Source organism: Rhineura floridana, chromosome 4, assembly GCF_030035675.1.
Source record: "Rhineura floridana isolate rRhiFlo1 chromosome 4, rRhiFlo1.hap2, whole genome shotgun sequence".
NCBI lineage: Eukaryota > Metazoa > Chordata > Lepidosauria > Squamata > Rhineuridae > Rhineura > Rhineura floridana.
The window spans coordinates 123,287,495-123,406,530 of NC_084483.1; the positions used below are offsets into that span (position 1 = coordinate 123,287,495).

The 119,036-nt window shown below is 42.0% G+C and overlaps 1 protein-coding gene across 2 annotated transcripts; it reads left to right on the forward strand.

Annotated features, from left to right (window-relative positions):
• The first annotated feature begins 2,186 nt into the window (after positions 1 to 2,186).
• Positions 2,187 to 114,111, forward strand: IGF2R (insulin like growth factor 2 receptor). 2 transcript variants are annotated; one of them, XM_061624292.1, is made up of 48 exons: positions 2,187 to 2,332; positions 21,137 to 21,267; positions 33,316 to 33,437; positions 34,736 to 34,834; positions 36,149 to 36,281; positions 38,715 to 38,835; positions 40,660 to 40,777; positions 42,767 to 42,929; positions 45,471 to 45,642; positions 48,555 to 48,658; positions 50,235 to 50,399; positions 52,667 to 52,804; positions 53,635 to 53,781; positions 55,473 to 55,610; positions 56,521 to 56,662; positions 58,197 to 58,374; positions 58,976 to 59,091; positions 59,628 to 59,784; positions 60,522 to 60,698; positions 61,238 to 61,339; positions 62,236 to 62,337; positions 66,093 to 66,249; positions 67,385 to 67,552; positions 68,741 to 68,884; positions 73,330 to 73,508; positions 75,597 to 75,684; positions 77,110 to 77,325; positions 79,681 to 79,814; positions 82,196 to 82,293; positions 83,794 to 83,930; positions 85,321 to 85,508; positions 85,949 to 86,075; positions 87,314 to 87,439; positions 88,248 to 88,519; positions 89,219 to 89,437; positions 91,428 to 91,577; positions 93,827 to 93,988; positions 94,926 to 95,133; positions 96,477 to 96,623; positions 98,674 to 98,908; positions 99,715 to 99,851; positions 100,917 to 101,034; positions 103,857 to 104,003; positions 106,929 to 107,113; positions 109,206 to 109,392; positions 110,489 to 110,644; positions 111,582 to 111,651; positions 112,355 to 114,111. In XM_061624292.1, exons 3-48 carry the CDS (start codon positions 33,330 to 33,332, stop codon positions 112,766 to 112,768), a joined length of 7,149 nt encoding a protein of 2,382 aa, XP_061480276.1. In that variant the 5' UTR covers positions 2,187 to 2,332; positions 21,137 to 21,267; positions 33,316 to 33,329; the 3' UTR covers positions 112,769 to 114,111. The 2 variants fall into 2 exon arrangements, with proteins under 2 accessions (XP_061480276.1, XP_061480275.1); XM_061624291.1 differs by lacking the exon at positions 2,187 to 2,332 and adding an exon at positions 6,688 to 7,109.
• Positions 114,112 to 119,036: the final 4,925 nt, after the last annotated feature.

The following is a 119,036-nucleotide window of genomic DNA, read 5'->3' on the forward strand; positions in this document are numbered from 1 at the left end:
TGATATCTGCTATACATGGGCCATTGCTAGGTATTTATATTTAGCTATATAGTCCAGTTGCAGTCAGTTTATAATAATCTACAGCACTAGACAAGAAGGTCACAGCTCTATTTCAGAGTATACATTGTAATGATATTAGGCTGATTCTAGTCAGTCTCACAACTGAGTGAATTTCTAGCATAACTGATTTTACTAGTCATTTTCAATCTCACACCCCCCCTTTTTTCCTGGTCAGTTTCATAACTAGGCTAGGGAATCCAAGCTTGATTTTTGTAGTCAGTTTCAAACCTGCCTTTGATTTTTTTTTCCAGATCAGTTTCACACCCAGAATTTTGTTATATTATAGCTGTGCTCATATTATAATTAAAAGAAACAAGCAACAGCCTTCATGTCTTCCCTCACATAATTATTCCCCTAGGGTTGCCAGGTCTATGGCCTGAGACTGATCCTGTATCTTTAGGAGAAGAGAAAGTCAGCCAAGTGCAGGTGTTCTTGCAACTCTATAATGCCGGGCCTGGCAACCAAGAGGTCTTCTGTATCTTTAAAAGTTGTGCAGGGGGAAGGGAGAATTCCACCTTGTGGTTTTTCCCATTACACTGTTGCAAGAACACCTGCCCTTGGTTGACTTTCTCTTTTCCTAAAGATACAGGATCAGTCTCAGGCCAAGAACCTGGCACTCTAAATGGAACTTACTCTGAGATGTGTACAGATTTGCAGGCTAACAGTGGAATCCTAACCCTTGATCATTGCTGCTGGAGGGTGGGTGGGTGATATGTCGGAGGGTTCTGCTGACCTCTGCTGGTGTTGGTGGGGCTTCAATCCTTGAAATCCTCAGCTGCACTAGTCACTGGTGCAAAAAAAAAAAAAGTCCATCCACTCCTGCTGCCCTGGTCATTGTGAGCCAGCAGGACTTTGGATGCAGCAAGTCACTCCACCACTCCACTCTATCCCACTGCTCCTAGGAGTTAGGATTTCCTACCTGGAAGATTTCCCTATCTATTTAAAAATGTAAACATGAACATAATCCTTATCAGTGAATATGTATACCATACACAGCATGAATTGGTGACTCTGAAATAAAAGAATGTAATTTTGTTCATGTCCTTTCCTTTTCCCATACTGAGACTCACATGTGCCTGCTGTAGAATAAAAAGGTGGGGGAAACCCTGAAAAACAATGATACTGTTCACAATGTTTTCCTTTTGGAAAGGGGTTTTCCCTCTGCTCAGTGCCCACCCACCCAGTTCCTCAAGTTTCAGAATTTGTGTGTGTGTGTGTGTGTGTGTGGTTTTAAGTTTTTTCAGAATTAAAACATTTTAAAGCTAAACTATAGAGAATTAAGATCCTCCGTGGCACAGAGTGGTAAGCGGTGGCAATGCAGCCGAAGCTCTGCTCACGGCTGGAGTTCGATTCCAACGGAAGGAGGAAGTCGAATCTCCGGTAAAAGGGGTCGAGGTCCACTCAGCCTTCTACCCATCCATGGTTAGTAAAATGAGTACCCGGCATATGCTGGGGGGTAAAGAAAGGCCGGGGAAGGAACTGGCAATCCCACCCCATATATACGGTCTGCCTAGTAAACGTTGCAAGATGTCACCCTAAGAATTGGAAATTACTCACACTATAAGTGCGGGGACACCTTTACCTTTTTTTATAGAGAATGAAGTCCAGTCTTGTTCCATGATATAGGACTCATTGTATATGTATCAATCACCAATTAAATTGGGGGCTTTAAAGGGTAATATTATGTTATACCCACAATTACTACCACAGAGTCTTTCAGGACTAGAGCAGGTTAGTTACTGCCATTCTTTAAGACCTCCAGTTCTAATCAATGGTTAGTACACATAAAGTAAGGCCAATATCCTGGATTCTGACATAACAATAATGGCAGCAGTAGCATTTTTAGGGAGATGCTGGCTGCCGGCTAATCAATAAAAGGAAGGGGAGCTTGAAACATCAAACTCCCTCCCCTTAACAGCTGCCACTTGTTTTAATAGCAACACAGTAGCAATTGGGTGCATGTGTTAATTAGCTGCTACTTTTGCAGAGTAAGGCCAGCTGGACTGAGTATTCTGGGGGTGGGGGTGGGGAGAGATAAAATTCCCAGCATCTCCAGATAAGGCTGGGAGAGGTTCCTACCCTGAGACCTTGGAGAGGTGCTGTTAGTCAGTGTAGACAATGCTGAGCTAGATGGACCTGACACTTCCTGGGTTCCTAAAAGCTTCAGGCAGCAACAAATAAACATTTTGGTAGTAGTGATGGAGGTGCAAGCAGCTGGACTGTCAAGAAAACGGAAGGGAACTTAAAACATCTAACTCCCCACTCTTAACAGGTTGGCTGCTTTAAAAGGCTGTTTTAACTCTTTACACCAACCTACCAACAATTTGATGTATAGGACAATGTTACTTAGTTACTACTGTGTAGAGGCTGGCCAGCTGGATGCCATCAGCCCTGAGGGTATGTTTCAGAATGGGGAGAAAGCTGGGTAGTGGATTAACCCTGAAGGCTTTCCCCTTTGGGAGGCCCTTAGGGAAGTGGGGGCAACATTCTCTGGAAAGTGGCAAATAGATGCAGAAGAAAATCTGAGTAAGAGGCAGGGAAGTGGAGATCTCCCAGGGTAAGAGACCATGAGAGGAAAGGAAAACTGTCAGGTGAGACCTGGGAGGGTTTGTCACATGCACATGTGTGCCTGTGTAATTAAAAACTAGTTTTGCAAAAAGAGTATATGCACTTCGTACACTGTTTCTGCATTTTAGGTATGCTGATGCTATCTCCCCCCCCTTTTCATGCTGGTACTGCTGTTAAATATGTATTACATTTTATAAGTGCACCTGAGATGAGTAGATACAGGTACTAACTTGCTAGATTCTTCACAGAGGTTGATTTGTGGAATTTATAGCTGGGCTGATATTGTGAATACTTTGACTCTGCTGCTTATTATGTATAATGTAGTATGTACTACTTGGTACTGCTTATTATGAATTGTAATTATAGAAGTTTTATTTTTGTATTATATGAATATTATCCAACGAATGGACATCATGTTGTTCATTATGTTACCATGTTGAAAACTGCCCTGTGGTCTTTTGACAAAGAACGGTATATAAATATCTTAAATAAATGATGTATGTAATCCACTCTCATTTCCTGACTGGGGCTTTTGGGCAGAGCAATCCAACTCATGGGAAGCTGGTGGAAGGGGTGCAGGCAGATGAGGAGTCGGCGGGAAGCTCTGCGGAATCCATTTCCTGTTCAGGAGCCACTGGGTTGGTGGAACATTGGCTCTACCGGGAGCTGCACAAACAAAAAAGAAAAAGCCAACTTTCACGAATACCTCTACCAGCGAGTATGCACTCCCCATTGACTTCCATTAGAATTATTTTCTTAGACCTTAGAACTTTTTCTCTGCATAACTTTGGCCTGGATCGGGACCCGCAGGAGCACTCTGACCAGGAGCTGGATATTGTGCAAGTTCTCCCCCTTTGGCTCCTCCTCCAACATGTCCTCAGGACATGCCTTCTTTGGGCCTTCCGCCAGCTTCTGCTGGCACCCCTTCTGCCTGGCTGGGCTTCCCTGGTGGACCCCCAGCTGAGCTGTCAGGGTCCCAGCTCCTCCGTGGCGGAGAAGCTTCTGCCAGCAGAGCCAAGGGATCCACCATATTGCAACTCCCCACAGCCTGGGCTAAATACGAGATGGATTGCACCCTTAATTAGTAAATGAGTTATAATAAAAATCTATGGGATATAAAAAAAGTCAGGGGCCTCCAGGGGGTGGGGGGTGTTGTTTGTTGTCCATACTTGGGAGATTTCCATGCTGTTGGGACTTAAGGATGTTACCCAACTCTTTTCTGGGAACAGCATTTGACTTTCTGGCTGGTAATTACATACTTTTCATCTGTAAACGTTTACTTCAAAATAAAACCCTGACTGATGCTTGGCAGAGTGCTATAAATACATATTTTAGCAAACTCCCTTAACAAACTGGAAAATCCCATATTTTTGGAAAAGATTGCTAATTTGTTTCTGTACCAAATTTTCGGCATATTATAACTGCAGACCTGGAAAATTCTAAAATCCATCTTCCTTGGTCTGAAGTGGATATTTTGCTAGTTAAGTTCATAGGCTCCCAAAATCATGTTGACAAGAGCAGTTGGCTGAAGGATCATCCTTATAAAACGTGACCTGGGTCTTTTAAGATGAAACATCTAACTCAATCCTATGGGTTTTAACTACTTCACTTTAACTGATCATCTATATCAAAAGTCAAATCATAATTAGACAGGAAGGAATATTTTTGTACAAGCTTAGGAGGCAAGACTAGCCTATGAATTGGTATATGTTCCCTGGTCCAGCAGACTTTGAGATATGTAGCCCCTGCACTGGCATGTCAGGGAATCACTGGCTGGATGTTATGCTAGTGTACACATACCACTGACCCAACCCCACTAGAGGCAAGGTTAAAAAGGGGGACAATGGGATGGCAGGGCTGCCTGAAGGAGAAGGCAATGTGGAGGCTCATGCTGATAACATGGCACTCTTTCAGGTCTGCTGTGTGAGGAAACTCTTCCTGGCCTTTTCTACATGTGAAACCAGTGCTGAACCTGGAATCTTCTCCATGTGTAATCTGTGTCATTCCACAGGATTTATATATGGCTGGGTCTGTGGGCAGGTGAGAAACACTCTAAGAGGTGTCCTCCTCCTGTCTGCTGCTGTGGCTGAGAAGTTAGAGGTGCTGTGTGCAGTTTGGTTGTGCCACCTCCCTTTTGCCTCTGATATGAATGTTGCTGGCCAGGTATGTGAAATATAGGTTTGGACTTAGTTTTACTATTCTGATCAAGCCTGTATTGCCCATTTCCTATGGCAGTGAGCTAATGGGGTGGCTCCTGGAAGAGTGCAGTTGTGGTTTCCTTTATTACCTTGTCCCATTGTCTCTCTTTCCTTGCCTGAGAAAAGATTCATTCTCCCCCTCAGATGAGATCTGTTCCCCTAGGGGGCCTTGAACCCTTGTCTAAGAGATGCCTGGTTGTTTCTTATGCAAGTATCTGCCGAAGACAGTAGGGATGGAATGATCTTTAATTTTGGTTCTTTCAGTTTCTCATTTTCCTAATCTTAAATTTGGTTCTCCACATTTCTGCAGCAATCTGTGATTTAAAAAAAAATTGTTATGGAAATTGTTCAGCATTTTAGTGTGAATTTCTCCTAATAAATACATTTTTGTATGCAGTTTTGACCAATGTACACATTTTTGCAAGCAATTTATCCCAACATAATGCATGTTTTGTATGTTATTTTCACCAATATGTTTATTTTGTGCACACCTTCCCCTTATATATGCATTTTTGTAAACATTGGTTGGTTGGAGAACTGCATTGCAAAATTTGGATAAGTGTGAATTTTGAAGTATGGCTGTATATTGGTTCTCATATTGTTTTGGAAAGTGCAGATTTGATGTGAACTGAATTGAATTTCTCCTCCATCCCTACAAGTGAGCTATGTGGCTGTTTCATCTCTCTCCCTATATATTTGTAAGTGTGACACTTACAAAAGGGAGAGCTCTGGTGACCTTCTGGGGAAACTCTGGCAACGGTAGGTGGGGCTAGTGAGTTAAGCAAACGGGGTGGCAGCCCCTAGTTGTCCAATACAAATGATTAGTACTAACAGATAAGAAAAAATGTATTTGATAAGCAAAACATGAAATTAATTTTGAAAACAGACCCAGTAAGCTATTGAGTGGGACTCTTAGCCTTATGAGTTAAATGGTGCTTGAGTGCTAAAGGAATGTTTTCAATGGCTTTTCTGGGATATTTCTCAGACATAAGATGAGCCCTGTTGGATCAGGGCAACATCCAGGTCCAGCATCCTGTTCTCACAGTAACCAACTAGATGACTATAGGAAGCCCCAAAGCAGGCCCTAAGTACAACAGTACTCTCTCCACTTGTGATCCCCAGCATCTGCAGGGCATCTCACCATTAGACCACATTCACACCATACGTTTATTCCACTTTAGACAGTCATGGCTTCCCCCAAAGGATCCTGGTAAATGCAGGCTGAGAATTGGTAGGAGACCCCTATTCCCATCATACAGCTACAAATTCCAGGGTTGTATGGGAAGAGGGACTGACATTTAAACCACTCTGACAAGTGTAGCTCTGTGAAGAGAATAGGAGCCACCTAACAACTCTCAGCACCCTTCACAAACTACCCAGGATTCTTTGGGATAAGCCATGGCTGTTTAAAGTGGAATAAATGTATAGCATGACTGTGGCCCTAGTGAAACAAGCTATACCAAATACCAGCCACAATTTTAGTTACTCTACATACCACAGAAGAGAAATTGGGAGCAAAATTTCTAGGAGCCCTTGCCATAGCTCCCAAATAAGCTAGAAATGCCGTGCCTTTGCACTTTTGGTTGGTTCACACATGCATGTGCCTCACTGGAACGTCAACTGACAGACGACTTTCACATGTGAAAGAGCCATTGCAGACCTAACACTCGAGGTCACCTCGCAGCATATTTTCAGTGGGAATCCTTTCGCCCATTCAGTTGCGATAGGACTCAAAATGCCGACTCGTGATTTCAAAGCAAATGACATACACGCATGTGTGAACCGGGCCTCATTTAAACGCGGCTTCTTGGCTTTCCATTTTTGATCCAGCCACCTGCGGTGGAGGCAGCCGATGGAGTATCCGTCTTTCCGCCTCGCTCGCTCGCTCAGTTATCTTCTCTCCCTCCGCCTTCCCCGTCAAAGACCAGCCGCTCCTCACGCCCCGCCTCACATGATTGCCGCCACGTGACAGGCGCGGGGTGGGTCACATGAGTCGCACTGGCGTGGTGAGGCGAGAGTCACATGACCCACTTGCTAGTTCTCTCCTCTGCTCAATCATGTCAGGGGAGTAGCCTCAGCGTCGGTCGCTCTGAGACGTCCTCGCCCTATCATGAGACGCGATGCCTTCGCCCCGATTTGGGGGGCTCCCCCACTCCGGCTTCTTCCCCCCGGGGCTGTTTTCCGGCTTCCTCTGCTCCTTGTCCTTTTCATCCCGTTCCCGTGTCTGCAGGGGGGTAGCGCCGTAGCGGCCCAAGGCAGCTTCAATTACCAGCAACTGTGCAGGTGAGGGCCAGGCTGGCCTTTTTAATTCAGCGCTTTGGGGAGCTGCGCATTGGTAATAATGGATAGGAGGGCTTGGGGCTGCAGAATGAGCGGCTTGTAGAGTCTTAAAACTCCGAGTTACTTCTTGTCTTTCTGTATAATGCCTAGCACGCAATTGGAAACGCTGAATGTTAAACAGTACTGCCTAGACTTCCTCTTTAATGTATTTGTAATGGTTCCGGGACATCTCATTTATTAGCTTTTAAAGTAGTCTTCTGTCTGTTTTATCTATACCCTCCTCCTTTTTTGGCGCCTGCCATAGTTGTTATATTAAAGAAATGTGTGTTTGTGTGTCTGGCAAAAACTGCTTCCATTTTAGTTTGAACCCAGGCCTGCAGAGAACAGAACAGCTTTTAAAGAATTCACCCGTAGGTTTGTGATGTGAATAATCCTGGAATTTATTTTATCTGGCGATCTATGCAGGAAGTATGCTACCTAACTTCTGAAGTGATTTCATGCTGTCTTTCTGGAAGAGTTTGTTGAGGTGCCATCTGTTGTGATATAAAAGTACAGGACAAGAATACAGTGCCTTGGTATACTGGCCTTTCAGGGCTTTCTGTCAATTATTAGTCTCCTTTCTTAGTCATTTTTCCTCTGGATAGTAATTGGTTTTTTAACAGATGTAATGTATTGAATAAATTACACATTGTCAAAACATATTTGCGTAATATTTTCCCTAGGAGGATGTTGTTGCAAAATGAACTTAATTGCCTGGCTCAGGCTTTCCTTTATGTAAGGGGGTGTAATTAGTATTGTTGTATGGATATGTAACTTGTTTAGTGGGTTAGATCCTGTGAGATCAAAATAATTGCATATGCTTGAAAATATAATGCAAATCTAGAAAGTGGAACAGGTTTTTCCTGTTGTAACCTTAAGTAGGTGGCAGGCTAAATAGTGGTGAAAAGTAACTTATTTGGGTGATACATGATATATGGCCCAAAAGTTCAATATGTTTTGGCTTTCTGCGGGAAGGAGGTTCAGCCCACTGTCGTGTTTTATGCAAACATATCTGAATATATGCAGCTGTTTTAAATACTGATTTGGTACATCTATTTTAGTAAAACTTATACTGGCTGGTAGCAGCTCTCTAGGGTTTTGGATGGGCTTTTCTCAACTCTACCTGGGTATGCTAGGAACCTTTTGTATGCAAAGCATTTGCTGCATCATTGACGGAAGTAGCCTAGGACTCATGGATGTCTTGCATGACCATGTTGCATCTTGTTGCATGATGCAAACTGATAATAATTAGTATTTATTTAAAATTTTAACATTTATTTTGCTCCTTAAGAGTATTCAAAATGTTTCACATATATTATATCAGTCCATAGTGTGAAGGGCTTCTTTCTCTCCTAAGAGGTGAGATGTTTATTATTTATTTATTTGATTTATACCCCACCCTTCCTCCCAGCAGGAGCCCAGTACTGAGGAAAGAAAAACCCTTGGATGGGAGACCACTGCAAACTGATAAGGAGCATAGGAAGCTGCTGTCTATTGAGTCAGGCCATTCGTCCATCTACTCAGTGTTGTCCACAGCAATGGGAGGAGGCTCTCCAAGGTTTCATATGGGAAATTCTCAGCTCTATCTGAAGATGTCAGGGATTGAACCTGGGACCTCCTGCATGCGGAGCCAATGCTCTACTACTGAACTAGATCCATTTACTTCTCATGTCTGCAATAATTTATTTGCAATGATAGAAGACAAGGGTTTAGGCATGTCTTACTCAGCTGAGGTTGCTCTAGATTAGAATCTAAGAGCTGCTGCTGTATCCTATTAAGGCTGCCTCAAGCTAATGCAACTAAACTCTTTGCTTTCTTTTGTCTCATTTTTCTCTAAAACATAAGAACATAAGAAGAGCCTGCTGGATCAGGCCAGTGGCCATCTAGTCCAGCATCCTGTTCTCACAGTGGCCAACCAGGTGCCTGGGGGAAGCCCGCAAGCAGGACCCGAGTGCAAGAACACTCTCCCCTCCTGAGGCTTCCAGCAACTGGTTTTCAGAAGCATGCTGCCTCTGACTAGGGTGGCAGAGCACAGCCATCATGGCTAGTAGCCATTGATAGCCCTGTCCTCCATGAATTTGTCTAATCTTCTTTTAAAGCCATCCAAGCTGGTGGCCATTACTGCATCTTGTGGGAGCAAATTCCATAGTTTAACTATGCGCTGAGTAAAGAAGTACTTCCTTTTGTCTGTCCTGAATCTTCCAACATTCAGCTTCTTTGAATGTCCACGAGTTCTAGTATTATGAGAGAGGGAGAAGAACTTTTCTCTATCCACTTTCTCAATGCCATGCATAATTTTATACACTTCTATCATGTCTCCTCTGACCCGCCTTTTCTCTAAACTAAAAAGCCCCAAATGCTGCAACCTTTCCTCATAAGGGAGTCGCTCCATCCCCTTGATCATTCTGGTTGCCCTCTTCTGAACATTTTCCAACTCTATAATATCCTTTTTGAGATGAGGTTACCAGAACTGTACACAGTATTCCAAATGCGGCCGCACCATAGATTTATACAACGGCATTATGATATTGGCTGTTTTATTTTCAATACCTTTCCTAATTATCGCTAGCATGGAATTTGCCTTTTTCACAGCTGCCGCACACTGGGTCGACATTTTCATCGTGCTGTCCACTACAACCCCGAGGTCTCTCTCCTGGTCGGTCACCGCCAGTTCAGACCCCATGAGCGTATATGTGAAATTAAGATTTTTTGCTCCAATATGCATAATTTTACACTTGTTTATATTGAATTGCATTTGCCATTTTTCTGCCCATTCACTCAGTTTGGAGAGGTCTTTTTGGAGCTCTTCGCAATCCCTTTTTGTTTTAACAACCCTGAACAATTTAGTGTCATCAGCAAACTTGGCCACTTCACTGCTCACTCCTAATTCTAGGTCATTAATGAACAAGTTGAAAAGTACAGGTCCCAATACCGATCCTTGAGGGACTCCACTTTCTACAGCCCTCCATTGGGAGAACTGTCCGTTTATTCCTACTCTCTGCTTTTTGCTTCTTAACCAATTCCTTATCCACAAGAGGACCTCTCCTCTTATTCCATGACTGCTAAGCTTCCTCAGAAGTCTTTGGTGAGGTACCTTGTCAAACGCTTTTTGAAAGTCTAAGTACACTATGTCCACTGGATCACCTCTATCTATATGCTTGTTGACACTCTCAAAGAATTCTAATAGGTTACTGAGACAGGACTTTCCCTTGCAGAAGCCATGCTGGCTCTGCTTCAGCAAGGCTTGTTCTTCTATGTGCTTAGTTAATCTAGCTTTAATCATACTTTCTACCAGTTTTCCAGGGACAGAAGTTAAGCTAACTGGCCTGTAATTTCCGGGATCCCCTCTGGATCCCTTTTTGAAGATTGGCGTTACATTTGCCACTTTCCAGTCCTCAGGCACGGAGGAGGACTCAAGGGACAGGTTACATATTTTAGTTAGCAGATCAGCAATTTCACATTTGAGTTCTTTGAGAACTCTCGGGTGGATGCCATCCGGGCCCGGTGATTTGTCAGTTTTTATATTGTCCATTAAGCTTAGAACTTCCTCTCTCATTACCACTATTTGTCTCAGTTCCTCAGAATCCCTTCCTGCAAATGTTAGTTCAGGTTCAGGGATCTGCCCTCTATCTTCCACTGTGAAGACAGATGCAAAGAATTCATTTAGCTTCTCTGCAATCTCCTTATCGTTCTTTAGTACACCTTTGACTCCCTTATCATCCAAGGGTCCAATTGTCTCCCTAGATGGTCTCCTGCTTTGAATGTATTTATAGAATTTTTTGTTCTTGGTTTTTATGTTCTTAGCAATGTGCTCCTCAAATTCTTTTTTAGCATCCCTTATTGTCTTCTTGCATTTCTTTTGCCAGAGTTTGTGTTCTTTTTTATTTTCTTCATTCGGACAAGACTTCCATTTTTTGAAGGAAGACTTTTTGCCTCTAAGAGCTTCCTTGACTTTGCTCGTTAACCATGCTGGCATCTTCTTGGCCCTGGCGGTACCTTTTCTGATCTGCGGTATGCATTCCAGTTGAGCTTCTAATATAGTGTTTTTAAACAACTTCCAAGCATTTTCGAGTGATGTGACCCTCTGGACTTTGTTTTTCAGCTGTCTGTTCATAAGACCATACTGTATTAATTTGCTGCCAATGTGGGAAGTACAATCACTTGATTATTTGCAAGTAATTGGCTTTTCAGTGGATAGTTTGCCAGCAGCTGTAGTAAAAGAAAGTTGGAAAGGCTGACACAAAGCAAGCTCATACACTGAGATATTGTTAATGAGTCGTATTACAAAGATATTTCTCATTGGTGTGCGCTTGGTCTATAAAAAGATCCTATGTCCAGTCACTATCAACATTAGGAAGACAAAAAGACAATATTTAGCATTTAGACAGAGCTGTTACTTAAGTCATTGCTATAGTCACAGTAAATATGAAAACAGACCTCTTTGTCTTCATTTTTCTGTCTTGCTGTTCTCAAAACACAGTAGAATTTCCTTCCCTGTTACTCATAATCCTATGAATGTCTGCTCAGAGATAATTCCCACTGAGTTTAGTAGGACTTACTGTCGTGTATAGAAGGGATGAGGAACCTTTTTCAGTCTGAGAGCATCATTGCCTTGTGGGCAACCTCCTGCGGGTAGAATGCCAGTTGTGGGCAGGGCTGGAGATAAAAGTGAGTAGAGCAGCAGATGTCTTTTATTGATGTACAGTAGCATGCATTTCAGCCATACAAAAAGCCAGGGGTTTTTACACATTGCTATCTCCATCTAGGCAAGTAAGAGGTATTATCTCAATTGAAAGATGCTTTGAACTAAGTAAAAGTGCCCAAGGTGGGCTTGGAATAGGACTGGTGACAAAGGGCATTGCCTGGGGAGAGTCCTGAGAGTGCATAGAGAGAGAGCTGGAGGACCACGTTTGGCCCCCTGTTCTGATAAGAACATAAGAAGAGCCTGCTGGATCAGGCCAGTGGCCCATCTAGTCCAGCATCCTGTTCTCACAGCGGCCAACCAGGTGCCTGGGCGATGTTCCCCACTCTTAGTATGTGGGATTGTAGCTGTGACCAATTTTCTAAAATTAATGGAGTTTCACTGGCAATGGGAAGGTGAGGTTTCAGATAATTTTATTTTGTACTTTTACACCTGCCTTCCAGAAAGGTGCTGCTGCTGCTAATGCACCTTACTTTTACCTAAAGCATCTTCATAAATGTTTGCTTCCTGGACTATCTAAGACTTTTCAGACATCCCAGATACTCCTTAACCTTCCTACAGCAAGGCATCAAAACAATTAATTCTAGAAACATTGCTGCTATCCAGTTGCTAATTTCCTTCAGTAAGCTTCATTTCATGTTCAGAGGCTGCCTAAGATGACTCATTGTAGTGATTCCTACTGTTTGTCAAAGGACCTCCAGGCACACGTCCATGAAGATAATGCATAAGTGAAGTGGTTCTGTGCCAGAATCTCTGGCTATAACAGTATTACCCCATATTGCAAATGGGGGTGCAGAGAAGGAGAGACTGAAAGAGAATGATGACAGTAAAGCTACTTTTCATATAGCAGAAGTGACATTTGAACTGGAGATTGTATTCATTCTCAGCTTTGTCTTTTGGCCACTGTGTTACACTACTCTACAATCTTTTTCTTTAGTTTGATACATATTTCCAACTCAGAAGTATCTATTGGAATATTACACATAAGAGGGAAGAAGCTAGCATTACTAGTCATGTTGAATTGTAGGACTAACAATTTTGAACCAAGGCAGGATCTTACTTAGAATCTGAATGCATTTTCTTCAGGACCATGTTGGTGCAAAAGTGCATTCATATGTGCAAAAGTACATTCCAGGTTGAATAAGCACAAACAGTGGCTCATTGTGTGAATAAGGTGTGCTGTACCTGCAGGATTTTACAAAAGGGTGTTTGCTTCATTTTTTCCAATGAATGAAGCAATCCATTGTATTGGGGAAACAGTGTAGTATTGCAATGCAAGTTTGGCGCTCTCTCTCTCTCTCTCTCTCTCTCTCTGTGTGTGTGTGTGTGTGTGTGTATATATATATATATAAATAATGTATAAATCTGTTTGGTTTTACCATGTACCAGCATAAAGCAATTCAAACCTTGCAACTGTGTAATGTTGAACATGGCAGGTACATGTAATATTGTAATATAGATGGCATATGTTCATTTAAATGATTGCAAACTTACAATTGCTTACTAACTAGCGTGGAGCAGAGGTTTACTACCTAGTTGAGCCCATATTAACACCCAGGGCTGTGGAGTCGGTACGCCAGACCTTCGACTCTGACTCCTCTATTTTTCTACTGTCTGACTCCGACTCCTTCATAAATGGCAAATGTATATTAACTAGTAATAACAAATTTACTGTAGTAAAATGGTAGCACAAGGCATTTCATCACCACCACGTGAATCCAGAGCTTGGAAAAGTTACTTTTTTGAACTGCAACTCCCACGAGCCCAATCCCTGGGGCTGATGGGAGTTGTAGTTTAAAAAAGTAACTTTTCCAAGCTCTGGATTCACGTGGTGGTGATGAAATGCCTTGTGCTACCATTTTACTACAGTAAATGTGTTATTACTAGTTAATATACATTTGCCATTTATGAAGGAGTCGGAGTCGGTACATTTCTACCGACTCAGACTCCACCCAGAATTGCTCCCAACTCTGACTCCGACTCCACGACTCCAACTCCACAGCCCTGTTTAACACCAACGGGTCTCAGCCTGATGTGTGTCTTTATCAAGGCTGTTTCTTTTCAGTTAAAAAAAAGTTTGATTACATGGGCTGCATTGACTCCTTCTATCAAGTAAAAGGGATGGATATTGCCTAAGGAACACACTTTCTGAAGTAGTGATGTTCACAAAAACTCTAAATTGCTGAAACTTGGAAAAGGCAGAACTATTCTGAATTCAGCACCACTGATAGCAGTACTTAAAAATGTACTGCCTTCAAGTCGATTCCAACTTATGGCGACCCTATGAATAGGGTTTTTGTGGTAAGCAGTATCCAGAGGGGGTTTATCATTGCCTTCCTCTGAGGCTGAGAGGCAGCGATGGCCCAAGCTCACCCAGTGAGCTTCACGGCTGTCTGGGGATTCAAACTCTTGTCTCCCAGGTCCTAGTCCAACACTCTTAAATCTAACCACTATGCCACACTGGCTCTCAGCACCTTCTTAATCCCATCTACTGTGTGTCAGCTTGCAAGTAGATCTTCATGTTCTTTCATAACTGCTAAATGTTGACTGCCCTGTAAAAAAATGGGTATTCTCTTTTGATATGTCCTGTGTCACTTTCTTGCCAGCGTTCTAAATATGCTTTTCCCTAGTGAACATAAGTGTGGAGTCCTTGTGACTTGTCCAACTGTTCTCTTGTCTGAGTTGGCAATGTTGAAATATTTAGAAGATGGCTTCTTAAGTGCAAGATTTGAATAATATACAAACTATATATATATAAAGTTCTAACTATTCATAATGGGTTGAGATCCAATATAGTGCAAGATGGCAGCCACTTGCATATCAGGCATTCTCCTCCTCTCTTCCCCTGTAGCTCCCCTGTGCACCACCAAAATATGTTCCAGATAGGGGAGATGAGAATCCAGAAGTCCCATTGCACAAGTAGGTGGACATTATTGGATGTCTCCCAATGCTGCTAATTATTCATAGCAATAGGTTGATCTCTTTAGCTGCAGTCAGCCATCATCTGCCAATTAAACAATGTCAAAATACAGTAAATATGATTTGACAACATTGCTAAGTAAACTAATAGGGCATCTAATACTGTAGTGAGAAACCTTTCCTAAGTCTATCACAAAGGTCCACTGAATAGAATGAAGTTGGGGTTTAACAGTCTAATTTCCCTTTCAAAAACTTGTAACTCTTTCAAAAATGAAAAAAGAAGGTAGATGGCTGGCATGGATTGCTGTCCATCACTTTGGGTGTGATCTCTCTTATAGAGATGTAAAATGTTAACACCGTAGCAGTATAGTCACAGGTTTTCTGTGGGTTCATCTGTGGTTCTGTTGTAAAGGCCTGCTGCCACAAGTGCTCTATGATGATACATAAGCCTCCTTTTGTTTTCCCTTGAATTGGCAAACCCAGTTGCTGCTGAAAGAGTCTCATGATTTGAAATCCGTTGGGCCTGATTATTGTCAGTGCACCATTTGAGTGAAGTCAAATCATACAGATTCCTATTGCGTAGTTGCCATCAGGATTGGGGTTGATGGCCTAGTGGCAAGGACCAATGTGACTTAGCCCACTGCATGGTAGTGCACCCTGGCATGGACTTTTACATTACTGCTATAATGTCTAAAGGGCATCATAGACTGAGGATGTTTTCGGGAGACTGGAGTGAGCTTCTTCCCACTTAGTAGAGGATGGATCCATAGACTGAGGGAGTATGTTGTTCAACCTTAAGGCTCCACGGTTGAATTAGGGTTGTTTCAAATGTTGCCACAACCATATGAGTGGTACAAGCTTCTTTTCTGAAGTTATTTCCCCATGTGGAAAAGGTAAAAAAACTTCTTACCTTGTACATTAGTCCAAATTTGTTTAGGTTCCATGCTAACAGCACTATGGAAGTATAGTGCCAAGGGCCCAGATTATGTGCATTTGGGCTTGTGTAGCTACCTTATACTTAGCCAAACCATTGGTCTATCTAGCTCAGTATTGTCTACACTGACTGGCAGTGGCTCTCCAGGGTTTTAGGCAGGGTACATTCTCAGCCCTACCTGGAGATGCCAGGGATTGAACACTGAAACTTCTGCATGCAGGGCAGATGTACTACTACTACTGAGCTATGACCCATTCCCAGAAAAAAGAAACAAAGCCCAGGATTTAGAACCCATTTCAGGTCCTAGGTTATAAGAGCACATTAACTGTGAATAATAATGCTATGGGCATAACTATTTTATTTAAAGCAATTTTGTCCCACAGTCCAAAAGGCTTCCAGACGGTCAGTGAAAACAGTCCTTGCCCGTGGGGGGCTCTGGCAAGGGTGCATTTTATCATTTATGATGGGTTTGCCTAAAGAGAGCCATATTTTGGGCCAAGGTGCAAAAAAAGAGATTATTAAGATAACGAAGGAGAAAGTTAAAAAGACTACTGAATTATTCTTGTTGTCATTGATTGTAACATTGATTTGAAATTCAAGACTTTGATTATTAAATTATTAATTGCTGCAAGACAGACAATTGTACAATGCTGGGAGGCTCTGGAGGAATTAGAAGTTTCTGTTTGGTGTCGAAGTATATGGAATATTGCAGATCTAGATAAAATTACATATAATCTCCATTTTTTACAAGGATGAAGCAAACCACAAGAGTTTACTGCCATATGGTGGAAGTTAATTGAATATACTACAGAAAATTAGTTACATGAACATCAATCACTGCCAGATGTATTTGGATATCTTCATGAAGTTTCATCTCTTGAAGGATGACACACATGACGAATGGCATTAGCTATTGTCAGTTGATGTATTCTCCATGTTTTTTTGTGGGGTGTAGGGAGGGATATTGTTATATTATAATATATTTGAAATATGTTGTAAAGCTTAAATAAAGATTGTTTTGGGGAAATATGGTCTCTGTTCCCTCAGGCTTACAGTCTAAAAGACACAATCCAAAAGGGATTGGGAGGGAGGATGAAAAAAGCAAACTGGGGTACCATTCCTTAGTTAAATAATTTTTGTGTTTGAAAGATTTCAAGGAGAGGAGTAAAAACTTGCTGATCTTACAGCAGAGCAGATGGAGAGTCCTTGCAGTTTCATTTCTCTCCCTCTCCTCTAACCTGATGGAATGGCTGCTAAAGATAATAGTTGAAGGAGGAGGAGCCTCTTGCAGTTGGTCTTACATTAGAGCAGATGGAGAATAACTTGTCTGTAGGTAAATGCTTTGTCTGTGCCTAGTGCAGAATTTCTAGACTTGATTCCTATTTCCATCTTCCCATGGCTTCTAGCCTTACTCTGTTACCTCTACGCTGGTTCTGATCTCCTGTGTATTTATTAATCTCTCAATGCCTATTATATAACCCCATCTAAAAGTTCTATGTACTGTGTCTGTTAAAATATTTCTAGGCTTCATTTTGGGCAAGGCCCTTGCAGTGCAATTTACCTAAAACAGCCATGTATATTTTCTATAAAATGTCATTGATATTTCAATTAAAAAATCTAAAATAACAGTCTAACTAAAACAATATACCATTTGTATATTAGCTGAAACAATTAAAAACCATTTCCAACTAACAGCACCATCTATTCTTTAAGGAAAAATAAACTGAAATAAGTGGCTTTTTAGAAGCCTGTACTGATGGGGCTATTTGCATATAGTAGAATAGTAGAATTGGAAGGGCCATCGAGTCCAACTCCCACTTGTGTGAGAGTTCCCACACCTGAGGCCTCCACTTAAAAGGCCTTGTCTTGTTTCTGGGAGGGACTTCCATAAATGTGGGCCTCAATTGGTGGGCATGAGAGACAGGATCTTTTCAGTTTAATTTATGTTAACAGGCAAGGCCTCCAAAGTTGATCTCTGAGCCTAGACAGTTTGTGGTAGTGAAAGTGCTCCTTCAGATAACCTCATTTCAAACTAGTCAGTGCTTTTGAGTTTAATATCAAAACTTTAAATTATGCCCAGAAATGTTCCAGCAACTGGAACAATACTGATGTGTGTTGTGTGCCCCACTAGCATCTGGCTGTGAAGGGGAGGAGGGGATTGTGATCAGTGTCACATTGTAAATCTGAGGACAAGACCCCACTCTTTGGGAGGTGGAGTGACTTTGATTGGCTCCCAGGGCTAACTAAAGATTGTGGGCCCCTGGCAAATCAGTTTACAGTGTAGATTTTTTTTGTAATTAATGTAATATTCACTGATTTAAAATAATAGTTTTTGTTCTGATTTTTTAAAAATACTTTCACCAGTCAATTGACCAAATTGTTTTGGGCTGGCCAAATGCTCAGCCTTGGAAGTAATACAGTTCAGACTTGGGTTGACCCCCTTGGTGAGAAGTAGCCCATGATAAATATATACAGTGTCATGAAAAAGTATTTGCCCCCTGTCTGATATTCTGCGTTGCTGCATATTTTTGGCACTGAATGTTGTCAGATCTTGAACCAAAACCTAATATTAGAGAAAAGGAAAGCTGAGTGAACAGACAACACAAAATTTTGATACTTATTTCATTTATTTATTAAAGAAAATTAAGCAACACCCAATGCCCCCATGTGAAAAAGTAATTGCCCCCTTAGACTCAAAACCTGGTTACACCACCTTTAGCAGCAATGACTGCAACCAAACACTTCCTGTAGTTCCTGATCAGTCTCTCACAGTGCTGTGGTGGACTTTTGGCCCACTGCTCCATGCGGAACTGCTTTAACTCAGTGACATTTGTGGGTTTTTGAGCATGAACTGCTCCTTCCAGGTCCTGCCACAACATCTCAATGGGGTTTAGGTCTGGACTTTGACTAGGCCATTCCAAAACTTTAAATTTCTTGTTCCCCAACCATTCTGATGTAGACTTGCTTGTGTGCTTCAGATCATTGTCTTGCTGCATGACCCAGCTGTGCTTCAGCTTCAGCTGACGGACAGATGGCCTGACATTCGCCTGTAGAATTCTCTGAGACAAAGCAGGATTCATGGTTCCTTCAATGATGGCAAGTCGCCCAGATCCTGATGCAGCAAAGCATCCCCAAACCATGACTCTGCCACCACCACGCTTGACTGTTGGTATGAGGTTCTTCATGTAGAATACAGTGTTTGGTTTTTGCAGACATAATGGAGCCCATGTTGCCCAAAATGTTCCATCTTTGACTCATCTGTCCATAGAACATTGTTCCAGAACTCTTAAGGATCATCCAGGTACTTTTTGGCAAACTCTAGACAAGCATTCATGTTTTTCTTAGTGAGCAGTCATTTCCGCCTTGCTACTGTGCCATGAATCCCATGTTTGCCCAGTGTCTTTCTGATGGTGGAGACAGAAACACTGACCTTGGCTGAGGCAAGGGAGGCCTGCAGATCTTTGGATGTTGTTCTGGGGTCCTTTGTGACTTCCTGGATGATCTTGTGCATTGCTCTTGGAGGGATTTTGGCAACACGGCCACTCCTGGGAAGATTCACTATTGTCCCAAACCTTCTCCATTTGGTCACTATGGCTCTGACTGTGGTTTGGTGGAGCCTCAGAGCCTTAGAAATGGCTTTGTAACCTTTTCCAGACTGATATGCATCAACAACTATTTTCCGGAGGTGTTCAGTAATTTCTTTTGATCGTGGCATGATGTGACTTTGGAACCTGTGTGCTGGCAACTTCAATCTGATGGCAAGGACCACAGTTAGTCAGATTTATATTGGGCAGGGCTGGCCCAAATCAGGCCTGATTGTTTACCAAGATAATCAAACTTCTGGCCCTAATAATCCCTTTCATTGGGTTGTTCATAGGGGGACAGTTACTTTTTCACATAGGGACATTGGGTGTTGCCTAACTTTCTTTAATAAATAAATGAAATAAGTATCAAAATTTTATGTTTGTTCACTCAGTTTCCCTTTTCTCTAATATTAGGTTTTGGTTCAAGATCTGACAACATTCAGTGCCAAAAAAAAGCAACAATGCAGAAAATCAGACAGGGAGCAAATACTTTTTCACTGCACTGTATGTACTTGCAACATTAAATAGTCCTTTCGTTTTGCCTGTCTTTGTGCCTTCTACATATTAAATATGTTCCAGTTGACTGACAGTCTCATGATTTGGAACTGGAAAGTGAAAGCTTTTCTCTCGGTTACAAGCATCCTGTTTTAAAAATGAATTTGGCTTTTCTGTTGGAGGTTTTAACACTTGCATAAACAGTGCCTGATCCCATGGTTGATACTCATGTGCACAGGCTCTCAGACACATGACTAAGCCATTCAAACCATTACTCCAGCTGCAGGGGACTTCCCATGGAGAAGCAGCTCCCATGACATTAGGGTACCACTGTTAAGGCCCATGAGATGCTAAGAATATTGTTAGACTGGCAGTGTTGGGAGAAATGCATATGCTTCCGAGTGAGGATATTTGTGAACAGCCGGGGGGAGGAACATGTTTACTTAATAAACAAAAATGCAAGTGTGCAATACAACTTCACTTCTCAACAACAACTTGGTTTTATGTGCTGTAAGCTGTCGAAGTATGTCTCTGGTGTTTCCACTAGGTGGGCATAGAGCAGGGGTGGGCAACCTGTGGTCTTCCAGATGTTTTTGAACTCCCAGGTCACATCAACCCCAGGCAGCATGGCCAATGATCAGGGATGATAGGAGTTTAATCCAAAAACATCTGAAGGACTACAGGTTAGCTACTACCTAGCTAACCTGTAGCTAGGTAGTATATTTATGTATAGAGTACTTAAATACTTAGAAGTTTGTCTGAAATTTGGTAGCACCAGACACTTTGTGTTGCAGAAGTATTAATCACAGCTGGAAAGTGTCCTCCTGAATGGATGAATCAATCTTCTGTGTCATTCTAGAATGAGGCTGTAGCTCAGAGGTAGAACATCTGCTTTGCATGCAAAAGGTTCCAGATTTGATCCCTGGTGTCTCTAGGTAGGGGTGGGCATACCCCCTGTTTTGAAACACTGGTGAGCTGTAGTCAGTCAGACAATACTGAGCTAGCTGGTCCAATGGCCTGACTCTGTAGAGACAGCTTATCTTCCTGAGCATTAAATGCTAATTTCACCAAGTAAAAACCATACATCTTTTGGGTTTTGTTGTGTTTTTGAGGTGACTTTTCCTGGCAATAGATGGCTTGCTTGCGTTTAGTGGCAATGAATTTTCATTTTAGTTAAACTGCTTCAAAATATAACCTTTTTTTCTTATTTAAAAGGTCTTCATTGACATTGCTGTATCTACCTGCATTGCCAATATGAATGAAAAAGTTGTTGGCTTTAAGATTCTTATGAGTAACCTAGGCTGAAATGTGTAATTGGGCAGCTCATACTAATTGTACCTTTCCCCCTCCTTTTTAGTTACACATGGGAAGCTGTTGATCCTGGTAAAGTACACTATAAAATAAACCTCTGTGGTAATGCTACAGGCTGTGGAGGATCTACTGCTGTTTGTGCATATGACATAAAAAGCAAAGCCCATTTCTCAGTAGGTGAGTCTAAAGGTTTGTTTACTTTATGGAGTTTAAAATCTGAAACCTCGCCCATCAGCGTCTCTTATTTGTGCATGTGCGAGTGTTTTCGTTCTGAAAACGTCACGTTCTTATTGGTGATCTGCCACCTTCTATTTGCTATATGTGCAACAGGCAACTTCAAGACACTTGGGGTGGAGTGTGCAAAGAGAAAAATGGCTTTAACTGTTAATGACCACTTTAAAGCTAATCTATCCCTCATTCCTGGCTTGTGTGTATGCGTAGGTTAGCATTCTAAAGTTCAGTATCGTTTTTCTAGGTGGCCTGCATTCATCCAGCAGTTTGAGGCAGAGATAACTTGATCCATACATGCTAATAATTTGTGTACATAGTATTGTACAGGAGTGGGCAACGTGTGTGAGCAATCTACACAAAGTCTTGTTCTGGGGTTGCTCTGGCCTGGGCCATCTGCTTTATGGCCTGGGTAATGCCAGGAGCCAGCTAGCTTTTCTCAGCTCTTGTGATCTAGCTTCTCCTGGAACAATCATTTAGTTAGTTCCTGTTATTCCTTCTGCAGGCCATGACCCCTTCCCAGAATGTGGTTGTGAAGAGAGGAATGTGGCAGGGCCAGCACAGTCTAGAAGCTTAATAAAATATAACCTGTGCAACAAACCCACTGGATTCCCTTAAGCAAGCAACCCTCTAGCCAAATCAATGCTGATTAATATTATTAACAAATAGTAGACTGAGAGCTGAAAATGCAAACATGCTTTTTCCTACTGTGGCTCTTGTGTAAAAGGAAGTAGGCCAAAGAGCAAGAAATTATGTGTTGACTCTTGTGTGAGAGGCATAAGATAAGCACCATGTGACTACTTAGTTCAGGGATTGCCAATGTGGTGCCCATGAGCATCAACATGCCCACCAGTATCTCCTATGGCACTCATGGAAGGTCTCAGTAAATATCTCCTCAAAAATCCACAGTGCATGAGAGACTGTTTGCTCTTCCTGCAGACTTCTGTTTGCACTGGCTCGGCCTCTGCAGAAGGAGTGAGCCTCCTGTTGGAGAAGCCTCATTCTCAAAGAGCTAGTATGGTGTTGTACCATATGAATGGGACTTTCAAAAGCAAGTGTGGGTGGAGCAGAACTGCGGCTTTTGGTTTGCACAAAGTGCCCTTCCAGTTGCTCCAGTCCAAACCTCTCACTGTACTGGTGCAGCTCGAAGGGTGGTATGGCATTGGGGCTGCTAGATTTATTAAACAAAAGGATGTTCCAGTTCTATGCAACCTTTCAGTGCTCCCTTGTTCATTGCATGATTGTTCTGACTAGGACTTGGACCTCTCCTGCTACGAACAATTTGGGGGTGTAAAATGGGCTTGTAGCCCACTTCTATTTCTTTACTTGTTTCCATAAGTAGAGTGAATATAGTCTGTCAGTATGTAAAGCTTTGAATGATAATAGGCTTTCTTTTGTTTGTTTAAAAACTTATACTTAAGTTATTTCTTTATAAAATAAACTCCAAGCAACTTGCAAAAAATACAAAACAATTAAGTGGCAATAAAGACAATTCAGATTGCTGAAATCAATTCCATACATTTAGACCCAAGAGCAGGACATAATTCAGTATTAAAAAAGAGGCAGGCAAAACCTTAACCCACACTAAAAGCTGGTGGAAACAAGGAGGTCTTAGCAGCTCTCCTGACGTTCAAAAGACAGGGAGCTAACTGACCTCTAGGGATGAAGTTCCTCCATGTGGGTGTGGCAACAGAAAAAAGCCCTGTCGCGTGGTCCAGATCACTCTGCTTCTGAAAGTGGTAGGACACATAGCCTCCAGTGCTGAATGCAGGGGGTCAGACAGGATTGCACGTGAGCAGATGGCCCTTCAAATATTGTGGTCCCAAACCAGTTGTAGTGATCTCCTCAAAAACTGAAAAGTGCCATATTGCCTTTCAGTCCTCAGACAGCACCCAAATTCCAGGAATCCTGTTGTCAAGCCTTAAGTTGTCAAGTGATTTAAACCATGCTATGGCAAGTTCTTCATTGCAGGAATTGTTGATTCCATTTATATAATGACATAAATGATGGTTTAGCCTTAATGTGGATGAGCCTGAATGAGCCCAAGCAAAGCACCTGGCTGTTTCACTCCCTCATCCTACATAGCCAGGACGAAGACTGCTTTTTACTTTTATGCTGAAAGCAGGGATCCTGGTTTAAACTCTGTGTCATAATAAGACAACTTCAAACCTTGAATTATAAAGCTGGTTTATTAAAGTATCCAGAGCTTGTTTGAAACAAGGATCACTGATTTGAACGTAATCTAAACTGAGATTCTTAGTGAGGCTGAACTCAGCAGGAGTTCTCTTTCCAGTCACGTGGACGGGGGGACAACGGGAGCCTGATGCTTTGCCCAAGCTTGTTCAGGTTTATCTGCATAGGAATAAGCTATGGGCTAGCATTACATGCAAATACTGCTCTTGAGTTCTTTTTGCTTCTGTTTCTTCAGCTTCAAAAAGCTCCTGAAGGCTTTCTTTCCCAGCTCATGTAGGACCCTTTTCTCAATAGGCCAGGCAAATCAGATGCTGCTACTAATATGAACTTGGCTACTTTTCCATGGTTACTATTCCCACTTGCCGTGCTACTGTTGCCCTTTTAAACTCAATATTCTCCATCCCTTATGTTTGCTTTGTGCTGCAATGGGGTGAAGGCAAGGTTAGAAGAGGTTATAAAATGACATTAGAGAGTGTTTTCTAGTGGTCGGGTGGTGGATTCTGCCTTTCCACTTCCTTGTACACCTTGGGTCCAATATCCTGTCTGGCTTTTCTATTGGCACAGTCTTGATTAAGCTGTTAAAACTTCTGCAAATAGTGGGCAGAGTTGATTGCAATTTATGTGTATGCAGTTTTATGGATCATCTGCTGACCATATGCTTGCAGAATTTGGTTTTCTAGGCTAAAGATTTTTTTTAATTGCAGTAATGCTGTCTCCACCCAGAGAATTGACACGTTTCTGCCTTGGCAAAATTTTATGTATGAAGCTGGTCAATTCTTTTTTTAAGTGTGACAAAGGGATATTGCGTTGTGTTTTGTCCCATATGGACTCTGAGATGCTTGGTGGCAGACTTGGGAAAGTGTTTATATCTAAAATGGATGGCTGAAGCCAAATTTTCAAAGTGCTTTCTACCTACATTGTGCCTGGATATAATGAGCTGTCTTGGGCATTCTTCCTAGGTTCTTATGCTCCTAGAGGAGGCAGTTATGGCCACCAAGTTGGAGGGCTTTGAAAGAGGATTCGATAAATTCATGGAGGATAACAGTATCAGCGGCTACTAGCCATGGTGGCTGTGCTATGTTCTGCCTCCACAGTCAGAGGCAGTATGCTTCTGAATACCTTTTGTTGGAAACTGCAGGAGGGGAGAATGTTCTTGCGCTCAGGTCCTGCTTGCGGGCTTCCCACAACCATCAGGTTGGCCACTGTGAGGATGCTGGACTTGATGGGCCGCTGGCCTGATCCAGCAGGTGTTTTTTCTGTCCTCCTATTCTTAAGACCACTTCTGCATCAAGCTTTTCTTCAGGGAACCCTTTCCACATTGACTCCTTTGCTGTAGAAGATTCTGGGCTGCATGTTTTTGCATGTGCAGCCAGTTTATAGTGGGTCGCTGTAGTCCCAATCAGCAGAAAGTTAATCTTGGATCTTTGGTGCAGAGCTGGTGCCTTCCAGATGCTGTTGGCCTCCAGCTCCCATTGGCTTCAGTCAGCATGGCCAGTGGTCAGGCATGATGGTTGAGGGCCACATATTTCCCGCCCTTGCTCTAGATAAAGATGAAAAAGTTCCAGAAAGCCTGAAGTTATGGGTAAAATGCTTCTTCCTCTCTTCCCTGGGAAGAACCATTCCAAGTGTGCCCATCCGCCATCTTCTGCTTGTACTGCACAAGATTTCTCCTGCATATTCCCACTTGCCCCCCAAAATCAGCTTTGGAGGGTTGGGTCAGGAGGCTGCAGGAGATTATATGTTCTGTTGTGTGAGCAGAAGTCTATTCGGACAAGATTGGATTTTAACCATAATTTTGCAAAACTTGAAATCCATGCAATTCGTTATAACACAGAATGCTTAGGTGTGGCAAACGTTAAATGTAGCCTAAAATTTGTACTGTTGGGTATGTTTATGAAGCTTAAAAGTATTGTTAAGGGACTTGGGAGTGAGATGGATGATTTCTGTGAATCCCCTTGCTAGCCTCTGATTTGGGATCTGCAGAGGAAGAAACCTGCTCCACCAGTTTTCTTTGCATAAGCTAATAGTTTAGCCAAGTTAGCCTGTGAGTTCATGAACCATGAGTTCATGGTTTATTGAATGGTCAATCTACATATACAAAGGGATGTGGCCAGGAGAGATCCTGTGGCTGTTGGAACTCTTTTCTACTTCCCCTTCGTGAAGCTAAGGAGAGGTGTGTTTTTTAGTCTGTCCTCGAGAAGCTGGGAACTGGGGACATGCAGAGAGGCTTGCTCCCTGCATGATGGCTTCAGGATGCCTCCTATAAGCTGGATGGAAAAGGAAGATCTATGGGACTGCTAATGCTTTGAACCCCTCCATCTTAAGCTAACGCTGTGAATGTGTGCAAATGAACCACATATCATAAAGACACCATAGTCTCTGCTGGCCTTCTTTCCTAGGAAACCAAACCCTGGACAAGCGCAGGGACCCCTGAAAGTCTCACAGCGCTCGGAGATTGGGGTGGCGCACAACAGTATAAATCCCCAAGTTTGTTCAAATAGTTTCTATTACACTGGTCAACACTAATTTTATTGCCAATGATGTTATGATCGATTTTAGGGTAACTTTGTGTTGCTGATTCCGAATATGGCATCGGTTTTGCTAGATTGGCTCTAATTTTTGAGATAATGGATGTCCCCATTGAAAAACATAACAAATTCAAAAAATTTAATGGTCAGGCATAGCCCACCCACAAATGACATGGAAACTGTCCCAAATCATACAAAAATAAACACATGAAGAACAAAGTAAGCTGATTCAGATAATCACAATTAATGCATAGAAAAACGCTGTGTGTACGATTTTCTTTTATGTGGGGTATCAGGACAATCATGTTGGAGGCTCCAGCAGTAGTCTGCCATCATGTGTCTGTCCCATCTGCCGTGATACCTTTCCTCCATCACCTTTATATCCTGATGTAACCTCTCCCCTTGTTCCTCACTAAAATCACCAAGATTAACTGGAAATCTGTCTAAGTGGCTATGGAGATAGTGTACCTTTATGCTCATATTAGTACCCAAATGTTTAAAGTTAGCAAGCATGTTTTGCACCAATTCTTCATAATTGTCTGCTTTGTGGTTACCCAAGAAGCTCTTGACAACTGAGACATAACTGCACCAGGCAGAAGCTTCAACATCATTCATAAATTTAGTGAAATTCAAATCATTGATGAGTTTACGAATTTTAGGACCATCAAAGATTCTTGCTTTTAGTTTTCCCATAGTCAGTCCAAGGAACGATCTACAAATGTATTTGAAGCAATCACCATCTTTGTCCAAGGCCTTAACAAATTGCTTCATCAGTCCAAGCTTGATATGGAGTGGTGGGAGAATGATTTTTTCTCTGTCAACCAATGGCTTGTTAATGATGTTCGTTTCACCTACAGTCATGTGTTCCCTTGAAGGCCATGTCACTTTTTTCCAATGATCTCGCTTTGCCCTACTATCCCACAAGCAGATGAAACAAGGGTACTTTGTGTATCCACTTTGCTGCCCAAGCAAGAAGTTCACCATCTTTAGATCAACACAAATAGACCACTGGTGCTCATGATAGCAGAGCTTCTGCAAGACCATTTTGATGTTTTCATATTCTTCTTTAAGTTTTGTTGAGTGAGCAATTGGAAGAGATGCATAGCGGTTACCATTGTGCAATAAAACACATTTCAAGCTTCTGGTGGAGCTGTCTATAAAACGCCGCCAATCTTCTGGTCGATATTTCGATAGTCCCATTTGGAGAAGAAGTCCAGGAATGTTATTTGCAGTATACAAGTTCTTCATCTTGGCTGAAGTATGGAAGAAGTCCCTCCTCTCTTGTCCGATAAGCTGTTATGTTAGCTTCCGGCTGTAGACAGTTCTTTTCCATTAGCCTGGATGCTAAAAGTTCAGATGCTTGCTTTGACAGACTGAGGTCTCGTATCAGATCATTGAGTTCTTTTTGGGAGAACTGCTCAGGTGTTGAAAAGCTTTCTTCATGTCCACTTCCAGGGCTACCACCTGTGCTACACTCCACGTCCAGCATTTCTTCAACATCTGACAATGGAAGGTCAGGCAGTGAGGTAAACACTGGTATGGGAACGTCTTCGCTGTGTGGCACAGGTCGCCTTGCTGAGTCCAAATCAGGATACTCCCACTTATGTTTCTTGTAGCGATTGAAGCCTTTCACATTCACAACACAAAAATAACAATCATCGTGATGGTTTTGCGGCTCTCTCCACACCATAGGCACACCAAAGTTTAAACGTTTCCTTTCTCCATTTTCCCACTGTCATAGGCACTCTACACAGGTTTTGCAAACCTTATGGGGAGCCCAAGACTTATCTTGATCTCCAAGCTTCACTCCAAAATAAGCAAGATATGCTTGTTTTACAAAGTCAGTGATGTTTTTTCTTTGTTTTTGCAGAGTGTATTCGCCAGCCACAAATGTAGCAGAATGCATTAGGATTGTTTAAGCAGCCTCTTCGTGACGAACTCATATTCCTCTTCAAAAAAAAAAGTATCAATATGATATTATATGCAATGGATAAACTTCCAAAACAATGTTCAAGAGTAAAAAGACAGACCAAACCCTGCTGCATATGTCAGCAGCTACAGGTCGTGTTGGTGTACAATCGTCATTTGAGGGGTATCCATTATCTCAAAAACTAGAGCCAATTCGGCAAAACTAATGTCATTTTTGGATTTAGCACCCCCAAAATACCCTAAAGTCATTCAAACATCCTTGGCAACTAAAAAAAATTTTTTTTTGTTGGGCTGTGTTGTTGTTGTTGTTATTATTATTATTATTATTATTAGTCACTTTCCTTGCAAAAGCTTCTTAAAATAACAATAAAACACTATAACCAAGTATAACTAACAAACCAATAAACCTTATAAGCACATCTGGTTTTGGTATTCAAGTTGCAGACTGTTTCTCAGATAAGGAAAGAGAAACTGCTTTGAAGCAACTATACTCTGATGATTGGTCTGGGTAAATTAGCTTCAGCACTAGCCGTGCTGCTTATCTCTGGCCCTGAGATATAGTAGTGTAGAGCCTTAGGAGCTGCAGATCAGCTGGAATGGAGAGCTGTGAGCCTGAACCCAATGTACAACAGCAGGAAAAAGCAAACCTCAGACTTATTAGCTGGTTGCTTGCTTAATGCTGCATGTGTGCCTGGTGGAGACTGTAGGCTACAGCAACTGCTGACCATGCGCAAGGAACACCTTATGTTTTCATTTTCTGGACTCAGCCTCTGGTAATGCAAAGACCCTAAATGTGGGTAGAGCAGACTGCTGTACCTTATAAAGACTCGAGGCTATTACTGTGCTGAAAACGCAGCCTGTTATAATGTTTAGTAGGAAAGCTTGTAATTCATAACTACTTGTGGTATTCATCATGCTTGGAATATACTTAGCTTTTCAAATTGTGTAGTCTTTTTTCTTTAAGTCTTACAACTACCCTGCAATGAAAGTTAGATCTGAAAGACAGTGACCATTATCCAGTGAACGTCAAGGTTGAAAAGGGGGCTCAGTCAGTGTCTCCCTGGGCCTAGTCTGGCTCTCTGTAACTTGTACAGGACACTGGGTTGTGTCCCATTGTCCTTGCATCATAGGACTTCCCCTGAACTCTGCTTCAAAGGGTTGGGGTACTCTGCGGAGCAGATTTCCAGAAGACAGAGGGAGTGGCAGAAGACAGAGAGGATTTCTGTTGTAGCTGAAGTTGAGTGTCATGCATTGGTTCTAATGTGAAATTTGTGGAGATCCCTCTGTGGGGAGTTTTGTCACACCACCCTCTGTTAACCTGTTTTTAAAAAGACATTGAAAACTTCTGTGATGCCTCTTAGGAACAACATCTGCTGGTTTTTATGTTTTGTTCTTGGTATAGTTCTAACTGGTTTTACTGGTTGCTGTTTGTGTGGGCTGCCCTTAGAGATGGGGGAGAAATTTGATTCATTTTGCATTTAAAGCTAAATCTATGAAATCCACACTTAGAGAACCAAAACACACCCATCCTTCAAAATTCCCACTTATCCAAATCTTGGAATGCAGTTGTCTAACAAAACAATGGTTACAGAAATGCATATTGTGCATAAAAATGAATACCTTAGTGAAAATAACGAACAAAAATGCATTATAGTAAGATAGATTATTTGCACAAGCGTGCTCATTAGTTGACGCTTCATACAAAAATGTGTTAGGAGAGATTTGCACTAAAATGCTGAAGATTTCTTGAGGACTTTTAAAAAAAAAGTTTGCAAATTGCCGGAGAACTGAATTTAACACTGGAAAAATGAGAAAGGGAGAGAATCGCAATTGACACATCCCTAGCTGCCCTGGAAGGGTTTGTTTGCACACACACAGAGAGAGAGAGAAATAGTTAAAACAAACACTTCTTGTTGACATTATTCATATTTTAAATTCTACAGTTCATGACCTTCATCCAACGCTCTAGCCTGATTCGCATGTAATGCTAAGCCAAACCATAGCTAAGGGTGCGCACACACGCATGCAGGTACCAGTATTCATGAGTTCCATACATAAATGACCTATTGTCTTTCAAAAGGGCAAATAGTTTTCTCTAGAGTTTTCTATACTTGCAAAAGCAGGCTTTATTTCATTGGTCCAATTTGCATGTAATACTAAGCCAAACCATGACCAAGCATGCATGTGTGAGCATGTGGGTGCTATCAGAATTGCAGCTGCCTTGCTCTTTCCCTAGACCTGCTGCTGCTACCGCACTATCCAGACGTAAGCCAGGTTTTGGCTTATGGTTGTGTCTGAACTTGGGCTCGTGGCTTATCTTCCCCAGGCAAACCATAAGCAGTCAGCCAAGAAAAAAACGTGGCTATAGCTTTTGACTTATCCAAGCAAGACAAAGCATAATTGGTCTCTGTGTGAGAATTGGCTGCTTGCTTTCCTTTGGGGAGAAAGAAAATGACTTTTGGCAGTTATATAAGAAATGGGACTAATAGAAACGAGTGGCTTTCGAACTGTGTTCTGGGAATCCTGGTGTTTCCTAGAAGTTTTATTGGTAAGATGAACAGGCATGATTTTCTGCTGCAGACGTGTGAAGCCTTTCTGTAGATGGAAAAGTCTGAAAACTGCTGGCATAGGGAGGAGAAGGTTGCGTTCAAAACTCAGGCCATCTATGAACATGGTACAGGTTTTAGAGACACCTCTATTTTGTTGTTGGTGTCCACAACTTGATTGAAAAGTAAATGAGTGGCACACCACCTCCAGGATGGCTGTAAGGGAAACAAAACCTAGAGCTTCCATGAGCGGAACTCCATTCCATGTTGTAGGAAGGGGAATGGTGATTTTCTCTGACTCCTCCCCCCCTCCCCCCCTCCCCTCTGAAAAGCTGCTCTGGAGGGCTAGGGGATCCTCCAGAACAGTGTGGAAAGTAGGAGAGAGGTGCAGGGGAAAGAAGCAATCAGCAAAAATGACCTCTCCTCTCACTTGGTCCAGTGGGAGCATTTGCTGTATTCCAGTCACTTCTTTAAACAAAAGGAGTCCTTCTATCCCTGGAACAACAGGACTCGATCCAACCCATTTACACACACTCTCTCACTTACCTACACACGTGTGTGCATGCGTGCGCACACACTCAACTGTAATGACAGCTGGGAGTGAAGTCATTTGTTGCATCTTTTCACTGTTTAAGCAAATAAACGTTTAATACAATTTCATGGCTATAATCATGCAGAGTATATTTCTGGATGATTTCAAGGGCTTTTCTTGGCAACTGTGATAGATGTATAGGCTTCTTAGTTTTTAATGTAAGCTGAGTTCTGGAACCAGTATTTTGTTCTTAGGGATGGGGAATGCCACTATCCTTCGTAGCCACAGACAGTCTTCATCTCTTGTCACTGACGGCAGAAGAATGAAAAGAGTTATTTTGCTTTTAAGCAGTGCCATTGTTTAGAGAATTCCTAATACTACTGGCAAAGCCAGCCAAAAATTGAATGTGTTCACTCTTACTGAGAGGGCAAAAGTCCAAGCTGCGGCAGTGATGCTAGCAATATCCTGCTTAGGCACCAGTATCGTCATTGGCTCTGGACAAAGCTTCCAGTCCCATTAGAATGAAAATGTTAAGGTTTTTTTTTTAAAAGGGTGGGGAAGGAAACTTCATTGAAGTGACTTGTTTTCGAGTATCTCAGGTGGTGGATGTGCTCTGGCATGGGGGGATGAGACAACCAGACTGTCATAGGGCAGAGGAGCAATCATCCCTCGCATGTACCTTTGTTAAAACCATGATGCAATTAAAAATTGGGGTGCTACCGACAGAAAATGTGTTCCTAGTGTCATGGAATACATGACCACATTGACTGAGGACTGTGTCCCTAGACATGCTTGGGGAAGAAATGGACTTCATTTTTTCGTGGGGGGCTCACTAGACAGATAGACATCTTATTTAGCCAGACCTTTGATTCATAAAAGGAATTGTAAATGGCTCTCAAATTGGTTCTAACGTGTTTTTTATGGGTGGTTTTACATGCCTTGTTATTTTTTTCTTCTATTGCTGTTTTTTATGTTCTATTTTATTGTATTTGTAGTATTAGTTGGCTTGAGCACCCTTTGGTGGAAAAATGAGAGAGATCATCATCACTGTTTATTTGTATGCCGCCTTTCCATAACAATTTATGCACAAGGCAGCTCACAACATGAACAGAAAAAAAGTTACACAACTCACTGTAAGAAATAAATTCAAATGGTCAATAAGTTAACAAAAACATCATAAAAAACATACTATAAATTTACATCCTTATAATTCCTAATAAAATCCAACAAGAAAATACAGAAGCATAATCCCAGTAACAGCAAAACAAAAAGCCAACCATCAGAAATTGTTTTTTTACCCAAACAGAAGCTCCTAAACAACACCCCACAGTCAAGGTGGTTTCTGGCATCTTTGGCAATGAATAGTTCATGCTTCCTGTTCTGGTTCCTACTTTGGTGATGCTGTTCTGTTTCAAATTGCAGGTGGAGGCTTGTATGACTGGATGCTCTTCCGTATAAAAAGATTTCTGAACTCTAGAAAGCTGAAACAGAGATGGCCACAGGTTTTACCCGACGCCTTCTGAGGGGTGTTCTTGTTTACCTCTCATTCTGAATGGCCTAGATCTAAACATGTCTTGCTTCAATGGGGAAAGGCCCTTATGGATGTAGAAAGCAGCCCTGCAGAATTCTTCCAATTTGCCCGTCTCCCTGCCAGCCCCTCATACCTCATCCCAGACCCTTTGCCAAAGTTCCTCACTCCTCAGAAGCAGCTTTGCAGGGGTTGCAGAGGGCTGTTGTAAGGGGAGGAGCCAGAAGAGCCCAGGTGCACAAGGGTGAAGTTCTGTTTGCTGTGCTTTGGATCTAACTTGGCCTAAAGGCTGGGGGAAAGATCAGAGAAATTAGAAGCGTGTTAATGGGACTTTAAAATAAGTCTTTTTGTGGTCAATATTGTGCTGTCCATGCCTAATCCAAAAGAATTTTTTGACCAAGGTGTTATGTTGTCTCAAAACATATAGCTCAATCTTGACATGTGAAATAAATCAAGGCAAAATGGTTTTACTTTGCTTTCTGTAAGTGAAAATGAGTTTAGCTTCATTATGCCATGTACTAAACTTCTGAAACCTTGGCATCTGTCATCCAGTTTAGAGAAGGTTTCTTTCAAAAGACCTCTTTCAAAATAGAAAGAAAGAAAACAATTGTGAATTGTTAAACTGGATTAACGAAGGCTTAGACAGACTGGCAAAAACAATTTGCTAATGTGTCTAAGCCCCCATTAATTCAGTTATCTAAAAGGCAGGGGGGTAAATACGTTAACTTTTTTTTTGTTTAGGGGACTCCTCGCTGATGAGAAGCTCTAAACTGTTCTTGGAGTTCAACACTACGCAGTCTTGTTCACAAGGCACTGAGCACAGATCACAAAGCAACATCAATTTCTATTGTGGGAAGACTCTGGTTAGTATGCCATTATTGCCAAGTACATTTCTCATTTTAAAAATATATGCAAGGGCCCTAATATGACTGCAGTAGATCTTCAGTCATGACCCATTCTTATAGAATTCTATCAGTTTTAATGTTAGAATGCAGCCTTCAATGGTATATGGGTTGTGCTACTCTATTATCCCATACTGAAATTTTCCTGAATGTTCCACTTTTAAAAAAACCAATCTGCATTAGAACATGGAACATAACAAATACAATGGTATCATTGTTAAATACCACAATCAATATGCAAATACAAACATGTTGAGAAGTACACAAATTTTTAGAGTATTTTAAAGAGTTAAATCAGAGAAATAAAGGGGATGAATTGACATTATCATGACATCTGTTACTCTTAACTTATAGACCAGGGGTGGTATTCAGTACTAGTGCTACTCAGAGTAGACCCATTGACGTTATTATTTATTAGATTTATATCCTGCTCTTCCTGCCAGTAGGAGCTCAGGGTGGTAATAGATATTACTAACTACTAAGATATTACTACTCTGAGTAGGACTTAGCTGAATGTAACCTCAAGTGCGGGGAACTTTTAGTCCTCCAGATTTTGCTGAACTACAACTTCCATAATCCTTAGCCATTGGTCATGCTTGCTGGGCCGGATGGGAAATGTAGTTCAGCAACATCTGGAAGGCCGAAGGTTCCACACACCTATTAGATTCTTCCCGCTATAAGTCTGTATATTGTGATGTTTCTTGGTTCTTTTAGAGGGCATAGTTAAGTTTAGAAGGCTACTGCCCAAACACAAAGCAAAAGTTCCCATTTTTCATCTAACAGTAACTGTACAATTGATTTTAAGCATGTACCCTGGTTGGCTAATCATATTTTGTTACAGTCATACTCTTTTTCTCAGCCAAAATTGATTGACTTCTGGATCAGCTTAAAACTATGATCTGTACAAAAGTTGGCATATTGGGGTATGTTTTTCATGTGCAATCAGTAAATACAAGTATGACAGTTTAAATATTTGAGAACTTAATACATGTTCTCACATACTTTAATTGTCATATTCTCCTAAGTACCTTCGTTCATGGGTACACATGTATGCACTTCCACATTCCAGTTTTATGTATCTGGGATAAAGTAGTCTCTTGGCTACAAAAGGTCATTTAGCAATAAATTGCCTGCTAGAATGTTTTTGTTCTAGCTTTTCGTGATTGGTTTCTGTTAGCTGTTAGAATGATTAAGCTTTCTGTTTTTGGTTTTGTAATGTCAAGCAGCGCATTTTTTATTTTGCCACTTTTCCTAATTAGGGTTCCCCAGAATTTGTGACTTCAACTGACTGTGTGCACTACTTTGAGTGGAAGACATTTGTTGCATGCAAGAAGGACTTGTTCAAACCAACAAAAGAGGTAACACAGATTCTAGGCAAAAATGTAATGCTCTACATTGTAATCCTGTGCATCTTGACTCTGAACTTCGTGGGATTTACTTCAATGGGGCTTGCACCCTCATAAATTGGCAGGACTGCAGCCTCAGTTTCCTATTGTCTGGATCCTTGAATAGGCAAAAGATGATATACCAATTAGTGCTGTTGACTACAATTTATTTTCTCGTTCCTAGTGGTATGGGTTTAATTAAAGCATTAAGTATAACTGTTCCTAGTTAACAATCCACTAGTTTTGGGGGGCAATTCTAAAGGTACTCACTACTTTCACCAAGCTTTAAGTATGAGGCCTCCCTGCCTCATCAACAGGGGTAAGTAAATTTGGGAGGGGGGGCAGTTGGTGGTGGCAAGATTTTCCGGACTCCATTGTGCTTCCATTGCTGTCATTGGGAATATGAGTGAAATGGAGCTTTTCTTAAACTGATTAAAATGAGCCAAATTAATTTGTTTTGTGAGGCAGGAACATTATGAATAAGCCTGAGGAGAGGGTGGCTAATTGGTTAATATAGCTCTCTTCTTATTTTGTCATCATCTCTCTTCATTTTCTGCCTATATTCCTTCCATTGCTTGTTACAGATTCAAGTGCTGAAGAAACTAGTATTTTGTGTTTGGGGTAAAACAGCAAGGGGAATGAGGAACTTTATACAAAACAGCCATCCGTGTATGGAGAATATTTTAAAAGTGCAGTTTTGACTTGGAGTGAACCATTGCTCTATATTCCCTGCCCCTTTCTTTCCTGTCGTACAGGACTGTTGCATGCATGCCTTTGCTGCTGCCCTCTGCTTGCTTGTCTGTAGGCGCAAAAGCAGGTGGCAACTGCAGGGAGGAGGAGCTGCCATCTAAATGGAGAAGCCAGGTCAAGACCTGGTGGTAGTGGACACAGTAGTCACTTTCTCTAGTTGAATAAATGATAATGGCAGTAAGAAGCAGCCAGAGAGGGCTCCAGGCTGTGGTGGGCCCTTCCAGGACACTGGAACCTTGAGTGTGCCATTCATATACTTCTAAACATTGTGCTCCCAACCTGACTCTAGCTGTGAGCAATAACCAGTAGCCTGGACTGAGTGTACATTCTCATTGGCACCAAGGAACATGCCCAGCCATGTTAGTAGGACTGATGCAATATATGCATCAGCTGTGCATGTTGAAGCACAATTCTTCCATGAGCAGATATCCAATGGGAGTGCCTATACCTGTTTGGAAAATGGGATTGTTTCCTGAAGGTCTCTGAAAAGGTGTGATATTGTCTCCGCTGTATGTCACTAGTATACTTGCATTTTAGGTGCCCTGCTATATATTTGATGAAGACTTGAAGAAACGTGACTTGAACCCACTGATTAAGGCTTCTGGAGGATACTTGGTAGAGGACTCTGATGATGATGATGAACTGTACATCAACATCTGTAGAGATATTGGTACGAGCCTTGGCATACATTGTGTGTTCAATATACCATAGTTCAGCCTGATTTCTGTTCTTAAACTGATTCACATTTGTGTTTCCCCTCTAACTTGAAATGAGCCTCCTCGAGAACAGTGTGATGCATATTGTTTTGAAACAGGTTGAAGCATACTTTATTTCTTTTTCCTGAGGTAAAAGGATATCCAGACATAGTATTTGTTTAGAGCCCCAATCACATGTGCTTCCTTTCTTCTTCTCCCCACCTTGTGTATCATCTTCTGCCCCAAATAACACAGTAATGTTGTCTGTCTCCTCTGCCTTTACATTCCCTCCTTGTCATGCTTCTTCGTGCTGGTTCTTCATCTACTTTCTGGCTTCTTGTAAAAGGTTTCAGTTGTGCTGCATTGAGGCTTCTAGCCTTTGTGAGCAGAAGATGACAGTTGGGGTATTTGAGGGTTCTGGTCTGTAGTGGGTCACCAGGCAGTTTAGTGATTAGCTAATGAAGTTAACATTTTGCCATTTCACCAACCAGTTTGAAGTTTCTCAAAAAAGGAGCCAGATTTGGCCAAGATTATTCTATTGGGAATAGATCTGGAAGCAACCATCATAGCATACTTACAAATTATTTTTATATTAAGTAGTTGCAGTATATGGTGATTCTCTGGTCCATTAAAATATTGTCTTAGTTGATCCATCATTTAACTGTTTTACTTGATCTTGTCTTCCCTGAAATGAACTGTTCCTTTAACATTTTAGACTTGTTTGGGGGGATATGTATTCCAATGGGCTATTGCTTTGATTCTGTAGATGGAAAAAGTGAGATGCTGCTTTTTTTCTTAAAGAAATTTAGTATTAAGAAAAGAGAATCCAACAGGTAACACAGTTACAGTTGCATTTTCAAATATATACATGACTTGGATTTTTTTTTACTTAGTATGAGTTTTCATTTTTTTAAAAAAACAAAACCCAAATCCATCTGAAGATTGTTTTTTCTTAATTTTGCATAACTAGCTGATTTTTCTATTGCAGCTACATCCCAAAATCTAAGCAGCTTGTTTACATTGGGCACATTCATATCCTGCTCTTCTTGCTGTACAGATCTTTGCAACCTGAGTTGAATAAGAGCATGATCGTCCTTTTTAACAGAATCTTGAATACATTTGAACAATAAAACCTAGGCGCATTGGGAGAAGTGCATTGCCTGTGCCCAGTATCTTTTTATTTTGTGGGCCTTCTTGTCATGTACAAATAGTTAGTATTACACCCTTTCTAACATAAAGACATTAAGATGTGATTCATGAAGAACAAATTCCCTGTGTTCAAGCATTCTTAAACATAATCCTATACACTTCCTAATTCTCTGTTCCATCACTCTGTCTACATCACATATTGCTCTACAATTAAAATAGATTAGGATTGTTATGTTATAAATATGTTGGAACATAGGGAGCTGCCTTGTATGAAGTTAGACCATTGGTCATCTAGTTCAGTATTGCCGACACAGACTGGCAGCAGCTTTTCAGGGTTTCAGGTAGGAGTCTTTCCCAGCCCTACTTGGAGATGCTGGATATTTGAACCTGGAACCTTTAGCATAAAAAGCAGATGCTTGGCCACTGAATTATAGCCCTTCCCTGATTGCCTCTTGTTCCTGCTTTTTATAGGATCTGCTGTTCAAATGCTTTCAGTTTTTGAAGTTTTTTTCTTGACATTTTCCCCATCACATAATGTCTAACCTGAAAAAGTGGAAATAAAAGGTCATATTTGACTCTGCTCGTCTTCTGATATTAACTGATAATAGATCAGTAATTAAATCGATCAGTCCACCTTCCTGGGACCCATTTTGCCTAAGTTGCCAATAATAGCTTGTGAGGTTTTGAAAACAATGCCATATAGGGGTTAGAGTTGAGATTTGCCTAAACCTTTTCCAAACCTTTGTTGCTGGGTTAATATTAGTTTGTAAAGCTGTCCCCTCTTCTGACAATAAGAGAGAACTTGAGGGCAAACTAAAAGACTGTTCACATTCTCTGAAGTATTGACTCCCAAGAGCCATTCAGCCAGGAACTGTTGCTGACATGCACAGTATGCGCTGATATTTGGTAAATCTAATTTTCTTGGCTCTGGGCCTCTTGAACAGCGTACATTTTTCTAATTGTAAATTATTTTCTTCAATTGTACAAATGTCAAGATAGCTCTTGCCTGTTCCTCCAGCTTAGTGGGTATTATATATAAAGATATTTTTTTATTTCTATAGCTCTGATTTTCAACCTGGCCCAGCTGTCAGCTCCTCTCATTTATTTTTATGAAAAAAGTGGTCAGAATTAAGTTTACCTCTAAAGATTTGAATGGAAGCCTCTTTAACCTAATTAACCCTTATGAAGCCTTGCCTAGGGTCTTATTTCTCATATAAATCTAAAATATAATAGAGGAATATCTGACATTGTGTTAACAGGAAAGTCCTCTACTCAAGTCACGAATTGTCCAGAGGGCAGTGCAGCGTGCCTGTTGAAGAATGGTCATGCATTTGACCTAGGGGATCCTAAAGAACAACTCAAACAGCTTGATAAAAACAGGTATGTCTTCTGGTATTTTAAAGCAGGGATGGGGAAACTGTGCTGCCTCCCTCCACCAAGTTATTGTAGTCCAACTCCCATCAGCCCTATCCAGCATGGCCAGCAGTCGGGAATGATGGGAATTGTAGTCAGCACCATTTGGAGGGCCAGAGGTTCCTCATCCCTGCTTTAAAGGGACTAGCATTTGAATACTAGTCATAGTAAATGACGCTAAAAGTAACTAATTGTCAAGTTCAGCGTACAGTTTAGCACAGAAATTATTCTGCTGCTATTGGGAATACTGGTGGCTTGAGAATGCCATTTAAACATGTACTTTAATTCCAAAGACATGGATAAAGAATCTAGCCCATGATTGTTTCTGGGGCACAGTTAAAAATCATCACAAGAGAATTACCTAGAAACTATTTAATATTTAAAATTTATTATTGGCAAATATTTATACCCTGCTTTTCACTTCCACAAAGGAGTTGCATAAAGTGTACTACAAATATAGCCACAAACATAAAAGCAACAGTGATCTAACTATTAAATTACAAACTGCCAAATTCAACAGCAGCAAAAAGCAAGAACACAAAGAGAATAGCACTTGCATTCAGTTCAGTTCTGTTAGCAGCAACTGAATCAACTGCTTGTGTGAAAAGGAATGTCTTGAGTTGCTGGTGGATCACACGAGGAACCTAACCTTTTGGGCTAGGGCATTCTGCATCTGGGGCATCACCACAGAGAGTCCTCCCACCAACCTTGCCTTAGGAAGGCAATGGCATAACACCAGCTGAACTGAAGGGATGGACAGATTCACATGAAGTGGTCTTTTATGTAGCTTAATCCCAAGATGTTTAGGGCTTTCTAGGCAATAACCAGCACCTTGCATTGCAATCGGAAATGGCTTGCAGCCACATTCACAATAGACATTTATTCCACTTTAAACAGTCATGGCTTCCCCCAAAGAATCCTGGGAAATGTAGCTTGTGAAGGGTGCTGAGAGTTGTTAGAAGACCCCTATTCCTCTGAGAGAGCTACAGTTCTCATTCTCTGGGAAGAGAAAATGACTGTTAAACCACTCTGTGAAATTGTAGCTCTGTGAGGAGAATAGGAGTCTCCTAAACAACTCTCAGCACACTCCATTAACTACACTTCCCAGGATTTTTGGGGGGAAGCCATGGCTATTTAAAGTAGAATAATAGTGGAATAAATGTATGGTGTGAATGTGACCTGGGAGCCAGTGCAGATGACAGAATAGAGGAGTTGCCTGATACTAACACTCTGCGCCAGTCAGGTTTTTAGTGGCAGCATTCTGCACCAATTGAAGTTTCCAAGGGCAGCTCCACATGAAGCATGTTACAGTAGTCCATTCAAAATGTAACTAATATATGTAGGACCATGGCCAGTCTGACTGTAACTTAACAGGAATGGGTGCAACTGGTACACAGCTGAAGCTTGTGCCTTCTAGTTAAGAAGAAGACAGCGGCTAAGACAACCATCAACATACTTTTTGTCTTGTATTATAGCTCTGCTGAATTTCATTGGTTTTATGGCTGCTGTTTTTGTGCTTTTTATCTGTTTGGGGTTTTAATGTTTATTAGGAATTCTATTCAGAAGGGCAATCTAAATCATTCATTGGCTCCATTAGGATCAATTACATTCTTAGTTCTAACATGCTTTTCTTGCGGTAGATTAGCATCAAACTAATATAATACTGACCACTAAACAAGGAATATAAGGTGGCTATATTCAGTTCCACTCTTGCTATTTCTGCATGTCTTGCACAGTATCTTGAACTACTTTAATGTTGTATTTTATGAGGCTTTGTCCTTGTTTTTCCAGGCTTTCAGTGAGATATGAAAGAAAATTTAGCAATGAAAAAGAGAGGCCTGATTTCTGTGGGGGCCATGATCCAGCGGTGACTATTACTTTTGTGTGTCCCGAGGGAAGGAGAAGAGAGGTAATTGTGGTATCTGGTTGTCAGTGTTGAATCCTAGTGCTTGATGACAGATAAAGTTCTGAAAATAGTTTAAGCCAAGGCTGGATGGCAGCCTATCTGGGATGATGTAGTAGGGGATTTCCTTTATTAGCAAAAGGTTAGGTTAGATTGCTTTTGAGGTAGCTTCCAAATCAGTGATACTGTATCTGTATGCTGGGTAGGGCTGAAGGGAGTCGGGAAACCTTTGGGGCACCATAGGGCACAGTGGCCTCATTTAAACCATGATCTAAGTGAAAGGTTAATCTGTGAGCATATGAACTTGAGAAACAGTGGCTTGTTCTGAGCAACAGTTAGCTGAAACAATATGGGATATCATCCTGTGGACACTCGGGTAAAACAAGTGTCACACAATAAGAGTGTTAATTAACTCCATTTAGAACAGGCATGGGGAACCTGTGATCCTCTTGTTGCTTCAACTTCAACTCCTACCATCCGTGACCATTGGCCATGCAGGGTAGGGCTGAAGGGAGGGGGACCATAGTCTGTCCCTCCTTGACTGAATACAAACCACAGTTCCCAAAGTTTGTATGTCATAGGAAAACTGCAGTACTGTAAATGGAAGCTTTCTCTCCCTTCCTGTCGAGTGCAGAGGAGGGGGATGGGAAGGAAGTGACCCTGGAGGCTTGTCATGGGTGGTTTATGATCATTTTAAACCACATTTAGATGAACTAGGCTTGTGTTGTGGCTAAGACAAATTATTATAAATTAAACCATTGCATGTTAGACACATGTTGCGTGCTGCACTGTTGGGGTGGGGGAGAGAGTTCAGGATTCACATTTAAGCACATGTCCTAAGCATGCACCTAGTGTACTTAGTGTAGCACAGATACGTGTCTTCTGTGCCAGGGTGCAGCTGCACCAGCATTTGGGAAAGGCATGATATCGCTGCATTGCTCAGTGATAAGGCAGTCAGGAGAAGCCCCTGTGCCAGCCTCCTTGTTCCATATTTGTCGCGCCTTGCAGCATCACTCTGGCAGATGTGCAAAACTTGTCTCATCCAGTGTGTATTTTGGCCTTTCCAAATACTTCATGGTTCCTTCCCTCCTTAATGCCTTTTCTAGATTCTAATGTATCTTCACGCTCATTTGGTGGATGTGTGAGCTTGTTCAAGTCTTGTTCACAATATCATTTGAGGAGAGGGCTACACATCCACTATGACAGTCCTGTAAGACTGTACGTTTCATGGTTATACAGTAACATTAATACAGCATATGACTGTGAGGAGCTTTAGTTCAGTTTTATGCAAAATGCCAGCATCTTCCCCTCTAGTAATTCTGTTCACAGCATTGTGTTCTTCAATATACAAAGGGAGTCTGGACTTGAGTAGTGCATCTTTTGATTCTCCTTTGGCTTTTAGTAGATGTTAGGAAAAAATCAGCCAGCCTTTCAGTTGGATAGCTGATGAAATAAAAATTGTTGAGTTGATGCATAAAAGTCAAAGAAGGGGTTCCAATTCAGCAGACTGTTGTGCATGATTTGAGAAGCATTTACCTTTTTAGAAAGTGGCCGTTTCCTCCAGTTGCATGGGAAGCGGTTTCTGAAATGGAAGTGGTATACGTTTGGGAGCATCTTTATGTGCAGTGCAGGGAAGGAACTTCTCCCTCCCCTTCCCCTCTCCACACAATAAAATTACAAACCCTGTTGCTGCTCTTGTTGTGGACCTGCTCCATATAGCACATTGTGTGTGTGTGCATGTGTGTGTAAAACTTGCATTTTGCACTTGATTGCTCTGGATCTATCTCAAGTTGTTGTTGTTGCTTTTTAATGTTATTATCTTGTTTAATTTTTGTAAATTGTACTGTTTTTATTGATACGTATTTCTATATTTGTGTTTATTTTTTGTAAGCTGCCTTGCGGGCCTTTTGGCCAAAAGGTGGCATAGAAATAAACCATAATAATAATAATAAGTTCCTCTTGAATCTTCTTGGCACATTTTATTTTTTGCATTAGGACACAAGCCCCAAACTCACTGCTCAAAGCAACTGCCGGTATGAGATTGAATGGGTTACAGAGTCTGCTTGTCACAGAGACTACTTGGAGAGTGATAACTGTGTTCTGACCAGTGAGCAGCATGGTATCTATGTGAATTTGACATCCCTGACACAAATTTCAGGTAAGCACCTTCGGTCTTTTAAGGATGAAGTAAGGCTGTTTGTGTAAACACAGTCGAGGAAGAAGCTACACACATTAGTGCAGGTCTGCAGGATAGCTGTAGCATTTCTAGAACAGTCTGTTTTGAAACTACTCCTGTGTATATTCAAGGTTCCCTGAATGGTAAAAGCTAAAGCAGGGGCCCTCAATCTTTCTAGGACTGGGGACACATTTGGAAAGCTAACCAATATCGTGGGCCAAACAAAATACCCATTTCACAGATGAAAAACAGGTCCTGCTCAGACCCCCCCGAAACAGGAAAAAAGGGGCAACCCTGCCTCAAACCCAGCAATGACCCCAACGAAAAAATAAAACAAAACTCAATTAAAAAATAAATTGGAAGAGTGGGGGGCCTTGTTGGGCCCAAGAGGAGTTAGTTGTCTGAGGGTGTTGTGCTGCCTGTAGTCCCCATGTTAGGAACCCCAGAGCCAACCCAGTGAGGAGAAAGCTAGGCTATTAAGTCTGTAGCTCTGTGGGTGGGTGGGGGCAGGAGAGATAGCTTCCCTTCTCTTCTCCCAGAAGTGAAGCAGCCCTATGTGGACTGTACCAAACATGCCTGGGATTTAATCTCAGAACTGAGGCTTCTTCAAAACCAGGATACTGCACACCAGGCATGGAAAGCATAACTAGTAAGTTCTTACAGAGGCTCACAGTTTAAATCTGAGTATGAGAGAGAATAGAGCAGTAGATTGTGAAGAATCTACTGCAATCGTTTTCTTCCATAAATCAAATGTGTGGTTTATGTCACTCCTCTATGGCATTGGTTTCCAACCATTATGAGTACAGGACCCCTCTGTAACCTCAAAAACAATTGTGACCCCCCCATATGTTAATTTTTGCTCCTCTTGCTGCTGCTGCTCTGGCCATCACCGCAATTTGCAGGCAGGCAGAGAAACAGAGGCAGAAGAGAGAGAAATCTGCCTGGCAGGAAATTAAAGCCCAATCAATATATATTAAATTTAAATACATGGATCCCGCAAGCCTATAGGCAAAATCAAAATAAGAGCAAGCTGGGGCGCCAGGTGTGGGGGCAGGTGAGTGCGAGTGGGCAAGAGAAGAAAAAGAGAAAAGTAATGCAAAGGGAGAGGGCAGGCATAGAGGGAGGAAATGCGTGTCAAGTTGTGGGTGGGGGAAGGGTCCAGTGGGTCAAAAGAAGGCAGCAATTTAAGAGGTTCAGTGGAAGAGTGGTAGGCAGGAGTGGATGGCATCCAAAGAGGCAGAGGTGAGAAAAGGAAGGGGGAACGGCTGAGATTTTTCTAGCCAAAATGTGTTGGGCACATTTCTTAATTTTTTTTTTTATTAAATCCATTTGGAATTTCATCATTATGTGTTTTCCTTTTTTCCTTTTGACATCCTGGGGTTCCCCCCTCCTTTTCTCACCTCAGTGGAAGAGTGAAAAGGAGCAGCCAAGTGGGTGGGAGGGTGCTTGAGACATGAGGGCAGAGAGAGGGAGGGTGGGTTGAAGTAAAGTGTGCTGTGTGTCCATTCTAGGTGCTTTCTTTCTTGGAGTGACCTATGGTGGGAGCAAGACCTCAAAACAAACACACACGGTCCCACTCCTCTCCTTTTGCTCACTCCCTCCTCCTATCCCCTTCCACCAAAGGGAGGGTGTCCCATGGGAGGGAGAAGTAGACAGTGAGTGTGAGATTGGAATCTTCCTCAAACACGGCCTCCTTTCTCTCCCTCCCTTTCTGAGGCAGAAAGGTGAGGAGTAACCTCCCCTTCTTTTCTCTCCCTCACCTCCCCCCCCATCACCACAGCCTTTCCCTTAGCCTGGTAACAGCCTATGTGGGACTACAGGAGAATGCACCGGGAGAGGAGAGTGTGCACCGCTGCTGCTTGCCTCTTTCTGTGATGTTCACATTGCAGGAGTCTGGTGGGTTGTGGGAAGGGGTTGCAAGAAGGCCAGAGGACCCCCCCTCTCCCCCCACACCCCTTCCACTCAGCACATGTTGGCCACCATGTCTGCACTCTCCTCCTTCTGCTATGCTGCTGCCACCACCTGTCCGAGCAGCATGCAAAGGCTGGGCCTACCCTTACCCATAAGGAGCTGGGATCCCAGGAAGAGTAATCAGCAGCTGGTCTCCGGGGGGGGCAGGGTGAGGACCCGGAAATGAAAATCACTTGCAGTTATTCAGTTTGTTTCAGTCATCCTGAAAACTTTTTAGAAAAATTAATAAATTTCTCTCTTGGCTCTTCCTGCCCCTCCCCCCCTCCAGGATGACTTCCTGGCCCCTCTGTGGGTCATGGACCACAGGTTGGGAACCACGCTCTGTGACAATTTTTGCATGGGCTTCTGAAACAGCTGATGGAAAGAGCAGAAAAGAGATACAGCCATGATTTAGTGGGTCATGAGCTGACGCACACAAACAGGTCATAACAGGGCTATAAACTGATTGTGCAAAGTCTGTTGCTGTCAGTGTCTTGTTGCTTCTCTGCATAGTCACCTAAATATTTTTTACTGGAGATGCGCTTCAATCATCATGGCCCTTCCTTTCTTTAGGGAATGCCATACCTTACAGTGCTAAAGATGGCACACAATATTTATATTATCTGAACGTATGTGGGAAAACAGTCGGAGGTAACTGCAATGATACATATGCTTCCTCGTGCCAAGTCAAACCTGCACTTTTTCAGTATAAAGTGGCAGGAAGGTTCGCCAATCAAACCCTCAGGTGAGTACTTATTAGAAAACAGTTGTTGAGAATTAATATTTGTTGGAAACAAGACCTCTCTTGTGCACGTACTGTCCTGGCAATTCTTCTAAATCCAAGTTCCATGTGGAAGACAATCCTACTGGTCTCTGGTTCTATTGTCTGGATGCTACTTTTACCATTTTAGAAGAGAATCCCATGGGAACTCTTAACAAGCAAATGTATTTGACTTGATATCGGGGAGAAATGTTTTTTATTTTTGGGCAAAGGTATTTTCACAACAAGTGAGACCTACAGTAAACTAAACTGTTCAGCTCTCATATTATGATAGAATTGACAGTTTTGAAAACCTTTGTCTGTTACCTGTTGTGTTTTGCTTTTAACCAGGGGTAGCCAGCTTGCTATCCTCCCTATGTTGTTGGACTGCAGCTCCCATCAATCCAAGCCAGCATGGCCAGTAGGTCTGGGATGATGGGAGTTGTAGTCCAAAACATCTTGAGGGCACTGTGTTGGCTACTCCTGCTCTAAATACTCATTGTAACACTTCTTACTTCCTTTTTTAAGTTCTGACCTTGAGGCATTCAGTTTGTTTGTCCCCCAGAGTGCTCATTACTTTAACCGTCTAGCCAAGTACTCTTCTGGCCTACCATTTTTTATTTTAATTACCAATACTGAAAGCAGTATAAATATAGTAAAGGACCAGAGAGTTGAGAATCTTCTAGACGAGCCCTTGAAAATGGAAATGGACTGTCTTCAAGTCGATTCCGACTTATGGTGACCCTACAAATAGGGTTTTCATGGTAAGCAGTATTCAGAGGTGGTTTACCATTGCCTTCCTCTGAGGCTGAGAGGCAGTGACTGGTCCAAGGTCACCCAATGAGCTTCATAGCTGTGTGGGGATTTGAACCCTGGTCTTCCGGGTCGTAGTCCAACACAGTTACAGTTTACTGCCTTAAAGTTAGATTTGATTGAAGCTAATGAGAGTAGAAATGCATTTTGGATTTTGTTAGGCTAAACCAGCTGTCCAGATTTGAATTGGGAGCATTTTTAAATCAATTATTCAAACCTGAGAAATGAACTCCCATGTGGTTTTCTGTGTATTTAACAAAACCTGCTCAAGAAGTAATGCCTCAGATATTATGCTTGTCTGCAGGTTCACATTTTTAGATACCTGAGAGTGTGTTGGGGGAATAGCCCTGTATGTAAATATTTTGGAGCTAGGCCACGCTTAGGCCTGGTTTGCACATAATGTTAAAACATGGTTAATTAAACCATGTCTTTGTGTCTTGTGCAGATACTGCACACCATTTTAACTGTAGTTGCTTTGCTGCCAACAAATCACAATCTGAAACTATGGCTTATTGTTGGCTTACAATCTTTGGCTTGTTTTAACCAATGGCTTAGCCCTTCATATGAACCCAGCACCCTTCCTTAACTGTGGTTTGTTATTGCCCCCCATCCCAGATGCTCATTAAGCAACAAAGACGTTAAGCAAGAGCAGCTGGAAAATAAAATCAAACTTTGAAGAATGAGACATGGTTGGTTTGATTGTCTGTGGGACAATTTAGGGTTAACTTCTATTTTGTTAAACAAATCAGGGAGTAGTAGTATGTGCAAACCAGACCAAGCTATGCTGCCTGTTTTTCAAAGTGGGCTGTAACATACGTACAACTGCTGCATTATAAAACACTTTTATTAGAAAAGCCACACAACAATTCTAAGTGGTGGCCATGAAATCACAGAGAATGGGTATTTATTAAAAACGGTTCATTTTCTAGCATGTGTTTCAGCATTCCTCCAACCTTGTGCCCTCTAGATCAGAAGTGGGGAACCTTTGGCCCTCCAGATGATGTTGGACTTTAACTCCTGTTATCCCTGGCCATTGGTTATGCTGGCTGGGGCCAATGGGAGTTCTACATCTGGAAGGCATCAGCTTGGGGAAGGCTAAGATGTTCTATTTGTGTATAACTTATGCTGGAAGTAGTACTGGTCTACTTTTTTTACTGGTTTTTAATTTTTTCTTTTGATACAACTGGAATATGACAAGCTCAAGAAGCAGGACATAGTTGGAGAACTTTGTTCGTAACGTGTGTCAACGTTTAGTGAATTGGAGCTAAAATGGGTTACATTCCTAATTAGGAACCTGTCTGCCTGTTTTGAATCAGGTTCTCATCTAATAATGTGCTCTGTGGGGCTGCCCTTGAGGTGGGTCCAGAAGCTGCAGCTGGTGCAGAATGTGGTGGTGCAACTACTCACTGGGGCAGGGTATCGCCAACATGTCATCCCACTGCGAAAAGAATTGCACTGGCTGCCCATTGGCTACTGGGCTAAGTTCAGGGTTCTGGTTTTGGTGTACAAAGCCCTATACAGTTTGGGACCAGGATATCTGAAAGATTGTCTTACCCCTTATATACCCAGTCAATCACTGCGCTCTGCAGGTGAGGGCCTTCTGCAGATACCATTTTATCAGGAGCTCCTTTCCACATAACATAGGAGATGGACCTTTAGTGTTGTGGCACCTACACTTTGGAATTCCCTCCCCTTAAATATTAGACAGGAACCATCTCTGTTATCTTTTCAGCGCATACTGAAGACTTTTCTCTTGCCACAAGCCTTTTAAGTAGAGACCTTATCCCGGTCTGTGTCTGTGTTGGAATTACTTCTTTCGATGTTTTTAAAGCTTTTTTAAAAAGATGTTTTTCAAGATGTTTTGTTTTAATATATTTTAACATCTGTTTTTAAGATGTTTTAGAGTGTTTTTAGTGTTCTTGTTTGCTGCCCTGGACTCCTACTGGAGGAAAGGCGGGATATAAATTTAATAATAATAAGCCTTTTTTGTTTCCATTGAATGTGGGCCACTGATGAGCTTTCTCTTCCTTATATCAGATTAGCTATAACAATCCACTTTTGTCATTGTGGCTTTTGAAAATCAGGTATGCTGATGGGGATCTCATTCTAACATACCCAGGGGGAGATACTTGCAGCTCTGGTTTCCAGCGAATGACTATCATAAACTTTGAATGCAATCAAACAGCAGGTAATTAACATGTTATCTGTGGATCAATTTGAGCAATATGGATCTGAATACAAACAGCTCCTTTTGTTTTGAAGTCTAAAACTTAAGTGCTTATGTAAAATGCCATTTCTTTAAGGAATAGGGCAAGCTGTTTTGCTGATTTGTGGAGGACAAACATAACTAGATGTTTGTCATAAGAGAGTAATAGAACCTTCATGTTCAGAGGTAGTATATTCTTCTGGGTTCAGATATTGGGAGCAAAACAGCTGATAGCATTGCCTTTATGCCCTGCTCATGAGTGGGCTGTTCTTGGGGATGGAATGCTGGACTAAGAACATAAGAACATAACATAAGAACATAAGAAGAGCCTGCTGGATCAGGCCAGTGGCCCATCTAGTCCAGCATCCTGTTCTCACAGTGGCCTATCAGGTGCCTGGGGGAAGCCCGCAAGCAGGACCCGAGTGCAAGAACACTCTCCCCTCCTGAGGCTTCCAGCAACTGGTTTTCAGAAGCATGCTGCCTCTGACTAGGGTGGCAGAGCACAGCTATCATGGCTAGTAGCCATTGATAGCCCTGTCCTCCATGAATTTGTCTAATCTTCTTTTAAAGCCATCCAAGCTGGTGGCCATTACTGCATCTTGTGGGAGCAAATTCCATAGTTTAACTATGCGCTGAGTAAAGAAGTACTTCCTTTTGTCTGTCCTGAATCTTCCAACATTCAGCTTCTTTGAATGTCCACGAGTTCTAGTATTATGAGAGAGGGAGAAGAACTTTTCTCTATCCACTTTCTCAATGCCATGCATAATTTTATACACTTCTATCATGTCTCCTCTGACCCGCCTTTTCTCTAAACTAAAAAGCCCCAAATGCTGCAAACAAAAGAAGAGCCTGCTGGATCAGGCCAGTGGCCCATCCAGTCCAGCATCCTGTTCTCACAGGGGCCAACCCAGTGCCTATGGGAAGCCTGAAAGCAGGACCAGTGTGCAAAAGCAGTCCCCCCACTTGTGGCTTCCCAGGAACCTGGTATTCAGAGGCATAACTACCAAAAGAGGCCCTTGGACACATCCAACAGCATTCTTGTATTCTTACCCTTCAGATGCCATATTTCACAACCTTAAATTCTTCAGGGAATCTTAAAATTCTAGAGATGGTTTGTGCCCAGTACTTTAACATACATTCTTAGCTTGAGAATTAAAACTTTTCAAACTGGGGTTGCTTACTCCCACATTAACCTGCCTAGTGTTAGATCCAACTTTGGGTACCCCCATTCCTGATGGTTAGACGGGTGCCCTCCATGTTTGTGGCACATCAACCCCTTAACTCATCTGGCACTAACCTGGCATCTTCTAGGTGCCAGGTTAAAAATGTCTTCATTTTCTTCAGGCTTTTAATAGTTTTTAGACTGGCTTTTAGCTTCTTCTGTATTGGCCAGGGCTTTTAAGTCCCATGTTAATTGCCATTGTTGTTTTAACCATATGTTGACAGATGCCTGAGATTATTTCAACAGTAGATGGGAGGTAAAGGCTTTAAATGGTTTGTTTTACATTTTCCATGTCCTTTTTTAAAATCTTCCTGTATTTTTGTGAACTTATCAAAGACAATGATGGCAAAGGAAACCCGGTGTTTACAGCAGAAACAGACTGTTCATACTTCTTCACCTGGGAGACCAAGTTTGCATGTGTTGGAGAAGAGGAAGATCTCCCTTGCATGGTCGCAGATAAAAAGAAACGCTATGACTTGGCACGACTGATTCGTCATTCTGGTATGGCTATCTTTTAAAAAAATTATCATTAAGATATGCAGTACATTTTTAAATTGTAGTTTGTTCTGCCTTATCCCAGATGTCCCAGCAATTAATATTTTAAATCTGAAAACTGTAAAAATTACATCTGATAAGTGCTATCTTAAACAGATTCTGCCAGATGGTGTCCATGGGTGATGAGTCTTCTCCTTTCTCTCCTCCATCCCTGTACCCCCTAACTTGCTCAGAGGGTTCCCCAACTCTCCAGGGCAGATTTGGGGCCCGTTGTGTGAATGGAAGTGTATTCTGATGACAGGCTAACACTGTTGGGTGTTAGCTTGTTTGGTCACTGATCAGACATTGGTGATCTTCCAAATCAAAGGGAGTTCCTAGTTGTGGTGTATCGAGAGAAAGTGGCTGTATATTCTGACCACTGGAATGCAGTGCATTTGTACTTGGTGCATCTTTAGGGTCACAATAGTTGCAGCGTAGGAGGTGCTAATCTGGTCAAGGTGTGTTGTGTTCCTTAAACTATCAGGCAACCAGCAAAGGCCCTGGAACACTGATAGAATATACTCTGTGGCAGATTCTCTCAGCCTTGAAGTAAGCTTACAATATTTTTAGAATAGCTACAGCTTTTGACATAAGTATGCGTTAACAGTATTAAAGGTTTGGGATTACAGGAGTTGCTAGTTTGACTTTGAGAGAGCGAGTGTGGTGTTTTTCACAACAACTCCACTTAAATGCACTCCTAGCCAGTGATGCTATCTGACTTTGCAAACACTAGGATGGGCCCAGAAGCACTGCAGACCAGTTTACAAAGAAGATGAATCCCACCCAGCTTTCCTCTCCCCAGATGGACTTTATTCTCTCAGTCATAGGTTAATGCTTTTTTTTTACCAATTTGTCTAATGTTCTGATGGTGTTATACCCCACAAACAATTTATGTGGTATTTTATGTAAGACATAGCCTCTGCTACACTATAAATGCTATTGTTACTGTTGGTGGCGTTTGTTTATTGCATCTGTTAGTTATACAAAAGTCTCAAAGCAACTTAACTCTGACAGCAAGATAAAATACAGACACAACCAAAAGTCAAATTTAAACAATGTATAATACAAAATCTCTAAAATGCTCATCCAACAACACAGTAAGAAGGACAAGTCCTACCCCACCCTGCTAACAGATGAGCAGCACAGTTAAGGCTAACTTCACCACCAAAGGCCTGGGTAAATACATAGGAAGCTGCCTTATTCTGAGTCAGACCATTGGCCCATCTAGCTCAGTGTTGTCTACACTGACTGGCAGCAGCTCTCCAGGGATCCAGGCAGGAGACTCTCCTAGCTCTACCTGCAGATGCCGGGGATTGAACCTGTGGCCTTCAGCAAGCAAGGGGGATACTCTGCCACTGAGCTACGGCCCTTCTTAGCCTGGTGCCTAAAAATTGACAATGAGATGTGTTTCCCTGGGGGGAGCATTCCACAAAGGGAATATAGGTTGTACATCAGTCAGCATCTTAATACCAGGTCAAAGGGTCTGTCAGATTTCCACTATCTCTGTCTTGACTGGACTTCTTTTTTCAATTGTTTTGCTTTCAACTAACTGTAAGTCACTGTAAAAACTAAATCTTCATGCTTAAACTTCTTGTGTTATTAAAAAAATGAATATATGTCATACAGAAAGCTATTTAATCTGTTTGTAGGACTGCAAGAAAATATTAAAATAGACTCCAGAACGTCTCACAACATAACTTTTATGGGGCCAAATGAGATTTTAATTCTTTCTGATGTGTGGCTAGTAAGCACATCTGGCTTTTTGTGTGTGTGAAATTATTACAAAAAAATAGTGACCATAGGGAAGGGGGAAAAATGTGTATCAACACGGCAGTATTGGGGGGGGCTTAACCCTTCCCTTCCTAGCCACAATTCCATTGAAAATTAGAATGCAGCAATTAGCCTTCAAGGAAAAAAGCTGTCATTGGCGCCAGTGGAAACTTTCTCCTAAGCTAACTGCTGTGTGTGGAGAGGGTGATTTTCATTGGTTATTGCAGTTAAGGAAGGAAGGGTTAAGCCCCTCCCCTCCCTTTATGCTTCATCCCTGATGAATAATGGGGAGGCTGGGCGTGGTATTAAATAAAAACCAAGTGTGGTTGCTAACTGTACATTAGAAGTAATGTCTGGTTTGACTGAGCTTTTATATGGCCATTTTTGGGGTGGGGGAGAGACTGTTTAAAAGCTGTATTATCTATTAAAATTAAACATTCTAAAATGTGATCTCTTAATTCTAGAATCAGAGCAGAATTGGGAGGCTGTAGATGATAACCCTATAGAAGGAAAAAAATATTTTTTCATAAACGTCTGTCACAGAGTACTTCAGACAGGAAGTGCAATAAACTGTGCAAAAGAGGCATCTGTTTGTGCCATAGGTGAGTAGAGGATGGAACCTAATCTTTCTTGGAACATGGACTATGCTCTTAGTTTGCAAAATTGATAAGCAATTTACATACCTGCGTACACAAATACCTGCTGCAGAATGGGCTTTTATACATATTTGTATGTTCCCCCCCAATCTAATATCATACATGCAAAAGATTTTGGGGTGTCCACTGTAGTCTCTGCATAAAGGTCCCAATTTCTTTGGACCTAGGAAGCCTCAGCATCTTTTTTATTTTCTGCCGAGGCTTCTGGAAAGCTTAGTAGACTGATTCTTAATCTTCAAGAGTGAGAAACCTGTGTCCCTCCAGATGATGTTGTACAGCAACTCCCATCAGCGCCAGCTAAAATATCCCTGAAGAAGAGTGTACATTCAAAACAGTTACCTATTGGATTGATAAGGAAAAACAACAACTTGGCTTTACTTTATTGTTTTGTACCCTTGCGATTGTATCTGGCTAACTCATTGATGGACATGACTGACATTGGTTCATTGCAGTGGGTTTACTCTGAGTATGACGTGGTCAGATGCAATCCTTGTATTTTTTTATCCCCTCCCCATCCAGCTTTTTGGTAGTGTTTAGCCTTGTTTTTTTTTTTTTACTATAGACTATGAATAAATATGGTAGACATGCCCTAGAATGCCTTTCCTCCTATGAATTCCCTACTTTAAAAGAACAATCTTCAACAAATGAATAAATGGCTTATTTTTATTTATTTTTTAAAAAAGTTTTTTGCTTTCTGTGTAAAACTAAAAGTTTTTATAAGATGATCCATTAAAACAAGTATCTGTGTTTCTCATTTGGGGTGTGGCTCTCTTTAGGTGAAAGCAATAGCACAAAAAATCTAGGGACATTTATGTCTCCTCCCACAAAAGTTGGAGAGAATATTCAGCTTTTCTATTCAAATGGTGATGCATGTCGACCAAACAAGAAAATTGCAACAAAGATAATCCTAGTATGCAAGCCAGGTGAGTATTTTCGGTTTTATTAGAGCCAAGTTCTACTAATGTGGTCTCAGACTGCAAACCTTCACGAGGACTGGAAAAGCTGTGGAAGCAGTAGTGGTGAGGTCTGTACAGCAGGAGGTGGGTGCCTTTTTCAACTTGAGGGCCACATTCCTTTCTGAGCAACCTTTTCCGGGCCACATAGTAGTGAGTGAGGCCAGAGGCCAAAGTGGATAGAGCATTGAATGTAAATTTTACCTTTGTGCAGTAGGCTAGTTTCTGTGTGTGCGCGTACATGCACACAATCTCTCACCCCTCGATATCCTCCCATCCAGGCAAGCAAGACTCATCACCTGAGTTCAAGGTCACATTCCAGCTAGGCAAAAACACTCATGGAGGGTGTGAAGCAAGGCCAGGGAGGGGGGCGGCCCGGGGGAGCCCCAAGGAGCAGAAGGAGAGGCCTGGAAGGCTGCATTTGGCCCTTAGGCCTGAGGTTCCCCACTCCTGTCGTACGTTCAAGAGCTGTTTTGCATTGCTCAGTATGTGACTTGTGGGCTACACAGAGCCTTCTAATACTCTATCCTTTTATCCTCTAACCTTTGACAACTGTGCCTGTACCATTCTCTCTTGTTCTGTTGCTTATGTTGCTAGTTAAAGACTACCACATAGCAACCAATATGGCAAGAAAGGGCCGTTGGTTGGGTTCTCCCATCAAGGGAGCTGCAGGTGAGCTGGTGAACTGCCCTGGGGAGGCTGGTCAACAGATGGATGTGGCCTGACACTGTTAAAAACTGTCCTGCAACCTGTTTGGGTTGATTTGCCCTAAACAGATGAACTGGATCTGGATTTTAGTTTGCTCTCTTACTGGCTTCTCCCTTTTCATTTGCAACTTTAAAATTGATTGTACATCCTTTTATATAATGAGGATACACTGTATACCCCACCTTCATCCACGTATGTCAGGACTCCAAGGTTGTCTTAACAGCAATGGTGTGAAATGGGTTAGGTTGAGAGTGAGTCACTGACCAAAAGCAAACTGAGCAGGATTTTGGACCCAGATCTTCCAAGTCCCAAATAATGTTTAGCCTCATTGGCTCTCTTCTTGACTTCCGAACAATTTTTTTTGAAAGGAGTTTGGGGAATGTGTCAGCTTTTACTACTTTTACCAATTTTTTTAAAACAAAACTGTTCCAAAAGTGTCTGAATAGTGACCCCTAAGCTATGCAGAACTGTTGGAAGTCTGTCAACACATCTCAAAGTTATGGATGCTTCTCAAAGCCAAAAGCTGGAAACCAGAATCTCAAATAGTGTGTAGTTGTGGCTGCCTCTTCTCAAATGTGGACATGATATAACTGCAGCGGGGGGGGGGGAAGAAAACCAGAAGGTCTTTAAGTTTATTAGTGTGGAGATGATAAAAAGGTTGGGGCTTTTAAAAGAAACTGAGCAGGAAATAATGCTGTGGTATTTGGACTGCCCCCCCACCTTTTCAATTGGAGGAGAAGGGAAATGTCTACTCACCGTGTAAAACAATTGGCTCTTCTGAGGTAATGTGCTTGGCTGGCTTCAGTAACTAATCTGTGTGCCTGATCAAGTAATCTGACAGACTGAAGTTCCTGAATGCAAGAGCCTCTGCTTATTTTCCTTGACCGGCCTCTTGAAAATGAGTGGCTGTTTGATGGTTCAGTTCAGCATTAATCTAACTGATCTGTTCCCAGGTGACCTGGAAAGTGCTCCTGTTTTGATTAATTCTGGGTACGATGAGTGCCTGTATGAGTTTGAATGGTATACTGCTGCTGCCTGTGTCCTGTCTGAAACAAAAGGAGACAACTGCAGCGTTTCTGACTCTCAAGCAGGTAAGTAACCTGTTTGAAAACTGTACAGCAGTAACTGGACATGGAATGTTGGGTCAGTGTCACAAATTCCAGCTGCTCATTTGACTAACTTTTTTCGTTTTGCATCACCTGTCCTAAGTAGCAGGAATAGAGTTGGTTTTCATCTCTAAAAAATAAATAACTTGAGACAGAGTTAAATCTCAATCTTACAGCTTTTGAATTCATTCCCTGTGTGCTCCACCAGGCCATAACTCTCCAGACCTTCTGGAAAGGTACTAACACTGTTTCTTTCTCTTTTCTCTCCCTTCCTCCCCCTCGCCCCCGAAGGATTTTTATAGACTGCTTTTGTTGTTGGCTTTGATTTATATTTTGGGGTGGACGGCCTGTTTTGTTGTGGTCTTCCAGGATTCATGAGTATTCTTATGTCTGTATCTTACTGTAAGCTGCCTTAAGAATTTACTCAAAGGTCGCATGTAAATAGTTGAAATAAAAAATAAAGTGAGTAAGCCTTACCTATTAAACCCAATTTATTAAAAAGAAATAAAATACATTTTGTTTTCTGGAATAGAATCTGGTGCATGAATAATTGCTGGTTATTAAAAAGAAATAAAATACATTTTGTTTTCTGGAACAGAAAGTGCAGGAATGGTGCATAGCTAGCAGTAAAATCTTGCAAATGTAATATTGCATGGGATGTTTTTCTAAATCCAACTGTATGCTGGTGCAGTGAAGGCTGAAAATCTGTTTTTGCTATGTGTTTACTTTGTGAAACTTGAGTGTTAGAATCATTTATGGATAACATGTTTAACATAACACATGGAGTTTCTGTTTAAATCAGGTTTATGCATTTTGTCTCTTGTGGAAACAGTCTTTTAAACTGAGCGTACTGTAAACTTCTGTACTAAAGGGATTTTTGTTCATTTCTGCTTAGGATTTTCTTTTGACTTATCACCACTGATGCATGAGACTTACTCAGTAAAAACACCCGACTATACTTTCTACATCAGTATTTGTGGCAACGTGTCAAACAAATTGTGTGGGTTGCAGTCTGCAGCATGTCAAGTGAAAAAAAAGTAAGAGTTGCTAATGCCTTTTTTTGCTGTGTGGGTTGTGTCCTGAAGAGCACATGGAGTAGTGACTAAAGCTGCAGTCCTGGGCGCGCTGATTGGGATTTACTTCTCAGTAATCATGTGTATAAGATAGCACTGTGTTGCTGCAATTCAAAGCAGTTATTGAGAAGTTAGCCCCATTGAATTCAGTGGTAGTTGCTTTTGAGAAAATATGCTTAGGAACCTTCTAAGCACTAAGATTGTTCTAGTTGATGTGGCCTTAAACAATGTCCCTTAAATCACATGAAGACTGCTGGAAGGAAAATACAGAAATCATCTGGGGATCCAAATGGTTTAGGACTTGTGCCAGTGGGAAGTTTCCTTACTTAAGAACATAGGGAGTGCCTTATGCTGAATCAGACCGTTGTCTGACTCAATATTGCCCATACTGACTAGCAGGATTTCAGACTGGGTTCTCTCTCAGCCCTACCTGGAGATGCTGGGGATTGAACCTGGGACCTTCTGCATGTTAAGCCAAATGCTCTATCACTGAGCTATAGCCCTTTCCCTATTTATTTAGTTCAACCCCCATCCTAGGCCTATCAAAACTGCTTTTGAAACTTTCCTCTGTTTCAAAATTCTTCTGCCTTGCAGCTTTGGATAGGGGCACTGCTCTTCAAGAAATGTAAATTTAAAGCATTCTTGGGCACACATATTTATTTTAGTGGCATTCTGGAACCTTGGGTTATCATATTTTAAGTTTGATCAACTGGAGTATGTTCCTTTACCTACAGTTACCTTAGAAGGAGCGTAGTTTTACACTTCTGTCCAAAGCTGTAATCTTGATGGTACACATAGCATCTCAGTATCGGTGGTAAAATAGCTATCATGCCTCTAGCTATGCCCAGGTGAACAAGAACAGATTGGCCCACTGTTGATTTTATTGGAGGGGGGCTGGGCCTGATATTAGGTGGAGGCTTGTTGTGTGCTGGGAAATTACTTCCAGTGCATGAAGAGCCCAATCCCATGAATTGCTGTAAATAGCCAGTCAGAGTTTCCAGTGCCATCATGGTAAATACAGGCAATGGTCCTGTATGTGAACAATTAATTAGCACTGAATGGAGAGCAGCGATGCAAATGGCAGCAGGCCTTCCTGCTTTCCTAAAGTGGCACAAAGCTGAGCCATAAGGGTAGACTGCTAGTTGCCGAATGTATCCTTGAGGCTGTTTTCTCAGCTTTCATAACACAGACTCATTTGTATTACAGTAGGGCCCCACTCATATGGTGGGTTACATTCCAGACCCCCGCCTAAAAGTGAAACCTGCCAAAAAGTGGAACTCCTTCAATAAAATGACGCTTGATGTCCGAAAAACGCCGTAAAAGTGGGGCCTCACTCTAATTTTAGCCGCTGTATTAGCAGAATGCTGAAAAGCGGACTGCCGAAAAGCAGGGCCCTCCTGTAGCATGTTGCACTTTGTCCTGGAGGATAATGGAGATGCTTAGGCACTTGTATCCCTACAGGAAACCTGTATGATGTTTTATTAATGTATACTTTTAGTGGCAGCAACGTCTGGAATCTGGGGATGCCCAGTTCTGAGCTCTCCTATTATGATGGAATGATTCAGTTGAACTACCAAAATGGGACACCATACAACAATGAGAAACATACACAACGGTCTACCCACATCACCTTCCTATGTGATCGTGGTGCAGGTGCAGGTCTACCTGAATATCAGGTGAGTGCTGTATGTGGATAACTCTTTTGCATTGCTTCCTTAGTTAAGCTCCCAATAGTTTAACATAATGGGAAATTAAACCCTCACAAGTGTTTGGAGGTAGAAGGGGATGCTAGTTCAGAGGCACAACGTGCTATGCTTTTTAGATCTTCCTCTATAGGATGCTTGGTGGCACCGAGAGGTTTGCCTAATAATCTACAAAGAGTCTTTGGAGACTTTCATAATAGGTTTTACCCTTTTGTGTAAAGTGATTGCATAGCACTGCATTAAAAGTGTTGCTACAAGGTAGCCTTTTCAGTGGTCCTGTGCAGAGGATTTGTATCCCTGTGGTGAGGAGGAGCTATGTACACAGACACAATCATGCCAAATGTGTTTGGAGAGTGTTGTTAAGTGGTGATATATAGTTATTAATCTGGATACATCCACATAGGCTTGAGTGGACTTTCTGACAGTAAAGGCTAAGTTTCCATTTGAGAGCAAAATTTATACCACTTTAGAATTGGAAAGGAGAGCTTTAGCTTATAAGTGAGCCACAGTGGTGGTGTTCATCTTCTACACTTCTCATTTTTTGTTTTGTGTATATGTGATTGTGGTAACTTAGGCAGAAGACAGCTTCACGTACAACTTCAAATGGTACACCCAATATGCCTGCCCAGAGATTCCCACAGAATGTGTTGTCACAGATCCTCGAACCATGGAACAGTACGATCTTTCACGGTAAACAAAGCAATAGTTCTGTTAATGTGAAGTCTGGGTGGTAATGCTTGGCTAGCAAGTATTTCCTGACCAAAGCCCAAACTTACATTTCATACTTAACCTTGTCCTGGATAGATCAGCAATGCTGTCACTGTGTTCCGAAATCCTGAAACTAATGGATCATAGGAGAGGAGGGGAGTTGTGGGCATGTTCTTCCAAAGGATTGTCCATTTGTAGTTCTTGTCAAAAAGTAACTGGCATTCCTGAATACGTATGTGTAGTGTGAATGCACTGAATTTGAGCTTGTGGTCCTCTAAAGCTGTGACCAATATAACTTGTGATATTTTATAACATGCCTGTTGCAGTGAGAAGAACGAGTGGAAAAATGATTGTTAGTTGCTGCTGCTGCTGCTGCTGTTTGTTAGATTTTATATCCTACCCTTCCCCCCAAAGGGAGCCCAGAGTGCCAGGAGAAGTACTGCATCACAGATAGTAACTTTTAAAAAATACTTTAAAATATATCAGAACTCAATATTTTTGTTTTGCACGTTTCTCAGTTTATCATTATCTGGAGACAGAAGGGAAAATTGGTATGCAGTGGACAACCCTGAACACGGGACACGTAAAAAATACTACATAAATGTCTGCCGACCTTTGAAGCCCATCCGAGGCTGTGACAGGCGGGCATCAGTCTGTGAAATGACATACAAGAGTGTGAGTACCAATACATAGACGAAGGAAAAACTCAAGCTAAGCTCCATCTCACGTTCAGAACTCTTATGTTGAGATGCTTTTCACTCTTCTATTTCACTTGCCTTCTGTTCTTCTCTTGTGTATCTAACTTTTAGATTTTAATCCAACAGACAGGGCTTTGAGTCTTCAGTATTTTTAGCACTTTCTAAATCTTAAAAATATTGGCTTAGGGCATAATTCAAGCCCCCGTCCGCTGTGCCAGGCAGGAGGGACTGGATGGGGTGGACGTCTCCCTCTACCATCTCCAGAACAGGTTCATTGGCATGGAGCTCCCTCTTCAGCCTGTTTGCATTTTGGCAGTCAGAAGTTTGGCTGGTGGGTGTCCACCACCAGCAGTAGCATGCGGAAAGTCCCACCACAGCTTTCCAGGGGAGGAGCCTAGCCAGCCCCACTGCTATCGCTGCATCTGGCCCAAACCAAGCCCGATTGCTAAGATTTCCAGGCTGGGGTACACTAGAGCAGGCTTTGCCTGTCCACCTTGGCTGACATCAGGGACGGGGCTCTGGATGCAGTGGTTGCCCTGCCGCTTCATCACACCCTGTTGCTGCCTAATCAGGGTTTGGATTTCTCTGCCAATCTGGCAGGTGCTCTTTATAGCATGACTGCAAACAATTCTAAATTCATCATTGAAAAGATATTTTTCTCTCTTTCATCTAACAGTCTTTTGCTTCAGAATGGCTTTCTTTTTCTCATTTCAGAGTGGCTTTCTTGAGGTTTCCATCAGCAATCTGGGGATTGCCAACCAAGGCCCTGTCGTTGAAGGACCTGGCAGAATCCTCCTAAATTATACCGATGGCTCTCTGTGCCTCATGGCAGATGGTAAGAGTGAGCCTTTCACAAGCCTCATCCATCTCAGCTGCTCCAAGGGTACTCTGGTAAGTTCCCAGCTAACATCCTTCTCCTCTCACTGTAGTATCATGGCATTATCTTATTCTGGCCATAAGTACATAAGAGGTTAATTGGGAGTCAGTACCTGAGTTCTTCCTTGAATCTTTTTTGTCATGTGACCTGGACCTGAAATGCAGAACGATCTTGCTAGTAACTCTTCCCGCTTTCATGTTTTGAAGTGAAGTACAGGTTACTCATCTGTTCTAGTATTAGTATGACTTTGATAGGAGTGGATTCTGGTTTTTCCCCTGAGAATTTGCCAACCTGGCATTAAGCAGTGATTACCACTTTTGGGGGAGGGTGTTTGTGGAAAGGAAAAATTCTTCTAAGGAAAAATTCTACAGTGTGGCAATAAAATGATCACATTTATTTTTAATTCAAGCAAAGATCCTGAGGTCCTATCTTCCCAAACTATTCAACAACAACAAAAATGCAGCAAACTTGGAGTATTTTCCTGTGGTGCTTTTGAACCCAGGCTGTTTGTGTGCATTCCTTGCCATAACTTCCTGACTACTTGTCCTTCCAGAATAGCAGCCCGAGATTCATTGCCATGAAAGAATGTGTTGCGACTTTTCTGTGGGAAACTGAAGCTGCTTGTCCAGTTGCAACAACAGAAGGTGACTCTCAGGTGAGTGGCAGGAAAGAGATGCAAGCAAATTGTTAAGGCTTTTACCCACATGCCCATTGAATAGGTGAGCTTACATACTTGCAGCAAAGTCCTACGCATGCTGGCCTGTGGTAGGGACGCATGAGTATTCCAACGTTCAACCTGAAAAGGATTGTGTTCTTGTGAGCCCCTGAGGTCAAGCATTTACAAAAGCTCAAGCCTCTTGTTAGCCAGTGGTTCAAGTGCTCACAAAAAAGCCACCTCCCCTTCACCATGCCCCTTCCCCCTAGCACCCCGGCGAGGAGGAGCAGGAGGGGAAGGCAGTGGCAGATACTTGCGGTGCTGGATATTTGCAACAAGCAGATCTCTGCTCAACTCAAAGCCTATTTAGCAAAGAGTCTTAACAGGCGCTCTTGCTTCTGCAAACACCCTTGTTCTATTTCTCGCAATGTCCTTACCTAGGAGAAGTGCAGTGGACTTACTTTCAGATGTCCCTCAAGAATTGCAGGTTTAACAGGGAGCCAAACTTTGGAGTCCTACCCTTAAGCATTGGATAGTTTTTATTTGGCCGCCCACAATTGTAATAAAAATTGTTAGACTCAGATAGCACAACCTAAGCCCTCTGATGCAAGGATAACTGTGAATGAACCGGGCACTGTTGCTGATAATAGAACTATAGAAGGAGTTAATTATTGTGGGCACCAGTAATCCTCCTTGCATCAGTTCTACTTAATTTAACATGATACCCATCTGCCCATATAACTTACTTGAAAAGAGCTCCAAATTGGCTTTACTCTAACCAATGTGGAAGATGTCCTTTTCGACTTGGAAGTCAAAAATGCTATAAATGTTTTCACTGTACAAGTCTTTGTTGTATCTTTATCTCTCCTCTTGATAAATTGTTTTGTTTTCTGCAGAGCTGCTCTGTAGAGAATCCCAACACTCACTTTGTGTTTAACCTGGAACCGTTGGCTTCAGAAAAATCATACTTCGTCATGCGAATTGGGAAGTCCTACATGGTAATGGTTTTTCTTTTCCAAGCACAGAACTTCGTGTCCTTAAGGTTCATGCCATCTAGCTTTCCTTTTCTGCTGCAGATTTGTAATTTGATGGCCTCTCACGGGAAGCATACAGAGACGCTTTCAAGAGTGCTGTTTCATAGGGGTGTGCACAGACAACAAGATTTGGTTTGCCCACTAATTTGGAGCTTCAGAAAAGAGCCAGATTTGGTTTAGATTCTGAGGGTATCCAATTCAGGTCTGAAGCCAAACCCAGATTTGGAACAACAAAGCTTTAGTGCCTCCCCGTTCAGCATTATGGGGAGTTTTTAAAAAGCTCTGTGTTGTATCCAGTGCTGCTGATGGGACTTCCCCTCCTCTCCTTCCCCCTGCAGCCCCCCTTGCACCCTCAAATTATGTTCCAGAGAGAGAAGGCACATGGGGAGAGGAAGACGAAGCCCCATTCCGCAAGCAGTACTTCACCTGTGCAGCATTGCATGCATCCCTATACCTTTTTTAGCCTTTGACAAAACTGAATGACATTTGCAGGCATTGTAGCCCCTTCTGACTGAATGAAGCCTGCCAAATTCCAGACAAATAGCTTCAGGGACTTCTGTGTTTGGCACATCTATAAAGGTTTTTTTGGAAAGGAACTATCTTATGTGCCTATGACTTATGGTGACCCTATGAATCAGTAACCTCCAGCAGCATCTGTCGTGAACCACCCTGTTCAGATCTTGTAAGTCCAGGTCTGTCTCTTGTTTGGTCTTCCTCTTTTTTTACTCCCTTCTGTTTTTCGTAGCATTATTGTTTTTTCTAGTGAATCTTGTCTTCTCATTATGTGTCCAAAGTATGATAACCTCAGTTTCATCATTTTAGCTTCTAGTGATAGTTCTGGTTTAATTTGTTCTAACACCCAATTATTTGTCTTTTTCGCAGTCCACGGTATGCGCAAAGCTCTCTGCCAACACCACATTTCAAATGAGTTGATTTTTCTCTTATCCGCCTTTTTCACTGTCCAACTTTCACATCCATACATGGAGATCAGGAATCCCATGTTCTGAATGATCCTGACTTTGGTGTTCAGTGATACATCTTTGCATTTGAGGACCTTTTCTAGTTCTCTCACAGCTGCCCTCCCCAGTCCTAGCCTTCTTCTGATTTCTTGGCTATTGTCTCTATTTTGGTTAATGACTGTGCCAAGGTATTGATAATCCTTGACAAGTTCAATGTCCTCATTGTCAGCTTTAAAGTTACATAAATCTTCTGTTATTACTTTAGTCTTTTTAACGTTCAGCTGTAGTCCTGCTTTTGTGCTTTCCTCTTGAACTTCCCTCAGCATTTGTTTTAAATCATTATTGGTTTCTGCTAGTAATATGGTATCGTCTGTATATCTTAAATTATTGATATTTCTTCCTCCAATTTTCACACCTTCATCTTGGTCTAATCCCGCTTTCTGTATATGTTCTTCATATAGATTAAACAAATAGGGTGATATAGTACACCCCTGTCTCACTCTCTTTCTGATGGGGAACCAATCGGTTTCTCCATATTCTGTCCTTACAGTAGCCTCTTGTCCAGAGTACAGGTTGCGCATCAGGACAATCAGATGCTGTGGCACCCCCATTGCTTTTAAAGTATTCCATAGTTCTTCATGATCTACACAAAGGCTTTGCCTATAAAGCACAGGGTGATTTTCTTCTGAAATTCCTTGGTCCGTTCCATTATCCAATGTATGTTTGTGATATGTTCTCTGGTGCCTTTTCCCTTTCTTAATCCAGCTTGGACATCTGGCATTTCTCGCTCCATATATAGTAAGAGCCTTTGTTGTAGAATCTTGAGCATTACTTTACTTGCATGGGATATTAAGGCAATAGTTCAATAATTACTGCATTCCCTGGGATCCCCTTTCTTTGGCATTGGGATGTATATTGAACGCTTCCAGGCTGTGGGCCATTATTTAGTTTTCCATATTTCTTGACAGATTTGTGTCAAAATTTGGACAGATTCAATCTCAGTAGCTTGTAGCAACTCCATTGGTATGCCATCTGTTCCTGGTGATTGGTTCTTTCAAGTATTTTAAGAGCAGCTTTCATGGTTCTTTCAAGTATTTTAAGAGCAACTTTCACCTCAAATTCTAAAATTTCTGGTTCGTCATCATACGGTTCCTCCATGAATGAATCTGTCATCCTTGCATCTCTTTTATAGAGTTCTTCAGTGTATTGCTTCCATCTTCCTTTTATTTCATCTCGGTCACTCGGTGCGTTCCCCTGTTGTCTCTGACTTCACTCCATAGTTGTTCTGGTTCTCTGTCAACTAAGTTTAAAACCTCGAACCCGTTCCTTATTTGATCTTTATATTCTTCTGGGATATTATTTAGATTGTATCTTAAGTTTTATATTTGGCAGAATTGGATGAAATTTGGAGACATGATAGTATCTTCTGAGAGGTGAATCCAAACAAATTTCAGTAGGACAGATGCAGTGGTTTTCCTGAAAGGGTAGTTCTTGCAGTATTGGGGTAGTTAAAAAAAGGTTTCCCTTAATCTCCCCTTTTTAATGGATAATATGTATGAAAATAGAATATATTATAGATATTCCTGCAAATAAGAAACCTACCAAATTTCTGAATCGTAGGGGCAGGGGATTGTGTGCTTGGCACCTTTTAAAGTTGATTTTGTGGGGGAGAAAGATTTGCTTCCCTTCCTGTGGTTTTGTGGGCAACTATTTTAGTATGAAAATAGCATACACTGTAGAGGTGCCCCTCGGAAACTAACCTGCAAGACTTCAGTGGCTGGAGGCAAGGGCTGGGAACTCATGATGAATGAAAAGACAACTCCAGGCTTGTCTGCTCAGTTGGCTCCCAAAGTCACAAACTAAATTCAGAGCTACTTTGACAGGAATGGATGTGTCAGTATGTGGAAGGGGCAGAAGGACTTGTCCAGCATTTTCCAAGCAAGCACTGCTAGTAGGATTAGCAGAAAACTCAGAACAAGATGCTGTATTACTTTGGCATTCTTTCCCCAAAGCCTGGTAAAATCATTTTCTTCTGATAAGGAGCAAGACCCATCAGTCATAAAACAGCTTTCTCCCCACCCTTTTTTCCCTATGGCAACCTTTAGGGGAAATGTCTCACTTTTTGCAGATGCTGCCTGCTGTGTTTTTTTCAGTATTTGAACCTCCAGAGTGCCTCAAATTACTTTAAAGGTTTGGAACGCTTCAGAGAGATCCTGCTTTGGATTGGGCAAGCTCCGAATCTGCTTTGGCTCAGGATTTGTCCAAATTCAATGCATGCTCTGCTTCAGTGTCAATGAAAGTAATAATAAGGCTGCTTGGAGACAAGCATTCGATGTAAGCAGCCAATGAACATATGGAAAGATGGAGGCATCTTGGGAAGGGCTGTAACGCACTGGTGGAGTGCATGTTCCTGGTAGACCTCTCCTGAACCACTGGAGAGCTGCTGCCCATAAAACTAGGGCAACGCTGAGCTCGATGTACCAATGGTACGTCCTCATATAAAGCAACTTTTTATGCCACTGAAATGGAATCAAAAGTTCTCAAGATTACTGACACATTTTTAGGACTCAGACATAATATTCTATGTTTTGGAGGGGCTGAAAGATTGTGCTCTTTCAATGAATTGATAGGAAACAACATGTATAATGGAGTAAGTGCAAAAATGACTAAATCGGGGCTTGTATATGGTGCCCCCCAGGAGCTGGTTAAGATTTCTCAGGGCAACTAATTTATATTTTATTATGTGTTGAATCCCTTTAGCTAAATATTTGCGGACCAGCTAAAGAATGTACAGATATACCAGCTGATGACTCAGTTGGTGGATGTGAAACAGAAGATCTAAAACACATTCGTTTGGTGAAATTGAACAAAACTCTTCAGTTGTCTGCTGCAGGCTCTCTATCTCTTAAATATACAGGTAAAGTTGCTTTGGAACGTTTTCCAAAGGGCCAGTTGCACCCACCCTCCTTGCAAGGCAAGATCAACTAGGAAACTCTCTATTTAACATACACATGAGTAAAGCTACCACTATGACACTGGATATTCTAAACTTCGACACATGGAAATCCAGATTTATGATACCTTAAAGGGGAAGAGCCAGGGCTGAGTCTGCTCACTGCAAGTAATCAGACAACAGCTAGATGTGGGTGACATCATGATCAAATAAGGCTTTTCTAATCCACTCTAGGTTTCTAATTCAAGGTTTCTAATTCAAGATAGTTTATGAAAGGAATTCAGATAATAGGAGTAAGAGCAGAAACTGCATGAAACAAAAGGTAGTAATTTTCTGCTGAATCTGTTGATCCTGTGACTTACATGAAGCAGACTTAAGTTCACACATTGAGGTTGAGCGAACAGGCAAGAGTTCCCTCAGGCCATGAAGACCAAGAAACATTCAAGCTTCCCATTTTAGTTTTGTATTTGCAGGAGGGCTCTGACAAGGCGAAAGCAAGAGCCTGGTCAAATAGGATTCTTGGGCTTGCCAGATCATATACATAGCCCAGTGATAATACTTAGCATATTCCTTAGAAACTGGTGGGAGTCCGAACAACATCTGGAGGACCACAGGTTCCCCATCCTTTGGCTAAGAACTAGCAAGTGGCATGAGGCCACCCAGTGACCTTGATGCCATGTGGGAAAGTGGTCTTCCTCCTCAAAGGCCTGTGAGCATGATGCACCTCTCTTTAAAGGTGGACTTTAGGTGCAGGGGGGATTCTGATGAAGGTTTATAGCTACGATTGTGTTCCTTCCAGATTAGGAGATTCTGACAAAGGTGGTAGGTGATACTGGTGGGGTTTTTTTTTAATCCAGCATTGTGTGTGGAACCTGCTTGTGGGTTTTGTTGCACTACTGATGCCCTTGTGCCTTCTGTCCCAACACGTAATATTGTGTGCTGCCATCTTATGTTTACAGCTCTGTTACACAATGAACTGACTTGGTTTAATGTGGGCATGAGCGTCATGGGAATAAGGATGCAGGTGAAAATGTGTGCAGTTTTAAAGAAGCAAAGTGTGAGTCTCTAGCTGTTTAACGTGTTTATTTCCACTCTTTAGGAGCCAATGATACTTTTACCATTACCTTTATCTGCAATGAATCCTACCCTGGAGAACTCACATTTTCCCATGAAGAGATGAATTCTGCACGTAACATTCGTGATACTTTCTTTCATTTTTACACGGCCTTAGCCTGCCCACCTGCTCCAGTTGACTGCCATGCTACTGGTAAGTAAGCCCATGTAGGAGAATTCCTTGGGAGGATCAGTGGAATTTACCGCAATGGTAGAGTTGTTCTACGAGCAGCATTTTTTCCCTCTTTCTCCCCAGCAAATGCTGCCACTTGTTTCTGGCATGCTCTAGTCTTTCTCCTTAGGAAGACTGTTGAAGATGCATATCAGGTGGATGGAAGAATGTTAAAGAATTTTATATAGAGAATTCTGTATTCCCCTGACCCCTACAGCTCTGCAGCCTGCTGAAACCATATTTTGGATTTGCCCCACAAAGCATGAGTTTAACTGTAGCCAGCTGAAAACTGGGTTGGTTGAAAAGCATTTGCTTTGACTTCTTTAGAACCCCTAAAGTGTTTGACTACCATCAGCTCATTAAAAGTTAAGGCACTGCAGGTTTGCATTCTACTCTAAACAAAATCCATTGGCCACTCTGAGTCACATCTGAAGAGATCTTCAAAAAGAGGAAAAGGCCAAAACCAATTTGGAAAATTAGTAGTGCTGTAACATGTCTGTAAAATGCCTAGATAAAATTCTGTGTTAAATACTGTTAATGTGCTTGAATAGCATGGCAATTGTGGTATTGGGTTATATCAGTGGGGGTTTTTGCCCTAGCAGAGCAAAAAGAGATGACTCTAAAAAAAATATACTGAAATTAATTTTCTTGTATACAGTGATGTGCTTGATGTGTATTGTTAACAACCTTTTTCAGGGATACTTGCTAGGAATAGTTTTCCCCCCCACTAAGGAAACATCACTAAGGGGACATGTTACCTTAGCAGGAAGAAATCTCTGTTCTTAAGTGCCCCTGAAGAAGATTCTTGCCATCATATGTTGGGTGTTAATGTTTTCAGTACTTTTTGGAGATGCTGAATCTCTCTTTTTGCCTACCCTGTGTTTGCTCCCCCCGCTTTTGTCTCTGTGTTCACAGAAGCGCTTTCACTCTCCCAACCATTTTTTGCCAGTCCCCCTCTGCCTACTTCAACTCCCTGTGCCTCAGTGTGATTTTTAGCTGTTAAGCCAGTCTTTGCTTTATACCCCTTGTGTTTACGTGATTGTATTGCATTTGCTGTGTCAACTCTGGCTTGCGTTACTTAAACTCCTAAATTCTTTAAACTGGAGTCACTTGGATAATGTAGACTTGGTTTAATTGAGCATTTTGTGGCCCCTGGTTTTTTGTTTTCAGATTCTGCTGGGAATGAGTATGACTTGAGTGACTTGAGCAGAGAGAGAGAACCTTGGATTGCTCTGGATACATCAAAAGATGCAAAAAGAAGAACTTTCTTCCTGAATGTTTGCAAATCTCTCCAGGATGTACCAGGGTGCCCTGGTAAGCATCAGACTTGTTGAGGGGCTGTCAATACAACAGACTATATCCCATTCCTCCTCTGACTTCCTCCGTCTTTCAGCCTTTGCTTAACCTCTTTGATAGCTTTGGACAGTTTGCTCTGATGCTGTGGCACAGCAGAGCTGTCATAGCCTCTCTGGGTAGCTTTGGCAAGGTAGCTTGAAGGGACAACTTCAGTCCATGAGCAAATTGTTGAAGTGTGTGCGTTGTTGCGTGAAACAGCATACGTTACATTGGAGTTAAGTTGAGCAAGAAACATCACAGAGGCATTAGATCAGGTTAAGAGTCTTTCCTACAAGACGTTATGGCTTAAGGCTTTAAGATTACATGTAGAGTTGCTCCCCCCCCCCAGGAGAGAAGTTCTCAGTTCAAAGACATGACACAGAAGACTCAGCTCAACACAGATAGCTGCTAGAACTCTCCCAGTCTATCTTGATGCTACCATGGCAACGGCCTTGGCTGTACGTTCCCAGACTGGGCAAAGACATAACTCCTGCTAGCTACAGATTTCCAGACTTGCAGACTTGATGGAAAATAAACTCAGTGACAGTACAGTTCAATGGTCAACAATCCCCCCTTTTTCCCATCATGTCTGTAATTCATTTCTACAATACATCTTGCAATACAGTTTACATTTCAGTACAGTTCAGAACATCTCTGTACATTTAGCTAACATTTTATTCAATCAAACTTTGGCTGTACACAAGTCAAATACAGTGTATCAGGATCCATTTCAACTTGTTTATGTATACCTGGGCTGGTAATTACCCCCACAGTAAATCTTTCAGGCGGTTTCCCTATGTTTGATCTTGTAGAACGTCTTAAAGGCACTAGGGCTTCTGCTCTCTCTGCCCCCCCATTTGTGCTTGTGCTTGGCACAGCGTGCCCAGGATCCTCCATTTCCTCAGCCTTACGTTTCTTCGATCTTCGTTTCCCACAAATGAGCTCATTTAACGCATCTCTGAGTGGAATATGTGTGCCTTCCACTTTTATGTCAAGATCTGGTTTAAATGTTTGCGCTTGTGTGTCACTTGACCCTGTGAGAATGACTGTTTGCCTTTGATCCCAAGGCTTCTCTGCAACTTTAATGCTTCTGCTCAGGATTAATTGCTGTGTTTCTGGACACCAAACTCTGAAATATGCATTCTGAAATCCCAAAACAAAACCTTGCTGTGCTCTGGGCGCCAGCTTGCCTCTTCTTTTTTCCTGTGAAATGTGGACCCAGCAACATGCCCCGAATTTTTGAATGTGTTGTATTTTAGGCTTTCTACCAGTGATTTTATCATAAGGAGACATTCCAAGAGCACTATGAAACACCCTGTTGTGAATATAATTCGCATACAAAATCGCCTCTGCCCAGAAAGAATTCCCTAAACTGCAATCCATCAGCGTGGCTCTCATTGCTTCCTGAAGCACCCTATTTTTTCTCTCAGCAGACCCGTTGGAAAATGGGCTGTAAGGAGCAGTGAAATTCTGGTTTATTCCCTTACTCTCGAGGAAGTCACCCAATGCTTTGCTCGTGAATTCCCCTCCCTGGTCTGAGTGTATCGCTTTCACAGTGACGCCATGTTGAGTTTCGATTCTCTTAATGAACAGCTTCAGCTTCTGCTCTGCTTCACTTTTCTGCTTAAGCAAATAAACATGAGTGTATTTCGTAAAATCATCGACCACTACCATAAAAAATCTCGCACCTCCTCGTGAAGCATTTATTGGCCCTGATAAATCAACATGAACTAGCTGGTAGGGAGCTGTTGTGGTTCTTTCAGCCTCCCGGTTAATTGGTGCAATAGTCATTTTAGCTTTATGACAAGAATCACAATCCATTAACTGTCCACAGTCCTTCAAACGCATGTTTTCACTATGCATTGGGGTTTTCTTAATCGTGTCAAAATTTGCATGCCCCAGCCTTTGATGCCATTCATGGACGCAGCCCTGATGTACCTGTGCCTCAACATTTAACACAGCACACCCTGCTTGACTGCTCTTTATTACAAACTGTGAATCATTAAGGCTTCCCTGCAAACACACTTGATCTCCCCTCATTACAAAACATTGGTCTTTGTGAAACAAGACTGAAAAATCACAACTCACCAGTTTTCTCACAGACATGTTATGATGCAGATCTGGTACAAACAAACAATCTGACATTATTCCAAGTTTATCAAATCTCACCAGTCCTCGGGCTTCCACATTCTTGCGTGATCCATCCACAAGTAAAACAAAGTCCTGCTCATCGGTAGACATGTAAAACAAACTCCTGTCTTTGATTAATATATGGCTTGCCCCGCTGTCAAGAATCCAGTTAACAGGTCCTAAATCTTGAGACTTCTGTTTACAAACAAAGTTCACACTTCCCTGCTTCAAGCCTCCTTCCCTGGAGTTACGCTTGACTGCACAGTCTCTTTGAAGATGCCCACGAGCCCCACAGGCATAACAAGATTTCAGCCGCTGCTGCTCCAGCTTGTTTTCCTGTTTGCAGCTGCTTTCTTCTTTCAGCTTGGCTCTTTGCTTTTCCTCAGCACTTTTCGCCTCTTGTCTCCGCTGCCGTTCCTGGGACAGTTTTTCCTCAATAAACGCAACGTTCAGACCTCCGTCAGGCATGGCTTCGAAAGCCATGACCATATTATTCCATGTCCCATCGAGTGAAGCCAGGATCAGATAGGTCTTCTGAAGGTCAGAGTGTTCCATGCCTCGATCCTGCAACTCAGCAAATAGGCGCCTGAATTCCGTGAGATGCTCACTCATTTCGCATTCACCCATGAAGCGCATCTGGTACAGCTTCCTTGCCAAACACAATTTAGATCCCGCAGTCTGTTGCACATGTAGGGCCTCCAACACGTCCCACATCTGTTTGGCGTTTGTAACATCTCTCACGTGTAACAGTTGAGAGTCTGATAGAGCCAGAAGTATAAAAGCTTGCGCCTTCTGATCTCTACGCGTCCAGGCCGCGGTCAGTACCGCCGGAGGGGGTCCATCTATAATGTCCCATAAATCCTCTTTTATCAGCAAAGCCCGCATCCTCGGCTTCCAGCTGGCATAATTCTTTTCCGTCAATCTTTCCATTGGCAAGCCTCCCCCAGACAGGTTTACAGCCATGTTGCTCACCTCTGTCTGGTACAATCGATCAAGCTGCTCTATGGTACTTCGTCTGCCGTTCAGACCAGCAACTTACTCTTGTGTAATGCGCTGTGGATCTGGGCCCATAACCCTGTTGAAGTGTGTGCGTTGTTGCGTGAAACAGCATACGTTACATTGGAGTTAAGTTGAGCAAGAAACATCACAGAGGCATTAGATCAGGTTAAGAGTCTTTCCTACAAGACATTATGGCTTAAGGCTTTAAGATTACATGTAGAGTTGCTCCCCCCCCCAGGAGAGAAGTTCTCAGTTCAAAGACATGACACAGAAGACTCAGCTCAACACAGATAGCTGCTAGAACTCTCCCAGTCTATCTTGATGCTACCATGGCAACGGCCTTGGCTGTACGTTCCCAGACTGGGCAAAGACATAACTCCTGCTAGCTACAGATTTCCAGACTTGCAGACTTGATGGAAAATAAACTCAGTGACAGTACAGTTCAATGGTCAACACAAATTCTAATAAGACAATCTTTGCAGTTTAATTTGTCACCTAGTGAATCTGCAAATGAGGGTTAATGAAATTCAGTTGAGCAGTTTCTGAACCTTTTGATAAATGCAGAGATGGTAACTGCTACATGAAGTGTGTGTGTGGTGGCATGTTATGGGAAGATGTACAGGTCTGTGGGATGCAACTAATCCTTTGAAACTATGGTTATTTTCCTCTTACAGAATTAAAACTTTGAGATTAGAATTTATATTTTTACTAGGGAGGAATAATGAGAACTGAACTTCTGTGTTCAGCAACAGACTTCAGAATGCCAAGCCAGAAAGTATTATGGTTAGAGCAAGCACTTCTAAGCAGTTAAAATAATGGCAGAAATAAAGCCTTTATGGTAACTTTTTCACTCAATGTAAAAGAAAGTCCCCACTTCAATAACTCATTGACTGATGCTAGGTAAGATCTGGAGTTGACCTTCCTTGAGTAGAAAGGCTGTTTCCATTCACAGGAGGGACATTGACCCAGTGGAGGCTTCCACTAAAAGAAGAGGGGACAGAGTTTTTCCTTCGCCCATGCTGTTCTACAAGAATTACTTTTAAGGGGGCTGCAGGGAGAAAGAAAATCACTTGAAGATCCCTTCCTCCAGTGGAAGTATCCCATGAATGGAACTCTACTCACGGGATCTTTGGATCCAGCCCTTTATATATAGCAAGTGCAATTGGTGAATGGCCCAGACATAGCTCTACAGTGAAAAGTACTCTTAAATTATTTCTACCCTCCTTTTCAAAAGGGATCAATGCAAGTTTTCAGTGAAACAAAATCAGATGTTGAAGTGTTCCTTTTGGCTACAGGTGGTGTAATAGGATCTTGTGTGAAATACGCAAACAAAAGTCAGAACCTTGGTATGATTCACATAAGTCCTCAAGCTGCCACTGATGGATCCCTTAGCATTGTGTACTCGAGTGGGGATACATGCAAAGGTAACAGGCGATACTCAACACGGATCATCTTCCATTGCGATCAAAGAATGGTAAGTTTTGTGTATGTCTAGTGATGCTGAAGGATCTGGATGTGATAATTTGGCTACCTTTTAGCAACCTGGCAAGCTTATTTAAGGACGTCTGCGTTACTGCAATCCCTCCTTCCCATTGTGCAGCTCTGGAGCTGTGCTTGCATGCGCTGTTTGAATCTTTCTCCTCTTTTAGACTCAAAGGGCTAATTAGCCATTCATGGCCAGAAGGAACAGAATGCGCAACATGTAGAGCAGCTGTATAGTGCCATCTTTTGCTACTCAGATAGTCACTTTGGGTTAATCACTGCTCATCCAAAGAAGCGAGATAGTGGCACATTGAGAGTCCCTTTGCTGCACTGTTTGATCCTCTTCTCCCCTTCCCCATCCCCCTCACTAGTCAAACCTCATCTGGAGAGAACTGGAAACTTTAGAACAAGTGAGAATACTTTTTCCTTTGTCATGTGATAGTAAACAGTTGAACTAGCCAGTGTAGCTTCTCAAGCTCCCTTCTACTTGCAAAGCATGGCAACTTACTTAGAAAGCAGACTTCAAGGACCCTAATAATACTGATGTAGAATTTATCTTTACTTGAAGAAGCACCAAAATGAATAGCAGTGTTCATTCTTGCATTCCACTTTCCTGAGCAAGCAACAACTCTGTTTCTTGTGGACATTCTAAACTTTCAGATCATAATGGTGGATTAATGTGGTCCCCGTTCTGACCCAAGTAAAGCTGTCTTAGGCTGTAACCTGATGTAGGACATGCATTCATGTCACCCTGTCTGGCTCCCAATATTCTAGCTGAGGCAGCCTGTCCCTCCCCCTACTGCCACCACAGGGCTACTCGGGAACCATCTTACTCTGAGGAGAGGACAGATGGGTCTTCATTTTTTTTTCTTGTTGCTTGTATCTGCTTTTTTACAGTATTATGTTAATTGATACTTAAAATATTTCTGTGTAAACTGCTTTGTGAGGTTCACCTGAAAAGCAGTACATAAGCATTTTACATAAATGCCACAGTGAGTCACGCCATGTCCGAAAACCTGCCATTGCATGATGGAAGCAAGAACTTTTTTCATACTTTTTTTAAATACATCACAAAAGTGATGGAGAACTTTTTGGCTCCATGGGCCAGATCCTTATCAGGATCTTCTTTGCAGGCCAATTTTGACAGCTGGGCGACCCAACTGTCAAATCATCTGACATAAACTATATCAAGTGATTCATGCTTTGAAGCCTGGAAGCTGGGATTTTAAAACATGTAGCAAGATGCTGCTAAAACCCCTACCTTTTAACAGTGCCTTACTGCCTTAAAGGTGCTTTGAAGTTCCTACTTCAGGTGCAACCAAACTGAGCAGGTTTGAATGCACAAGAGTTCACTCACACACACGAATCAAGCTGGATTGATTTCCCTGCATATTAGCTGCTGTGCGGGAGTGCAGTCCTGCTTTGTGCAACACTTTAGAAGCTCCTGACAACCAACTGGTTGTTGGGTGCTTGGGGAGCTGTGCAAGCGGGGTTTGCAGGGCCTGCAAGCTCTTTGCTGCCGAGCCCTTCCTTTTCCTGCCTGACACCTAATATTGTATATGACATCAGGTGTAGGGCTGGTGGGTGTGGCTTACCCTAACGGGAAGCCCGGTGGGCCAAGTTTGACCTGCAGGCCAGAAGCTTTGCTTCCCTGCATTACAATTTTCTGTGTGGAAATTTATCTCTGCATAGGCAAAAAAATATGTGATGTTTGAAGTATGGGGCAGGTTGAGTTTTTGCCATGGGTCCATCAATCCAAAAACAACATAAGACTCTTCAGCTGTACTTGAGACTTAACTCCACAATATACTTCTTCCTGTTGATTTCTACACATCAGTGTGTAAAATGACCCTGAATGTACAATCGGTTTGGCTTTGCCAATGGATCCAGGAATGGCAAGTCTCTTAGGTTCACAGGTTTCTCACCAAATGGAATTTGGATGAACTGGAGTCCTGGTTACAGAACTTAGTGGATGGTGGGTGATTTTATATAGTGAGTTTATATAAGGGCTCTATATAAGGAGTATCAGTAGCCTTAATGTATGTGTAAAACTGATAACAAACTCCTCTTTTTTTCTTAGGGATCACCAGTGTTTCAACATGAAGAAGATTGTGAGTTTGTGTTTCTTTGGAGAACAGTAGCAGCTTGTCCTGTTCGCAGAGCAGAAGGCAAGTGTTGGTACTTAAGGAATATCCTTCAACTAGTGCGTCTAAAGCTCTTGGAGAAAAGTAGTTTATAATTGGGAAGCAAGAATAAATTAGACCATTCAGATAGGTCCTATCTTGAGCTTAAACTATCTACTGTAACTCCAGATACATAATAGAATGGATTTTAACATGGAAAACACTTTGTGTAGAAATGATAGGAAAACTGTGTGTAGCTTGTCTGATGGAATGATTGCATACAAATGTCTCTCCACCTATACGCTATTCCTCGAGTATTTTTTTATGTAGTGTAGGCAGTTCAGAATTTGGAGAGGTACTTAAGTTGCAGAGCAGGTAGACCTATTATTCAGGCCATCCTATGCTTTTTGTGCCCTAATAAAGAAATGAAACTCTTCTAGAAATACTATCACAAAGCTATATGTTGCAGTCTGGTGCATATAGAAAGGCAAATGTGCCTGTGCAAAATAATTAGTGATCGTGAACATTAGTGTGGAATCTTGGAAAATAATGCATAAAAACTGAAAAATGGAATTGAACTCCGCATGGTGACTGTGCTGTCTAATAACTGCGGCTCACACGTTATGCAATGTGTGAAATCCCTGTAGCTACTACTGCTTGAATTTGCATGCAGCATGCCATTGCAAAGGATAGGTCCCAATTTTAAAATGTGTTAATATGAATGTGCAACTTTAATGTGTGCATTTTTGTTGTTCCTGATTAAGTAGCCAAGTTTTTGGTTTTACAGTTTAAGGCAGATTAAAGGCTAATGTTTTCCATGTGGGGTGTGTCACTCATAATGGGAGATTTCAGCATGCTTCTGTTTCTTTAAAATTGGACTTTTGTTGGACTGTTCTGTGCTGCCCCAAGTAGAATTTTTTCCAGGATAGTTTTCATAAACAGAAAACATAAAGAACAGTTAAAACAAATTGGAACAATCATAGACCCAAAGACTAAAAAGGGTAGCAAGATATTAAGAACCAGATAAAAACATCCAGCTTGGACTCTAATCTGAAAGGACTGGGGAAATAAAAAGGTCTTTGCCTGACACTGAAAGGTCAAGTTAGGCACCAGGCAGACCTCTATATGGGAAACGTTCTATAACCTTCTTGGTGGAGGCTTCCCAGCTATCTCCACGGTAGCCCGCTGCCTTGCCTCAGAAGCCAGGGGTTCCTGCATTTGGTTGGTAAATTGACTGTTCTTTTCTCTTTCAAAATAGCTTTTTGATGGCTACATTTCATTGTCATGACATGCTGAAATGAATAAATGCACAAATTCATATTTTAAAAATTGTGCTCAGATATCTCGGGTCCATTTTCTGACCAAGAAATCTATTGAGCCTTGTGTAGATTGTTTTGCTTTACATTTGACTTTTGTGTGTACAGCTGCATATTATAAAAAACATTCTTGTGGCTTTGGGGTACTTTTCAGGTGAGAACTGTCAAGTAAAAGATCCGCGGTATGGTCATGTGTATGATCTGACATCACTTCGTGGGAAGGATGTGAAAGTGAGCACTGATGAATATGACTACTACTTCCAAGTCTGTGATGGATTGACAGAAAAGTGCAAACAGCCGAGCAAACCTACAGATGTTGTGTCGTCATGTCAAATTAAGAAACAAGACAATAATTTTAAAAAAATAGCAGGTAAAAGTCATTCTGGGATGTACTGACTTGGATTTATCAGAGAGAATGGTTGCCTGGCTCCCTAGTGATGGATGTGTGAAGTATCTAGATGCACTTCCAGAGCAAATGCTCAAGTAGACCTTTATTAAACTGACATCTGTCTAGTCTTGCTCTCTTGGGGCTAGGGGAATACCTGTTGACCCTATTGGAAGTTCCAGCTATCTCAGCATATGGCTCTGGTGGCTATCATATGCTATTTCCACAGCCAGCAGTCACCTGTCTTCCATGGTTAGTATCATTAGCATTTGACCTAATAGTACAGGGTGGTGGTTAGTGCTAGTCCTACTCAGATTGGACCCGTTGAAGTTAATAGAGAAGGCTAACTTGGGTTCATTAATATCTGTGGGTCTTCTCTGAGTAGGACTTGGTTGAATACAACCCACAGAGGTGAGAACTATTGATATAATTTAGAACGCACTTGAATTTGGAGATGGTATCTTCTCCATGCACGTTCATTGCAATTTCTGATTGGGTGCAGCATGGTGAGATTCCATGCGCAGCTTCTCTGTATGAACGCATGTGCTCACAGGCACTAGACATGCACATGCATAATACTATATGTAAACATGCATGCACGCATAGTGGGTTAAGAATAAAATAAGTGGGTATACACACCTGTATTTTTATATAAAGATATTTTATTATATAACTTTTTTGTCTCCATTAAGTTCTTGTATGGCAAACTGAAAGCAAGGGAAAGAATGTGTGCAGAATGCTAGTCACGTTGCCTTGTCATGGATGTAGCCATCATTGCACTGCTTTAGTTCATAGTGGGGAAACTGGGTTAGATAGTAGGGCCCCTGGGAAGAAGAGAGAGGACCTAGACTATGCCCCCATTCACTTCCCTCTGCATCATACTGACAGGTGTTTGGTTAGGTGTCAGTGCATGGTGTGCATGCACTGGCTTGTTCCTCATTTTGGTGGAAGGATTCTTGTTTGCTTTTGTTGCTTACTACAGTGTTTTTGTCTCAGCAACTTACAATTTTTAATAGGATACAAACTGAAGTCTCTCTAGGCTGTCATGTGTTAGTGAGTAAAAATGAATGCTTAAGATTCCTTTTTCAAGTCCATGAATCTAAAGCCATTTTGGCATCTTAGACATCTGAGTTGTAGGAATAAGAAGAGCACATATCAGTTCAGAAGCAAGGCTTCAGCCACAGGAGGGCTCCTTGCATAGTGACTTCAAGGAATGCATCATCTTGAAAGGGGCTTGTTGTCCTCTGAGTGGTGTTGTCAATAGACGATGACCTATTGCAATAATTGCTGTTTACATACACCTGCAACCATGATAATTTTTCAGGAGCTATCTTTGGGTTAAAAAAATATTCAAAAGAACTGGCCTTGCCTGATTTTAGCCAGCAGGGATTGGAAACAGATGTCACTGAATGCAAGAAGCCCTATAAAATCAAAGACTTCATTGTGAGGGGAACTGGGAAAATATGCTAGCATGGGAAAAACCACGATTGTCCACAGTGCGGATTTTCTTGGCATCATTGTAGTCACTTTATCAGTGCTTGAGTCAGAGTACAAAAAACACAATTTCAACTAATGTGCAATCTTATGTGGGTAAGAATGGAATTGTAATTTTTTTCAAAAACCTGGATGCTGAAATGGGGTTAGAGTCTAAATAAGCTTCATTTTTTCTTTTAGAATTGCAATTCCTTAGTATGCTTCACAAGCTGGATATTAAAGCAAAGCAGCATTGGGGAACCTCTAGCCTGCAGGTCTGATTAGGCCCATGAGACCACAGTGCCAAAACCATGCCCACCTGCTCCACGCCTATCATATGTGAGGTGCAGGGCAGGAAAAGACATTAGGATTGGCTGCAGTAGGGAGGTCCCATGTGGACTTCCCAGTATATCTGATGAGGCGCTTTCTCTGTGTTGATGAGCTGGTGGGCCCTGGAGCAAGCTCCTTTGATGTCTGATTGCAGACATGGCTGGGATTCATTCCATGCCTGCAAATGCACACTTTTCCTTTGCAGACTGGCAGAGGATTAGCTGATCAGCACTGTGAGAGAACCCTTTTGAAGTCGTCACTTGATGTCATGATAGGTGGCTGGCAGAGCCCATCTGTCAAACTTGGCCTGCAGGGGGTAAGGGAGGTAAGGATCTGGCCCACTGGCAGGATCGAGTTCCCTACCCCTGAAGTAAAGCCACCTGTTAACCACTTACAGCACTAGCTTAAATGGATCTGGTTAATGTTTACAGAACCAAATGGTGTGTTCGTTCTCTCTCTTTCTCTTATTTTAAAGAGAGAAACTTTAGGTAACGTCTGTGTTTTCACTTAATGTGCTCATTATAATGTGCTCTTTAGGTTTGCGGACTACAAAGCTGACATATGAAAATGGATTAATCAAAATTAACTACACCAGCGGGGAAACATGCCACAAAATATATCAGCGGTCAACAGCCATATTCTTCTATTGTGATCCTAAAAACAGTTTGGAGGTAAGCAGTCTTGGATGTGATTTTCAGAAACTTAGCATAACTGTCTTCCTCCACAGGTGAAAGTCCTGTATGGATATAACTGTAGAGCAGAGGGGGGTAGATGTCAGACTTGCAGGCTCTGTTCAGGTTTTTTATAGAACCCAGAGAGCCACCATCCAGAGTCTGCTGCAAAAGACATACATTTGGAATTAAAGAAGTGTGGGTCTAGGAATTAGCTTTGTATGCCAGTACTGAATGGAACCATAGTCTGTCAGCACGCAAACACTCCTGGTCTTCTCCCGCCCCAAGCTTTCTTCATTTCAGTAGTATAATTTAGGGGAGAAGGAGTCACTTTCTTGCTGGTGTTTGACAAATACTCCCAACTTCCAGTTATTTATCTAATGCAAATCATCCAGACGTCTCCCATGAGACCCAAATCTGCCTTCTGTCCATGCTGATGTAGAGCATATGTGCAGTGGGAGATCAATGTTGCACAGGCATGTCCTGCTCCTGGGCCCTTCTGATGCTTGCAAACTGGGTGTCATGTTCACACAAAGGCTTATGTACGTAGAGCTTAATATGTGCAAGTTCAGTCCATAGTTCTCATTACCCTTCCCCCTCCACTGACTTTATGTGGCAGCAATCATGATTGCAGATTTATTTATTTACTTGATTTCTTGCCTTCCCTTCATCCCAGAGCCTCAGGTTGGGTTACAACAATTTAAAATTCAATACTAAAAACAGTTTAAAACAAATTGCAGTTGCATCAGTAGGGTGTGTCCTGAAAACATACATTTCAGGTGTCAAAGGCCAGGGTAAATCGCTCACGTAGACCCTCCTTCTACTTTCATTCAACCTGTTGGAGTCTGGCATGTGAAGCAGGGTGGATAAAAAAATACTAAAACCCTAATATTGTTAGGGCAATGAATAACATTTATCACTTTGTAAGAAAAGTCAAAACTGCTAAGCAAGTAGATTTTCTAAAAAAAAAGTGTCATGTGAAAGCAGTATATGTTAATGTGATGTGCTGTTATCCCATCCTTATGTGAACCAAAATACTTTAATTCATCCTTCTGATTAAAATCCACTTGGCCTTAATTAATGTCGATTTATGCATGAATGGGACCATAGTGCATTTGTCTAGAATAAGATTTGGATGGTGTATCAAAGCAGAGGCTGCTCTGAGTGGCTTCTACCAATGCATACCTGCCATGCATTTTTAAATCTAAATCGTGTTGGAGTACCTTGTTAACACAGGCAAGACTAGGCCTGCCAGACACACTCTGGGTCCTGCTTCCCTTAGCTACCACCACTTGTCTTTTCTTCATAAACTGACACGTATAGACTATTGCATGGCAGCAAATACTCAGGAGCCGGCTAATGTGAAAACTAGCAGCAGTGCAATTTTTCTCCTTGTTTAGGACAAACAACAGTTGCCTGTGGGCAAAGAGCAGAGATAGAAGCAGTACCTGTCTGTTGCAGTATCCCTGATCAGAGCCGTTATCTGAGCACCTGCTGAGGCCCACACCCCAGCAAAGGGCCCACTGCTGATGCCCAGAGCCCTCTGGACCTGCTGTTGTTCCTCTGCTGTGTGGTTGCTGCCTGTTGACCTTCCCTCTCTGATTTCAAAAGCAGAGACAAGAGCAAGGAGCAGTAGCCTCTGCTTGCCTTACCCTCGTCCGCTGGTCAACGGTGTGGTTTGGGCCTAGAAGAAGAGAGCCAAATAGTAACAACAGCAAAGAGGAGGGGGTCTCATTGAGCGGGTCTCAATCAAGAGCCCTTCAACATCTAAAGCTAATACTGCTTGAATGCAGTTTCCTAGCCTTTTACAGACAGGACTGGCAGCTACAGTAGTGTTGTATCTAGGTTTTCCTAGTGCTTGCACTGTAACTATGTTTGCAGTGCACTCCCACTTCTAGCCTTGAAAGTAGAGCAGAGTTTAAAGAACCATCCTAACAGTTGACTGTGTATACATTTTAAATGCTGACATTTTCCCCCAGGTGGGGGAGATCTTGTTATATATTGGTAAAAGAATTGGGCAGTGTTGCCATGATTATGTGCCTTGAGAGGAAAACTGAGGGTTTTCTTTTGGGTTGAAGAACTTCTCCAGTATCCATTTGGAAATTATGAATAGCAAGGCCAGCAGCAATGAAATTGTCTCTTGTGCAGATTGCACAACTGAGATATATGCACTGAAACTGGACAGAACACAGCAGTGGTCAAGGGATTGTGCCAGATGAAAGAAACAGTAGCCTTCATTCCTTGTGTATTGCAAATGGTTATCATTCTGTATAAACAATAGTTCAGAACACAAATGGGTAGGACTGCATGCTTTCAGCCCTGCTGGTACTGTAGGCTTGTGTATGTAACAGGAGTTTTTTTTTTTGCTCTTGCTTTCTCAGCCAGTGTTTCTAAAGGAAACGGAGGACTGCACCTATATGTTTGAATGGCACACTCCTCTTGCCTGCCCACCATTCAAATCTATTGAATGCTCCTATAAGTAAGTTGCCTTTGCAAGCGTGCTAAAATGTCTCCCTTTTTTAGGGTTCCCTCTCCGGTTAAACGGTGTTTGTTGGTGATGCCTAGCCTAGTCTAGCAATAATACCGTGTGATGTTTGGGGAGCTGGCATCCTGTATCTGCAGCATCAACAAAGATGCCTTTTGTGTGCGTCCGTGCGTGTGAGTGTGTGAGAGAGGGAGGGGGGACATCTAAAAGGTCATTGCATTGTACAAATTCTCAGATTCTGAATGTCTTGTTATGGGTTGACCCCATGTTCAATGTATGCAAATTTCCCATCTAAGAGTCTTTATAATATATGTATTAATCCTCACGTATAGGATATTATATGTCCAGGTATGCAGACCTGTTCATACAATAGTATCCAGTCAAACCTTGTAAAATCCAAATTGGAAAAGGTTTTTCTGCTCCTCCCTCCTTTTTCTAGTTCTAGGCAGTCAGCCAATGTAATCTTGATTGTATATATATAAAAAGAAAATGCATAGCTGCAGCTGCCTTATATGGAGATCCTGAAAGGGCTATTGGAATACCTGCTTCTAGTTAACATAACTAGTTGTTGTTGAAAGGTTTAGCTGGTCTCGCTTGCTGCCTCTGCAAGGCGGCATGGAGAGACAGCAGCTGATAAGGCAGCAACTGATAAGATGATGAACAAGGTCACAGCCTTGAGACACTCCAATAAATGGAGGAGTTCAGGAGCAATATTTGGCCAGTCTCCTGGATGCTGGGCCGAAGGCATACTGTTGCTATGCTGCAGACAACCAGAGGTCTGCCTCCCAAAAGGGTGAAATGATTGCATTGCATTATGGATAAGAAACAGAAATATACCAAAAGGGAACTGTAACTTGTTTGATGTTGATTCCTTGCAATATAACTTCACAATTATTGCAGTGTAACTTGTATAATGTATAACTTTGAACTGATAGCACATTATACTTTTAAGATATGTTAAATGTATACTGCAACATATACAGATGTGCAAGCCTGATATTTGATTTCTGATCATAATCAATTCTTATCCAATTGCTAAGGCCACTGTATGCATTGCCAGTAACGATGTTAATGTGTGAAGAATACATATTATAAGATTTATAAAGATAATCTGCTATTGGAACTCCAGTTTTCCTGAGATATCCCTAAGCTGTAGCTGGTGGGACCTCCAACCATAGTTTGCCTAGACATACCTAACTGCTGGCAAAAACTGTGAAGGCTCAGGTGATTACAGCGTTTGCCATCTAAGTTATCTGTGTATAAATGGACTAAGGGGAATACATAAGAATCCTCGATCTGGTAGTTAACAGAAGAATGGCAATCATTCTAAGCTACACATTTAATAAATGAAATAAAAATTAAATTTAAAAGTAACATGGCAGGAAATTCAGTTTGTATTTTGATGAAGCTCATCGACACTCCTTGCACTGTTCTTTTTTTGTGGGATATCTTCAATTAACTTTTTGTTATAAAATGCTTTTTGCTCTATTGCAGAGACAGTACTGGCAACTCATATGATCTCTCTTCTCTGACACGACATAAGGAAAACTGGGAAGCAATTTCAATGACTAGTTCTACCCAAAAATACTACATTAATGTCTGTAAATCTTTAGTGCCGCATCAAGGAGTGGGTAAGAACCGGAGAGAGAGTTTTCCATTATATCTGAACTTTCCTCATAGAGTCAATAAAATGCCTTTATAAAAATACAGCATGTTGACATACAGGGCCACACATATTTTGCATGGTTAACTTGGCTTGCTATTTTACGTTTTCGGAGAAAATGGAATGTGTGCATCTTTGCAAAGTACAGCATAGTGGAGAAGGAGCGGTACAATAATTAGGGATGTATGGCTTGGGAAGAAACTCATAAAAGCATAGACTGTTGACCATGTAACCGTGCAGAGTGTGTGCATGCTAGTGTGCATGTAGAGTGGTCATGTGAATGCTGTCTTCACTCTTTTTACATTTAATGGTTGCAGCTGTGTTATGACATACGCTCTGTCCTATTATAAAACTAAATGAAAGCTGAGATTTTAAAGTCTCCTGTAATGTGATTATTCTCAGAAATCTGTATGTGCCACAGCCCTGCCTCATTGTCTATAAATTTATCCTGGACCAAGGGAGGCAATGATCTACATACTTCTAGAAACTGAGAACATCAATGTCTAAAGACCTGTATATGGGAAGGTCAGATAAATAACAGTGATGTAACACACTGAGTGCAGCCAAAGATTTGAAATATAGTTGTGATACAGTATCGTCAGTTGGAAGAGTAGTAAATGAAACAACTTCTCTCTCTGGCTGTGATCACACTGTATAGTTTTTTTTAAAAGTACTGTTCAACTAAGTCATAATCGGGTTGCATCCATTAATTTCAACAGGTCTCCTCTGAATATCACTAATGCTGGATATCATCCTATACAGCTGATGGTTAATTTGGTCCTTTCCTTAAACACTTAATTTGGTCCTTTCCTTAAACACATTTGTTGCCGCACCCAAATACTTTGCTTTTAACACGTCTGGTTATACTTAAGTTCTCCGAATTTTGTCACTAGGCTCATTCATGTGATTGAGGATTCTGATTATATATTGAAATGATGTGAAGACCTGATTGTTACATTGTTTCTGAAGCACTACTGTCTTTGCACAGGAACTATACCATCTTAATTTCACATAGGAAGGTATTTATCTAAAGTTTACCCACTGTGCCAAATTTTTAGCACACCAGCAAGAAGATTAGAAAATCTCAGAGAGAGTGTAATTACCAAATCAGAAGGCGAAATATTTCCCTGAATGAAGCTGAAGTGGTATAGTTCCTGCATAAGGATTGTACCATCTTGGAAATGCATGTTTGAATCAATCATAAGAAATGCACTTTTGAATTGACCTGAAGGTTTTTGGGGTGCACTTCTTTGAACATGTTATTTATGCAGAAACAACAGCAAGAGAATGTATGACAGGCTGTCAAGCAATGCTGAAGTCTTAATTTTTTCATCCCACTTTTCTGGTGCCAAACTTAGATTTCTGTCCACCGGATGCTGCAGCCTGCATGATGGATGGGTCCAAATATGTAAGCTTAGGTGAAGTGTCTGAGGGACTCCAATGGGAAAATGGCATTTTTGTTCTTAAATACATCAATGGGGAGAAATGTCCAGACCAGATCAGGAAGAAGTCTACAATAATCCGCTTCAAGTGTGATGAAAATATTGTAAGTATGCCTCAGTAGGTAGGCTTTTTTTTAAAAAAGCAAGTGTGAGGAAGCATTGCTTAGACTCCTTGGGAATTTGATTGGAATCCTAGGCAGCATACAGATAACAATTTTCTTGCAGATCTGCACCTAGTGGGTATTAAAATCCTCCTTTCTACTTGCCAGGATGACGCAGTAAGTAAGCTGTCCTGGGAATCTCAGGATAGTTGATCATCTGTATAGGCTCTCCGTGTAGGAAACAAACTAAGCACAGTCCAGAAGAGACACTGTGTTGGTGAGGGGTTCTACAACAGATTCTTGAATTGGAGGAAACCCGGGGAATTTACACTTTTTTAGTGTTTTGGCCACAATAACTTTGGTAAGATCTTCTGGACGAAAGTGGGCTGCTCTCCACTGGTCATTTTGCAAATGTTCTTTCTCTGTGATCTGTTTCTGTCCAGGACTCCAAGCCAGAACTAATAACTGCCTTTGAGGATTGTGAATACACTTTTGTGTGGTTCACTGCTGCTGCATGTCCTCTGAAAAGCAATGTGCACAATAATTGCACAGTTTCCAGCCCTCTTACAGGTAACTCCTTGAACACGTATCTGGATTTGGTAGACTGCAGTAACTGGTATTAACCTCTGATCATTCTGCCTTGGTGGGAGAGCAAAAGTGGACTTTAGACTTGCAAACAACCAGCCTGGGAAATCCCAGGCTAATTTGAAGGAAGGGTCCTCCTGGATCCTGCAGTGCTGAGCTGCCTTTACAGATAAAGCAAATAGTAAAATCCCAGTGGCGGTTACTCACTTTTGCTTGTGTCCATTGGTGGAACACCTTAGTCTCATCAGATCATCTAGCTCAGTATTGTCAACACTGGCTGGCAGTGGCTCTCCAGGTTTTCAAACTGTTTTTTCCTAGTTACCTGGAGATGCTAGGGATTGAACTATGCAAAACTATAGCCCTTCCATGCTTCTGAATCTTGCAGGCATATGTTGTTCCTGTTGGATTGCAGGAAAATCTGTGCACCCATAAGATGCAAGTGGGAGCTTGTATTAAGGCTGCAAACCTCCTGGATCAGAGACTGTGTAAGGTTGTGTGGGATAAGGCTATTTACTCTAAAGAAGAAAAATAAGATGCCTTGTCCTTCTGATGGGTATGTGGGACAGATGGACCAAATACCTTTGCCATAAGGTGAGCAGTAAGGGTGAACAGCATAAGCCATCCATAATGTCACATTTATATGTTGATTGTAGTTAAAGGAGCAGTACCTCATTCTGTGGGCCACTTCTCTTTAGCATGTGTGCCCAGCAAGGTACAGCAGCCGGTCTCAGCTCCCTAATGTGTGTACCTGTACAGAACATGTGCATGTTGCATGTTCACACTTTTAAGTGTATGTTTAAGTACGTAGGAGCCTTGCTGGATCAGACCAAAGACCCATCTAGCCCAGCATCCTGTTCTACAGTGCCCAGCCAGACAACTGTGGGATCCCCAAGAGCAGGACCTGAGTGCCACAGCAATCTCCCCACTCCTCCAGCAATCTTGGAGGTAATATATAGCCATCAGGACTGGGAGCCTTATCTTCCATGCATTTGTCTAATCCCCTTTGAAAGCCATCCAAGTGGATGGTTGTCTTGTGGTTTAAAACATCAGAGGTATGGATTTCCCTTTCATTGATTTCACTTAGTATTGTCCTGCTTCAAGGAAAGCATTGAGTTTTGGACATCTTTGCTTTCTTGGGTTAAGAAAAATCTGATTTTGATTTTTCTCTGCAGGGAAGCTTAATTGTTATTCTCCACCCATTTTTTAATTTTTATTTTTTGCAGGCCATCTCTTTGACCTTAATCCTCTAAAGAGGCAAGATGGTTACACTGTCTCTGACATATGGAACTACAGAAAACTTTGGCTGAGTGTGTGTGATGAAGCTAGAGGTCTATGTGGCAGTGGAGTTGGTAAGCTTGGCCGTATCAATAGCATGTTCAGCTGAGCACATGAAAAATATCCGGGACAATAGAGGGAGTTTTCCTGAAACTGTCTTTTCACTTATAACCAACCTAATCTGACTAACAGTTCTACTAATTTAATTGGAAATACCATTTACTCAGATTCGCTCTCCTCCCTGCCCACCTAGTGTACCTGTCCCACCTCTGCAACAACTAGCCGTCCATGCATGGGCGTAAGACTCTTAAAGGTACACATACACAAAACCCAACATGGGGGGTTAGATTGCACAGTTTATCTGGCATATCAAGTGTGACTTAAGTCTATACATACTGGGAATGTGCATGTGTACATCATTGGTAGGATGGATGCCTTAGGTGGGTGGAGAAGGAAGGTGTGAGATCACTTCTCATTATGTAGGGGAAATGGATCTAGTGAAGCTTCCAATCCAGCCTACATTAAGAAGCTAGCATTAAGTTCCATTATTTCCCCCCCAAAAGCTAAGTATAGGCCACTATTGTGCCCATTTTATATATTGGGAACTGAGGCTGAGAGCAAATGATTGTGTTAAGGCTGCCCAGCAAGTCAAATAATTGAACCCAGTGCTCTAAAAGCTAGTGCTTTCTGCACATCACCATTTTGTTGACACCTTCCTTTTTGACATCCTCAGAGCAAGTCTTTGTTCTCAACTAATTGTTATAACTAATGCAATTACTCTCAATTCTGTTAAAATATTGCAAACCAGGGGTGGATTTCACAACTACATAACTCAACTCCTCCCCCTGCATACTAACACTGCACTTTTGACCTTGTTAATAGGTGTCTGTGTCACTGATAGCCACAAGCCATCCATCAATGCTGGAAGACTGAACAAAGCATTAATTTATGAAGATAACGTTTTGAAACTTATCTACAGAGGAGGAGAGTCCTGCCCTGCAGATCCTAACTTGAAGTATACAAGCTATTTCAGCTTTGTGTGCAGGCCTGATGCTGGGCCGGGTAGCCAGCCTGTTCTTGTCTCTTTTGATGAGACAGTGTGTGCTTATTACTTCTCTTGGCACACTGCTTTAGCCTGTGAAGAAGAGAGTGTGGTAAGTGACTTGGTAATTTCATCACGTGTCTATTACCTAAAATGGCATAGTAACAACAATGCCTGCAAGCAACATTTTAAATTGGAAAAGCAAATGTTAACATCCTGTAGTTTCAAAAGGTTTTTTTAAATGAGGTAGTGCAAAATTCACAGATTCATTAACGCTTATAATGTCTTGTGTTTTGTATTGCCTGTGTGTGTAGTAGTGGCTTTAAAAAAAACTGGAATAGATGTGTGCTGATTAGGTAACAGCAAAACAGAGGCAATATAATTTCTGTTGCCAGATGAGAAGTTGGAAGCCCTGCCAAATAATACATTTCTAGCCAAATGTGGGCACAGTTAAGACTTAATCCTGCTTTTGATTAAGGGAGCAGCAGTTGGCCACAGGGGTTCTGGAACAGAGTTTAGATTCATCTTAACCAGATTATTAATGGCCAGGCACAAAGTTTATAGGTGGGCATGGGGACAGAGCAAATACGCATGGCAAGAGAGTAGGGAAGAGGAAGTGTATCTAGTCTTGAACTAAGACAGGAGTGATCTCTCCTGCAGAAGTAAAAAGAGACTGAACGGAGATTCAGATTGGGGTGGGATCAAATGTGAACACATGATGAAACATTGATGTGGTGTGGTAGAAGGGGAGGAGTGCTACAAAAAGACTCTTACAAACAACTGGTATTTATTTTCTGCTCCCCGCAAACAGGTGGAATGCTCTGTTACAAATGGCAGCACAGTAATTGACCTCTCGCCTTTGATCCACCGAACGGGCTCCTATAAGGCCTTTGATGAGACATTTGATGATTCCTCTTACCTCACTCCAGATTTCTATATAAATATTTGCCAGCCTCTAAATTCCATCAAAGATGTCAACTGTCCACCTGGAGTAGCTGTCTGCATGGTTCCAGTTACTGGTCTTCCTGTAGTAAGTATTATTGCTGTCATGTATCAGATAGTCCTCTTTAGCAAAGGGGATTGTGCTTTTGGAGTACATGCCTAGTATGTTGACTCACTTTAATAATTAATTGCTGATGGTTGCCTCTCTTTGGCTCCTGATTCCACACTGGCTACCTATTAGCTACCGGGCTAAGTTCAAGGTGCTGGTCCCTATACAGCTTGGGGCCAGGGTACCTGAAAGACTGTCTTACCCTTTATATACTCAGTCAATCACTGCGCTGTGCAGGTGCGGGCCTCCCGCAGATACCATCTTATCAGGAGGTCTGTTCCGCACAACATAGGAAGCGGACCTTTAGTGTAGTGGCACCTACCCTTTGGAATTCCCTCCCCTTAAATATTAGACAGGCACCATCTCTGTTATCTTTTTGGTGCCTATTGAAGACTTCCTCTTTCAACAAGCCTTTTAAGCAGAGACCTTATCCCAGTCTGCGTCTGAGTTGGAATTGCTTTTTAATACTTTTTTAAAGCTTTGTTAAAAAATATGTTTTTAAAACTTTTGTTAAAAGATGTTTTTAAAGATGTTTTGTTTTAATGTATTTTAAAGTCTGTTCTTATGATGATTTAGAGTGTTTTTAGTACTTCTGTTTGCTGCCCTGGTCTCCTACTGGGAGGAAAGGCGGGATGTAAATCTAATAAATAAACAAATGATGACTATTGTTATAATTGGATGTGGTCTAAAACATTGAGGGAGGAGGTGTGTCTTTGCACATTCTTCCTTCTCCCCACCCCTACTTGTGAAGCAGCACTGTCAAGAAGCTGCTTCTACCAAACCATGCTCTGTATGCGAAGGAGTGCACAAGGTTTTCCTTGCCGTCAAGGGGTGTTTGGGGTGGCGTTTCTTGAGCAGCAGATCCCCATGCCTCATAGCAAATCTCTTTCAACACCTGAAGATGTGTTCCAAAAACAGTTTGTGACGTGGTCTGTAGGAAACGGTGGTGTCTTCTGCTAGAGGTTTTCTTAAAAAACAAACACAAAAAAGTCATAAAAAATTAGGGAAGCAGACAATATTGAATCTATTCCAGCCCAAACCATGCGATAGTCTTGTTTTGTCCCAAGTTTGAAATGTGCATATGTGTTTGTGCTAAATTGTTTCTGGTGACATTTTATTGGATCCTATACTAAGGCTGCAATCCCAACTCCGTCCTTGAGCAGCAGGGTTTAACAGACAGGCAGGGCCATTGCCACAGACCTGCCAGAGCAGAATTGGGTGGGGGGAAGGTAAATCCAGCAGATCCAGAGCAGGCTAAGCCATTCCCACAGAATGACCCGTTTCAGGTCTTTGTGCAGGCTGCTGGCAGCAGAGATTCTGCTGGCGGCCCTTACATCCACCTGCACGTTTGGTGGGCAGAACAGGGAGCTGCATGCTGAAGGAGTGAGACCGACGGCACTCGGCAGACTGAAGACAGAAAGTTGGGAAACCACGAATAATACATTCCGTCAGTTTCCATGCTTCTGTTCCAAAGGTGATCTCTCTCTATGCAGGATGAGGTGGTAGAATTCTGGGCTGTTCACTTCAGGCTGCTGGTGAGGGAGGTGCATTTTAAAGTGCCCCCCCAAAGTAAAATCTTGTTATGCATAATAAATTGGAACAGCTGGGAGAATGTTTAAACAAACTTCTTCCCACTGTAGCTAGTTTTTTTCCATCGTGAGGCAGTCTTCAAACATTCAGACCCTGCATATGTAGCCTAACATTGTACAACCTAAGAGCATTGCTGCCTTGTTCTGCACCACTTAAGTAGCGCTTTACCACCTCCAGCTCATCACCCTCTGTACTGTTTCAGATGCTCTCCGCCACTTCTCCATGTGAAAAGAAATCCTCCCTTCCTTGCTTGTTTGTGCAGCTTGCCCTGGTGCTCACTGACTCTACTAGAGGTTGCTTGTTGGAAAATCAAGCCACTGCTGTACGTTAATTTTATTTTGTTTATTTTAGTTTCTTTTCATTTTGTTTTTCTGTTTAGGATATTGGTCGCATCACTGCACCTCCCAAGGTCGACACTGCAACAAATGAAGTTTACATTGTTTTCAACAGTAGTACTCCTTGTCCAGAAGATGAAACACTCAACTATTCCTCTCTCATTGTGTTCCATTGCAGCAGAGGAACAAATCTGGTAAGGGTCATCTTGTTTTGGGCATTGCCAAGCCTGGGTCAGTTGTGGGAGGGAGGGAAGAAAAGAGTTTTTGTTCTGGGGGAAAATTGTAAAAGCATTTTGAGAAAAGGATGATTAGATCCATTCCAACTGCTGATTTATAAGGTGCCGCCCAAGCTTGCAATGCCTTTGCTGCAGAGATTTTGAAAGTACTTTCTCTAGTTATGTCCCTCAGTCATGCAGATCTTTACTCATCTTAATACCCAAATCTTCCTTGATGCGAGGCTAGTGATATTTATTCCACCTCTGACCACCTTTGACCCCCACCTCATCCAAATAGTACTTCTGATGAACTGTCTGTAATAGATGTGTTTTTAATCTCTCTTTAGTTTACTGGTGATTTTAATTTGCTTTTAAATGCTTTAAATTTACATGTTAACGGTTTTTGTTGATGATTTTAATATTTCTTGTAAATGGCTTAGAGACTTTGTTATAATCAAATGGCATAAATTTTGTTGGATTATAGTTATTTTGCCTTTCTAGGCTATAAGTAGGACACCATAGCAGAGTCTGAATGGAAACCAAATCCTGCAAACAGAGCCAGTATATAGAAGGGAAGTTTGTGTAATGTGTTCCTCTTACAAAATTCAGGTGTCCAAAACATTTTGATTATTCTAATGTTTGACCAGTAATGGGGACAAGGAGGGCCTGAAGGTTCAGGACGGGGGGGTAAGGAATGGAGTAGCTGCTACAAGAGAGTGGCAGGGAGATGTGCAAGGCAGTGGCAATGTTCTTGGGGTGTGGAAGGTATTGAGTATTCACTAGGTTTTCTACAGTAACATCTTGAATGGAAAGCTACGTTTCATGGAATGTCCTCACTTTTTGTGTGTGCTCTTGATATCAGATTCCATGGTTGCATGTGAGGTACACCCAGTTGCAATGATGGGTGTTTAATGTCTTTGCTGTGTCTGGTGTGTGTGTAAGTGTTGCAAGCCTAGGTAGATGTGTGTAGTGAGCTTCAAAGACTATTCGTTCCTTTATATGTCTTGATGATCCTAGTCAGTTGTATGTGAGCGTATATTTAGAGATGTTGATAGCAAATTATGCAGACAGCAGGAAGAGTCTGTCCATAACCCTCTATAAAACCCCCTCATGTAGGTAAATTCTTCTGCTTAATGGATCTTAAGTCTTTTATAGGCACATACATATTCCCACTCTGATTTTCTATCAATTTCAATTTAAAGAATTCACGGGAATGGCCATTGCTCGGTGGTAGCACATCTGTCTTGCATGCAGAAGGTCCCAAGTTCAATCTCTGGCATCTCCAGGTAGGGCTGGGAACGTACCCTGGCTGAAACCATAGAGAGCCACTGCCAGTCAGTGTAGGCAATACTGAAGTAGATGGATCAATGGTCTGACTTGGTATAAGGCAGCTTCCTATGTTTCTGTGAAGTCAGTACAAAACTTGGGGTGGGGATTCTTGTTCCACCTCACTGGCATGAAAGTTGCTGCAGCATGACTGATTTCCAAGGCCCCTCGAGTATCATATGAACCTTGGAGGCATGGGAAGAGTTGCTATTTCCCACTCCCTCCTGTAAATAGCATCACTGACTCTCCCACATGACCTCTGGCTTCTTGCACTACCGGGGTAACATGGCAACTTATGCTTCCCTTGTACTCAAGTAGCATAACTGTGGGCCTACAAGTCAGAGGGTTGTATCCAATGCTAGTACTACTCAGAACAGATCCACTGAAAATAATGGGCATGACTAACTTAGACCCATTAATTTCAGTCAGTCTACTCCGAGTAGAACTTGGTTGGATATGACCCAGAGCCATTATCTAAAATGTGACAGTGGAGAGGAATAATAGATGCAGATTAACTTTTTATTACTTATCTGTATCCTGTTAATAAGACTCCCTTACCGAGTGCTTGTACAGGTGAAGCAAAGCACATACCTTAACACAGACTGAATGTGATGGCATTAATTTCATTGGGTAGCGCTTGTATATCATAGTAAACTGTAGTTGATGATTAATGGTGTACTGTGAGCATGCAGCTGGCTCTTGCTTTGTTCCTCCCCTGGCATGAGCAGGAGCCAGCAACCCCAAACTTAGTGTTGTGTCCAAACCAGGGATCGTAGATCAGAGCAAATCACAGTGAAGCCAAAGTTTGATGTTGACAAATCAGATTCCTAAATAAGGAGGTCACAGCAAGCCAAGCCTGAACAATTTCCTGTCTCCCCCCCCCCTCTGTGTTTTGGTGACAGGGAAAGCCAAAACTGATATGGCAGTCCTCCTGCGAATACATATTTGAATGGAGCACTCCAGTTGTATGTCCTGATAAAGTGGATATCTCGGGCTGCTCAGTGACAGATGAGCAATTGCACTACTCCTTCAACCTGTCCAGACTTTCTGGAAAGCCTTACAAGGTAATATATTGGAAATTGTATCTTTGTCCCTTTTGTGAGGAAAAGAAATGGTTATAGCTATGTGCTAAGTAACATGGCCATAGCTCCACTAGCAGGGCACCTACTTTACATGCAGCAGGTCCCAGGTTCAGGCCCCAGGTTCTCCAATTCAGTAGTTACAGCATTATATGTCAACTTTGGCAATCCCCCTTCCACAAAAAGGATCTATAAGTGAGTTAATCACTTGATTTGCCACCCTCCTTACGTGGCTAGCTTGCATCTCACCAGTTCTGAAATAATGATGTGAGATCTAGTGTTTCCTAGAGTATTTCCCACACCTAGAGATAATAATTTCATTCTTCCAAAATGAAACTCGGGTTGGAGCATTCTGTTTTTTCCTAGGTTGAACTGGAAAGCTTCAAGGGAAAACCCCAGAGCATAAAACTTTCTGTAAACAATGGTGCCATGGAAACACTGCCCTGGGGGGTGGAATGGAGACTGTCTTAAGTTAATATGAGAGTAGCTGCCACAGTATTTAGTTTTAAAATATTCCTCTGATGGTGCTGGAGATCACAAGGGGGTGAGGGCTGTTGCATTCATGTCTTGCTTGCTGGCTTCCTATTAGCATCTAGTTGGCCAGTGTGAGAACAGGATGCTGGCCTAGATGGACCTTTGATACTCTGCATGGCACTTCTTATGTCCCTGAAGTTGTACTTTGGCTGCTGCTTGTGAACAAGCAAGCAACTGAGACCACCATCTGTTCACAAGCAGCAGCCAAAGTAAATATCTCTCATGACAGCCTTGTTGCTGCCCCTCTGAGCAGCTACACAAACCAAGATGACAATAACACCATGCTCTGTTTTCTACTCTGGGTCTACTGACCCTCAGAAAATTGAGACAAATATGGCATTTTCCATTAACTCTACTTGCAATTTAATAATGGTGTTTTTTCATACAGGTCTCTGCTGGGCCTAGAAATTATCATCTAGGGGTGTGTTCTGGTGCCGCAGATGTGCCCCGAGGAAAATGCAAAGATGCAGCAGTTTGCCTGGTCGCTGGCAACAGCGCTGCTTCATTTGGCGGCAGAAATGAAATGAAAATGGACTACCGGCATCAAGATGAAGCTGTCATTTTGCAGTATAAGGCTGGTGATGAGTGCCCTCCAGGTAAAGCTCTCTAAAGCTAGTAAGAATCTTTCCTTTGGGAAGGCTCTTAGACCACACCATTGCTTATTTAGACTTAATCCTTGGGCTTAGAAATTGGTCAACTATAAGTAACATTGTTTCCTTAGCTCATTTGCTCTCACAGCTGTCCTTTGGAAGAAGCAGCTTCTCATTTTTGAGAGAGGGGTAACCTAGCCAAGGCTCACCAGGCTGACCCTCTGACCCTCCTGGGGATATTTCTTGTCATATTTACATCTATGGAGGCGCAAGGAGATCTGCACATCGTCCTAATGCTGAAATTATCTGCAGCTTTGCCAGTATCTCATAGTCTGGGCAATACTAAATCTTGTATGTCTTGATGGTTCTTTCCTCCATACTTGTGCCTTAAACCTAATACAGTTAATGTCTGGGAAAATCCCACGTGAAAGGCTTTAATGTGACAACTATGAGATAATTGCTGAAAGAATTGCACTGGCTGCCCATTAACTACGGGGCCAAGTTCAAGGTTCTAGTTTTGGTGTACAAAGTCCAATTCAGCTTGGGACCAGGATACCTGAAAAACTGTCTTATCCCTTATATACCCAGTTGATCACTGCACGCTGCGGGTGAGGGTCTCCTGCAGATACCATCTTATCAGGAGGTCCGTTCCGCACAACATAGGATGCAGATCTTTAGTGTTGTGGCACCTACCTTTTGGAATTCCCTCCCCTTAAATATTAGATGCCATCTCTGTTATCTACTAGAGGTATTTGCAGCCTCTTTTCAGACTTTCCTCTTTAAACAAGCCTTTTAAGTAGAGGCCTTATCCTAATCTGTTAGAATTGTGTGTTAAGATGTCTGTTAAGATGTTTTATGGTGCTTTTAGTGTTTTTGTTTGCTGTCCTGGCTCCTTCAGGGAGGAAGGGCAGGATATAAATCTATTTATTTATTATATTTATATCCCGCCCTTCTTCCCAGTAGGAGACTTACTCCCAGTATGAGCAAATTTAATAACAAATAAATACAGTTACATCATAAATTAGCTTCATATGGGAAACTGCTATCTGTCCCTAATTGCATTAACTAGTCATTGTGGCTCAGTGGATTTATCAGCATAAGTTCTACTTGGAGTAGATCCCTTTTAATTAATGGACTTAAGTTAGTCTTGCCAATTAATTTCAATGGGTCTGCTATGAGTAGAACTAAGATTAGGTACATCCCATTGCCTTCAGTTATGGGTGGCACTGGTTACCCAATGTGCAGTCCCATGGCAATAGCCTGCTAATGAAAGGTTTTGTCTGTTTAGCCATGGATGTTCTGTACCATCCACAGTGTGTGTTTTATTGATATCTCTTTTTCTCTTGCAGCAACTGAAATGGGTGAGCTTTGTGTCTTCCCTTTCCAGTACAATGGTAGAAGTTATGACAAATGTATCCAGGAGGGACAAAAGCAGCTGTGGTGTGCCACTACAGATAATTTTGAAAGAGACAAAAAATGGGGATTCTGTGTAAATGGTAAGCAAGGTACCAAAAACGATCTCTTGATGCATAGTGGGTTAGATGGAACAAGTTGGCAACTATGGGTAGAGTAGCAGCCATTGGAAAGTCAAGCAACAAACACGTAATACAGCATTTTTGCATTTTAGAAACTATGAAAATCACCAGAGATTTTGCTCTGAATTAGGTGAAAGCCAATGATAAATTGTAATAGCGTTTGTATTTCTGTGAGCTTGTAGCACACTCCCATCACCACTAGGCATCCTTTGCAAAGATCTCCCCATCAGATCAGCCTACTGATGAGTGACCATGATGGGTCAACTCGATTTAGAATCATAAAAGCATCTGGGGCAGGGAGCAAGTAGTGTGTTGTCACTACATACACGCATGCGTGCATGTAAGTAGATGTAGGACCCCTGTGGTTATTTCAAGCATGTACAATGTTATAACAATCATATTTTTGAAATTTATTTATTACTTTTATATCCTACCTTTCAAGGTAGCATAGGTGGTTCTTCCCTCCCTCCTCCCCTTTATCGTTTCAATAACCCTATAAAGTAGAGGGTATGCTGAGAGATGGTGACTGGTCCAAGGTCACCCAGTGGGCTTCATGGCACAGTGAGGATTTGAATCCTGGTTTCCCAGGTCCTCGTCCAACCCTCTAACCACTACACTACATTGGCTCTCAAATTTTAAAATGAGAATGCAAACTTAAACAGTTAACACCAGCAAAATCAATATAATGTCTCTCAGAGAAAATACATTTAGGATGAGAGTTTTGAAGTGCAATATACAATTTTCTTCCAGAAATCTAACTTATGGATCAAATCTCCCACTTGCAACCAAATTCACGATGCCCCTTCTGTGTTCCCTTCTCTTTGATACTTCCGATGGTCTTCCCACAAGGGTTGTCTTAGATTTCTTAATTCTGCTTCCTCTTTTGGGCTCATTGCATTGAATGTGTGTGGACTCTTGCAGACATTCTGTGTTCTGCTCTCTCAACCATTAATTTAGCCTAGCCTGCCTCCATTCCTAACATAGATATGTAAATCAACTGTGGTGGGTAAATAGCACTTCCAGGTGCCTAGACAGGAAAGCTGTTGACAATGGGAGATGTTGGTGTCCTCTCCAGCCACTAGTGTGTCCTATTTGTCATCCTTGGGACTCCCCGGGAAACTTGCCAAACCAAACCAAACTGGGTGTGTGCAATGCAGCTGAATGGAACACAGCTGAGGGCAGCCTGAGGAAGCGCCATCCACCTTCATACCTGTCCATGAAAACAAGCCTAGAGTGGGAGACCAGGATGTTGTCAGCAGTTTCCAGGGATCTCCTTTGTGAGATTTTGTGGCTGAGCTGTGTCTGGGTCCTGGGTGGGAGCCAGGAGGCTGAGAGGGTAGGTATGTCAGAAGGAGAAGGTATTGATACTGGTTTACGTTTATTAGTAATATGTATTAATGCAACACTCGTATGTAACATTGTTTGTATTTGTAACATTTGTACTTCAGTTGTCTGCTCTAGTTTTTATATAAAAAGTGGGATAGAAATGGTCTAAATAAATAATACACAAATGCCTGCTGTAGGTTTATATGGACAGGCAGAGCAGCACTTGTGTGAGCTTAGTTACTTTTGTGGACTGACATACAAGGTTCTGAACAACTGTCTCCCCCAATACATATTTTTAGTAAAATGAGACACTGGTGTGTGTGTTTATTTATTTACCCTGCATAGATAGGTCTCATGGCAGGTTTTGCCTGAACAGCTTCTATAGTGTCCACACCTTCCTTTTGAGATCAATTTGGAGATCACTGTAGTCAAGATAAACCTATTCCATTTTTTACCTGGAATATAATTGTGCCAGCTGCGCTCCCTTGGATTAGCTGATACGTTGGAATTTAAAAGGGTTTCTCAAATGCTACATGGTTGTAGCCTTCAGCCCAGCCTGGACTCCATGTGCTGCTGTGGGGTGGAGGGGTCACATACAGAAATATCCAAAGTCCTTTTATTGTCATAATTTAGGTACAGAAGTTGGGTGTGGATTTACAGTAAAATCTTTGCTCCTATCTTGCAGATAATGGCCACCGGGAATCTACTATTATTTTCAAGTGCGATGATAATGCTGATGATGGGAGCCCTCAACTCGTGAGTGAGAGACTTGGCTGTGCTGTGATATTTGAATGGAAAACGCAGGTTGTGTGTCCACCCAGGAAAATGGAGTGCAAGTTTATTCAGAAGCACAAAACCTATGATTTGAGAGTGCTTTCTTCCCTCACTGGATCTTGGATCTTTGCCGACAAGGACAGCTTGTGAGTCTGTTTTGCAGTTCTGATGGAAACCACCTGATCAGTTCATTTTTCATTGGAGAATTAGATATCCACGTTGCAAACCTGCCTATTACCTTGTGAAGACAAAAGAGGCTGCTTATGTTGCACAGAAATAGTTGGGACGATGTGTGCTTAACTCTGGTTTTGCACTCCTGACTGTGAATTTTGGTCTCATTGAGAATATGCAAGGAACATATAACTTAAGAAGACATGGGGGAGCTTTACCAATTGAAAAAGGGTGCACATTAGCCAGGAATGCTGGTGCCACTCCAGTTGCCACTTGGCATGGCCCAGTATCATTATAATATTGTGTTTACTGTGATCCAAGAAATTGCCAAAGAGAAAAAGGTTCAGAACAGAACTATCAAGGTTTATAGAAGACCTAGAAAGTAAGTAGTACAAATCGTAGAATCATAGAACAGTAGAGTTGGAAGGGGCCATAAGGTGATTGAGTCCAATCCCCTGCTCGGTGTAGGAACAAAGGAACTAGAAAGGCTCTGATCACTTAAACTAAGAGAGGTGAAGAAGTGAAATGGCAGTAGTCCCCAAATGATTAAAAGAAAAATGGAGAATCAGGCAAAATCAAAATTATGCAAAATATTAGCAAATAGGCAAATTTATTCATTTTGTGCAATTTATGCAAGCTGCAGAATCCAGCTTTTCTTGGTGAATTTAAACATTTTAGCCTAGAATGTAGATATGGCAAATATGTAGTCATATACTAGGCTGACATGGGATCTGTTCAGGTTGCAGTGCTGAACCACTTCTTTTCTTTCTCCAATTTAAAGTTACTACATGAATCTCTGTCAAAGAGTCCATGAAGGACCCACAGGATGCCCCGAACGGGCAAGTGTTTGCCGGAAAAGTCGGAACGGGGCTGTACAGGCTCTGGGATTAGTACATACACAAAAACTAAACGTAACAGGTATGTAGCAGAATATAATGCATTATTTCTGAATGGACAACTGAAGTAAATATTTAATAGTTATGGGGAGCTCTTTCCCCTTGCTCGCTCGCCATCTATGGACTCCTAAATACACACACAGAGGGATCACACACACACACACACACACTCCCAAACACATGCACAAACACCCCAGGCACCCCCAAACACACGCACAGAGGCAACTCCCAAAAGGGACCTCCCAAGCACTTGCCGCCACCCTGTTTAGGCAGCCACTGTCATTCCACCTCAAATGCTCCCCTGCCCCCCATGTTGTTGTTGCTGCCTATTTGCCCCTCCTCCTGTTCACTGGTCCCTCCCCCACCTGCTCCCCTGCCCAACATCACTACTACCCTCACTCCCTTGCCTCGCTTGCCTGCTGTCCTGCTGCCACCCCATGCCCCCTGTGATGGCTTACAAAAATATTACATAGTTAGAAAAGAATGTGCTTATTTACATTTACTTATTTAAACAGCTGAAATCCATATGATATTCACTTTTGTATTTCTTCTCATCAGGGCCACTTAAACATGGAAAACCCCAAATTTCAATACCCAGCATCCATTGGTGCAATCCAGTTCCATTTAAATCAGTAGGAGGTCTGCCGTAAGACTTCAATAGCCTGTGGATTCTGCCCCCTCTTCAGTATAAAGGCCTGTGTAGAAATTCCTTTAATGCTTGGTAAAACCTCCCGAAATGGTTAAATGTTCTGAAACAACTAGTTTTTACCTTTTTTGAGAGAACTACTCTTTTCAAACTAAATTCACAAAAATTACATTATATTTTGAGTTGTATGACCTAGCTGTAAAATCTTGAGCTTTTTGGACAGAGCCAATAATTTTGTCGAAGGAAGTGTTTCTAAATACAAGATCAGAAGGGATGGCTACCAAAGCTACAGCTAGTGGTGGTGATGGCTGGCATGATTTAAAACTATTCATTTTTTGTTGCAAAGCATTGCTTGTTGTGTTTCCGGTTGCTTTCAGAAACATGCTTTAAAAGATTTCTCTTGCTATTTAATTTACAAGAACTTGATGTTTTTTGTTTCAGGTGATAAAATACTTGTCAGTTACTCCAATGGTCATGAATGTCCACAGAGGAACAAAAAAGCAACAACTGTGATAGAACTGAAGTGTGGAAAAACCGTTGGCATGCCAAGATTCAATAGGTAAGAATAACTGACCAGTGTGGTGTAGTTGAGGGCTCCTTGAATGTTACCCTAATTAATGGGTACACATCAAGTATGCTGTGAGTACCTGCAGTGTTCCTTGAATGGATGGAGAGAGAATTGTCACTTTTTTCTATCGTACATTCAGACCATTGGGATCCAAAGCTATTTGACACTGTATAAAGGACTCCCAACTGGATGGAGTCTGTGACTGTGGTATCTTCAGGGTGACCAATAGCCTCAGCAGTGAGGTGCACTACAAAATGGCATAAGCAAAACAGTTTTTATGCTAGAGACACAAATAAAAATTGTATTTGTTTGATTTGTAACTAGCTGAGGAAGGAAGAAACTAAGCAAAATTTAGATACGTGAAACATGTAATGTTTGAATTTTAGCATATGCTCAGAGTCAGCCAATTCTATGTTATGTCCCCTTTTCCCTTTTACAAAAATGACACTGTTATGCAAGTTTCAGTTTGGCATGAATTGAAGTAAGAACATAACAAGCACTGACTTAATAGAAAAGCAAATTTGCCAGGTTTGTATTGGCACCCCCTTCTTCTCCAGGCCTTGATATGTAGCAAAATCCCTGCAGATTGTGTTTCACTACTGAGATTAGAGGGTGGCTCCTCTCCGAATGTCAGTGTTGTGTAGTAGGCCCAGGCCTTCACCCACATAAGCTTCCTTTCCCTTACATTGAGGAACCTGGATCTCTTCTCTAACACTAGCTAAAACTTCCCCCTCAGGCCCAGTAGACAATAATTGCCTCAGGCTGCCAGTTATCAAGTTGGTGAGGATGGAAATGTAATGATTATATAAGCAACACCACCAACTGCTAGGTGATGCTGTTCCATGTCATTAGTGGTTAGCTAAGGCTCCATGTCTTGCCTTGTTCTTTCTTGGAAATGTTCCTGCAGAGAGCAGTTCTTTGTGGGAGGCCCCTGTGGTCAGTTTTACAGCTAGATCTCTTATAAAGCTTTCAGACAGGAGGAAGTGGGAGTCTACTTTAGCAACTCCTCATAGACGTTATTTAGATTCATTTGCTCCTCTGAGAGGAAGGGAGGTGAAAGAGAGGCTGTGTGCTTTCCTGTGTGTATGTGCAACCATGAGAATTAGAAGCATTGTTCTTATATGACTCTCAAGATACCAATATGCCATTTGGCCATCATAAATGGCTAAGGGCTGCAGAATACATGCTTAGATACAACAAGCCGCTCATATTTCAAGATTCTTTCCAGAGCCGCCTCCTGCAGTTACTTCTCTTTCTACTCAGGCTTTTCTCCTATTTTCTGTTACCAAAGATAGAATGCATGCAACTACTTTTGCTCCCAGTCTTGATGTCGATCATCTTCTCTTCATTCTTTCCCTGTTGGGTGTAATTTTATTCAGCTCTGTAGTGTTGATGGTCCAAAAATATGTTAATTCTATGTTGTAAACTGGAAGATGTCCCTCGTGGAATGCTGGAAAAAGAATGAGATGCAGTAGTTTTGATACTTGGTTGATAGTATATATTAAGATCGGGCTTTTCTAGAAGAGTGTATGACGTCCACTCTGAGATTGTGATAAGGAGGAATGGTGTCATGAGTTGCTGTCTACTGAGGAGAGTTATCGTGAAGTGAGCCACTGCTGTAGGGCAGTGGTTCTCAAAGTACCCCCTGATAGCTCAATTATTGTGGTCTCAGTAGACCACTTAACATTTTCCCCCTTCACCACTGGCGTGTTATGAAAATCAAGGGCCCTAGGCTAGGGCTAGGGTGCTAAGAAGGGCCCCTTTAACTGGTGGTTTTCTAGGGGGAAATCAGGAGCCTGCAGCAGTGCTTTATTAAGATAACCACAGGCCCCAAAGTAGGCCTTGTAAGCCTGTTTAATAATCTGCCACTGGTCAAAATGACCCCACTCTCCATCAGGAAAATTAAATCAAGTGTAGAGCCAAGTACAGATATTTCCAACTATTCCACAACCTGTATGCAGACCACCACTGGTCCACAAATTACACTTTCAGAAACTCTGCTGTAGGGCATGTACAGGAATACCCCGCATTAACGTACGCAATGGGTCCAGAGCGAGTACGTAAACCAAAAATGTACTTAAAGTGAAGCACTGCCTCTGTGCCACCTCTCCTTCACGTGGAGCCTCAAAGCCCCGCGCTAAAGCCTCTGCTGCTGTGCTGCAGCGCCTCTGCTGCTGCGCTGCCATGCCTCTCAGCTGATAACGATCGCGCCTCCCAGCTGATTTGCGGTCGCGCAATCGCGTCTCTTTCCACCACCCCCACGCACTGAAAGAACAGGCCACAACCAAAGGTTAAGTGTCCGTTCTTGCAAAGCAAGTGTACGTAAACGGGAATGGTGCTACTGTAAGTATAGCCGTACTCGCGAGTGTCCTTAAAGTGAAGGTCCATATAGCGGGGTATTCCTGTAAGTGATAGGTGGATATATACAATGTGATTTCTAAGTCCAAGTGTGTTGAAGGAGGCACAGTTTTTCAAAATGCTGGAGACACAGTGCCTAACTTCAGCTCAGTGGTGGAACATCTGCCTGGCATGCAGAAGGTACCAAGTTCAGTCCCTGGCATCTCCAGGTAGGGCTGGGATGATAGACTCCTGCCTGAAACCCTGGAGAGCCACAGCCAGTCAGTGTAGACAGTACTGAGCTAGATGGACCAACGGTATGACTCAGTATAAGGCAGCTTCCTGCATTCTTAGACAGTAACTGATAGAAATAACAAGTAAGTTATAACTGTTCTCTGTCTTGTGACCTCTGCTGCCATGCCATTTGTGCTTATAGCTCATAAATCTTTTGCTCACTCTTCCATATTTCCTCTCAGGATTGATGAAGAAAATTGTGTCTATTATATCACATGGGAAACTCGAGCTGCTTGTGCTGTAAAACCCCAAGAGGTAAACATGAAGAATGGCACAATTACAAATCCAGCAACAGGGAAGAATTTCAGTTTGGGTGATATATATTACAAGTAAGTAATCTCTCCTACTGTAAAAACACTGGTAGAAGAGGCAGGGCTACAAAAATCCAGCCGTGAAGTTGCTACTTGTTCCTTTTTTTAACAAATGAGGCCTAGAGACTGAAAAAAAATGATCTGAAGGGTGTTAGCTAAAACTGAGCAGAATTTCTGTCTGCCACCTCCTAGCAGTCGGGAGAGCTCTAATGGTGGCCACAGAAAATTAGAAGCTAGGGTTTTCAGAGACACTGTGAATTTTGAAATTGAGAGGAAGGAGTGACATATTTGAGTTGTCTAAAGCTCTTCCTAAAAAATTAAAAACTGGTTGATGTGTCCTGGAAGCACACTTCAGTTAATTAACTCATTTTTGTATTGTGTGTTGGAGTGTGCATCTAAGTTGAATTGATCCTGAAGTACAATGATCCTATACTGGAAAAGAGAAGGATTAGTTTGGGTAAAATGAAACCTAGACAATTCTAACTTAGCCGTTAGGAATGCAAAAAGTTTGTACCCATGTATGTAGATGAAGGGCAGGATTCAATAGTTTGTAAATACTGGTGAAGATCAGTATATACTAGAGTAACATTAAGTGGCAACACAAGATAGCATAATTCACTTGAAGGTATAGGATTATACAGCCACAAGAGTGGCTGTATACTATAGTCAGCGGGGATTTTTCACATTCCGCAATGTTAAATGGAAAATATCCCCCCATGCCATTCTGAGGCTTCCCATAAGCTCATTTCAAAACAAAACCTTACAAAACTTATAGTCCTGAACTCAGAAATGCTTGCTTAACAACCCTGTCAATTTTCATGGCGATACACAAAACAGTCAGAGAGAATCGAGAGTTCAAAGTCTAAAAAGAGAGAGAAAAACTCAGAGCCCTTTTGGACTTTTTTCTGCGAGTTCTCATAATCTGTTGAAATTCATTAAAAATCAGCCATGTTCACAGAGTACCTGTAATCCTAATACTGACCTTGCCCCATACTCTGACCTTCATCTACTGCAGTTTAAAAGTTAAAAAAAAATGCCTGGTTGATTTTTAATTAATTTAAGAAATTTTGGCTGGAAGCCTATTATAACGCGGGGCATGCTCAGTAAGGACCAACTGTCAGTGTTCTAAAAGCCTCACAGCTGCTGGGCTTGGCTAATCAGAGGGCCACACCCACACCAGACTTGATTTCACTTGAGACAGTCATGGCTTCCCTCAAAGAATCTTGGGAAGTGTAGTTTGTGAAGGGTGCTGAGAGGAGACTCCTATTCCCCCGAGAGAATGGTTAACAGTCAGCCACTCTGATTGAAGGTCTGTGAGAGGAACAGGGCGTCTCCTAGCAACTCTCAGGACCCTTCACTAACTACACTTCCCAGGATTCTTTGAGAGAAGACATGATTGGCTTTGAGCCATGGCTTTGAGAGAAGCCATGATAAATTGTTTTAAATTGTTTTTAAAACATGTGTTTTTAAATTTTTAAATTTGTATATTTGTTTTTAATGTTTTTAGTTATTGTAAACTGCCCAGAGAGCTACACTAAATAAATAGATAAATAAATAATGATTGTCCAAAGCGTAATAGAGGCCTGGTGTGGATGTGGCCAGGGACAGCTTTGTTTTAAATTTGGGTGGGAGGTAGGGTTGCCAGGTTCAGGGCCTGAGACTGATCCTGTATCTTTAGGAGAAGAGAAAGTCAGCCAAGTGCCGGTGTTCTTGCAACATTGTAATGGGAAAAACCACAAGGTAGAATTGTCCCTTCCCCCTGCCCAACTGTGAAAGATACAGAAGACGTCTTGGTTGGCAGGCCCAGCCTCGTCAGTTTTACCTATCCTAATCATGATTGCATAGGAGTATATCCAATTCAACTCAATAATCATACAAATGATAAGACTTGCCTTTTCCCTCCTTCCCTTTTCCTCTCCCTTTCTCCTCCCCTCTTCGTTCTTCCGCCTTCCCTGCCCACTCCAGCCCTCCGTCCCTCCCCCCCCAGTCAGTTTTACCTATCCTAAGCATGATTCCACGGGAGTAAATCCCACTGAACTCAATAAACATGAAAACGACCACATCTGTCCTTCTACTCCCCTCCCCCTCCTGCCTGCTCCCATCCCAGTCCTCCCCTCTGCCTTTCCACCCCTCCCTCCTCCCCCTCCTCCCTTCCCCATCCCCTGTGGTCAGTTTCACCTATCCTAAGCATGATTGCCTGGTGTGTGTGTGTAAATCCCACTTAACTCAATAAGCATGCAAATGATCAAGCCATTCTCAGCAAACTTGCACAGGATCCCATTTCTTACGTCCCGGATTAAAAAGCAGGGAAATTCACTAATAGGCAAAAAACCTTGCAGTTTAAGAATGTACCTATAGCTCACAGATATTTCTACCAAACTTTAAAAAGCAGGGAAATTGGGCAGCTATAGTGAATGCACCAGGGGAGCAGGAGACCTGAACTCCTCTCTGAGATATTGTACTGCCCTACAAAGGCACATGTTACCCAATTCTTCCAAGCTACACAGCAAGTGGATTGGACTGTGAAAGACCAACCCAAATTGTGTTTGCATTTTGACAACTTTGTAGGGCAGTACAATATCTCAGAGAGGAGTTCAGGTCTCCTGCTCCCCTGGTGCATTCACTATAGCTGCCCAATTTCCCTGCTTTTTAAAGTTTGGTAGAAATATCTGTGAGCTATAGGTACATTCTTAAACCGCAAGGTTTTTTGCCTATTAGTGAATATTTACAAGAGTCAAGACTTGATGAAGATGGACTATGGTGGTCCCCTTGTTAAGTGGAGCTGAACTTGAAACTTTACTTGGATTTAAGACCAAATAGAGAATACTTACAAACAAGTGAGAAGAGCTGTTTAAAGCTCCTGAAACTTTTTTCTTTTTGTGTTGAACTGTGGTAACATTTGTGTCTTGCCGTTTTAAAAAAATTCCATCTACTGTGTTTCAGATTATACAATGCCTCCGGTGATATCAGAGCAAATGGTGACACCTACATTTATGAAATTCAGCTTTCTGCCATCACTGATTCAAAGCACCATGAATGCTCTGGAGCCAACATATGCCAGGTTAAAACATCAGATACCCGTTTTAGGAGAATTGGATCATCTGACAAGGCCAAATATCATATTCAAGGTAAGTGTCTATTTGCTCTTAATAACTTATTAGAATACAGCAAGCATGCTTCAAGATACTTCAGTATCAGTGATTTTTCTTCCTTTTTTCTGCTTTCTAAATACCACAAAATTCATCTCCTTGGCTTCCACTGACTCTACAGCTCTTGCAAGCAGATGTGGACTGCAGCTGTCAAATGTTTTACGTTGGGTGTGCTAAATGGTGACAGCAGCACCCCTAGGTTCCCTCTGGCCCTTCAGCTACCAAAACACTGCTTCCAACTTTCCCCGTTGCTTGGGCAGGGAAACTTATTTTATGCATTCTTACTCAGTTATTTCAAATACTTTCTCTTGACTCTCTCACCTGCTTCTGGTGAGGCTGGAAGGGCTCACTGTATGAAGGAAGCACTAAGGAGACTTTCTTCCTCAAGGCTCTTCACCTGTCTTTCCCAGCCATTTCCTTGCTCTAAGGCAGTGCACACTTTAGGGTGCGGGTGTATTGTGTGGTAGGGGGCACACAAGGGAAATAACACTCCCATTTTGTGCCGTAAGTCAGAATCGACTTGAAGGCAGTACACTTACTTTTACTTTATTGCTTTTCCAAGCAAGAGTGTGCGACAGAAGAGCACAGCTAGGGGAAAGTGGCTTCCTTTGTAATATCTTGTCATTTTCCTCACTCTGTGACTCTTTTTTTGCCCTTCCAACCTTGGGATTAGTTGGGAATGAAAGTTTGCAGTAGATCAAGGTGTGAAATGAAAATCTATTTCTTGTATGCCTCTGCTTACTACCACCACCTTACTTTCCTATCTGTTGCTCATTCAAACTCCAGAAATGAACAGGAGAAAGAGATGGGTAGAAAAACACACACAAAAAGAACTGATCTTGCACATGGTCCCAGGCTGTGGTCTGAAGGCACATGAGGCCATCTCCCTGCTGAAGCTAAGCAGGGTCAGGCCTTGTCAGTGCCTGGATGGCAGACTGCCTGGGAACCATATGTAAGCTGCCTTGGGTTTCTGTGATGAAAAGGCGGGGTATAAATGTAATAAAAAAATAAAAAATAATGTTTGCATCTCTTTTTCACCTCTTCTTCCCTCTGATTGTCATAGAAATGGAGACACAATCTACAGATTGGCCAACCAACACCTTGGAGTGGCAAAAAAGAGACGAGTCCTTCCCCAAAGTGACTCCCCACTAAAATATTTGCTGATCGGGGGCTTAGTTTTTAATACAAGCAAATTTGGCAATTAATATCAAATGATTAACATTAAACAGGTTTAACTAACATTAAACAATGTTGCTGAACTACAACTTCCATCAACCCCAGCAAGCATGGCCAGTGGCCAGGGATGATGGGAATTGTAGCTCAGCAACCTCTGAAGGGCCAAAGGTTCCCCACACCTGAAGTCAATATTAAGACTTTGGGATGAGTAGGACCCTACATCAGAGATGGGGCATCCTTGATCCTCCCAGTTACTACTGGACTAAAACTAGCATCATCCCTGACCATTTCACATGTTGACTGGGGCTGCTGGGAGTCCAAAAACTGGAGGGCCACAAACAGTCTGCCTTTACCCTACATAATGCCAACAGTTTTGCTAATAGTGTTTTGAGCTGTGTACAAGTATTATATATACAGTATATATAAAGTGTGTGTGTATATGTAGAGAGACTCTCACAGATGTCTCTCTGTCATATATTCTCTGTCATATTAGAAGTATTCCAAGGTGAGCTTCAACGTTTTAACTGTACAAAACAATCTGATCATCTTTTATTTCCTCTAAACTGGGAGATCTTTCTGGGTCCTTCATGCTTTTCTTGGATAGTTTCTCCTTTGTAGGCCATATTCTTAGGAGTACAAAGTAGTCAAGCAGGTATTTTATTGTCAAGGCACTTGAAAGCATTAAGATCTGGGAAGGATTGAAAAAACTGGTAGGTAGGCTACAGCACAGCATTTGTTTAGCCCAAGGAACACCCTTAAAATATTTGGATAATATGCTTGATGTCCTTATCCAAATAGCTAACACCAACTTCTCTTTTAAGAGTTTTAGAATATGAATAGATAAATTATGTTTGTAATTCCTTATGAAATCATTTGAATCTTCTCTTTTTTGTAGATGGTGATTTAGATGTTGTGTTCTCGTCTGACTCCAGTTGTGGCAGAGACAAAGCAAAGTTTGTGTCCTCAACTATTTTCTTCCACTGCAGCCAGCAGGCCAAGGAAGGCATCCCTGAATTCCTTCATGAGTCATCAGACTGCCAATACCTGTTTACCTGGTACACCTCGGCAGTCTGCCCACTGGTGTAAGTGAACCCTTTGGAACACCAAAACTTGTCATTTCTTACCACATGGAATAGCGGAGAGGGATTGTATGTTACGGGAAGCCTATCTTGAGTAAGACTTAATAACCACACGCAGTGACGTCAGTAGTAATCATGAGCATTAGGTAGCACCAGCCTTTTTTAAAGAGTGTCACGACTGGCAAATGGAACTGGCATAATTTAAAAAATTTTAAAAAGGAAAATGACAAGATATTACAAAGGAAGCCACTTTCCCCTAGCTGTGCTCTTCTGTCGCTCAGTCTTGCTTGGAAAAGCAATAAAGTAAAAGTAAGCGTACTGCCTTCAAGTCGATTCTGACTTACGGCACAAAATGGGAGTGTTATTTCCCTTGTGTGCCCCCTACCACACAATACACCCGCACCCCAAAGTGTGCACTGCCTTAGAGCAAGGAAATGGCTGGGAAAGACAGGTGAAGAGCCTTGGTTTAACTATGTTCACATTCCTTTTTTCTAGAGTTCTTCCTAATCTGACTACCTCTGGCTTTTCCTAGTAGATCAACTTATTTATTTTATTTGAGGCATTTGTATACTGCCATTCATAAACATTTATCCCGGGGTGGCTTACAACACAATTGAAACTCCAAAACAATAAAATCAATAAAGCAGTGAAATGGAATGGAAAATTTCTAAAACTGTCAGTGTTTAAAATATCTATAAACACAAATGCCTTGGAGAATAAAAACATCTTGACCTGATGCTTAAAAAAGAAAGTGGGCAAGAGCCAAGTTTCCATACAGAGTGTGTTCCACAACTAGGGCATGAAAAAGCCCTCTCCTTCATTGCCATCCCCTTGGGTGAAAGAACTTGGTTGGTATGGCAGGAGGCAGCCCTTGGGTCTCAAGCCAGAGCCGAGATCTTTCACCAGTACTTGCGCTTTCAGTGTTGTGGAATTTATTACCATTTGAGATAAGGCATGCTCCAGTGGTGTTCTTTCAGACACAACCGTCAAACCTTTTTTATTTACACAAGCCTTTTTGGCCTGATATTTTCAACTTATGCAAGATACCTTTTGAATCCAAATCTATTCATATTCTCAGTACTGTTTAAATTGCCTGCAGAAACTCTGAGCCAACAACCAACCAAACATATGCGGAAGATCCATTTTATAAAGGCCTCTCAGGACGAAGCCAAGCTGTTGGGGCAATATTGAGCTTGCTCCTTGTGATTCTTACAGCATGCCTAGTGATCCTATTACTTCATAAAAAGGAAAGAAGGTAAGGCATGACTTCCTGGTCACCTCCCTGGTGCCCTATCTTATGCTAGGTTTTGTGAATCCCATGCATTTGGAACAATGGATTCAGTGTTCAAAAATGTACACAGGGACTATGTCACTGCTAGTCCAATGGTAGCATATAATCAGCAGCAGCAGTGCCAAATGCTCAAATATTTGATAACTGTGCTTTGAGATACTTCCACTTTTTTGTGACACAACTTTTCTTTAGGAAGCTGCTCTCCAGTGGCTGCTATAGACATGACCCTTGATGACAGAACTCCCAAGTACCAGTGCAAATATCCTTCTCACATTCCCACCTGTATGCTTTCTACTAGTTTCTACTGTGACCAACTTTCCTCTGCCATCAAGCCATATTCCTCTGCTTTCGAACTCCCTCCTCAAAATCGACTTTTTCAACAGATCACCACTCTTCTCTTCCTTACCTGTCCACTTTCAATGGCAACCTGTAACAAATGATGAGGGATGCTGTACGGAGGAGGTGTGCAAAGTCTTGGAGAGATTGCAGCATATTCACCTCCCCACTTCATTTTTTTGCCTTCACTCACATTTTGGGGGCAATATTTTGCAATGAATAGTGGAAGAGCTTGCCCGGAGCAAGCTACTTCTGGTGCCCCCTTCAGCAGAAAGTATTATGAGGTGTGAGGTTTTTTTGGGGGGGGGTTAAGATGGCAGAAATGTGAGTTAAATGTGTTAACAGGGCTAGGGAACTTGTGACTCCAGATGTTGCTGGACTCCAACTTGCATCATCCCTAACCAATTGGCAATGCTAGTTGGGGCTGAGAGAAGTTGGAGTCCAGCAGCACCTAGAGCGCCATGGGTTCCTCATCCCTGCTGTAAAATCTGAAGTAGGGTTAGGCCAGCAGTTACTGTAAGTGGCATTTTACTCAAAGTATAACACAAGCATTTCTATTTTGTAGAGAGACTGTGAAGCAAAAAATAGCAAACTGCTGTCGAAGAACATCAAATGTTTCCTATAAATATACAAAGGTAGTTATCTATGTATGTATATGTGTCTTAAAGGGTTTGCAGTCTAAGGCTCTGAACTGTATGCATAGTTGTCAACTCTGCTTAAAACTAATTGCATTGAATTCAGTGTAATAATGTTTTTTGTGATATAACTAACTAGTTTTACTGCAATGGAATAACCCATTTAGAACCTTAGTATCTGAAATTTGATTATTCATAACTTGTAGCTGAGAATCACTTTTGTTTAGCCCTACCTGTTCCAGCTTTGGAAGAATCCTATGAAAGAATTTCCATATACCCAGGCCTCATATCTGCTGCTGCCTTTTGAAAAGCAAATCACTTGAAATGTGTTGAATTGGAATTGCTTCAACTGAACTTTTGTACACCTCTAAAATGAAATTTGAGGTCCTACGATGCTGCCTTGTACCAAGTTAGACCAATGGTCCAACTAGCCCAACATGATCTCCTTGACTAGCCACAGGCTCTTCAGGGTCTTGCACCAGAGGCCTTCTACATTGCTTGCTCCAGACACCCTCCCTTGTTTTGATTTTTTTTTTAAAAAAAAATGGAGATTCCAGGGATTGAACCTGGGACCTTGTGCATGGTGTTCTGCCACTGAGCTATGATCCCTCTCCAAGATCAGGTTTATCTTGGGCATCTATGGAATGGTTGCAGAAAGCTTTTAAAATGTTATTCACTAACTGTACCCTTTTGAACATGACAGATAAACACTGAAGAAGTGAATGACAATGAGATGGAATGGCTCATGGAAGAAATAGCTGCGCCGAATCAGAAGTCAGGAAATGAAAGACAAGAAAACGGCCACATCACCAGTAAAGTTGTTAAATCAGATGCCCTTACGTCCCTCCAGGTGGATGATATGGACAGCGAGGATGAAGTCTTAACAATACCAGAGGTGGCGATTCATTCAGCAAGGGACGTCCAGCCTAGAGTTCCAGACCCAAGTAGGCCTCAGCATAACAAGGCTCTTCACCTTCCCAGCAGTGATAAGGCTGGCCTGCTTAATGGCAACAAGAGTAGCAAAGGCAACACCGCTTTTGGCCAACGGAAACTACAGAACTCAGTGAAGACAGCATCATTTCATGATGATAGCGATGAGGACTTATTGAACGTTTAACCTTCATTGTGCCTAATCGAAATTCCATGTGTATATATTAAGGTGGGACAACACAACACTTCCAACCAAATACAAAGACTTCATTCAGAAGCCTTTTGAAAGGGAACCGGGGGGGGGAGAAAGATGGGTCAATCCTAGTTGTTTACAATGATTTATTTAGTGATTACTGGATTTCTAGTATCCACTGAAATGAATTGTAGCAGTTCTCTCAGCCAGGATTTGCACCCATCCCCCTCTGTAGATTGTAGAGGCTACATAATGCTTCCAAAAGGTAGGCTCAGATCTGAATGAAGTCCCTTCAACTTCAAGGTGAGATTTGCATTTTAACGCTCTCTATATTTATTGTTCTCAGTACTCAGGTGCACAGAAATAATAACATGCAACGTGTTCTTCCTGCAGGCAGGGTATTGTTTCTACAGATTCGCCCCATCACATGAAGTGGAAAGGAGGGAGGTTCTTTGTATGTTTACTGGGTTCCTTTGATGTACATTTTAGAGCTGATCTGTTTAAACGTGCCTGTACATTTGATTTCCCATATCCTAACAGAAAATGGGTTATGATTTGAGAAGTGTTTTTACTGGAAGGTACGAATCTTTATAGCTTTAGCCTTGAACAGTAGCTGTTCTTTTGCATGATGAGTCTCTTTTTTTGGGGTACCAATCACATGAAGTCATTCATCAGTATTTATAAAACTATTGGTAAAATAACCCAGAGCTCTCCTTTAACTTTACTATCCCTTTTTTTAAGAGCGGTAAGGAAAGCAGAAGTTCACTGTTGTAGCTCCTCCTATCCAAATGTTGTGATGAGAAGAAAACTGTACCTCTTTTGAGATGCAATCCTGCTTCATGGGCCGTAAAGAGGAGGGAAGACCCTATCCCTTTTAGGAAATGGCCCTTCTGGAAGAGTCTCCTAACCCTATTAGATGGAATTAATTTATTTCAAACTCAAGTTGTAGAATTTCTAGAACATCAGCTTTTCTGCCCTGGGAGATTTAGCCACAGGCTAATAGAAGCCTTATTTGCAGAGTCACATACTCATCTTTTTGATTCTAGGAACATGGACAGTGAGGCAAGAAAAATCTTTGGGTAATATCACTGAACATTCCAATCAGTGTTGCAGGCTGGAGCCACAGGAATTAAACCACCTTGTTGGGTCTCACGGGCAATGAGCAAGTTTCTATAGACAATGCACCAGTACTTGCGCTGGCCAGAAGCTCTTCCTTGTTTATAGCTTTTCCTATTCACATTGGTTTCCTTAAGGTTGGTTTCCACTTAGGAATCGGATTTAATGTAACAAAATATTCAAATGATTTCAATAAAAGCTAAATTATGTTTCCCTAGGAATCTCTGCAAGATTAATTTTTCATAATTTTAGATGTCTTTATAATGGGTCTTAGAACAAGGATAAGGACAGAACTTTTTTGTATAGTTTTGAGTACAGAATACACATAGCACTGCAGAGTGTTAAAAATCTGGCAAACTACTACTGTGGAATCAGAATGAAAGTCAAAATTACTGGAAAGGACAGTCCATGGCATTACCAAGAATGGGTTTCCAGTCTTCTACCAATAGGATGACAGGGCAGTTCATGAGTTAGCAGATTTTATGTCTGCTCCACAAAAACTTGGATCAAATTGCAAGCTAACTCAGAATCCAGAGACAATCTAAACCTCACTGCTTGAAGTCTCAGAGTAAACAAAATGGCCTTAAATGTGTCAGCTGGAATGTATTGGCCTGAAGGCACGTTTCAGAAGAGTATTGGATGTTGGTATGTTGGGGGGGGGGTTATACTCTTTTAAAGTTACAAACAAGGTAGATGTGCTATATGAGAGATCAACCCTCATAACTGCACTACTGATTACATACAAAACAATTTACATCAAAAATTACAAAATATGGTTGCTTCCAGACAGGGAAGAGGATAGTGAGGTATTGCCTTTTTGAAAATGAAAATGGACTGCCTTCAAGTCGATCCCTACCTATGGCGACCCTATGAATAGGGTTTTCATGGTAAGTGGTATTCAGAAATGGTTTTACCATTGCCTCCCTCTGAGGCAGAGAGGCAGTGACTGGCCCAAGGTTACCCAGTGAGCTTCATGGCTGTGTGGGGATTCAAATCCTGGTCCTCCCAGGTTGTAGTCCAGCACCTTAACCACTGCACCACACTGGCTCTTCTTACCTTTTTAGTGCTCAAGTGTTACCAGCAAGGATTCATAGCTATGCTGTAATATGTGGCATGTGAAATTTCAACCACATGAACCTGCCTATCAACTAAACTCTTCGTTGAAGGCCCTTCCCTGGGTGTTCTGCTTTCTGAGGTAGGTAGGCAGACAGGCAGCAACCCAGGTATATGTATTTGCAGTCCTGGTACTGGTTCTGTCATTTAGACACCAGGCGAAATCCATCCTATTTTATTTATTACACTAGGGGCTGCCATCCCTGCTCGCTTCATTTGCCAATCAGCATACTTTCACCAAAACCTGCCCACTCCCCCCCACAGCTCACCAAAGCCTCCCCCTTGTAAGAGTTATACTCAACAAAATACATATATAGGAAGACATAGATCCTATATTTTCCTCCAAGGAGCTCAGTGTTGTGTACATGGTTCTGCCCCTCTCTGTTTATCCTCACAACAACCCTGTGAGGTAGGTAAGGCTTGACCAGTGGTGACTGGTTGAGCTTCATGGTGAGCTTCATGGCCAAGTAGGGATTTGAACCCTGGTCCATGGCTGCTGTACAACACTGCCTTTCACTATATGAGGCATTTAACCAGACAGGATTTGTCTTTTATGGTATATGTTCTTCCTTTTTAAAAGGTTTTAGTGTCTCTCCAAGCTGTTCTTCTAGTTGTTGTCTTTCCCCTTAGTCCACAATAACTTGAATGACTGGCATCCTCTAATGGTCAAAACACTACCTACAGAGCATTGCCATTTTGTAGTATATATTTCTCCCTCTACTGTGCCCAACTTCTGCTTTTTCACTTTTCTGTTCTGTGCACTTGCACGTGTTTCCATGCGTAAAGAGAACATTACTGAAATGTGGGTCAATGTCTGTACGGAGTAACACACCTGTGTACCAAGCAATAGCCCTGATGAATTCCAGCATGACACTTGGCTAATACACAGGTGATTCAACAGGGCAAAAACAACACCACAGAAGGCAGGTACTAGCAAGGGAGTGGCACAGAACTAGATTCAAACTGCACAGCCTTATTAGAGCACAACAAGGCTTCTGTGGTTGCCAGTTCACAAGAATTGCTCTTTTTTTTTTTAGCATTGTATGTATTCAGCTGGCCTCTTTTACTACAGGCCTTTCCTAATGTAGTCCGCTCTGGAACTACTAGGTTATCTGTGCCTGCAAAACAACAGGAATGATGTAATCTGGGTAGAAGGGCTATGACCAAGGGAGTTTATACAAACTGCAAGAACACAAGAAGCAGCACACATAACTGACCACATGCCAAGACACGAATGTAGAAAACTCCAGCAAAAGGCCTCTGGTGTAGGGATGCTTTTATGCAGTGCAGCCAGCTTTTAATCTAATGCATAGCTGTGCTAAGCCAACCAGACCCTATTCATTTATTTATTATTCATTTATTTATTCATGGCTGCTTCACTGCCCAGGTGTTTCAAGTGGCATTTTCCTGGCCAAGAATGACCAATTTAATTTTCCTCTGATCTCTGTGTATGTGTGTTTTAGTTGCCAGGGATGTGCATCTGCTCTGTGCTGGGGCTGAATAATGAGGTAAAACTGGGTGATTTTTTTCTGTCTGTCAGATCAGGTCTCCCACAAAGGCTAGTGTTGCTCTGTTACTGTTTTTTGGGGCTGTCCTTTGCGATATACTGGGCTTCGGTGCCTACAAACTCAATTTGCTTTTGGCGGAAAGGGAGGGAGCTGTGACCATTTCTGGATTCTCAGAGTAAATGGGGAGCACAAAGCTTTATTTTATATAGCGCAGCTCAGAACATAGACTACATATTGAAAAAGACAGAGCAACTCAGAAACAGGTTTAATTTTTTTTAAAAAAAGACACAAGGCCAATCGTGGGTCTTGTGTGTACGTCAATTATATGCACATGCACAGCATAGGAAGCTACCTTATACTAGCTCAGACTGTTTGTCTATTTGGTTCAATGCTGTCTGCTTCTTACCTGTAGCAGCTGTCGGAAGTTCTCAGGGAGAAGACGGATCCTTCCCGTTACTTGCTATGTGAGATCCTTCTAACGAGATAGCAGAGACTGGACCTGGAACCTATCACTGAGCTATAGTCTCTTTCATATAATCTAGAACAGGTGTACAGAACCTGTAGTCCTACAGAAGTGGTTGGATTCTAACTCCCATCAGCCCTAACCAGCATGGTAAATGGTCAGGGGTGACAGGAGTTGGTAGTCCAACAACAGTTGGAGGGCCATAAGTTCACTGTCCCTGATGATATTACTATTGTTATTTGCATTTATATCCCACCTCTTCTCCAAGGAGCTCATTGTTCTCCCCCTCATTTAATTCCCACAGTAACCCTATGTGGTAGGTTAGGCTGAGAGGCAGTGGCTGGCCCGAGGTCACCCAGTGAGTTTCATGGCTGAGTGGGGATTCTGAACCCTGGTCTCCCAGGATACAGAATCCCCTTTCATCCACCTAGTTTAGAGTGAGGAACATCTTCAATTTGTTTATCCTTACAAGACCTCTTTGAAGTAGGTTCACCTGAGGTACAACTTGCCTAATGTTACTCAGCTATCTTTGTGCCTGAGCTGTGAACCTGAATTTCCCTGATCAAAGTCTGACACTATTACTCACAGATGAAATTGGTGCTACAGTTATGGGGCCAGCAGTTCTTACAACATGTCCAGTTTTTGTTGGCCTAACTGGGAAGCAACACAATGAGAGGTGCCCACATAGTTCTGGCACATGGGCCCAGATTCCTCCCTATGTTGATGTGGTGTGCCGCTACCCAGCCCTATTAGTACCTAATTTTCCCTGAAGAGGGAAGACAAGACAACTGACACATCTCCAGCGACACTGAAGAAAAGTTACTCGGCCATGTGTAATATCTAGTCACTTGTGCCTGTCAGTTCTCCGGGTTTGATGAAGCTCACTGTACAGGCAAACAGGTTTTGAGCATTTGTACAAACTCCATGACAGAGAGATTATATCATGCAATGTAGACATAATATAGTCATGTAGATGGGTCTCTAGCAGCCCAAACCAAGCCAAACCAACTGAGCAATAGATTAACCAGCAGTGAACCTTTTTCTGCATCAGTACTCTGGTTATTCATTGCTTTAGTGCTTACATGTAATATATTCTTAGGTTATTCACTTGGGGTGGGGGGTGGGAAAGGTCCTGGAACATAACTCAGTTGGAATCTGGCCACTGATTTTCCTTGAAAATGAGTGATGGCCTTGAGGATGTTAATTATCCCCATAGAGAAGAGCAATAGATCTATATCACAGTAATAAGTGGAACATCTGTCTTCTACTATAATAATCTATGCCAGTTCTGTCATATTCTGCATCACATCGCTAAACAGAACACAAGTTGGGGATATGCAACCGAAGCTGTGGATCTTGCTCCACTCTCAATGGTTCCTGGTGAGGGCCATTTATATAGTCAGCAGAATTGCAATAAAATATTTCCTGAACTGTATCCCAGAAGGCTGCTGGTAGGAGAGTTGCCTCTGCAGACTGTCATCTACAAAAATGTCTTCCTTGCACATAAAAAACAACATTCCTTGCACATAAAAAACAACATATCAAGAGGAAGGTGGGCTGGCCACTTCTTGCTATACTAGTTCTCTTTATATCATTTTTTGGCTCCAGGGGGCCACATTCCCACATAGATAACCTTCCAAGGGCCACATGCCAGTAGTAGGCGGAGCCTGAGGCATAGGTGGGCAGCACAGTAGAGGTACTCCTTCATGTAGTCAGCAGTTTCTGTACAGCTGCACCCATCTCTCCACATAAGCAAACAGGACTATAGCTCCCATCATCCTTGGCCATTGGTTATGCTGGTTGGTACTCATGGGAACTAGAGTCCAACATCATCTGGAGGGTCAAAGGTTGCCTAGATGAAGGTATTATCTCTCTCACACACAAACCCCAAAATGATTTCTCAAGTATATTAGCAATCACAGGGTGAAGTGGAACACCATCTAAGGGACTGCAGAATGTTCTACAACAGGCACATAATCCCTTTATGTAAAAGCAGCTCCAAATGTCCAAGGCTGGACAAATTCATCAGTGGGAGGGCTGGGGTGGTTTATCTCTGTCAAAC

Coding starts and splice junctions, on each gene's coding strand:
- IGF2R (XM_061624291.1), top strand. CDS start 6,937: ATGAGACGCGATGCCTTCGCCCCGATTTGGGGGGCTCCCCCACTCCGG. Junction 79,815..82,195: donor ATCCTAAAAACAGTTTGGAG/GTAAGCAGTCTT, acceptor TTGCTTTCTCAG/CCAGTGTTTCTAAAGGAAAC. Junction 83,931..85,320: donor AGTGCCGCATCAAGGAGTGG/GTAAGAACCGGA, acceptor TGCCAAACTTAG/ATTTCTGTCCACCGGATGCT.